The sequence below is a fragment of the Phycodurus eques genome, chromosome 1 (genome assembly GCF_024500275.1).
Source record: "Phycodurus eques isolate BA_2022a chromosome 1, UOR_Pequ_1.1, whole genome shotgun sequence".
NCBI classification, from domain to species: Eukaryota; Metazoa; Chordata; class Actinopteri; order Syngnathiformes; family Syngnathidae; genus Phycodurus; species Phycodurus eques.
Genome location: NC_084525.1, coordinates 9613536 through 9735431, shown reverse-complemented (window position 1 = coordinate 9735431; position 121896 = coordinate 9613536). Strand labels below are relative to the sequence as shown.

Below are 121896 nucleotides of genomic sequence, written 5' to 3'. Positions count from 1 at the left end.
AATGGATTGTACTATTAATTACTAAATGTTTAACTATCTTTTGGACACATGAGAGGTTATCAAGATTTCAAGAAAGGTCACACTTATCCCCTATTAACATGAAGTTTCAGTGACTTCGGGAATAACTCAAGTAAGGAATGACTGGATTATGGTCTTGCCTGAGACTTTAAGCGCTTATTTTAGGTATGTATTGAAAACCAATAACCTCTCAGCAAGTTTGTCGTATAGAGAAACGAACTGGGTCCTCACTAAACAGAAAACTACATTAACATGACGTAAAATAAAAGGATGCACAACAAGTATGTAAACCAAGTACACTACGAGGAAACACAAACGACAATTAACATTACAGATAAAGCTACAACTACTCACAAATACCGCTAGGCATGCTGGGATCGTAGAGTCAACTTGCCAACATGTCAAGCCATATTTTGTAAAATAGTGTTAGGAACTACAAATTTATTTAAATTAAATTACAGTATTGCCTTCAGGTACGAGTGACCTTATTTATGATACAAGCTGTTGTTCGGCTGTTTTTAATTTTTTGCTTTGATTTATGAGCAAATATTTGAGCTACAACCGCTGTATGGTGGCAGTGAACTCAACTCAGCTTTCACAAGTATCAGTTTACAATTCTTTACGAAATAAACTTGTTGGTGTTTATTGCCTCTCCCAGCTGCAGTTTACTGTCAAACTAAATATTACAGAGAATGAGACATTGTGTATTTAAAAGAACTGCATAGCTCTGCCTTAGAACAATCAGTTTAGCTGAATGCTAACAAACAATGAAAACCGCACAACACAGGCTAACGAGTAGCATTGGTGTGCGCGGTGTAACAACCCCTTAAGCAACTGATATTTAAACACGAACAGTGGAGTACGTAGTCAGATACTGTAAATAAAAATACCCACAGGCATATGTTCTTTATCCTCTGCGAAGAACTGCTAATATTGCTTCGGCTTACTGTGGAGTTTTCTCCAGCTTCGTGTATGTCCTTGTGTCTGTATTATACGGCCTCCGTGTGGCCAAGGCGCACACACTAGAAGGCGCAGCACACTATCCTCTGAGTTGAAGCAAAAATGTTTCACAAACTGTTTAATTCTTTAATTATATGTATGCTCTTATTAAGTACAATATTATTTAGTGCTATTTTTATAGTTAAAAAAACATTCCAAAAATATTTGTTGTTTTCATTGGAAGGCTGGAACAGATGAATGGCATTTTCATTCATTTCAATGGGGAAACATGATTTGAGAGTGAATTAAACTCCTATCTCATGGCACCACTGTAGTTCTTGTTTGCTGCTCCCCGTAACAGCAGCAGTAGTAGTTGTGTGTCTGTTTCCCATATTTTTGTGGGGTCTATGCCTCCCTGTGTGGCTGCACGTCGTACATGCCAGGAACCGCCACTGCTGAATCAAAGTTACGAAGGTACATCACATGGTTGTGCAAATATGCATAAGGTTGTCAAATCATTCGCAGTAGCACGAAGACACAAAAAGGTAAAATCAGAATATCTTTATTGTCACGTTTTTGTGGTTGCCAGGCGACATTTAGCAACTGCATTTAATCACCTCTGGAGGAAGCCATTTTAATAATCAGAAATCAGCTCATCTCCTTCGCTCACACAGATAAAAGGCGGCACATGTGTTCCTCTCACATTTTAATTCAGTGCCGTTGCGTAACATTCGTTGCCAGACGTGCCTTTGATTGCACAATAATAAACCAAAACACCTGTCCGTGTCTCAGTGGAGGACTGAATAAGAGCTCGTGAAGTAGAGTGCAGGGGATTCATAACTTTTTTTTGAAGGCCTCATACGGTATACAGTATAAGGTCCTGTATAGTCCAGGCGTATATGGGGGGAGTGTGCTAATTTCTCAGCATGTGCTATTTCTTTGATGGATCCGAGTGCAACAAGAAGAGCAGCTGGATACTAATCCTGGATGTATAGATGAGGAAGGGACTGGAGGACAGACGTGAGTGTGTGGGTCTGTGTGGGGGTTACAATAGACAGGAATGACCAGGGACGCAGACACTGAGATAGTGAGGTGAAGCTGAGGCGCAGGCTCAGACGGAGGGTGATGTCACCTCCGAGAGGCAGCCAATGAGGGGGAGGGAGCGAGAGCGCGGCCGGAGGAGGGTGTGTTTTTCTATCACTGCAGCATCAGCACAGCACAGAGGTGCACACAATCGCACCGTGTGGCCGAGACGAGACGAGGCGAGGCGAGGCGAGGCAGCAACAGATCCGGTTGAGGACTCGTGAGAGCAAAGGAGCGTCGGTGTGGAGGTAAGAGCAGCTTTTGTGTGGCTCGACACATAGTGAAGGGGGCGGGTTGATGAGTTGACTAATGAGGCTGCAGAGGTGGCATTACACCTATCACACCTCTGTGAAATATGACGCATGTATATTTTATATTGCAATGTCTCCTGTGTAGAAATGTACTCATTCTGAATAGAATGACAGTATTGGTGTGTCATGTCATGTCAACAAACTTAACTGTTAAAACAGCTTTACATGCACTGGGGTTGCGATGATGATGATGATGGTGATGATGAGGATGATGATGTGCACATCTGAATGATGTTGGTTACCTGTGGCTGTCTATGGCTCTAAACATGGCTCTATACACTACTTTCTGTGATTTCCATTTTGCGGTTGCATGCAACAGGGTCTCACCTGACATTTTTAATGCTCATCATGCTGCCATTTTGCATTCACACTTATTTTGCATGTGACCAAAAGTGAGCTTTTTGAAAGATCCAGTTTGGATTTTGACTGCATTTTCCAAAGCTTAAGACACCCGAGCCCTTGCGAAATAAAATATGTGGTGAAACAAGGGCAATTTCTCATTGAAATGAGTTTCCTCTCCTGCCTTGCTTTAATACAAATTCCCATTTTTCTCCCATTGTTCCCCTCCCCCAGCTAATAACCATTTGTAAATAAGTACAACCCATAATTACAACATGCTGCAACAGTTTTCATGAAGCATAGTTATTAATGTTCTCCTCGGAGCGACAGCATACTAAAGCTCCCGGAGCGAAGAAAGTGAATTGGGATTCAAATAAGAGGGGGCTAGTGGTTACATCGATGTCGTCGGAAAGCGAGAGCGATATGACAGGAAAAAATAAGGGTGGGGCAGCCAGCGCTGGCATACGCCTGGACGTGTGTGTGTGCGTCTGTGTGTGCGCATGAAAATCAGGCACTCACCTGGCCTCAAGCCATACTGTAGAAATACACCACATAGATGACTGCTGTCGCCCTCTTCTGCTTGCCATCAACTTAAACGGCATGAAAAAAAAATCTGATTTTCCAGGCTTTTGAATGAATTAATCATGATGCACAAACTGTTTACATTCCATTCAAATGTTATTACTACATGTTTGTATAATATTATAGAGTGCTATTTTACAACAACAACAAAAACAAAAAAAAAATTGCAAATGTTCTTTTTTGGGAGACTGGAACATATTATTGGCATTTCCATTCATTTCAATTGGGGATGATGATTTGAGATAAAAGTATTTTGTTACAAGCATGCACACTGAATCAATTAAATTTGTATCTCAAAGCACCACTGCATTATACAGCAATTACTTTAAATAAAATCGTTTTGTATTCATTAAAATGCATTTTTTGTACAAAATAAACTTTTTAATGAGGAACGCACATATAATATTTAAATGCATATCATGCACTTATAGTGTAAGACATAACTCATTAACAGATCAGTTCCTGGAATCAAAATCCAGGTTTCCCCAACTTTTTTAAGCCATTCGCCCCACCTATCAACCCGCCCAACGCACTGATGGTGGGCTTCGCTTTGAAAGCGAAAGCATTATTAATGCACATTTTTACTCTGGCTCAACCATAACAGAGTGCAAGGTCACAATATTAAACAGTTTTTCACCATCTCAGTTGTCTGGAGTTTTTAAATCTACAGCATGAGTTAATACGACTATAAAAGTACAGAGCGCTGTCTGTGGGTATTTGCTGCAATTACTTAGAAGTGTATTTACCGCAGTTACTTAGTAATAATAGCTTGGCCCATTTCTACCTCTACATTGTGCAGTTAGCCATCAAGCTATGCTTACTTAACCCCTAAAAATGCATCTTCCCTGAAGGTTTATGTGTTACTTGGGCTTCAGTGTCTCTGTTGTGGTGACCAACGTGCGGCTCAAGCAGCGAGTGGCCTGCTACTAGTGGCTAGTAGTTATCAGCCGCAAGGGGGCTTGTGGACCGGCGGACCGGCTTTGGGTCTGTCAAATACTCCACAGCTTTGCTTCATGCGCCATGCGTAGATCCACACAACAGGGACACTTCAGGGAAAGTTAACTGTATACTATGTTCGCTAGCCCACAAGATAATGCGTTAACGAGCTAAGGAGCTTGCTCGACCATGGCAGGCGTCCAATACATCAGCGCCTCGTTCTGTGTTGTTTTGTCTGGGAAAGTGAACTGTTTATTAAACACAGCAGCACATATTATTCAGCCATAGTAGCTGACTCCAGACACTTGAGCACATCCATTTTCTGTACCGCTTATCCTCACTACGGTCGCGGTCGTGCTGGAGCCGATCCCAGCCATCTTCGGGCGAGAGGCGGGGTGCACCCTGAACTGGTCGCCAGCCAATCGCAGGGCACATACAGTGGGTACGGAAAGTATTCAGACCCCCTTAAAATTTTCAGTTATATTGCTAAATTATTTGATAAAATAATTTAAGTAAATTTGTTTCCTCATTCATGTACTCACAGCACCCCATATTGACAGAAAAAAAACGGAATTGTTGAATTTTTTTTGCAGATTTATTAAAAAATAAAAACATGAAATATCACACAGCCATAAGTATTCAGACCCTCTGCTGTGACACTCATATATTTAACTCAAGTGTCTGTGCACTATAACCTTACAGCTCACAGTGCACGTCAGGACAAATGAGAATCATGAGGTCAAAGGAACTGCCTGAAGAGCTCAGAGACAGAATTGTGCCAAGGCACAGATCTGGCCAAGGTTAAAAAAAAAAGATTCTGGTGCACTTAAGGTTCCTAAGAGCACAGTGGCCTCCACAAATGGAAGACGTTTGGGACGACCAGAACCCTTCCTAGAGCTGTCCGTCCGGCCAAACTGAGCAATCGGGGGAGAAGAACCTTGGTGAGAGAGGTAAAGAAGAACCCAAAGATCACTGTGGCTGAACTCCAGAGATGCAGTCGGGAGATGGTAGAAAGTTCTAATAAGTCAACCATCACTGCAGCCCTCCTCCATTCGGGGCTTTATGGCAGAGTGGCCAGACGGTAAGCCTCTCCGGAGTGCAAGACATAGGAAAGCCCGTATTGAGTTTGCTAAAAAAAAACACCCGAAGGACTCCGAGATGGTAAGAAATACGATTTTCTGGTCTGATGAGACCAACATGGAACTTTGTGACATTAATTCTAAGCAGAATGTGTGGAGAAAAGCAGGCACTGTTCATCGCCTGTCCAATGCAGTCCCAACAGTGAAGCATGGTGGTGGCAGCATCATGCTGTGGGTGTGTGTTTCAGCTGCAGGGACAGGACGACTGGTTGCAATCAAAGGAAAGACGAATGTGGCCAAGTACAAGGGCATCCTGGACGAAAACCTTCTCCATAGTGATCAGGACCTCCGACTGGGCCAAAGGTTCATCTTTCAACAAGACAATGACCCCAAGCACACAGCTAAAATAATGAAGGAGTGGCTTCAGAACAACTCTGTGACTGTTCTTGAATGGCCCAGCCAGAGCCCTGACTTAAACTCAATTGAGCATCTCTGGAGAGTCCTGAAAATGGCTGTCCACCAATGTTCACCATCCAACCTGACAGAACTGGAGAGGAGCTGCACGGAGGAATGGTAGAGGATCCCCAAATCCAGGTGTGAAAAACTTGTTGCATTCCCAGAAAGCCTCATGGCTGTATTAGCTAAAAAAGGGTGCTTCTACTAAATACTGAGCAAAGGGTCTGAATACTTATGGCTGTGTGATATTTCAGTTTTTATTTTTTAATACATCTGCAAAAATTCCAATAATTCCGTTTTGTTCCCTGTCAATATGGGGTGCTGTGTGTACATTAATGAGGAAAAAAATTACTTTAATGATTTTAGCAAATGGCTGCAATATAACAAAGTGAAAAATTTAAGGGGGTCTGAATACTTTCCGTACCCACTGCATAGACAAACAACAGACAACAACAAACAGCCATTCGCACTCACATTCACACCATTTAGAGTCTTCAGTTAACCTACCACGCATGTTTTTGGGACGTGGGAGGAAACCGGAGGACATGGAGAAAACCCAGGTATGCACGGGGAGAACATGCCAACTTCACACAGGTGGGGCCGGTATTTGAACCCCAGTCCTCAGAACTGTGAGGCAGATGTGCTATCCAGTCGTCAGCCGTCTCAGCATCTTCAGCGGACAGGAGCCAGCTCGAGGATGGGCCTTATTTTTCATGATTTTAGACCCTTATTTTACATACATGATTTTTTAAAATGTATTTTAAATGTTTTTTATTTAAAAAGAGAAAAAAAAAAAAACGTCTTGTCTGTAGTTCGTCAAATTGTCCAGCCAATTTTCCAGTCCCTTTACAGGCGTTTGAAGGATTCTCAGGGCATTGAATCGATCGCAACTGGACTGTTCTGGTTGTCTTTGAAGTCATTTCGCCCCTTATCTGAGCAGGCTTCATCAGTTCATGCAACAAGGCTTAGTTAGGAAAGACTAGCCAAAGTTGGTGTGGAGAAACTCAACTATTTAGGCTCCAACTTGGAGACATGCCCCAAAACCACATACAGTCCCCAGAACTGTGAGGCAGCTGTGCTAACCAGCCGTCCACCGTGGCGGCGGAATATTACATAAGAAAAAAAATAATTTCATACATAGAAAGTAAGTAGGAACTGGCCTTGTGAAAAGTAGTTTCCCATGTGTTTGAATCTGTATAAGATTCACTTTCTGAAATGAACTTCTGCCATGAATGAGCTTTTCTTTGATATTCTAATTTGTTTCCAGCGTCAAAAGCTGTAATCAAAACAAGATTCATCATTTATTATTAAAGATCTTCTTGATCATGACAATTTTACAAACTGAGCATTAACAGAAATTTCAATACAAATATTTGTTCTGTAATGCTAATGAAAAAAGGTAGGTATTGTTTAATATACAGTAATATTATTATAACATTCAAAACAAATATTGCAAATAAAGTAAACAAGAACAACAGATTTGGGGGTTAGAATTATGTTGTCTTTCAGTGATTAAAGGGTTAACTTGTCCATCAAAAGTCATCCAATCAGTTTGTAATTTTGTATGAAACCCTTTCACTGATAAAACCCTTTCACTGTCCACATTCTAGATTCTTGAAGTTTACACCCAAGGCAGGTGACAATGTCTTGTGACAATATAATATGAACATTATATTTTTACAGCATTACAAATTAAAGACGACCACAAGACTTTTCCTGCATGAATCTTCATGGATGCAAATGTCAGGCAGAGAGGCTGGCGTCCATCCAGATGCCTTCGGTGTTTCAGTAAGTGTAGGAGGAAGGAGCGCTGTGATTTCCTGGTTTTTAGCCTTGGGACACTTTCTCCTCTGCTCGTGCTCAATGGGAGGATTTCCACTCCGGAAACAATACTATACAGAGTAAACGATCACCTCAGGTCATAACAGTCCAAGGTGAAGAAGTTGTGTTTGCAAGCAACATATTTCACAAATCATTTAGTTTTGTGGTTTCAAGCTGATTTGCCTATAGCGGTGGCTCTTAATGTGTGTTACGCAAAACACTGCATATGTTTTGTTTGCCACATTCCATTATAGATACACATGCGGCTGTTCTCACAAACATATAGTTGCATTATATGTACACATGCACATGTATTACACTTAGTCACGCAGAACGACAATAGCACAATGTATCAACACAGGGTTCGTTGGGAAATTCTCTCCACGCAAGCTCTCTGCGCTCTGGAACGTTTGGAAACTCGGAGCGCCTTCCCGCCGCTCAGACTGTTGTGACAGAGCGAACATTATATTTAGTGTCAGGCAGGATGAGATGTTTACAGGCAGAACTGACACATTCACTATGGCGGACGCAGTGACGTATCCCTGCCAATGGCCAACACGCTCATTCGTAAATTTATAGAAAATGGAGCGCGCTCTGCCTCTCTAAGCACTGCACTCTCAGAGTGCGATGGGAGCGTCAGACTGATTTTCCGAACATACCCAGACGCAGAGGCGAAGCTAGGATTGGTCCGCGACTGCATGACATCACGACAGGTAGGAGTCTCTCCACTATGAAAGACCACGGAAGAAGACTTCCGGGGTCTTTTCGGCCCGGAGCTGATCGAGCTGCGTGTGAAAGACCTCAGCGCTGAACCTTCACCAATCTCATAGTTTGACTCTGCATTTTCAAATAAATTGTTAAACTTTTTAAGGAGTGCAGGGCGCGCACTCATGATGGTGGTACTCGAAGAGAGAGGCATTTATTGAGATGGTTCTTGATGTAAAAAGTTTGAGAACCAGAGGCCTAAATCATTTGAGCAGTAATCTAATTACAATGACTTCTACACTGGACATCCTTTAAGTTCATGTCCGAGATTCGCCCCTGACAACATTCAACACGACCACAGTGCACACTCCCAGGGCTGACTGCTGATCAGAGACAACTGATGGATTGAAAGCTGAGAATGGCAAACACAAAGTTTAAGACGTAGAGACTCGAGTGTCAAAAATGACTCTTTCAGCCTCCAAACAGGAAGATAGAGAATTTGCATTACCGCTAGTTGTCCTGTTTCTGATCCTGTACACGCAAGCCAAGCCTGAACGCACCATCAGCTCCACCCCTCCCTTCATGGCTGCTGTTTGATTCCGACGCCGCAGATGGGAGTCGACCCTCTGGTTGTCAAGTGGGGGTCGGGGTGGGGGATTGTGTGTGTTGACGTCCTGTTAGGGGAGCGCAGGAGAATACATTGTGGTGATTTAAGGAGCCCGGGGGCAGGGGAATTGACAGGCCAGCCGCCTGGCAAAGATTATATATGAGCTTTGAGGAGGAAGGAAGGAGGCCTGCAAATGAGGGGAGTTGAATTTGCAGTGAGGGAAGGGATACAGCGCTAAAGATGGAAAGGATTGATTGAAAAATGAGGATGGAAGGATGACAGTGTGATAAAAGCTCTTATGTATTGGATGGATAGGACTTTTACGGCATGTCCATGTCTCTGAACCGTCTTGTTCCAAAAAAGTGTCATCAAGCTGTTTAATGCCACTCCCAGTTGAAGTTTACTGTCAAACTAAACATAAAACAAAGAGAATTACATGTGTATTTAAAACAACCACTTGGCATTAAGCTAAGCAGACTTTCCCAATGCAAAACTAACAAAAACATGTAAAACGCTGTAGACAGGCTAACGAGTAGCATCTGTGTCTCAGTGTTATAACCCTTTAAGCAACGCTTATTTGAACACAAATGGTGGAGCAACACATATAGGCAGATAATATAATAATAGTTTTGGCACATTTTCTTTATCGTCTATGAAAAACAACTAACGTTACTGCAGCTTATTGATTAGTTGTGACCGTCTCCATGAAGGTATGTTGGTATTGTACTGCCCCCGGGTTGCCAAGGTGCACACACAAGAAGGAGCTGCATAGTCACAATTAATTATGATGCGCAAACTGTTTAATTATTTACATTCTTATTTCAATATGTTATCACTATATGGTTTTATTCATTATTATACATATTATTACATATTATAGAGTGCTATTTTTCTTATTACAAAAATGTTTGTTGTCTTTTTGGGAGGCCAGAACAAATGGGGAAAGATGAGTTGAAATACGAGTGTTTTGTATTATGAGTGTGATCATGGAACGAATTAAACTCGTACCTCAAGGCATCGCTGTATTCTGCCCACACTGGTTCTAGGGCACTAGTGTAATTGTATGTTTGAATATCATAAAAACATTAATTATAATTCACAAACCTAGTCACAAGTTTCATACGTTTTTTTTTTTTTTTAAATATTTTTAAAAAAATGGCAACAATGATGTCCACGTGTCTATCCCTGAAGGTAAGCCCCACTATGAATCTAAATCATGCAAAAGAATTCTGTTGGCTGTTAAAGACATTCTGCAAATTCTGCCCAAGTACACAATTGAGCCCTACACTAATACAGGCGTCACATGTAAATGCATTGAATTTGTCAGTGTATTACTGCATGACGGCTTCCAGAAGTGACGCTATGGGTGCGGAGAATGTGTCGGAAAGCCCGTGGGTAGTGACTCCTACATTTTTGGTTAAAATAAAATTTAATTCTTTAGAACGAGCCAGGAATAAAAGATGAGCTGAAAAAGGTTAGATGTTAAACCTCCACGAATGACGACGTCAACGCCCCTCACTAGACTTCATTTCAGCGAGCATCGAAAGATTAACTTGTTTTTTTTGTGGCTTTATCTTGACAGTCACAAATCAAAAGCATTTTGGGATTTCTTCATATTCCTCAATGATATCCTATGGAATTACACACAAAAGAGTAGAAGTAAAAGTATTGGAAAAACTAAGAGATAAAGAATAGAACTAAAGGAAGGAATTCATAATTAAATAATTACAGCTTCTGAGAAACTGGGTTCGAATCCGGCCTCGCCCGTGTGGAGTTTGCATGTTCTCCCCTTGCCTGTCTGGGTTTTCTCCAGGTACTCCAGTTTCTTCCACATCCCAAAAACATGCATGATTGGTTAATTGAAGATTGAAGACTCTAAATTGTCCATACGTGCTGAGTGTGCGTGCCAATGGTTGTTTGTTTATATGTGCCGTGTGATTAGCTGGCGACCAGTTCAGGGTGTACCCCACCTCTCGCCCGAAGATAGCTGGGATAGGCCCGGGCATGCCCGCGAGGATAAGTGGTATGGAAAATGGACACGTAAGAGTTTTTCATTGATGTTCAAAAGGAAATTCAGTGGACCATGTCTTTACTGTTATTGAGCAACTTATATGAAATTGACCCATAATATTGTGATATTACAAATTGCTATTGTAGAATACATAAAAAAAATATCATGAGGTAAAATAGTTTGCGAAATATGTTGCAATATTGCAAGAATAACGATGAAATGAAATTACAATGAAAAAACAGCTATAAAAAGCAGATTGAGAAGTATATCTCCCTAAAACAAATTCAAACGAATAAATGTGAGAAAACTGTGTCATGTGTAAGTTTGCCATTCATCTTATAAAAGGTTAGACATAAAACCCCATGAATGACGTTTTTGCTGGCATGTTTTATTTTTGTCTCCATGACAGAAGTGTCTTTGTCTCAGTCACAAAAAAATCCCCCGCAGTGTATCTTCATCTGCAGTGCAATGAAAGAAGCGTTATTGTCGCCATCACTAAGGAGAATTTTGCACTAAATTGACCCTCTGTTCACTGTTTCCTGACAGTCCTCATAATAATCTGTCGATGACAAAGATCGTTCTGTGAGCCATCATTTTTGCATGAAACGGTGGCAAATACCCTCCTTTAGTTTAAGGCAACAATAAGGAACATTTGTTTGATAAATGCCAAAAACACAAAAGAACATCACATGATGAAACGATACACTGGTGCCTTGAGCTTTGAGCAGAAAACGTTTGACAATTTTGAAGTCTGACAATTAAAAAAATATTTTTTTTAAATTATATATATATTTTTAAATATTCCTCACAAGGCCTCATTTAAGCCGGCATCAAAGCATTGAGTCGTTATTTTTGGGGGGCTTTTTATGACACTTTTGCTAAAAGGACGATGGCGGTAAGCAGAGGTTGGAGTAAGTCCCGTGCATGTGCAAGTCACAAGGAAGTCTCAAGTCTTCGCCGTGAAGTTTGAAGTTACTGTAGCGAAAATCAAACAAGTGGAGTCAACACTAAATTTCAAGCAATTAAATTTAAGTCTTTCTTGGTTTAAGCAAGTCGTTCGTCAACTCATACTGTTGCCCGGTAACAATATATACAGTGATGCCTTGAGATAATTGTGGCCCCACTTACGAGTTCATCGAAATATGAGCCATCACTACGGCCGATTTTGCTTTGAAATGCGAGCAAAAATTTGAGATACAAGTGCTGTACGGTGGCAGTGAACTCAGCTCACGTCACAACAAGCAGCAGATAGTGAATAGTTCTTAAAAGAGAGGCTTTAACCTATTTATTGGTTACTGTCAAACATAACATCAAACAAAGAGAATCACACATTGTGTGTTTAAAAACAACCCCATTGTTTTGCCTTAGTCTGTTTAGCTTAATGCTAACATATTAGAGATGAATAGAAGTGAATTGCATCGGTCTTATAACCCTTTAAGCAATGGATATTTGAAGACAAATGGTGGTGCAACACATATAGACAAACAATATAACTATGCTCACAGGCATTTATTCTTTATCCTCTGTAGTGAGTGACTAGCATCACTGTGTCTTACTGAGGAGCTGAGACCGGCTCCATCCATCCATCCATCCATCCATAAATCCATCCATCCAGCTGCTGAACCACTTATCCTCACTGGGCTTGTGGGTGTTGCATGTATTTGGAATCTGGGAGGGAACCGGAGCCTCAGAACTGTGAGGCAGATGTGCTCACCAGTCGTCCACCGTGCCTTGTACAGTATATCTGCTTGTCTTCATTATACTGCCTCCAGGTGGCCAAGGCGTTCACATCAGAAGGAGCAACAAAATGTCCATTGAATTGAAGCAAAAAATGTGGCAAAAGTCCTTTAATTCTTTATATTCCATTTCGTTGTGTCTTTACTGTGTGTTATTTTTAAGTATAATATTATAGAGTGATATTTTTCTTTTTAAAAAAACAACTTTTTTTAGGGAGGATGGAATGAATGAATGACATTTCAATTCATTTGAATGAGGAAAGATGATTTAGGATACAAGTGTTTTGTGTTGTGAGCGTGGATTTTCAAATTAAACAGGCAGGACTTGTCAAGTCAAGTAATTCAAGAATATCCAGCATAAGTTCTTGTCCGAAGTTAAGATTCCAATGGTGTCCAAGTACTTTGATCCAGCGCTTGCAAGTATTTCAGTGTCATGATAACTGGAGATTAGCGGCAGTCGTCATGCGACTGTATTGTTTCCCCCTACATTGAGGACTATATGGCTTTTATTTTGGTACGTTGCTACTTCCTATGTTTGTTCCATTACCTTCGATTGGATAGGAAAGTTTTTTTTCCTTTTTGTGAAGATATTTTTGGGATTTGGATTCTCTGTGACAATTTGAGTCCATCTGTGTGTGCTAGAGTTGTCCTTTTACAGTACATGACATTAGTGATTGATTTGATTTCATATTTGACAGTTAATGTAAGAAAAATCAAGTTATGTTTATTATCCTTCAAGATTCTTACAGGTGTATTTAGACACTCATAATTCTCACTTAATTTTTGCAACAATACCTGTAGCCTTGGCTTCACTCATTAAATGAGCTAATGTTTTATAAACAACACCGAAGAAATCCTGCTTCCAACTTTGATTACTTTGCTCCAACTGTTGATTAAGAGATACGGTAACATGGGTTTTCTGATGTATTGACTTGTAGCTGAGAGATGGGCTGCATTTTGAATGACACTTGGGAGGGATTCAGGGGTCACAGTGGGATGCCAGCAGTGTTGTTCGGCTTCAAGTATCAGCACAACGTTCTTATAGATTATTCCCAGCTGCAATCTCTACGGCTTTTTCCAAATTAACCGCCTTAACGGTGACTCAAAAAAGGTAAACAGATTTGGAATTCTCCTTACTTCTCAATAAAATCCTATACAATTACACACTTTCCTTGTCAGGAGAAAGAAGTAGAACAGAGTACAGTGGACCCTTAATTTTTACCCCCAATTTTTTCAAATAATTGTTTTTTTTTTAATTTGTTTTCTTTTTTTTCTTTCTTTTTTTTGGGTGGGGGGAACCAACCCCCAAAATGCTAGGTGGTGGTTTTCCCTCACTTATTAGAGAATGTATGTAGTTTAAAAAAATAAATAAATAAATAAAAATAATTGACTGAGTTTATAATGGCTGTTAATTATCCATGGATTTTCGCTATTCGCGGTCCCTTTCCCCGCGATTAGCAGGTGTCCACTGTACTCTACAACTTGCAGTTTTAGAATAAAATTAAGTAAATATTATGCAATATTACAAGGATAAAGTTAGCATTTTATGATTAAAAAAAAAAAAAAAAAAAAACTAACTTTACCCGCCAAAAATTGTGATGTAAAGCAGATTCAAAAGTACATTTCCCTTCAGGGATAGGAAATGTGTAGAAAAAATCCATTAAAATGAATAAATGAGGAAAAATAACATGTGTAATTTTGACATTCACTTGTTACGTTCAGGCTTTATTCTCATGTAGCGTTACAACTTTATTTTTTAACATTACAAGTTTCCAACCTTGTCCTCATAACTTTACAAATGTTTTTCTTATATATTGAACACAAAGGGTGCAGCAATACATGTAGACAGACATGATAACAATACTCACAGGTATGTAGTCTTTATCCTCTACGCAAAACAACTAATATTACTTCATTGTACTGAGTCACTTACAGTAGTTGTGTAATTCTTGTGCAATTGTGTCTGCATGACTGTATTATTCAGACCCCCGGTGGCTAAGTCACACACCAGAAGGAGCCGCAATCATGATGCACAAACGGCTTCATTCTTTACATTCTAATTAACATGTACGGACTACGGATGGAATTTCCATTCAAGAAATGGCGAAAGAGGATTTGAGATACGGGAGTTTTGCGTTACAACCGTGGTCACGGAACAAATTAAACTCGTATTTTAAGGCGCCACTGGACTAGGAAGCAAACTGGAATCTCTCCAACAAGCAGTCGCAATTTGCATGCTTTGATCCGAAGCACAAGGCCCGTGTTGGTGTATGTGTGCTGTAAGTGACTGCAGTCCATGGACATGCTTGTTCATTTACAGTAAACACTGTAAATAAACAAGCATGTCCACTGGATTTGATGATTTAAGTGCATTGATTTAATTGTCTTCCCACTTATTACAACACGTCATTTCGATAAATGAGGCGCGACACACTTTAGTCGACATGGCGTCCTCGAGTACGCCTTCTGTGCTATTCTGCCGTCAGCCATCATACATTCATTAGGCTTGGATTACAGACAGTGGGAAGAGATCAGGGTTTGAGTGGGTTGTAATCCCCATACACGGGCCTAATTTAATCTCACCTCCCGTGCCATCGCATTACACACTACAACCACTGCCTGCAGGGTGCTACCACATAGGGAGGACTGAGACAAAGATTTGGATTTGGCTGCTTCTGAGAAAATGTCAAGATGCAAAGAAATAGCAAGAGGATGAAATGCCTCAGGAAAGATTATTAAAAGCAAAGGGTTGAATTTGTTGGGGATTTGCTGTCACAATACACGAAATGAAATCCAATAGAAGAGCTGTAGCAAAAAGAATCATAATGGTTAGTTCTGATGGATGCTGTGCGACAGGTAATAAAGGGTGCCGCCCTACCACTGACCAAGAAGACATGGAAAAAAATACAAATAAATTTCTATTTCTAGATGAGTAGGATCAAATTTGCATTTCCCCCTCCGGGTGCTTAGATTTTCTCCAGATCCTTTGTCCCGCACACCAAAAACAAGCATATTAGGTTAGTTGAAAACCTTAAAATGTCCATTGCTGTGAATGGTTGCATGTGTAAATGTGCCCTGCGATTGGCTGGTGACCCCTTCAGAGTGTACTCCCCGTCTCGCCCAAAAGTCATCTGGCTTTTGAGGCTCCAGCTCACCCGTGACACGAGTGAGGATAAGCAGGCCTCGATGGTTGGATGGATGATGAGAGAAGTTGTTTTGGTTATCTTTGTTGACTGATATTGTGACGGATTTCCAGTCTTGGGGCGCAAACATCTTGGCCCATAGACTCGTTAAAAGTTAGGGTACATGTGCAGTAGCTCCTCTTCAATGCAAGACATATGTACTGTACATATGTGTGTGTGTGTGTGTGTGTGTATATATATATATGTGTATGTATGCATATTTTTGTCTTGAGATATACACAATGGCAGTGCATTATTATTATACCAGACCACTATTATTAGACCCCTATTAGCATCTTCGTTCGGCTGTTCCTAACGTTGTGGCCCAAACTGTCTTACAGGCCCCTAAATGTCAACATTTAAATGTCAACTCCATGCATTTTTAATGACTAGTCTGTGGATTTTTAATTACTTGCACGATGGCTAGTCAACTCACAAGAAGTGCAAGGTTGTTATGACAACTACTTCAAGTGATACTAAAACAAAAGCTAACATAACTGTCCATCCATCCATTATTTGGCATCAAAACCGATTATAGTATACAGTTTAGCTTCCCACACGTATAGTATCATTCCTCTTTGTGTTCCAGTGGATCTATTTCTGCCAAACTCAGTTATATGCATGTTAAAACCTATAAATGAGCTTTTACATAACCTTTTCTTTTGTTTGCATCACCAAATGTATGACCTACAATGCTGTACATCCCTCTCTTCGTCCAATTTTATCTGCTTAAAACCTAAATATATATTGTGCCCTCTTGGCCATGTTAGCTTCTTGTTTGTATGTTTAAATCTGCATGTTGTTTTTATGAGTTGGCTTTTTGGAATGAGCCCGGGTAATTGGCACGACACTGAGGCCCATGCCGAGCCTGAGCTATATTTAGTCACGAAGCTTGAAAATCTCTGTATTTTGAATCCAGACGCGCTAGTGCCTCTCTGTAATGTGATGCTCGCTAATCATTTGATCTGTGCCGAGGAGAGGACGGATTGATGCTGCGGGCGCAGATGAGCATACCAGGGCGAGGTGAGGCTCCTTGTTAATACGAGCAACAAGATGAAAGGTGGCGTCCCCACGAGGAAACAGCAGATCAACAAGAGGGTGAAAGAGATTTATTCAGGCGCACATGTCACATTGGGTAGGGGAGAAGGAGGGAGGGCACAGGAGGCAAGACAAAGACGAGCGCATTGAAAAGAGCTCTTCCGTGAAGCCTTGACACTTGTTTGGGGTGTGGCGCATCCCATTAAATGGCAGGAGAAAATCTAGACAGTCAGGGGAATAAAGCTAAAATAGTGACGAATGGGCCCTGGCACCACGGTTTTTATTTATTTATTTAACCTTTATTTATCCAGGTAAGGCAACTGAGAACAGATTCTCAATTTGCAATGCCCACCTGGCTGCAGACAGCAGCAGAGCAAAATAAAGCAAAACTAAAAGCAAATACAAATAAATACCTGTGCAATAAAAAAAAACAACAATAATACATATAAAACAAGTGTACATAACAGCAACCCACTTTTGGGTCTCGACCCACCAGTTAAGAATCACTGGCCTATGCATAAAAGCTTGGCAATATAGCATCACCTGTCTATCTAGGACAGTAATTCCTTCCCACTGGGCCACAGTGCATTTGTATGTCATGAGAACTCATCAGTTGGACTGCAGGATATTATTCAACTTCACTTATTATGATTTACATCAAATAATGCATCTTTGTTCATTTATCTTAGCCAGCAATGTATAGTGACAGACAGAACAATTAAATGCTCTTCCACTGAATGGCAGAAGGCACAATTAACCTGTGTATCCACCTGTTGACATTCAGAGTAGGCCTAATCGTAAAGTGTTCAACTAAACATGCCAAAGGTATGCCAAAAGTATGATAAAATTGAGACCAAATCATTATTTTTTTCGTATACACAGTCGACTTTTTGTGATGTTTTTGTTTGGTGGTACATTGTTAGATTTTTCTAATTTAAAATATGTGCCTTGCTTCAATAAGGGTTGAGAAACAGTGACCTAGGATACCTGCTTCTGATTTGGGTTAATTTGGGTGAATTAGTAGGAGTTTTTCCACTGTACAAGCCCTGGAATTAACGCAAAATGGCTGCTCCAAATCAAAATGGAGGACTTTGTGTGTCGTGCATGGGCCATTGAGACTCTTTCATGCATCCTGTTATGATTTCATGTCAGGTACCGTTTTTTTTTTCTAACTGTCCTGGTGGCGACACTGAGTGTGTTTTGTAAAAATAATCCTCATAAAAATAATGATGATGATGATAACGATGATGATAATTAACATTCCACAGGTATTCGAACACCGAGGGCCCTATTTTCATGAATGGCATAACCCCGGTGCGGTGGGTGGCGCAACTGTACGGCAAAGGGAGTTTAGACCGTTATTGGTAATTTCGTGGACAAGCGCGGCCCGGCAGATCGGAGAGTGGGGGGGCCGCACCACTGTGGGTGTGTTTACAGCCGACTTCATTCGCTGCCAATCAAAGGGGCTCCTCTCATTCCCTTTAAATGTGGCGCAACTGCCCATATCGACGGCGACATCTCTGTTCGGATGAGTACGAAGCGTAATAGCAGTGATCCGTGCGTGAGTGGAGCATTGTCACTGTTCTCGGCCGGTGTGGCAACAGACAATGTGAGCGGCTACCCTTAGTAAATAGAAAATAAGCTGCTGATCAGTCTTGACAGTCTTGTGTTTTATTTATACCGCTGTCCATGAGGGGACAACACGCCCACAATACATGCAAGTGACAAGGCTGTAACTATAGCTCGTCATTCGTTGTGTTTACTGTTCTTTTTGGGACACATCCGCCTGCCTGTGGGCCTCATCTGCCTCCATAAGTGTCACGATAGTTGTGTCCCCGTTTTTTACTTTTAAGAAAACACCACACTGGCACTGGCATGTAGCCCAGTGTTTTGTTTGGCTGCTGTCTGGGTGTCCTGTATAGGAAGTAGCATTGAAGATGATTGACATTATCGGGATTCAAGTCTCAGGACGTGCACAGTCTTGGATGGCCACAATGGATCCTGCCAAGCATGAATTCTAATAGACGATCCCCCCTGAATCTCATGTATAATCAAACCAAAGCGCCAGAAAGGAGAAATAGAGCTGAAGTCTTGAATGTTAGATTAGCTACCTTGACATTAGATAACGGTGTTTGATGATACCAATCTGCAAATAAAGTGAAGCACCCGTCTAATCACTGAGCTAAGGGGCAGCAACTGAATAAGCATAGTGATGAATGTACATTGTTCATTTTCATTCATTCATGCATCTTCCGTTCCGCTTATCCTCACACGGGTCGGGGGCGTGCTGGAGGCTATCCCATCTATCTCCGGGCGAGAGGCTGGAGTACACCCTGAACTGGTCGCCAGCCAATCGCAGTGAATGTACATTGCTTTTCCTACATTTTCTTCAATATATTTAACTTATTATTACTCCAAAACAACAATTTAATTTTTTTTTACTTTTGCTACGGCTAGTCACTCCGTCTTCTTTTACGCCGTTTTGGTGATGATTACATGTGATGCCTTTAAACAGATGTTGTTTTTAATTTTTCTTGTGAGGGTGTTCGTGGAGCGGAGGGGCTCCACCACGTCTCTGTCTGGATGTCAAAAAGGGTGTGTGGCTAAAGAAAAAAAGTTTGGGAAATATGTTCTTCCGTTTTCATTTCTGGAAACTGGTGTTCCGTCTGGACCCCACCGAGAAGTGGCTTATATATTCAATGAGTGAAGACATAAGATCTTATTGTTTAGAAATATTTGTATTATCTGAAAAAAAAAAACATGAATTTCCAAATAAACAGAATTATTTTCTTAGTTATTCACTATCAATGTTTCGGAAAATTGATACTTTCAATTCGGTCCAATAGGACCCCAATAAGAAAATTGCTGCCGTGCCATTATACATCACACAAGCCTGAAAGCAATATATACTTTAGAACAAGCTGATACAGATAAAGTCCTAAAACACAGGCACTCTAGTGTTTTTAATATTCATGTGGCACGTTACAGAAACTCCATGCTTGGTAGGGTGAGGGTTAAGGCACATGCATGTACACAGACACTACTATATGTGCAGTATTTTCTATGCATTTCATGCTTTGGGTTCAAATGCATACGTACAAATACTATTTGCCTAAAAATGTGTTTTAAGTGTGTGGAAGGGGTAAAACTATTTTTAAAAAAAAAGGTTTTTATGGTATCTCTATATTATCTGATTTTCCGCTATTGCGAGTTAGGTCGGGAACATACAGTATAAATTGATTGTTTTCTTCATGTGACAGCCAGTGAGAGCAACATACACACACACACACACACACACACACACACAAACACATGCACAAAAAGACAGCTTGTGGCCAAATGGTGTGTGCATACTGTAGCCGTGGCCTGCCAGAACTTATTGGCATTCTTTTCTATTAAAACCTCATCAACTGGTTCTTTCGCCTTAGGTAAAGGTCAACAGTAGCTCCCTTGTGGCCTTTACTATACAGTATATTCTCCTCTAGTTTGGGATTGTGAGTACACTGGTTTAGACCTTCCCATCTCAGAAATGAGGGAATGGTGTTGGAAAGACCGCATGTAGAGCTGTAGTCAACAGTTAGTTTCTTATTTTGCTTATTTATCCTGTCATATTACACAGTAGTTTCTCTTAAAACTCAAAATATAATGTACGTGTCTGTCCCTTTTGGTTTCAGATGGGAGATGACATGCACAGAAGCAATTGTCTGGTCACTCTATTTCATGTAGTGCATGGCTGGAAATTGCCGCACGTTACGGAAAATGTCATGTCCTTGGTTTCTTTCCAACGGCTACATGGTGATGCGTGAAGACTGGGGTGGGGTGTTTGCAGAGACGGGGGTCTGTGCGCTTCAGATAACACTGCAGCCTTTCATGGCGCCGCTTCCTCCTGCAGTAGATCTCAGCTGCGGACTCTATTGGTAATAATTGGATTTAGTTAGAGACTAGAAATGGGTTTGTGATGATAATGATAACAGATGCGATGGGAGTTAGTAAGCCACTTAGGGGTCCAAGGCTGTAGATTCCCCTGGACAGTTTCTCATGATTGCAAGATAGAGCTTGACAGGAAGGCCACATTTAATTACAATGTGCAAGAAGGAATGTGATCCATAAGCTTCTGTGGGGAAAAATTGAGAGAGAGAGGTACATGTAAGAGGGGGAGGGGAGAGAAATATTTAGCAGCAGGAATCAGTCTGTTGTCATGGTGACAGCGGGGTGAGGCGAGGGAGAGGACGCAGGCATATTGACACCTTGCCTGGACGCAGATTTCCTCACAATGTTTGCATGCATAAGGACGTCTGTGGACAGGAAGCAGCCCTACGCTTCACGCTGTAAGCCCAAAAGCAGAAAAGGCACTGCAGGCGTCCAAATACTTTCGCCCAGTGTTTTAGAGCGTTTTAGCGTCATGGTAGTTGGAGATGATTGCCTTTGCTGCTTCTGTTTTACCGTGTTTAATTGTGGTGCTGCTTTTGTTTTGATAGGTTTCTTCTTGCCGTTTTTGTTCCATTGCCGTTAGTTTTCAGCAGCTTTTTGTGATCAATGAATCAAACACTGAGTGAAGATGTAGACTGCTTTGCTGCTTTGCTAGCCGCTGACTGGCCATGGTCAAACAGAAGAGCAATTTACTGTTTTTAACACATTAATATGAGCCTCGTTAACTTCTGCTTATACTCAAATGACAATTAATGTTTCAATTTTAGTTTAAACGTGACCAGAGCAATCAATAGTTTTTGTGAAGGTGACAGTTAGAAAAACAGAGAGACAGATTGAAAGACAGATAGATAGATAGATAGATAGATAGATAGATAGATAGATAGATAGATAGATAGATAGATAGATAGATAGATAGATAGATAGATAGATAGATAGATAGATAGATAGATAGATAGATAGATAGATAGATAGATAGATAGATAGATAGATAGATAGATAGATAGATAGATAGATAGATAGATAGATAGATAGATAGATAGATACCCTACACTCATATTAATAATATAGAAACAACCAAGAAAGTATAAAGAAAAGATCAGCACAAGGAGGGATTTTAGAAATTCAAATGTAATCTTAACAAGAAAGAAAAAAGAAGATTAAGGTGTTGCATGTTGGTATGTGGTCAGTAATACTGTTATACTTTGTATAATTGGTGAAATGTGGAAAGTGTAATATTTACAATTATATATAATGATGAAGTATAATACTGTACACTCAATATGTACAGCGTATGAAACTGTTGATATAGACATTAAAATAATGAAATGTAAATGTGGCTAATCATATAGTCATATTCTGCAGTCACAGATCTATTGTTTTGAAAGTACATTCGACCAGCGTCACGAAAGGAACTTTGAGGTACCACTACACAGAAATTACCACACATGCAAGCACGCGGGCATGCGCTCTCTCTTAATGCAAACCTCTCACTGGCTTATTTGAATGGCAGGCAAATCCCCTCAAACTGACTCTTCATGCAAAGTCAATTACCCAAACAATCAGCAGCCTGAATCTGTGGGGGGAAAAGCATCACTCCTCGCTTTAAGAGGATTAAATGTTGACATCAACAGATGTTGAGACTTAGGCCCAATGAGCTAATTTGACACAGTTGTATCGGAGGAGTATCTCCATCAAGAGCAACCTTTCTTTTGGTGACTTTTTATTTGAAAGCTGTGATCTTAATTTGATGGTGGAGGGAAGTCCCGATTTATTGCATTTGGTCCCCCCTTTGAATCCAGACCCCCCCAAAAACAAAAGTTTATTAACTCTGTATATTAATAGGCAATTATAAATATACCACAAATTATGATCCCTAAACACTTTAATATAATTTCAAACTCATTTTACAACATTACATTGCATGTACATGTGGTGAAGACACTCTGTAACTTCCACTAACAATTCAGACTTTTTGGGGGTTTTTTTTGGGCCTGTTCGGCTGTTAGGTCAAGGAAAATGGAGGATCTGTATCCCTGGATCAGCCGGAACAGTTTTATTGTGTCACGGTGGAGTTTTTAAGCTGCCGCTGTGGTTTATTAGTATTATAATGGATATTTATTGAGAATCTGAGACGATCGACATCAACAACCCAGGCTAAACTAGCTCTTTCCCAACATACAAAGTCTCTCAGTTGAGATGTATCACAAGAAGAACTTCCTTTACACTAATTACTACGTTCCTATTAGCTGGCTAATCTTTGAGCAGTACAGAAAGAACACAACAATACTCAAACAACTCAACAATACTCTCTTCACTTCCCTCTGTGGTTTTTGTTCCCACATTGCTTGCACTCTCTTTCCGCTCTCTAGATGCTTATTAGCAAAAAGGGACAGTTACTACCTTATCCCTGCATTATGGTATGTTTCATTAAGTGAGGAGCACTTAAGGGGAATTGCTGCATTTGCAGCTTTGGACAAAGTTAATGGGCTTGCCTCGAATCCAGTCTGACTTGATCCATCATTTAGGGAATGCAAATCACCACAATAACATCGCCTGCACTTCTCCCTGTTTGTGCTTGTCTGATTTCAAACACTTTTGTTGTTTTTTATTGTTGCAACCGTTTCTCTTTTAGTCCCACTCAGTGTTGCTTTGATTCGCTAAACGGCGTGTTGTTTGTGCTGTATGTGCACTCTTGCAAGTTAGACTGATGTCTGTTTTTGTTCAGGTGCTTTCTCTCTCATCTCCACATGACTCTTTTGTGTCCTCAGCCAGCCCGCAAGTGTGACACTAAACAAACAAAAAAAAAAAGATTCCTGCTGCCGTTTGGCCACTGGGCCCATCCATGCAAATGAGTTGGAAAGTGGCATGTTGTGTGACCTTGCACTGCTAGCAGCTCATTTGCTTGAAGTGCTGCATCGAGTCTGAAAATACAAATGTTCTCAGAAAGGACAAATTGGTAACACTCTGGGTTCCATGGTTGGATGAGAAACTCAATACTTTTTTTCATATACTGTTGCTGTGTTTCTCTCATAGTGTAGCTAAGGCAAATACAGTGAGGTTGCAAGGTTTGAAAAGGCAGTTTTATTTTTATTTTTTAAAAGTTTTTTGGACTACAGAAGACATTTTTAAGCAGATATTTTTTTACAAAGAACCAGTCATAATCTGAACGCCCATTAAACAGAACTACAAGTGTAACTCATAAATGCCATAAGTATTGAAATGTTTCCTATTTTTGAGAAAAAAGTCATAACGTTATAATAACAAAATTATAGTGTTTGAGTTGTTCTGTTATGAGATAGACGATCATGTAAAGTAATTTCAGAGATACTTTTTTTTCAGGCTGAGAACTATGTAGTAGTTCCATTTCAGTTTTCCTGATTTTTTTGGGTGTGGCCCCCTCATTATAAAAGAACTTGAGTGCATTCGTTCGTTTCAGCGGAGCAATCGTGATGAGCAGTAAACTAGCTTGCTATTCCTATACCTCGAAAATATCTCTTCCCTTTAGATAATCTACTAGCGTGGTCACTTTAGAGCACCTCGTTGTTGGTCGTGAGTGCCCGCTTGTCACAGAAAGAAGAAGAGGAAGTCGGATGTGATAGTGTGCCTCGTTGTTGCGATGTGGAAAAGTCCAGAGGGGACCCTGTGGCATATATTCAGGCCACCAGAGGCTTTAAGCGGATATTTATTTTCATAGCTCAAACATGTAGGGATGTGTAGACATAAGAAAGATGCGAGAGGAAGTAGCATCCATTTATCCAAGTTGTCGTGGTGGTATTTGATTGCCAGTTGACAGCTGAGTGGGGTGTTTTCAGCAGACGCGCCCACAGCGTTTGTGAGTTCAGACAATGGCTTGATTTTTTTCCTGATTTTGATATCATTTTTAACCATTCAAATTGGGCATGGTTCTTAATAACACTCCTCTTCGTGGTGTGTGAAATTTATGAGACATCTTTATTTTCATTTCACAGGGACTTAAAACAAATGGTACTGTTATGAGAATGAAACTGTATTTTTCCATGATAAAGTAGTAATAGTACTACGCCCTTTGATACAACCCCCCAACTTAATTCATTCATAGATTTATGTGATGATCATATCAGAGATTTCAATTGGCCCAAAGTTAAGATAGGGAGGAGTTGATGGCTTTGTGTGTTTGTTTTATTATGAATGAATTCTGAAGGTATGCACTATTTTAAAATGACACAACATAATAATTGATTGACAGTTATTTTCCGGACGGCCCAAGTAGCGGCTCACAGACCCCAGTCTGCAAACCCTCGCTATAGGGGAATCAAAAGACAGGTTACCTGTTGTGTTGGAGGTCATAGGTCGCACACACACTCCTCCCCGCTCGTCACTCGAGTGTTTGGCGTGCCAATTCTCCCTACGGAGGTGGCGACATGTCCTTGCATGTCACATGAGCTGTCCTCCCGTGCTATATGGGCCACTTATCACACGGCTCCAGGGACCACTCCCTCCTCTTCCTGTCTGTCCGCACCGTGACTGACTGCAAAAGCACCTGCACCCCCACCACTTCTCTCTTGATGCAGCCTAGTGCACGTAGTGCCCTTCACAGCATAATATGTTGAGTTGTATGCCTTGGCTGCTTTAATCAATGCCTGCTGTTTATGTTGTCTATGAGATTCTTTTTTTCACCCTCCGCATTGATTCCCGCAGCACCACAAACAAAACAATAACCTTTGCACCGACTCTTGCGGTTAATTGGTACAGTATATGTGGCTCCAAAGGTGTACTTGTTGAAATAAGAAATAAATAAAAATAAATGAAATAAAAAGAGAAGAAAGGCAGGCATTGTCGGACACAGCAGGAGACACGAGAAGGTAACTCCTGCCAGCTCCTCATCGTCATTTCATAATGTCATCATTGCCCCACACCAGGACACTTAACCACCGGCTACATTTTAAGATTAACATCCTCATCATTGCATGTTCCTGCTGTGAATAACAAAACGAGGATGTGCACAGCAAGGGGTGGGGGGTGTTGTCGTGCGTCCCCATCTTCTGCATGTCACCGAGGGTGTGTCTGTGTCGTGACAATTTGAGTGGCGCTGCTGCTAATGACGGCAAGACGTGGGCGTGAGGCGAAGAGCGTGAATGCGCTCTGCTTGTATATGCATGCACGCACGTATACATCTATGCATAAAACCCTGAACATGTGGGGCAGGCGTATTAATCAGTACCCCACCACGCTCCCCCCCTTAAAAAAAATAAAGTGCCTGTAAAAAAAAATAAAAACTCCAAATACGTCTTGTACATTTGATAAACCACAGAGAAGAGTGTCGTTAACAGCATTGCCAAATTTTAATGATTGCAAAAATTACCAAGTTAATAAAATGAGGCTTCAAAATCACATTTACCCTGAACGCGTGGAACCACGCCTTGCTGAAAACTTCATCGAGCATCTTTCTGCCACATCCCTACATGTTTGAGCCTTGAAAATATATCCGCTTAAAGCCTCTGGTAGCTGGAATATAGCCCACCGGGATATATTCCGCGACACAACAATGAGGAGCTCTAAAGCAACCACGCCAACACAGAGTCCCGGTGTCCACGTCAGACCCCCCACCCCCAACCTCCCTTTCCACCTTTTTCTCCATGATATGCACCCGGTTTCAGCTGACGATGAGGCACTCTAAAAGGGCCACCCAGCGGACTGTATATTTTTATCCATCCATCCATTTTCTGAGCCGCTTCTCCTCACTAGGGTCGCGGGCGTACTGGAGCCTATCCCAGCTGTCATCGGGCAGGAGGCGGGGTACACCCTGAACTGGTTGCCGGCCAATCGCAGTGTATATTTTTATATTTTATATTTTTTAAGTTATTTATATTATCATCCAAGCTCATGTGGTCATAACTAAACCAGCTTCCCAGTTGTGGGCTGCAGTGGGGAACAACTAACATACAAGCCAAAGCAGGAGGAGAAGCTGGAAGGAGAGATTAGCAGACCAGCTGACACGTGCTGATCTTCACTGATACGCGCGACTAACACACACTCGCTTACATAAGAGTGACACCCCGCAGCTTGTACTGGTCACTGATCCCAGTACCGTTGCACTCAGTTTGCTTCTCAGCATGCTTCATATTTGTCATCGTTTTTCTCCTGTGATGAATTTTTCAAATATTTTGTTCCATTGCGATCTCACGCTGGCCCTGCCTTCCTTTTGGCCCATCCCTCAGTCCCTCCATTCAGCCTCTCTGTCTCCAACCTCCATCCATCCATCCATTTTCTGAGCCGCTTATCTGCACAAGGGTCGCGGGAGTGCCGGAGCCTATCCCAGCTATCATCGGGCATTAGGCAGGGTACACCCTGAACCGGTTGCCAGCCAATCGCAGGGCACATAGAAACAAACAACCATTCGCACTCACATTCACACCTACGGGCAATTTAGAGTCTTCAATAGTTTTTCTTTTTTGGGATGTGGGAGGAAAACGAGGAGAACATGCAAACTCCACACAGGCGGGGATTGAACCCCGGTCCTCAGAACTGTGAGGCAGACATTCTAACCCGTCTGTCACTTTGCCGCGTCTCCAACCTCATGGATGTGTTTACGAGTCCACTCCATGCTCCTTCAATTATTCACCTTTTTTATTCTACCACTCTCTCTATTGGGAACAAACAGTATATAAATAAATCACATCAGGCATAGTTCTTTTGACAGTTGGAGACAATTCTTCATATTCGGAAGTCCTTGCCTGTCTTTGCTTGGACGAGTCGAAAAACATTTTAGACTTATACATTTTTGATTAGCCTAAATACTAGCTGCAATGTCTTTATGGTTGGCGTTTCTTCTGGCCTCCAGCATTTTTTACTCAAAACTCAAATGTCTGCGTATGCATGTGTGTGAGGGACAGCCTGTCGATGTCCGCAACAAATGATTGAGCAGGTGAATGCGTGCACGCATATGTAAGTGATAGCGCAACCCTTGTTAGTGTCCATGTTTGAATTACTGATTTTGTATGTACAAAAGGGAGGGAGGGAGGGACGGAGGGATGTTGCGTGGAGATGATGTTGTCATGGAAACCGCAATAGAGCCAGAGTAGGCGTTTGCCCTTGTGGCTCCTCTGACAACCTGTTTTATTTTCTTTCTTTGATATTTACCTGTAACCCCCAGCGGAATGTGTGGGTTTGGGCCGGTTCTTTAAAGACCCTGCAAAGTGAATTAAAAGACTTGTTTCTAAATACATTGTACATGCACGACGACAATTGCTGAAAACGTGCCATGACTGAAAACTTTGTAGTTGTGAATTGTGGAGAAAAGAAATCTGTTAGACAAAGCAGCATTCATTTTATCGGGTCGGAGCAGTGGTATTTAATTGAGAGTCCACAGTTGAGCAGAGTGTGGTTTTACGCATTCAGCGGACATGCCTACAGTGTTTGAAAGCGGAGAAATGGGCTGGAGCTTTCAGTATTTTGAAGCTTCATTGTGTGCACTTGGTGATCTTTGTGAATCATTCAAATTCAGCAGTGTTGTTGATAACACTCCTCTCTGTGGTGTGCCCAATTTAGAAGACATTTATTTTCACTTGAAGAGAGGATTGTGACTGTGGCCAACATGACATCCACGTAGAGGGGGTGCTGGCTCTTGCTCTAATATGCTCATAAGAGTATTGATGAATATGATGTCCATGTAGCGTGAGTCCAGATTAGCGGCCGATCTGCATTCTGCTTTCCGCCTGGTAAATTTCCATAAGGTGTTGACCGTGGCTCATTAGCCTTGAAACACAATCTATTAACCATGAGGGAGCGATTGCATTCCCACATGCCATAAAACCATTAAAGTTTCAGATATTAAATTCATCAGCTGGGTTGTCTATCGTCCACACCACAGTGCTTCTTTCTGCAGCAAGTTATTCAATCGACAGGGAAACGGGAAAGCTTTTAGTATCGTATCATAAAAATAAAATACAAAATAAAAAAGTAGAACATCTATTTAGTGTTGGGGTGTGAGAGGTGCGAAAGAAGAAAACGGATCAAAAGCAGATAGGAAAATGGATCCTCGTTGTTTCTGATGGTTTGCAAGGCTTGCCTACTTGGTGGAAACGCTAACACATTTAAAAGGGTCCCGGGGGACGTAATCTTCCACATGGCAAAAGACTGCAGACATAAACGAGTGGTAAAACAGCAGGATCAAGTAGCCGGTGTTATTTTAAGTGATTTGTGGTATTTTTCTGCCGTCGGCACTCACACTTGTCTCACTGCAACAGGCTCATGCATTAAGTATGACCCTGCCAGGGAGAGGGGGAGCGAGGGGGGAGGTAGGTGGCTGGGGTCGAGGGGAGAAAATGCCAGGTATGGACGGACCGCATCGGTCTGGGACCAAAGCAACTGCACATGGCAAGGGATGCAGATGAATTATGAATTTGGTTGAATTTAGGGCAAATTTTGCCACAGGAAGCCGATTTACATCCATCCATCCATCCATTTTCTGAGCCGCTTATTATTGCGGGAGTGCTGGAGCCTATCCCAGCTATCTTCGGGGAGGAGGCGGGGTACACCCTTAAACCATTCGCACTCACATTCACATTCACATTCACACCTACGGGCAATTTAGAGTCTTCAATTAACCTACCATGCATATTTTTGGGATGTGGGAGGAAATCGGAGTGCCCGGAGAAAACCCACGTAGGCACGGGGAGAACATGCAAACTCCACACAGGCGGGGCCGGAGATTGAACTCCGGTCCTCAGAACTGTGAGGCAGACGCTCTAACCAGTTCCAACGTGCTTCAACGTGCCGCCAGCGGATTTACAGTATATGAATAATTAATTCTACCAGGGGCTGTTGATAAGACCCCCCACCAGCATCACCTTGTTCCTCATCCTCGCCTTTACTATCCATTGACCCTCGTAATGTCTGACTGCGTGGCCCGTACCATTCTATTTCACGAGTGACGACTTGCTTTGTTAACGTTGAATTCATTCACTCTTTTCCACGTTGCTCTCGACAGACGTACCCTCAAGGAAGAAAATGAGGGGAGGGCAGACATGTACTCATAAATTTTTCTCCGCCCTTCCGTCCCGCATCTTCTCCCTGTACACATCTTCACAGCTTGAGGTGATTAAAATTTTAACAGGAGGCATGACAGCACACAAAACCTGCACACGTTTGATTTGAAACACACATACAGACACACACAAACATAGACACACCACAGTAGGTCAGAACGGCTTTTTGGAATCGATTTCAATGAGTCACCGTTGCCTGCAATGAACCGTCGTTTCTTCACATGCACATAGAGCAGCAAGCAGTAGAAGTCAGTCATCTGCATGTACATGTTTGGCTCACAACATGAGCCGACTCCTCTGGTTTGATCTTGTGCGTTTCAACCCACCCTCCCACTCATCTTCCCCCTCAGATGAGGAGCCTTAATTAGCTGGAAACACCTTGGCAACACCCAACACTTCTACTCAATGCCAATTGCAGTGTTTTGCAAAACAGAAAGAGACTTCGTTCCTAATTAATCTAATTGACCACAAAGGAGCACACCATTTAAACCTAATAGTGGCACTGTTCTCTACAACATCCCAGACATGACATGGAACAACGACAAAAAATGGAATTGTGACCATGATATAGCTAAAACGTGCACACAAAATTCTAATTTGTGGGTTTAATAATATTCCCATGAACAATTTGGATGCGCACCGTCACAAGAAACTGACATGCGGGTGCTCACTATGCAACGCAATGCAATGCAATTGGCTATTTCCAAAATGTTCCTTCTGTAAGGGATATTTACAGAGACCTCACAATATATAATTTATGTTAATCTGAGATTATCATCATGGGCATCTAGTGAACTATAAGAGAAATAGGCTATGATTACTCAGATAAAACGTTATTTTGACCAAGACTGTCATAAGGGGGGATATTTAAAAAATACATGATTTTTTGAAACACCATCAATTATTTATTCATCTGTTTAAAGTAAAGATGCGGCGTTTTGTTTAATTAATATTTGATTAATATAGGGATTACCTCCCACAGACGTCGTCTTTCTGGGTTTTTGGGAAACGATCCATCTACAGGCCTTGCGCGGGATTCGTACAACAGCCTACAGCCAAGCAACAAACCATTTGCGCAAAAATCCACTTAAAAAAGGCCCAATACTGACCAAACATGGCGGAACTAAAGACGCTGGGTCACAACATGGCGGCCGTAAATGATGTGATGTGGCTTTAACCAGTGACAGAGCAGTGCGGTCACTTCAAAGAGACCAGTCCAGACCTTCCTTTATATGGCTTTATGTAAAGCAGCCTGGCTCTCAATAGTTGAAATGCCTTTTGATAATAATGACTCCTTGCAATGCCAGGCTTTTCAGAATGTCTATTTGGTTCAACCCCAGCTTAAACAAAAATTCTAATATTTCACTCTGTTGTGTAGCTGTACCTTACCATTTCTAGAGATGCTGCACTCAGTTTGTTTACACAATTGCCCAGTAGGAAGCCACAGCTTCCAAAAAATAATAATAATAATAAACATTGGCACACACAGCATTCTGTGTGCATATCTGTTGTGGCCACAATTGTCATGTCTGGGGCTCCATACTTCTAACAACACAGCATTGTGAAACATTTTAGGCTATTTGTAAGGAAAAGTCATGTATGAAAAATGGACTCACTTGCATGTAGCGAGCTAGTTGTGTTATGGTGGGTGGGGGGAGACAACAACCACACCCTCAAATCTCATCTCAGCATTGCCGGCTCCATTAACCCCAACCCCCGCCCGAGCCCCAATGACTGACTGGCTTCTGATGGCACCCTTGCCATTTCAGCTGTGATAATAGTGTTTAAAAGCACTCAAGAACATGCTGACAGGTCATCACAGCGGTCCCAGGCATGACCTTTAAACCTGTCCAATGGTGCAGCTAACGAGAGTTAGATTGTACTGCTGGCTGAGGTGAAATGAGGCAGATGTTGCATGTCACTACTGCAGCAGCTTACGTGTGTCTTACGCGTATGTTTGGGTGCATGTACACTACTTTTGTGTGTGTGTGTGTGTGTGTGTGTGTGTGTGTGTGTCTGTGTGTGTGTGTCACGCAGTCCTCACAAACCATTACAGTGCTTCCCTTTACTGATTCTATTCAACATGACTCCAATATTCAACTCCTGACTGAATCGTATTGCCGCGCGTATCCATTTTTGATAGCGTTTATCCTCATTAGGGTTATGCGTGAGCTAGCCTATCCCAGCTGATTGTGGAAAAGAGGCAGGGTACTACCCTGGACTGGTCGCCAGCAAATAACAAGACACCCAAAGACAAACAAGCATCCACACTCACTTTTGGACAAGTTTTCAGTGAACCTAACATGCATGTTTTTCACGTGTCCCATTATGACAGACTTTACAATGGCCTACCAGTGCACATTAGACAAGCCCCTCTGCTGTCAATTTTTCAAACCTGCCTTAACCCCTTGTTTTCCCTCAGTGTTCTACACAGCACAAGACTTGAGCCCTTATTTTATTGACATATTTGTTTTTATGTTTTTAACTTTGTTCAACTGTCTTTATGTTTTATGTTTGATTTTATTATCCATATTTTGTTTCAGCTGCGGTTGTTTTTAAAGGGCTCTGTAAATAAAATTGAATCGAGTCAAAGCTGAAGCTCGCTTGTACTTGCTGTATCGTAGAGATGCTAGGTGAGCAGCCTTCAAGCTGCTGAAGGAAAGCATTAAACAAAGCACATGCTGATTGGAAGCTCTTCCAATTGCAAATGCGTGTGCATGTGCGAGAGGATGGGTGAGATTAGTGTCACAGCTGTCAGTCTTTGTCATGCTTCCTTCTCCTCCTTCCTCTCTTCCCATCACCCACCTCCCCAGTTCGACCACTTTTGCACTTTAATATCTCCACTCCTCCCACTCTAAGGCCATTCTTCAACAAGGCAAGAGAGCCTCTTCAATGGCTCATTTAATCCAAATGCTGCTGGTTTAAACTGCGCCATTAAGGCCTCAGCTCTTGTTTGGTCGCCCATTTCACCTCATTTGGTTCCACTGATGTTGACAATCCCAAGAGTCCCGCCTCTGTTTCTGTGATTTACACTCCGCTGCGTGACACTGAAATCTTCACATTGATGGACTATAATTGGCCCACTTGTGAAATGTCCTCCAGTCTTCTCCATCCCTCTCCTAAGTGACCTTCCCCTGCTCTGCAAGGTCACTGAGCACTCTCTTGTGGCGCTGCCAACGTGCGGCGATGCGCAGATCAGTGCCAGGAACTCCAACAGCGACGACTGCACGGATGCCAAATAAGCGTCCTTGCGCTCTTATCACCGTTTTCTTTTGTTTCTTCCTTTTGAACGTCTTAATGATGGTGTGTGCTAACAGCTCTTTGAGTGTGATACGAAGTGATGCAAACAATCAGCAGGCTGCTCCTCGTGGTGCCATGGTGGAGGGAGGAGCGGGGGGGGTGTATGGCCAGGACCAGCTCCAAGTGTACAGATGGAGAATGGATAGACTCCTAGCAGGGGGTGGTTTGCCACACTGGAAGCCATACAGTGGAAGTCTTCAATAGGCGGTCTCCGGACCAGATCATGACCAGACTCCTTTCAATACAGACCCAGGCCAGATCTATTGTTAGATTATTTTGACAATACTTTTTTGGGAGCTATACAGAAGGTCGCATCATATGGTTTATTCAGAGCACTTTTGTGAGTGGAGTGAGTGGGTGTATGAGTCCAAGGAAGCATTTTTAGTGCAAACAGATATTGTTGTGATGGCCTCTCATTGTTGTGGTATTTTGTCCATCAGTCCAGCTTGTCCATATGGGCCACTGTACATGTAATTAACCTAATGGTGATCTGCTCATTGTTACTGTATTTTTTACAGTTAACTCGCTATTGTTGTATTAACGCCGTCTCTCAGTCTGTCTATAGGTCTGACCACATGGCGCACGCTCATGTTTCTCCCATTGTGACACATGGACCCTGCCTCCCCCGAGCCCCATCTTACCTCCCTTCTCTTTTATGTGGCAGAGAGAAGACCAGCGGGAGGCTACGAGGAGTGCAAAGACCAGCCAAACGACGAGGCCTACAGTTGTGTGTGCGTGTGTGTCTGAGGACTTGGATGGGACAGTGAGCAATGGCTCTCGTGCAGCGACAGCAGGTTGGCAGTGGGAGGCTTTGCTCAGGCCTCCTCCCCATCTTCCTCTTCCTCCTCTACCTCGCAGTCCAGCCCAGCCATGCAACCATACACATTCCCTCCAACTGTGAGTACACCACATGATGTCATATTGCAAGACGAATGCTTCAGCACTCACCCATTTGTTGAGCTAATTAAATAATGTTGACTCATCAAAGTGTGCTAATAATTATCTTTTCAAAATGATTAATGAGAGCAAGGAGCAGATTGAGCGTATTACTCTTCAGGGCTGGATTATTTATTCTGCTCAAAATCGGACCTCCTTTTACTCCCTCGTCTGGAGTGTAATTACTTTGTAATAGATCCTGTCGTAGAGCATTGATTAGTTCCACTATTGATCCGGTTCCTCTGAACAAACCAGAATCCGATTGAGGAGTAATTTAATCAACAATGGAATTACTCGAGAAAAAAACAACAGCAGTTTGTCTCTTCTGATCCCGTCTTCTTCTCCCTCTATGTCAGCCTTTCCCCAAACCTTGAAGCCACGCACCACTTTAACATCCCAAAATAATTGGTCCACGCCCACTCCCTTGCACTGACAAAGTCAAAACAAAGCCCATTTCAAGGGCTGTTTAATCATGCAAACATAATAAAAATATTTGTTTGGGAAAAATGCAACAGCGCAATCTCGCATGTAAGTTCATTTGATAACACCACATTAAAGGCTCACTATGTGATGTCATTTAACAAATGGCAATCATGTAAATGACAACAACTCAACTTTTATTTTGTTTTAAAAAAATCATACACACATGCGTTTAAAATGTGTAATTATCATATGAGTCCAATACTACACTTTTTTGGAGCTATTTATCTGTATTAAGGTTTTAATACAGAATGCGAACAAAAAACAAAACAAAACAAAAGACAAATTCAAAACACGAACAAAGGAAGGAAAAAAATGTCCACAGTTCAGAGATGATCCATAAGATAAAGCAAATTTGCCTCATGTGGGACAAAAAAAGCACACACGGGAGATTAAATAGTTATAGTCAGTCTCAATGGTTAAATAAGCAAATCTTTTCAGAGGCGTATGACGTAATATTTGCCGCTTCCTCCAGAAGATCTGGATGTAGGGACAGGACCGAAAGCTATGGGGGTCATTTCTGTCGTGAAGCACAATTTAGGCAGCAACATTGTGAAAAACGGGCCATTTTTTTTAGAATAGTTGGTTGTGTTTTCAAGTAAAAAAAAAAAAAAAAACTACTCAGGCACCTGAAAAACCTCTATTTCAAAATGATTGCCAAATAAAATAAAGTGACATTCTATTTGAATATCTGTTTAATTTAAGTATTACTCTAATTACAGTAACAAAGATGCAAATACCTCGGTTGCAAACCAATGCTAATGTTAAGAGTTTTCGCTTCAGCGTCCAAGCTAGCTATGTTAGCTGCTATGCTAACCGAGCAAGCACAAACTTGGCTATATATAAAAAAACAACAACTCTGATATTGATATGTTCTTTTCTTTATAATATGAGTAACAGGGTTGTGTTGGTTTGAGTGGCACACTCCATTAAGACTGAAAACATTGGAAAAATATGAAAACTAGATGAGGGGATTTAAGTCTTAAATCTACCCATGGTCAGAGGTGAGTCATGTAGCTCACGTTTTTTTTTCTCTTCCTCCTGACGGCTAAAGATTTTTTTAGCAACAGGGTTGCAAGTACATTGTGAGACACAACTTCAACGCAAATGTTTAAACAATTACAAGGAAGACATCAACAAAATCATTGCCAAAATAGTTTATTAAAAACCCATTTTATTATGTTCTAGTTGAAAGTTGGTCATCAAAGGGAGAGACAAGAGAAAATAAGCCATTTTCGGGAGCGCTCAATAACAATTTTGTATTTAAATGTTTAGGAATCACTTTTGAGACAGCTACATTTTGTTTCAGGACAACAATAATTTCCGCAACAAGTAAAAATAATAATGCATTACACCTTTGTTAGAAGCTCAAAGCGGTGGTGTGAATGCAGATAAAGAGCGAGAAATCTACCAATCTTATTCCCCCAAGGGGGTGGGGGTGGGGTGGGGCGGGGGTTTATGGTGGGCAGAAGATGATGTAGAGGAGGAGGAAGAAGAAAAGCAGATAAAAGATGTAAAAGGTGCCCCGTGCCTTTCAATTAACGAGCTGGTGACATGTCAATGAGAGTCAGTGAAAAGGATCGATGTATTAGAATTTGTGTCAAGGAGCACCAGTTCTCTTACAGAAGACAATAATAGAGTATCGATATCGTTAATGTTTCAGTTACCTCGCTGCAGTGTATATTAATCAATGTACAATGAAACCTCAAAATCTGTTCCGTGATACTGGATGACTTCCAACTTCAATCATTACAAAACAAAACGAGCACTGTATGGTGGCAGAGAAGTCAAGTAAATTCACTTCACAAAGCAGCGGTTTGGCAAATAGTAAACAATTCTGCCTAAAAGATGCTTTGAGCTGTTTGTCACTGCAAGTTAAAGTTTACTGTCAAACTAAATATAAAAACAAAGAGACGATGTGTATTTAAAACAACCACATGGGGTTGCCTTAATAAAGTCCTTTTAGCTCAGTGCTAGCAAACAATGCAAAACACCATAGGCACCAGAAAAACATATCTGCACACAAAATAGTTTCCTGTGCTAATTGTAATTTTTTGGGGGGAAATAAACTCATTTTCCCTTTTCCTAAGATATAAAGTAAAACTTGACCTTGAAAAAAATATATCCAAATATTTTGTAAACGTCCTAAAATACAATATCATTGAATTCAATGAGGCGGCACGGTGGGCGACTGGTTAGAGCGTCAGCCTCACAGTTCTGTGGACCCAGGTTCAATCCCCGGCCCCGCCTGTGTGGAGTTTGCATGTTCTCCCGGTGCCTGCGTGGGTTTTCTCCGGGCACTCCGGTTTCCTCCCACATCCCAAAAACATGCATTAATTGGAGACTCTAAATTGCCCGTAGGTGTGACTGTGAGTGTGAATGGTTGTTTGTTTGTATGTGCCCTGCGATTGGCTGGCAACCAGTCCAGGGTGTACCCCGCCTCCTGCTCGATGACAGCTGGGATAGGGTCCAGCACGCCCGCGACCCTCGTGAGGAGAAGCGGCTCAGAAAATGGATGGATGGATGGATGAATTCAATGAAGCGTCACGAGGAAATTGCTGAAGCTCTGTCCTTGCCGGTGATACACTGTGCTGTGATTGGCCAGCCTAGGTTTTCAGGGTGTAGCTAAGCAAAAGGTCAATAAAAATATAAATGAATAAAATACAATTAAACAACGACAAAATAAAGTTTCAGGAAGCTGCCTTTTTAAAACCTGGAACCCCAGTGAATGTTTCTGTGTACTGTATGTATCTTTTCTCTCCCTGAACTGTATATTTACTTCTATTTACTGTTTTACTATTTCATGTCAGCATGTCAAATGAAAGCTGTCTATCTATCTAAGATCTGCATATTTAAGGCTCTCATGTGTACTGTAACTAAAACATTTTCTTCCTCACGCCTACTCTCTGGCCTCCACTGTGGACAACATAAGACCACATAAGTGACCGTAAGTGCTTGTAACGTTCCTGACCAATCTTTAGTAATGTAGGTGCTGGAAAAGCTGCTTGTAAACACTTTCATGATGCCGCTTGGGTTATTTTCCATCCAGTACACAGTGAAAAGAAAACAACACGTGTTTACACTTTGCTTCACATTAATGAATCCTACATTTGCAATGTTTGTGTGTTTATGTGTGTGTTTCAGTGTACGTGCATTTGTGGTTCTTGAGGCATTTTCTGTGTGCGTGTGTTTGTAGCCTCAGTAGAAGTGATCACTGTGAGACTTTATGCTGTCACATGGGCAGCATGGGGAAATAACATCGCCACACTCCTCTGCACAGCCTTGAACCTGAACTTTAATTTGATCAGGAAGGGGTAAAAAGGCTTATTTGCTTTCATTGCATTCCCTCACTCTCTCGCTACATTTCTTTCTGCTGAAACTTTACTCGATTTTCTGTCTCTTTTCGGTCACTGCATCGACACCGCTCACTGTTCTACTCAGTTGCCACGGCAACCCTTTATGACTCTCTATCAGGGATATCAAACTCATTTTTCTCACGGGCCACATTGTAGCTACAGTTCCCCTTCAAAGGCCGTTACGACTGCAAAACAATATACTTTAAATGTAAATTGCCTAATCATATTATTGCATATACATATACAACAAATTGATGGATAACTACTTTCGAAATCCAACGTCAAGGAAAACATTATATTCAACAGTTGTTTAATTTATTTTAAAAAGTGGTTTGGTAACAAAAAAATGCTTGTGATCTTTCAAAGTTATTCAAAGTGACGACAATTTGCAATTCTGGAACAGATTTTTAGTACGAAACATGAAGTTGAAACACATGATTTGCTTTTGTGGGCCGCATAAAACGATGTGGCGGGCCAGATCTGGCCTCCGGGCCTTGTGCTTGACACCTGGGCTTTACATCCTACACTCCTTTACCTGACTTAAGATCGTTCTCTCTGCTGTTGACTCACTTCTTTAAAGCCCATTGCAGCTGCTGCTTCAATTATTTACACCCGTTGGCCACTTAATTAGGTACACCTGCACAATCTAATCAGCATCCAAAGCAAATTGCTGCCTTTGCAAAAACAATATTCTGAAATTTAACCAGGTATATAAGTGACTCATTGAAATACCTGGAAATTCTACTTTTTAACAATACATCATAATTTTGTTTTGCACTATTATTACTTGCTTCATAAAGGGATATTTTATGATTACTGTTTTGGTTGGTTGTCATTCCCACTGGTGTTGAACTACACGACATGGTCATATTTCACATGTGCCATTCTTAACCACATCTTTACAAATATCTCTCAATAGAATGTGCAGAAATTGTACACCACTGCAAACTACAACCACAATAATAATCATAGAGTAGAATTATTACCACTTTGACAGTGATAATCATTAATGTGACCTATAACCTGGACAACCCAATTGAAAAATGCAAATATTTTCAAAAGGGGAATTTCTAGTAGACTTTTCCTCACATTTCTGTAGTCATATCTGACAACACAAGTTATGGTCGGCAGAAAGCTTCCACAGCATCAGAGTAATCTGTTTGTTCAAAGGTATCAGTCAGGAAAAGGGCACAAAATAATTTCCAAGCAATTAGATATACCATTGAACACAGTGAAGACAATATGGGAAAATATGGCACCAATGACATTAAGAACAACAAGACGTCCCTCTAAAAATGAGGAAAAGCTGAGAAGTAAACTAGTCAGGGAGGTTGCCAAGAGACCGACAGCAACACTGAAGGAGCTGCAGGAATTTCTGGCAAGTACTGGCCGTTTATTACATGTGACAACATTCTCATGTCTTGTTCATAGGTCTGGGCTATGGGGTGGGGTGGTAAAACGTAATTCTTTTTTTTTTTTTACACCGAAAAACATTCAAGCCCGACTACATTTTGCAAAAACAAACTTGAAATCCCCCAAATGCTTGCGGAAATGTTTTTTTATTATGGTCCAATGAAACCAAGGTTAAACATTTTGGCCACAATTCCAGAAGGCTTGTTTGGCACATAAACAACACTGCTCATCACCCAAAAAACACAATACCAAAAGTGAAGCATGATAGTGGCAGCATCATGCTTTGGGACTGTTTTTCTTCAGCTGGAACTGGGGCCTTAATTAAGGTGGAGGAAATTATGAGAAGTTCCAAATAGCAGTCAGTGTTAACACAAGACCTTCAGGCTTCTTCGAGAAAGCAAAAAAATGACAGGAAAAGCCTACTAGAATGGCTTAAATGTATTTGTTTTTAATGAGAGGCATTTTAAATGGAGGCAGGTCTGTGCTGACTTCCATTTTCACATGAGTTTGAATGTGATTGGTTAATTCTGAACAGACATCCCCAGTTACAAGGGGGTGAACACACTTGTCCAACCACATTGTGTCCGTTGTTTATTTTAACTTCCCCGCTCAACGATTAACAAAAAAGGAAATTCAATAATTTATCTTTTCATTTTTTTATACAGGTAAACCTTACATTCAAACAGCGGTGTGTAGACTTTTTATATCCACTGTGAATGTCTTAGTGACGGGCAAAGATGAACTTCCTCCCCCAATGGTCTTCTAAAATCCCCACTTCACATCCCTCTTGTATTATGCTGCATCCATTTCTTCTCATCTCAACCAATTTCCTCCTCAGCTTACAATAAAAGTCCTTCTCTTGGGATTCTTTCCTCATCCTATTGACCGAATATACTGTATAAATATTGGCAGCTGTTAACCTGAAAATTATTGGTGTTTTTGTTCTTTTTGGCCAGAGGGGCATATGCATTACTCTGGGGTAATATGTGTCAACGCACCAGTTAATTCATGCGTATTGAAATAAATCAAATGTGCCGCAACGGCTTAAAAAAAAAAAAATACCCTTATGAAGAATTGATCAACACTCATTAATAACATTATACATTACACTGTATGCTTTTTTAAAATCCAGTTAAAACGAATAAGTTAAATTCCTGTTACCACCATACTTATAGTCAGCATATCCGTTATGTCGACTATCTTATTTATAACTAACAAGTTTGTAAACAGTGGAGCTCAATGTGGGCTCACTATGTGGCAAGCTAGAAAGTCCCTTTCACTGTTCTAATCAAATGACTAATTTCCGTAAACTGAATCCTTATGAAGTTTAATTCATAATCCATATCTAAAAACAAGTCAACTTTCAGTTAAAATGGTCATATTTTGCTTTAATCTTGTTTATAGAAATAATGGGAATACAAATATTTGTTCCACGACCAAACTATCACCATCAGAATATCTTTTTGACAACATTTAACATTTATAATTGTCAAACAAATGTAAAAAGAAGTTAGCCTCATTTAGTAAAATAAAAATGACATGCATGTAATGTATGACTTTACCGGGTCAAATTTCTATACTGTATGTTTGACCTCGTGGGCGTTCCACTATATTCTTCACCAATATGTCCCCATTACAACAATATGTGTTTTGGATCGTTGCAGTCAAGAGGCCTCCTGTTATCATCACACAGCCGGAGTCTGTCACCGTCTTCAGCATTGAAGACCTCGTCATGACCTGCGAAGCCTCCGGCAACCCTACGCCCATGTTCGTATGCACACAGAACCGTGCACGTACGCAGGCACGCGGGCACGCACACCCGCACACGTAAACGCACGCACGCACGCGCACACACACTTGTCTAGTCAGGGTGACTTTTAGTTTTCTGAGTAGTCCATCATGAGAGGAAGCTAAAATTCTGTCATCAACAAAGGACAGACGTCTCAATGCAATTTTTAAAAGTGGAAAGACTGCAGTGGCTGCCAAGAATGAACATCACAATGAGACTTAATAAGCACAGGAGTCCTATCGGGGCTTAAATTTATTTGCGTCCTCAAATTCAGTCACTTAAGGACACTTAGTCATTGAAGTCTACATTTTATTTCTTTATTTTGTTCCAGTTTCCGATGGATGAAGGACGGAGAGGAGTTCGACCCAGGCAACGACCCAGAGCTGAAGGTGACTGAGCGCTCCGGCTCATTCGCCTTCTACACCCTCAGCAACACAGTGGACTCCCTGAAGCATTACCAGGGCAAATATGTGTGCTACGCATACAACGAGCTCGGCACAGCCGTCTCCAGTGAGGCCACACTCAACATTGATGGTAAGAAGCAAACCGAGATTGATTAATCAGGAAATCATTAATACAATTGAATTTTAGGATACTTGACAGGCTAACGATTCCATTTTAAACATGTTTTTGAACATATTTTCAAATTATGACCGCACTTAAGAAGCCTGATATACTGTATGTCAAATATATTTGTGACGCTTCAGTGCTCCTGTTAATGAGCTCAAGCAAGCTAATTGTTTGTTAAATGGTAATAACAGAGCTGTGCGAAGCTTTCTAAAGAGCTCATTTGTTAGTAAATGAAGGCTCACACTGGGACAACAGGGTACCGCCACCAAGAACATAATGACATGCAAGAACATGATAATCAGCTACAAACACACACGCACGCACATGCGCACACACATATATGCAAGCCCCTGGACAAGTGTGATGCAAAGCGCACGTTTGTGTCTCCATCCACCTCCCGTATGTGAATGGATCTCTCCAGGGCGACGTCCTTCGCTCACAGTTTCCCTGACAACCGTTTCCGCAGAAACGCTCATGAGCTGATGTCATGCGAAGCCCGCTTCAGTGGCTCCCGTGGGGTTACGCACGATGAGCAGAGGGGAGCCAGGAAGCAAATATAGCACGCACAACTCACAAATCGCATTGTTCCACTTCTTCGAGACAAAACAGGCGCTTTCGTGTACTCCTCCCTCCTCCTTGTAACTTAGAAATTTCAATTTCTGTTGCCAAGGTGATGACTACATAATACAGTGGTGCCTTGAAATAGAAGTGCCTCGACTTATGAGTTTATCGTGATACGAGGCGTCGTTTGACCGTATATTTTTTTTTGCCTTGACTTGCGAGCAAAGATTTGAGCTACATTTGAGATAAGAGCACTGTATTGGTGACAGATAGTGAACAATTGTTAAAAAAGAAGCTTCAAGCTTTTAATTATTACTCTGAGTTGAAGTTTATTGTCAAGCTAAACATAATAGAAAGAGACCAACGGGTTGTGTATTTAAAACAACCACAAGGGAGGAAATTATTTCAGATACGAGCATGGTCACAGAACAAATTAAACTCATATCTCAAGGCACCGCTGTGTATATACAGCACAGTTAGTTGTGTACACGTTCACTCTTGTGGTGGTGCTCTTCTCATGAATTCATAATTCCCCTTCCTTGGCCCCATGCAGCCCCACCGTCCCAGCAGAAAGAGAAAAAAGTACATGTGAAGTCTGAAGAGGGAAGCAGTATTGTTCTGAAGTGCAACCCCCCTCAGAGCTCCATGGAGCCCATCATTCACTGGATGGACTGGAGTGAGTATACCACTCTTTCATTTAATTTCCAACTTCTTGTTCTCTTGACACTCCCTGGACTGTTCAGCTGAATATTGTGGTTGGGGAGTGTATGTCATACTGTGGACTTTTACATCTGAATCCATTCCTGCTGTGTGAACTATTAAATTATACTGTATATGTACTTTATACTTGTTCTTCCATGAAGTTTAAATGTTGTAGAAGCAAATGTCCCCACCTAATTAATAAAAAAATACTAAAAAGTGTCCTCTAAGTAATCAGGTCTCCATGGTAGTCACTGTATAAACAATAATCACTAAATTATCCTCCATCTAAATCTGTTGCGGTCTCATCTCTCCTTGCAGAGCTCCACCACATCCAACTGAGTGAGCGGGTGGTTGTGGGCAAGGATGGTAACCTGTACTTTGCCAACCTGAAAACCACGGACAGCAGGGATGACTACACCTGCAATGTTCAGTATCTCGCAACTCGCACCATTCTGGCAAAGGAACCTGTCATTCTAACAGTCAAACCCTGTAAGTTTCACCCAAGTTGACCAGAACAACCAAAGACTGCATGAAATAAATCCACTTTGTTCATTAATGACCAAATAGATAGATAGATAGCGTTTGAGAATAAAGTGTCTAAGCGCAAGAACCTTTATCATTTATTCTACTGGTTTACACTGAACACATAGGTCATGGTTTTATCTAGATTATGTTCACTAGTTTCATTTGCTGTGTGCTGGGTCATGATTATTTTTTTCATCCTGCCCCCTGCCCGTTGCGGCTTTCATTACCATGACGACTGGGGCGGACCTAGGGTGTTGCGATTAGCTGAGCAGTACTACCGTACTTGCAGAAGGGTATGTAAACTTATGAGCACAACTGTAGTCGCTCATAGTGTGAAAACATTTTCATAGCTGACATATCGCCCAACACAACATTCGAGTACGTTCCGAAATTAATGCTTCTAGCTACCGCTAATCTTTGCTTGCAACAAAATTCAATAGAGCCTGCTAACCTTTTGGCTTTAACAGTCTTCTCTGACCTTCTGAATGCGCATGTTCAACTGTTCAACGTTTCAGTATTTTTTGCAGAATTGCAACATTCTCAACAGGTGTTTGAACCTTTAGTTGAATGACACAATTTCAATATTGAGAGCTCACATAAGACTTAATTGGTGGTGTACTCTTCGTATACAAGCAATTAAAAAGTTACAACTGTACGAGTGTACATAATAGAGTCCCCTTTAAATTGTGGTGCACAAGACACAATTTCCAAAGCAATACCTTGTAACACTGGTCCAGTTGGTGGACCGAATAAGTGAAAGTAACCTGGCAGAGGCAGCAGGTGATGGGGTCATCACCTCGTCATCCAATCAGCCCAGCCAAAGTGGTCACGCGTGGCAACTCACACTGGGATGTGGCTGCCAACATCTGTGTCTCGAGCAAAGGTCAGAGAAGCCTCCACATGTTAACACAGGGCCTCTGTGCTGCGGGTTTGCACTGCAAGGACTTCACGAAGTCAGCAGCACTTAGAGAATGATACTTCCGTCTGTTGTGTGTGAATATTTGTGCTTCAGCCAACTCCGTGCAGTGGAACAGGAGGCCCCACATGATGAGACCTACTGGAAGCCACAGCACTTACCATGCACTCAGGGGTCAGACCATAGAGCTCGAGTGCATTGTCCAAGGCTAGTGAGTGTCTAAGTGTGAGCATATACTGTATTTACTGTATATGTGAAACCTGGAGACACACTTTTTAATCAAATCAATCTTCTTCTTTCTCTTACTGCCCTACACTCCCACTACCGTTAATTTCGTTTTTGTTTTCTCCTGCCAACTTTGCTTCTTGCATCTCCTTCACTTCCTCTCATTTTGAATCAATCACCCCTCCCTACTTCCCCCTCAGTCCAACTCCCAAGGTTTTGTGGGTTAGGAAGGACGGTGAGCTGTCCGAATTGCGGACTGCCAAAGAAATGTTTGACCGCCGTCTGCGCTTCACCAATATCTCAGAGAGCGACGGCGGCGAGTATCAGTGTCTTGCGGAGAATTCCCAAGGGAAGACCACACACACGTACACTGTGGCAGTGGAAGGTACGCAAAAACACACACCCAACCAGCAGTAAAATTGAAGGCGCACCACTCTCAACATCCTGACAAAGATGGCACACCCAACTCCCCACATACACATACTAAAAATAGTCAAGATTAATTAAGATTTAATCATTAAAAGGTAATCAATACAATAGAGACAAAAGACTCATCGCCAGTTATAGAAAACGCTTGATTTCAGTTGTTGCTGCTGAAGATGCAAGCAGTTATTAGGTTTGGGAGGGGGGTGGGGGGGTGCATTATTTTTTTATACAGGACCGGGTAACTGAATAGTTTTTTTCCTTAATAAATAAAGTCACCATTTAAAAACAACATTTTAAGTTCACTTGGGTTTTGGTTGTCTGATATTTACATTTGTTTGATAATAATCTTAAACATTAAAGTGGGAAAACAGTGCTAAAATATAAGAATTTGAGAAGGGGGCTAATACTTTTTCATGACACAGTAACACCAAAAATGATGGGTTTCAAGGTTGTATTCTTTTCAACTTACCTGTCAAATAGAAATGTTGCAAATTCCACGTCAGTTCTGAATTCTTTCAGCTGCCTGAGGTCCCTTTGCTCCGCATCTGTTACTCGAATGCATAGTTATTGGCAAATGAGGGATGTAAATTTATTTATTTTCCGGCGGTGGATATTGTGCCATAGTTTAAGCAAAGCACATGATGCCCAAGGTAACACAACAGCATGAGGCCAAGGGGGTGTGCCTGCTATGAGTGTACCCGCAAGTGCACCAAAATGATTGACACCTCCTCAGTCAGGGGCAATTTTTTATGTGGGCGACCGGGGATGGGGGGGATGGGGTGGGGTGGGTGCCAATGGGTCAGCACTTGAGTATGCTGCCTCATCCGTAGCACCCCCGCCCCACTTCCATTTAACCCATCCACCCCACCCCATCCCACCGCCCCCCTTGCCTAATGGATTTTTTTGAGCTGATGTATGGTTGATGCCGAATGGATTTCCAATGGGCGGCACGGTGGCCGACTGGTTAGAGCGTCAGCCTCACAGTTCTGAGGACCCGGGTTCAATCCCCGGCCCCACCTGTGTGGAGTTTGCATGTTCTCCCCGTGCCTGCGTGGGTTTTCTCCGGGCACTCCGGTTTCCTCCCACATCCCAAAAACATGCATGAATTGGAGACTCTAAATTGCCCGTAGGCATGACTGTGAGTGCGAATGGTTGTTTGTTCCTATGTGCCTTGCGATTGGCTGGCAACCAGTTCAGGGTGTACCCCGCCTCCTGCCCGATGACAGCTGGGATTGGCTCCTGCACGCTCCGTGACCCTAGTGAGGAGAAGTGGCTCAGAAAATGGATGGATGGATGGATTTCCAATGTACAGTTGCCCCTCACCTTTATGGACCGTTGCTGATCGGCAAAAATTTTGCATGAGCACTCCACCACCACTGTTGATGATATAACAGAGGTGTGCAACCTATGCCACACCGTTCAAGTCACCGCTGCTACTGTCGTCAGTCAGGGCTTCTGTCTGATTGGTTGTTTTTCCTTGTGCACAGTGGTTTCTCGCACATTAAGTTAGAGGCACAAGTTGGGGCAGGAGAGTTCAACATTTTTTCAGGGATCATTTTACTAATAATGTACTACTGTCAGGTCATACTGACAGTTTTAACAAATATGATTTTTTTTCTTTAAAAAAAAAACCTCCTCTTTGTACAAGATTGCAATTTTTGAGAGGAAGCAATTGAACTATGTAATTAGTAACTCATATCGGGCATATGAACACACAGCACCATGACATTTTAAATACCCCCCCACCCCCCAGGATGCACGTACCAGTTTGGCAATCCTCGGTAGGCTAATCTCTTTCAATCATATTTATTCACTACATTATGTAAAATAATTTATTATTTGATTGCCTAGCTGCTCCCTACTGGACCAAAGAGCCGGTCAGTATGTTGTACGCTCCTGGTGAGAATGTCCGACTCGACTGTCAGGCGGACGGCATCCCGTCTCCAACCATCATTTGGACCATCAATGGGATCCCCCTCTCATGTCAGTACAAAAACAAATGCAATCATGAACACATAAAGCACATCACACATGTTTTTATCTGTGCTTAACCACTGTGTGTGTGTTTTCTTTTTTAAACAGCGACCGACAAAGACGCAAAACGCACTTTGACAGATGGCGGCTCTCTCATCCTAAAGGATGTCAATTTTGGAGACACGGCCATCTACCAGTGCAAGGCCTCCAACAAGCACGGAGCCATCCTCTCAAACACCAACGTTTATGTCATAAGTGAGGGTTTCCGATTATACACTCCGACTAAAAGAAAATGGTTTGTGTCTCATCTCCCTTTTTTGTTTCAGAGCTGCCTCCTCAGATCCTTACCGAGGATGGTAACACTTACACAGTTACTGAAGGCCAGAAGGTTTTGCTGGAATGTGACAGCTTTGGCTCTCCGAAACCAAAAGTCACATGGTGAGACAATCAAGCAACCAATTGCACTATTTTGGTTTCTTTTTTTTCCTTTTTTTTTTGACAACAGATTCTCATTTTATTTAATTATTTGATAGCGTATGATGCATTTCATTAGCAGCCAAACACTGTTGCATCTGGAGTGTGAATATTGTCGGCGCTCATCCAATTAGGCTTTGTTCTGTTGTCTGGAAGAACTAGTATTGTCACATTTATACCACCCGCATCCTTTTACAATTTTCTGGAAGTATCATGGTTGGGATTTGAGCTGTTACTGCTGTCTATGGATCGAGACTGTTGAAAACCTGCCTACTAATTACAACCCTTTTGAGCCAAAAGGATGAACTCGTGTCTTTGAAGTAATGAATTTGCTTCCACCTTCTGGCCAAGCTTTCCATCTATACCACCAGCGCATATCTAGGGTTTCAGGAGTCTCCAAGCTGTGATTGGTACTATTGGAAATTAATTTCTGAAACGCCCTTTGAATGTCCCTTCCGAAACATTTATACTTGGTGATACAGTTGCAGTTAAACTAGTGAATATTTCATTTACTACAAGAAATGTTTCGTTTGTTCCTAAACTTTATTGTTGCTGCATCAGCTTAACAGCCAACAAATTTAGTGGAGACGTTACCAAGTGGTGTGTTAATCGTCTTTCTATATCGAGTCTGTTCCTTTGTTCAATCATCATACAAATGAGAACAATTTGACAAAGTTGTCTGACTTTGAGGTGGTGGTTGGTGCTGGGAATAGAGCAAAATGGCAAACCTTTGTCGTAATTCATTCATTGTTTATCCTCACTAGGGTTCTGGGTGAGTTGGAGCCTATCCTTGCTGACTTTGAGCAGGAGACGTGGTACACCCTGGACCGGTCTCCAGCAAATTGCAGGGCACATATAGATGAACAACTATTCACATTTACACCTACAGGCAATTTATGAGTCTCCCCTGAATTTTAGAAAAAGGGCTTTTGGAACTTGGGAGGAAGCCAGGGATACCTGGAGAAAACTCACAGGGAGAACGTGCAAAACCCACACAGGAAGGTGGATTTGAACTCCAAACCTCAGAACTAGGAGGTGGATGTGCTAACCACTGGACTACCATGCCATTGTCATAGTTCTCATTATTTCTTAAAATGGTGCTCTATGTGTTTCTCCTGTTTCCCATTCTCGCATGGAAGTGGCAGTTCTTTGTCAGCCAAGCAATGGATAGCACATATACAGTAGGTACCGTACAACTGCAACTGGTACCCATACATGGTATAGGATGGATTGGTTATTTTAGAACCCTTTAAAACACATATAACTTTTGACAGTGGAAACTGAAACAAGCTCTGCTGCTTGGTGGAAGTGCACTATGTCATTATTTACAAGAAGTGTGTTTATGTGTCTTTTCCAGGCACAGGGGTAGTGCCTCCTCCCTTCTGGCTGATTCCAGAATTAACCCTCTCACCACCGGGGGTCTGGAAATTTTCAATGTCACACATGATGATGAGGGCTTCTATATGTGCTCTGTGCCAAACACTAATTTGTCCATCAGTGCACAGCTGGAGGTGCTTAGTGAGTGCCACGCGCGCACACACGCACATACACGTGCACACTCACACACACTTGCAGGGAGCATACCTCAGCGTCTCCTTACTTTTCTCCTACAGACAGAACAGTGATCCTGTCACCTCCACAAGCTCTGAAGGTGCAGCCTGGACAGACAGGCAGCTTCACCTGTCTTTCTCTAGTGGACCCCAAACTGGCCTCTCCACTTATTCAGTGGAGAAAGAACGACCACAAGCTCTTTGCGTCTGGCAGCGATCTGAAGTTAGACATCACTCTACTCAAATGCATTGTTTCATCGATACAAATCTAAAACAACAGCAACAGTATATGAGGCAACTGTATGGGAGTAAACAATACTGTATATGCATATGAGAATGTGGGCAAAAGGCACTAAGAATAGCCAAAGCTAGGATATCTATCTATAGTACAGTATCTACTGATTATCCAGGTGTGGATGACAGCTTTATGTGAATATATTAATTCCCAACTTCGCTTCTTTTAGATACACATTTGAAGGACCGGACTTGACTATTTCTAATATACAACCTGAAGATGAAGGAAACTACACGTGTCAGATCATCACTAGTCTGGACATGGCCGAAGCAACTGGCACACTCACTCTTCATGGTGAGCTCAAAGCTGGATGATCAAATGAGAATTAAATGCTGTTTGAAAATTAGACGAGAGCAGAGCACTTTAGTCATGGAAAATAAATCATAATAGGTGGTCATAGTGACGATATATTTCATTATCTACAGATCGTCCGGACCCTCCTACTCTTCCGCAGCTTACACACCATAAAAGGCGCTCAGTCACCCTCAGTTGGACTCCTGGAGATGAACACAACAGCCCTGTGATAGGTTAGTATTGACGCGCAGATTTTGAGATGATTGACCTTTCGCTAAGAACTCCTCCACATCCTGGATGTTTCCGTAAGGCTCCATTAAAGACTACATCTCTCTCTATAATGTATATCTCTGCAGAGTATGTGATTGAGTTTGAGGATCAGGTTTCAAATGAGCGAGGTTGGGAAGAGTTGAGCAGAGTATCAGGGAACAACAACCGTGCCATTCTCTCTCTATGGCCGTTCATGTCGTACCGTTTCCGTGTCATTGCCATCAACGAGGTGGGCAAGAGTGCTCCTAGCAAGCCGTCTGAAATCCACAACACAGTTGCTGAAGGTTAGAGCAATTTGTAGCGTTTATAGCTGCATTTGCTACATTTGTATTGCCATGCTGTGACCTCCAATCTTATGTCCATAGCACCAGACAATAACCCTGAAGATGTCAGAAGCGAGTCCACTGACCCAGATACGCTCGTCATCGCCTGGGAGGTACCAGATGTGCAATTACATGAAGCACCATCAACTATTTTCCAAAGGTTTTCATGCCTCATAGGTTAATATTCCTCTTATGACAGGAAATTGACAAACGGGACTTTAATGGACCTGATTTCAAGTACCGCGTCCTGTGGAGGCGAGTGGTGGGCAGCGGACCCGACTGGCACCACAACTACACAACGGCGCCACCATTTCTTGTCAGTAAGATTGGCAACTTTTCTGCGTTCGAGATCAAAGTGCAGGGTGTCAATGAGAAGGGGGAGGGACCTGAGCCGGACCCTGTTATTGGCTACTCAGGCGAGAATTGTAAGAGAAGTTTTTTCTCTATCTGAGTATTTGACCAGCAATATTTGCATTCTGCATTGTGTCAATATGTTTTGTCTTTGTGCCTTAGTTCCACTGGAGGCCCCCATGGGTGTGGGAATTGTCATACTAAACAGCACTGCCATTGGGGTGACCTGGGCTGGAATAGACAGAGAGACCGTCAGAGGACACCTGCTAGGCTACAAGGTACCAATCTAATCTCTGTAGTTCTGGCATTAAATAAAACTATCACTCTAAGTCTCAATTGGTCAGTCATTCAGAGGCCTTGGTCCTCCGTCAGAAAAGGGTGAATTGTCCCCCTTGAGTAAAGTCATGCTTCAGGTGGAAGAGGTGAAGTATCTTGGGGTCTTGTTAATGAGTGAGGATGGATTGTGAGATGGACAGATTGATTGCATCGCTGTTGACTTTACCGGTTCGATCCATGCTCTTACAGTTGCGATCACTCAAGGTAGCTCAGAGTAGAGCCCTGGTTGAGGTGTTAAGGGCATGTCCAACTGGGAGGAGCCCCCAAGGCAGATCTCGGTCACTTTTGCAACTGGCCTGGAAATGCATCTGTCTTCCCCCGGTCAAATTAGAAAAGGTGGCTGGAGACAAGGACTTTTGGGCATACCACTCGTGTGACGGATAAGCAGAAGAAAATGGATATATAGATTAAAAAAATCAAAGGAAATCTGTGTCTTTTAAAAAATTGTTTTCTGGCTCCAGATTCACTTGACTAGGTTTGGCCCCCGGGGTCACCACGGACCTCAAAGGGCCAGGGAGCCAACGACCACTGTTGTAGTAGAGACTGGGGCCAATGAGGAGAGGAAGGTGATTGGCGATCTCCGACCGTACTCCCACTACACCTTGACTGTCGGCGTGTTCAACAGCAAAGGAGATGGGCCGCCATCGGAGATGCTCTCCTTCGAGACTGATGAGGGAGGTGAGAAAGGGAGGAGCCAGATGGAAGGGTGGGCCACGGATCAAGTGGGCTGAGATATTCACTGAAGGCAGGTGGGGGAGAAGGGTGATGAAATGACAGGGATGAACAAAACAGAATGGAAATGCTTTTGTGTTTCATAAGATTGTAAAAAATGAAGCAAATTACTGACTGCTGAGTGCAATTTAAAAGCCCATTTGACCATCTATTTTCTTTTACTAGTTCCTCATCCTCCAACATCTCTGGTGCTAGACAGTTCATCTGAGACAGAAATGATGCTGCGCTGGACACCGCCAAGCCAGCCCAATGGGATTCTTATAGGGTACCTCTTGCAGTACCAACAACGTGAGGATCATTTATGTACCGTATGTTACACATTGGGGTAGGCTCCAGCTCACTTCTGATCCTGAAAAAAGAAAAGCCACCAGTGGCCTGCCCAACCAGGTCTAGATCCTCGATTAAACCTAACCCGATACCTAACCCCTAACTTCAAGAACATTTGCACTAAAATGAAAACTATAAAGTTAATCACTGTCCAGTCATTTTCACACTGATTGGTTGTATCTTCATCCACATTCAGTTGTAGAGAGTGATGACAGCCCCATGCAAGTGGAGAAAATAGATGATCCCACAATCAGTCACCTAACTCTGAAGGGCCTGGATCGTAATAGCCACTACCGCTTCTACCTGAGGGGGCGGACTGCCACTGGAGACGGAGAACCTATCATGAGGGAAGGTGCCACCACTCTGGATGGAGGTGCACAGCTTCTTTTACCTCACGGAGTGGACACGTTTATGCCTCACTGATCCACAAATGCTATTTCCTCTGCATGAATGTTTTTCAGTGCCTCCTGTCAACATCAGCGTGTCTCCTGGGGAGAATTTTGTTAATATTAGCTGGGTGGCTAAGAAGAGGCATAGGAATGTTAGATTCCAGATCCGATATCTCAAGAAGAATGGTAGAGCAACTCCATCACCGCATAAACTTAATTGTAGTATCAAAACAATAACCTTTTGGAAGTGGCTCTTAAGCTTATTTTATGTCTGCATAGATGCTGATAAATGGAAGAAGACAGAGAAGTTGGATTCCTCCCAGTCATTCTTCCAGCTTCAGGGCCTAAGACCTGGTTCTCATTACCATCTGCACTTCACCTACAGCAACATCACCTTCTTTCAGACTGAGATAGACACAGTGGGAACAGGTACTGTATTACAGCGCCTTCTTTCATCTTGTCTGCCGGTCTTCTGGGTTTCCGTGTTTAAATATAAAACCGATCCCACAGAGAAGTCCTCGTTGTTCCCTGCGTTGCTATTGAAGTGCTTTCAAGTGTTAGCCTTATGAGATGATTTGTTTGGTGCATTTTTCAGTTCCCTTGTGAGATGCCACCCTGTCAGAAATCATAATCCGGTGTCTTGTTTGGATGTGTCTTCTTTTGAAGCATTCCCTCTTCTTGTGTATTGCCATCCTTCTGATAACAAACACTCGTTTACTTTCAAGGAGTGACTGAGGTCCAGCCCAGCATTGCGACCCAGGGCTGGTTCATTGGCCTGGTGAGCGCCATTGTGCTCCTGCTGCTCATACTGCTCATCATTTGCTTTGTCCGGAGGAACAAAGGGGGGAAGTATTCAGGCAAGTTTCAATATTCTTTATTATTGGAATAGTTAGTGTGGTGGTTGCCTTCAAAAGTACTATTGTTGTACTCTTGACTTTGGAAGCTCGAGAAAGTAGTAACTAGCAGTGATGGGCCTAAATACATCAGAAGCATTGACCTGCATTTAACAAACTAAATGATCATATTTGGTCCATGAATGGGACTGTTTCTTTAGTCAATCAGATTTCAAATTCGCCTCAGAGGGCCAGCTATATGGCACATTGTCAGCATTTTTTCTATTCTCTGATTGGGTGGTTAGAGCAAGCCAGTTTTTACGAGCAAAACATGTCTGTAGTGATCTGATCAGATTGCCACCTTGCACTTTCATGGTTCTGTTTGAGGTTTCTTCTTATATTAGAGGGGAGCTTTTCCCTTGCCTCCCTCACCAAAGTGCTTGATCATGTGGGATTCCCTGTAATGTATGTGTCACAAAATATTTCTTGACCTGCTCCATATTGTGTCAGGCAGTGCTCTCTGACTGCAGCAAAGTGCAAGACATGAGATATGACAGTTGGCTGTAAACAACCCTTGCTTGAGCCCCGAATGGACTGTTGTTTCTTCCGCCACACAATATGAAAAGTGCTTTGAGACCACTTTTTTTTGTGAACAGGCCCTGAGTAAATCTGAAAAAAAGAGACTGTCAAGGTGATACTGAAGTCCAACCATTTCTCTCCCTCTTAGTGAAAGACAAAGAGGAAGGCCCTATGGACTCCGAAGCCCGGCCAATGAAGGACGAGACCTTTGGAGAGTACAGGTTGGTCATGTTATTTTTCTGTTTATCCTTTGGATTTGGACTAATGATTCCATCCTGATTCCCTCTTCACTGTTTGACTTCCTTAACCCTTTCTGCTCCCCTTATTGTCCTGTCTTCTCATTGATGCCTGCTCCTGCTTTGCAGATCTCTTGAAAGGTATGCTGTTTTCTAATCCCAATCCCAAATACTGCACAGGTCTACCTGCAACTTTTTCTATGACCTGCTTCATCTTGCATGTTGCTTGTAATACTTGTGAGTAAAGCATCTGCTCTACTCCCCCATTCATTGATGTCGTCCTTTTCGTAGCGATCTGGAGGACAAGCGTACTGCCAGCCAGCCATCATTGTGTGAGGAGAGCAAGCTGTGCAGCGAGGACAACCTGGACTTCAACGGCAGCAGCGTGTTGACCACCGAGATCAACCTGGATGAGTCGCTGGCCAGCCAGTTCAGTCGGCCCAGCGAGGGACCAGAGGTGCCAGATAACTCCCTGCTTAACCCCACCACCATTTCTTCTGCCGCTAATGGTCTGCCCAACCAAGTCACTATCCTCGATTAACCGCCATGCATCCGTGTTGGACCGTCAGACCAAAACATGTCAACACATATGTGCCCGTACGCTTCTGTTCCCTGCTGAGTAGTTTGATGACTAAGACACAATCAATGTATTGACAATTCAGATGCTGGTGGTGTCATCTGATGGACTGGACTGTTTTGACCAAAGGAGAGTCCAAAGTAGTGGACAACGTGACATAAATCGGACTAACCCTGACATGGAGAAATCCTTTAACTCTCCCAGATCCTTTATTATGTGTTATTATGTGTTATTGGATAATGTAAATGATTCACTTTCATTCATCTTCTCTTTATTTCTTGCCTCAAAACCTCTTTAAAAAAATACGAAAAAAAAGAATGTTGTGCGGTAGAAATGTTCTAAGGAGGCTGCATATTAGAGCAGCTGCAGACTGAAAGTGAAGCATAATGGGACACAGCTGCTGTGCCCCATCATCATAATTGATCACGTTTTCTTAAACCATTTCACACAATGTAAGTGCCAGTGAATTTTTTTTTTACATCTCTATGATCTAATCCCGGCCGGCACGGTGGACGACTGGTTAGCACATCTGCCTCACATTTCTGAGGACCGGGGTTCAAATCCCGGCCCCCCCTGTGTGGTGTTTGCATGTTCTCCCCGTGCCTGTGTGGGTTTTCTCCGGGCACTCCGGTTTCCTCCCACATCCTAAAAACATGTGTGGTAGGTTGATTGAAGACTATAAATTGCCCGTAGGTGTGAATGTGAGTGCGAATGGTTGTTTGTTTCTATGTGCCCTGCGATTGGCTGGTGACCGGTTTAGGGTGTACCCCGCCTCCCGCCCGAAGATAGCTGGGACAGGCTCCAGCAACCCGCGACCCTAGTAAGGATAAGCGGTAAAGAAAATGGATGGATGGATGGATGACCTAATCCCATTTTCATATTTCAACACTAAATCCATACATATATATGTACGTGTGTGTATATGTATATATACTGTGCGTGTATATTCAGTATATACACATAGTACAGTATATACACAGAGATATGTACAACCCCAATTCCAATGAAGTTGGGACGTTGTGTTAAACATAAATAAAAACAGAATACAATGATTTGCAAATCATGTTCAACCTATATTTAATTGAACACACTACAAAGACAAGATATTTAATGTTCAAACTGATAAACTTGATTGTTTTTAGCAAATAATCATTAACTTAGAATTTTATGGCTGCAACATGTTCCAAAAAAGCTGGGACAGGTGCAAAAAAAGACTGAGAAAGTTGAGGAATGCTCATCAAACACTCGTTTGGAAAAAAAAATACGACAACGGAGATCCCGGACTGTTGAACGGCTGAAGCTTTACATCAAGCAAGAATGGGAAAGAATTCCACATACAAAGCTTCAACAATTAGTCTCCTCAGTTCCCAAACGTTTATTGAATGTTGTTCAAAGAAAAGGGGATGTATCACAGTTCAGTAAGCAGTAAAATTCTAAGTTCATGATTATTTACTCAAAACAATAAAGTTTATCAGTTTGAACATTAAATATCTTGTCTTTGTAGTGTATTCAATTAAATATTGGTTGAACATGATTTGCAAATCATTGTATTCTGTTTTTATTTATGTTTAACACAACTTCATTGGAATTGGGGTTATATGTCATGTTCTGACTTCTCTTTATTAACATACTTCATGGATTTGAGATCTTTTGACCGAGAGAACTGAAGCCAGGTTTCATGCCATAACTAACACTGAATGCATTAAGAGGAACTTGCTGTGAAAATGCTGAGTAGCATCTGGTGTATATATTTGCATCTACATGTATCTATTTAGCCATATTACAGTATTATAGCTCCTGGTCCTTACAAGTTCCTGTGCCTGCTGGGTTTTGCATAGAGCACGAGATTGATGTCATTACTCCATCATTAAGTGTAATGTTATGATTGGAGATGATATAAGTTTTGTGTCAAGACCTACATTTTGCTTTTTTGTATCTTGTCCTTGTCTCTTTCTACGCTGTCAAACTCCACATTTTGTTTGAGGAGCAGTGGCCTACTTACAGATTAAGGGGTGGAGTCTTGTGGGTAAACACCAGACGCTCATTAATGCAGTTGAATATTGCAGAAACCTGAAATGATTGGCAGTCTGCATATAATCAAGGCAAATACTTGGTATTTACATTAAATCCAGAGAATGTATTCTTTTTAGCGCTGACATTATTACATTTTAGTCCATAAACTATTCATACCCTGACAACATTTTGAGTAAAAGTGTTATATAATTTGGTGAACGTTTTGATAGATGACACACTTCAAATGTCCAAAAACTCTTAAGATGCTGTTGTAGAGATATTAATTCAAAATCAATATTTGGTATTTCTAAAAAGTCCCAATACTTACTGTAATTTTTCTTCTATAGGCATACTAAGTGTTCTAAATTCATAGTATAATTACTATTTTTCTAAACATGGGATAGGATCCAGCACGCCCGCGATCCGTAGTGAGGATAAGCGGTACAGAAAATGGATGGATGGATAAAAAAATCCACAGCCATTCAAAAAAGAAAAAAAAAAGCACTTTAATCCAAAATTTGTCCAGGGCATGAATAACCTTGGGTTTACCTTTACACGTAACAGATTGCAACATCCCAGCTATACCGGGTACAGGAGAGTGTATTGGAGTCAATGAATCGAGTAGGACCTTTTTCCTCACTACACAAATGTAAATACATCCCTTAAAAGATTGCTATGATGAACCAACCATGAACGCTTTAAAAATGTGTAGGTTTAAAATGTCTGAGCATCATCTTAAAGCAAGCTGACACTTTTATTCTTTGTAATGTTGCTTTTGTTATGGGCATATTATTGCAGTAAAATTTGGCTGTTTAGCAAATTAAAAGAAGGTAAAATAAAAATTCAAAATGTAAAAGCATTTTGTCTGTAAATGTCAATTTTTATACAAAATTGTAAATTTTATGTCTGTTAATATTTACATTCCAATGAATGTTTCATAGCAACTAGCAATGCACTGCATTTAACTCTTTTTTTTTTTTTTTTTTTTTTTTTTTGGTCTGATGCAGCCATGAAAAGTAGGATGCAACACCACAGGGAGCATGTACAGCTGATGCCTCTCTAGTCATATAAAAGCTGACCATGAGACAAGTGTCACATCACCGTGCCAGCTGTAAAAGACATTGGATGTCTGACAAGGCAAGGGGCACCGAAGGCATCTCCTTGTTGTTGGTTAGTTTCCACGCACTCACTCACGCTGGCGCACACACACACACACGCACGCACACACACACACACGCACACTCACACGCACACACATTCAGGAGACATAAGGAAATGTATTTTCATGTAGGGACGTATATGACACAAAATAAGCCCATATTCTATTTGCTGCTAAACATCTGTGCTTGTTGTCTCTATTCTGACAAATGTTAGCTTTGAATGAGGCCTAAGCTTGCATGTGCGCGCACACACACACACACTCACACACACACATGCACACACACACACAAGTTCATTGAACTGCCACTTCTACTGCTTTTTGTGTCAAAGGGGGGGGGGGGGCGTTGTTCTTTGGTTGAGCCTCCCCCCTCCTTTTTTATAGTTATAAAAACAATAAAATATTTGTTTGCAGAAGAGGTCAAAAGCATTTTCGGAATGAGTAATGACCGAGTGGGTGGGCTGAGGGGATTCAGGGAGTGTATTTCGCTGCCGGTTTATAAATGTACCTCATTGTGGGTACATGGCCAACACAACCTGGCACAACTTGGAACTGGGTGTCCCACATTCAATTCTCTATTGGGCCAATATAAATGTAATTGCATCATCAATCTTCCAATGTAACTGGATATATGACGACCGGACAATAAAGTATGTGGAAGAATCTGTACTGTGTTTTATTCGTCACTTTAGAGTATCGATGTGTCACAATGAGGCTAAAATAAAGTAAATGATCATTGGATCCCTTTGTATTATGATGTCACACGTCAGCATCAGCGAGAGGTGGTTTTAAATTGACAGAAGAAGTCCTGAGTGGGTTTGTTGGTGTACAGCTCCTTGTCCAAATACTGTTGACTGAATGTAAGAAAAAACATAGAAATACGCAAAAAGTGAGTAACATTTTCCCGGAGTCTGGAGTCTATTTGTTGCTTACTGTGCTTCCTGCTCTTTAGCTAGCTGCATGTTGAACTGGTCTGCTTGGATCCGCTTTGCTCTCCTGAGTTCTGACATTCTCCTTTCCTCTCGCTGGGCTTCTCTGGATGCCTCTAGGAGCTGGGCGTTCCAGGCTGCATCCCTGTTCTTCTCGACATCACGCCATCTCTTATCATGACAACAAAGACTGTCTGTCAGATCATCACTATGTGTGTAAAAAGCCTTAATCAACGTATCAGTCAGTTGTTGGGTGAGATGATTTACTGTACAGTCATGAAAAACATTATTAGACCACCCTTTGTTTCTTCAGTTTCTTGTTACATTTTTAATGCCTAGTACAACTAAAGGTACATTTGTTTGGACAAACATAATGATGACAACAAAAATAGATCATAAGAGTTTAATTTAAGAGCTGATAGCCATTTTACATGGTTTTGTTGATAGAAACCAAAATCAATTAAGCTTAAGCATGTCAAATAGGACATAAAGTATGATGTAATCAGCTGCATTTTTTGTCATGTTCATTGTATTCTTCAGGTAATATACCTTTAGTGGTACCAGGCATTAAAATGAAGATGAAATTTAAGAAACAAGGGTGGTCTGATAATTTTCATCTGGTTCCCCTACAAATCACCTCAACGTATTCCTGTATCTTTATGGGCTTTAAGCGGCAGCCCAGTGATTTAGTGGTTACCAAGTCTGCCTGACAATCAGGAGATCTGTGTTCAAATCTCTGTCGGAACATCTCTGTGTGGAGTTTGCATGTTCTCACAGTGCTTGTGTGTTTTTTTCTTTTCAGGTAGTACAGCTTCCTTCAACATGTTAAATTGCCCGAAGGTGCGAATGTTTGTCATTTTATGCTCTCTGATTGACTGACAACCGGTGCGGTTAGAATTAAGAAACTTATTCAGCTGTGTTCAACCACTAACAACATCCCAAGAAGAACCCAAACTCCAGTTCTGGATGAAAAGGATCCAAAAGGAACCCCCACTACCAGTTAACATGCTGCAAATACCACCTGACGCATCAGTGGCTCCAGTGGACGATCCAGGGTTGATAAATGGGGCTACATGGCCAGACCCACTATCTATGAATGTGGAGAAGGACACCACTCCATGGATCTTTTTCTCATCTATCTACCATCTACTACCTGGACCCAGAAAGACCTTGCAAAGTTCAATGGATCTCTGTCAAGCGGTTTTGAAAATGTTGCTCGATAATAAGGTACCATCATCTATGTACCTGTCTCTCAATGCATTGCGCCTCTCTTTCCCTGTGGATGGCGCGCAGCTGCTCGGGGCTCATGCCTTTCCACCTGTCGGTCGCAGCAGGCTTCCCTTCCTCCAGCCGGTTCACTGCCGCATCCCAACCCTCTGTCATTATGGCGGATGTCAATGTGTGCCACTTCTCAGCAAGATTCTCGCTCGCCTCTCTCCGGTCTGCCTCCTTCAGTCTTTCAGCCTGCTCTATAGCCTGCGGGGAGCCAAACACTGTCGGGCCTCACCATTGATGTAGTTCATTGATGAATCGTAATGGTTACAAGGATGTCATCAATTGGCGTATTTGACCCTTTTAGGCACCATTGGTAAGAGTAGGAATTATAATGTAATTTATTATTATTTTAGAATAGACAAAGTGTGAGATATTTGTTGTCTATACCACTGGGCGAGTGAGTAAACAGAGTGTGAACTGCTGATACTACAGGTCCAAAAATGCACTGCTATAGCTGGTGTGTTGGCACATAGCTGACACCACTTCTGTGGTGGCAATAAGGTCAGTTTGGCACTCGTGTAGCTCTATATGAATGAATATGTACATTGTACTTTTATGACTTGTTCCCAGTGCTGCAGAATTAAGAAGTAAAACAAACTTACCGTGTCTATTTGTGATTTACATTGTGTTGAAGTGCAAGCTATCTCACAAAAGGCAGGGTCCTACATTAACAGTGGCCAGATGGCTCTGGGCAGGTATGGCACTGTGTTGGACCCCCACGTACCTTATAGACGCTAGCCAGTACAAATTTTATAGATAAATATGAGGAAATCAACACATTCTTGCTTTTTAAATAATATATTTCAGAGTTTATCCACTGAAATCAATCAAGCCATTTTAACACACTGCACAAGTTTAAAGACGCTAAATATGAAATAAACATTGAAACTTATTATATCACAAATATATGGGGCCAGTAGCGGTTCTGATAGGGCCACCTTGGCTCATGGTGGCCCTAAAAAGCTTCATGTCGGACCCTGCTCACAAGAGGTTGTTAACCCTTCATTCTCTTAAGTCAGGCAGGGTGTTGCTTTATTAATGTACTAATTGCAATGCAATGTAATATTAATTAACATTCTGATTGGGGGTGGTTAAGCACCCCTAATTTAGATCCCAGATTTATCCCTGGTGACATCAATAACTCAAGTAGTTTTTTATCTCATTCAGCTGAAAAACTCTTCCCTCACTTATTTATATTTGGTTATGCCACTTGTGCAAGAGTGGTCATTAGCGGAACGATTCGCTAGTAACTGCCATGAAAAATACAATGATGATGCCTCCCCATGGGTGATTCAGCCGAGTGCATTGAGGCAAACGAGTGCTTAAATGGGTGCAAGTGCACATGAACGTGTTTAATCATGTTGCCTGCCATCATCAACTCGGATGAGAACATTGTGTGTGCCTGCGTGCGTGTATGTGTGTGTGTTTGTGTGTGTGTGTATGTATTGTACCAGAGTTTGATTGTAGTGGTCAAGAGCGACACGGACAGCTTTTTTGCCTTCCTCCTCAGCATCGAGTTTGTGCCTCCAACTGAGGTCATGCTGCAACAGCTCTTTCTCTGCGAGCATCTCTGCGACACACATGAGGTTCAAATCAACACCTGTCTTTTGTCAAACTTGTGCTCACCCACTCGCACATACATAACGGCTCCCTGTGAGGCGTATAAATCAATGGCACCTGGAAACAAGGGCTGTGTGTAGGAGTGAGTGATTGTGCAGGAAAGAATGACGCGAGTTTGCGATTATTGTGTGTGTTTGTGTCGTCTTACATAGAACAAATGTAATAGAATAGAATACAAAATAATAGAATACATTTTTTATTTTTTTCGGTTCTTTTGTTGATAAGCTTGTGGAAGGAGTGATTGATCATGCTGAGAATGACTTTAATTTTGAATTAAAAATATTAGCAATTCATACACAAGAGATTTAGAGTGCACTGGAGATCTGTCTTCCTTTATCTATGTAACTCTGCCTACAAAGTGTGGGGAATTTCCATCTGTTATCTCGAGTGTATTGGCCCTGACATTAGGTGCTGTTATAAAATGGTTCATAATATTACAGTCAGAATTTGTGTGAATCCTTTGCTCAACATACATCCACCCATTGACAGTGGCAATAATTACTCAAACGTTATATAATGGTACTCAAGCCATGTTTAAAGCAGTGACATAGATATAATATCTAACAATAGAATAGAATAGAATCACCTCTGTGCCTAATTTCCATGCACCTTCTCTCCTTTTGGACTATTTGTGCCAGCAGATCTCGTTCTGTCTGTTTCATTTGTTCTCTCCTCCGCTGTGCCTCTCCAATATCTTCGCCCTATGGAACACACAAATAAGGTCACATCTTTTTATGAACCATGTCTTTGTTTCCACCCATCAGGCATGGCCTACCTGAAAGATCTGCATGCTGGCAGGCCCTAGCTCAGCCTCCGGAACATTGATCCTGAATGCCCCCCTCACGCCACACTTGAGATCGGCGTCACGAGAGTCCTCCACACGCTGCTGGATGCTCCAATACTGAGTCAGGCCAGCGTGCAAAGCTTCACGCACTTTCCTTTCCTCTATGTCTCTCTGCAACAGCGCTTCATGATGCTTCAGTCTCATCTGATCTGCAGCATGCACAGAAATAGTATTTCATATATTCTCCATCCCATCTTGGCTGTCATTATATATCTTTTACCAAAAGCTTTGTCCCTCTCTCTCTCCATTCCTTCGCGGTGCTTTTTCTCCTGAGTCTGTTTGTTGAGTGCATCCAGGTCAAGGCCCATTACACGCAGCCTCGTATTGAAAATTCGAGCCTTGCGTGCAGCCTCGGCAGCCTGTCTCCGCTCCACAGCAGTCTCAATCGATTGGTCAACAGGGAAATTTACTTTGTACATTTTTTCTTTTTGAAAGTCTGCAAGGAGAGTATGCAACATTGCAGTGTTTATAGGTTATGTATTTGAAAGAAAAAAAAAACAGTCATGTGAAGTATTTATAAACTCCCAGGCCATAACAGTCTACACAGTAAAAAAAGTAAAGTTGTACAAAAAATGTATTACCTTCAAATAATGCTTCATTACAATATGACTATTGCTGTGTTGCAGTGAACTGTCTTTAAAATATTTATAAAATTTTTGACTCTGTAATGTAGCTAAATAAGGCATAAAAAAATACTAGGACCAGCTCGCTTTATTTTTCCCATGTTATTGTCAAGATGAATGTTAAAGTCTCCCGTTATGACTAAATAGTTGTAGTCAGTAGATATAACTGACAGCAGAAAAATCCTCCTGTCTCAGCTTCCACCACATCTTGGCGGTCTATAAAGTATTAAAACAATAACTTTTGGATCACCTTTTACTAAAAAACAACGGTATTCAAAAGAGCTAAAATCCATCCATTTTCCGAGCTGCTTCTCCTCACTAGGGTCGCAGGCGCGCTGGAGCCTATCCCAGCTATCATCGGGCAGGAGGCGGGTTACACCCTGAACTGCTTGCCAGCCAATCGCAGGCCACATACAAACAAACACATTGGAAATCACTTATACTTGATATACTAAAAATCACTTATACTAGACATACTAAAAAGATAAGATCCTCATTTCGCATTCACATTCACACCTACGGCAATTTACAGTTGTCAATTAACCTACCACGCATGTTTTTGGGATGTGAGAGGAAACCGCAGTGCCCGGAGAAAACCCACGCAGGCACGGGGAGAACATGCAAACTCCACACAGGTGGGGTTGGGGATTGAAACCCGGACCTCAGAACTGTGAGGCAGACGCTCTAACCAGTTAATCACCGTGCCGCAGAGCTAAAATCACTGAAATAATGACTTTAAAATAGCAGCAATACCAACGGCTTTTTTCCCTATTTGCTCATAAAAATTGTATTTGTTGGTGTTGTCTGATTTAAAATGGTATTACAGCTACTTTCTGTGAACCACGTTTCATTTAGTAGCAGAAAGTGTAGATCATAGGTTGTAAAGATTTCATGAATCAACATTGATTTGTTACCCAATGACCTATTATAAACAGATTTTTTTTCACTATTTCAGTTATGAATAGTTTCTTTGCATAATTTGCTGGTGTCGGGCGGAATGTCGTCGTATCTCCAAAACCATCCATTTTCAGGAAACCAAAAACATGGCATATTTGTTGAGCCATCAACATTCCAATACTTTTGATTGGTCAATCATTTGAAATAAATAAATAAAAATAACACACGTGGGGACTGACCAATAGTATAGATTTGTGGAAAAATATGAAATTTGCCAAATTTGGAAAGGCCTATAAGGAGGTTTTGAAACGCCAGCAATATGTAGAAAAGCTCGATATAAAACCATCCCTTATTAGTAGCAGTCGTCATAGTAGGTAGGTATGTTGCACCCATGGGGAATCGTGGTAATCACTATTTTGCCACTTTTTCAACAACCGCACCCAATAGCATTGCGGTGCTGTGTTTTTTTATATACAACACGGGCCGCAAAAAATTTTTTAAAAAATAATAATAAAACTGACGGCGGCCCACAAATGTTTACATTTCTAAATCATCATCACCCAATCACCCAACACTTACCAAATTAAGCTTAGTCAGTTTATCTATGACTCTTCAAATTCTCAAGTTGACACTGATTCAGCAATGTATTTAAACGGCACTGCCCGGTGTGATGAAATTTGTTTCAAAAGAATCGTTCGAGCGCAGCTCTGGTGTGTTTGCTGCCCACGGTAACCATGGTAACGCCATTTTTTAAATAAATTGAAATAAATAGCCAAGGCTTTAGTTGTTGTGGTAAAGTTAATATGTCAAACATTAAGAGTATAGTATTTATAATTTCGACTGCGTTGTATTTACAAGAAGAAAAACAAACTCGGGCCAAATCGTAGCATGTTCGATCTCGCGGGAAGCTGCGAGATTATGGCTCTCGCGCTCTAACGCTTTCTTCCGGTTGGATTGTAAAATGGCGCATTGTTGTCACTGCTGCATCGTGTCGAGTAGTTGACATTAACACTGAATTGCAATGATTACCGGCTAGATGCATACACCAGTGTGATGGTCGTATCGTCGGGCATCAAACTGAGCAGGGAGGTTTATTTGTTTGCGCCGCATGCTTTAGTTTTGAGTGCTCGTCCAGTAGACATCGCTTGTTAGCATCAGCTATCACTAGCCTGTCGCCTGTTATTTGATTAGATTTTTTTTTTTTTACGAACTTGCGACTGCTGAACTACAACTACAATGGGTTATCTGAAACTCATCGAGATCGAAAACTTCAAGTCATACAAAGGACGGCAAATCATTGGACCCTTTCATAAATTCACGGCGATCATCGGCCCCAATGGATCGGGTATGTTTGCTAATACAAAGTGCTGCTGCTAGCGATGCTTCCAAAGCAGAACTACAACAAATGCATCGAGTTGATGGCTTTGATAATCATATTCTGCATCAGTCGTCAGCATGCCTTGGTTGTGTCCCGCATACTTGTGCACAACGTAGGGACAATACTGTTTTTTGTTTGTTGGTAGGTATTTGTGTAACATAAAAAAACAACAACATTATCAGACAGATCTTTTAAAGACTGGTCCAGCAATATAAGTATAATTTTCCTTAGGTTAATATTTAGAAAGTTATGTATCTTTAAAACCGTTAGAAATGCACCAATTCCTGGTCAACCGTTTTTGTTGACTGAGCTTTGGACGGCATCCAGGAAAGGAACTTGGAGGGACGGATGGTGGTCGACTTTGCAAAAAGGATGCAAATGGCTGTAGTGAACACTTTTTTCCAGAAGAGGCAGGAACATAGGGTGACCTACAAGAGCGGAGGTAGAAGAACGCAGGTGGATTACATTTTGTGCAGACGATGTAATCTGAAGGAGGTTACCGACTGTAGGGGAGAGTGTGGCTAGACAGCATAGGATGGTGGTGTGTAAAATGACTCTGGTGGTGGGGAGGAAGATTAGGAAGACAAAGGCAGAGCAGAGAACCATAGTAGAGGTGGCTGTGGAGTTTTTGACCAGCTTGCTCAGTAGAATTCTGGTGCGTGAGAAGATGCCTAAGGAATGGAGGAAAACTGTGCTGGTGCCCATTTTTAAGAACAAGGGTGATGTGCGGAGCTGTGAGAACTGTAGAGGAATAAAGTTGTTGAGCCACACAATGAAGTTATGGGAACGAGTAGTGGAGGCTAGACTCAGGACAGTGAGTATTTGCGAACAACCGTATGGTTTCATGCCTAGAAAGAGTACCACAGATGCATTATTTGCCTTGAGGATGTTGATGGAAAAGTACAGAGAAGGTCAGAAGGAGCGACATTGTGTCTTTGTAGAGCTATAGAAAGCCTATGACAGAGTACCAAGAGAGGAACTGTGGTACTGCACGCGGAAGTCTGGAGTGGGAGAGAAGTATGTTAGAATAATACAGGACATGTACGAGGCAGCAGAACAGTGGTGAGGTGTGCTGTAGGTGTGACAGACGAATTTAAGGTGGAGGTGGTACTGCATCAGGGATCAGCCCTGAGCCCCTTCCTGTTTGCGGTGGTGATGGATAGGCTGACAGATGAGGTTAGACTGGAATCCCCGTGGACCATGATGTTTGCAGATGACATTGTGATCTGCAGTGAAAGCAGGGAGCAGGTGGAGGAACAGTTAGAAAGATGGAGGCATGCACTGGTAAACAGAGGAATGAAAATTAGCCGAAGTAAGACACAATATATGTGCATGAATGAGAGGGTTGGTGGGGGAAGAGTGAGGCTACAGGGAGCAGAGATAGCAAGGGTGGAGGACTTTAAATACTTAGGGTCAACCGTCCAGAGCAATGGTGTGGTCAGGAAGTGAAGAAACGGGTCCAAGCAGGTTGGAATGGGTGGAGGAAGGTGTCAGGTGTGTTATGTGACAGAAGAGTCTCTGCTAGGATGAAGGGCAAAGTTTATAAAACAGTGGTGAGGCCAGCCATGATGTACGGATTAGAGACAGTGGCACTGAAGAGACAACAGGAAGCAGAGCTGGAGGTGGCGGAAATGAAGATGTTCGCTCTCGAAGTGACCAAGTTGGATACAATTAGAAATTAGCTCACCAGAGGGATAGCCAAGGTTCGATGTTTTGGAGACACAGTTAGAGAGAGCAGACTTCGATGGTTTGGACACGTCCAGAGGAGAAATAGTGAGTATATTGGTAGAAGGATGATGAGGATGGAGCTGCCAGGCAAGAGAGCTAGAGGAAGACCAAATAGAAGGTTGATGGATATTGTAAGGCAAGACATGAGGGGGGTTGGTGTTTGAGAGGAGGATGCAGGAGATAGGCTTACATGGAAAAGGATGACGCGCTGTGGCCACCCCTAAAGGGACAAGCCGAAAGGAAAAGAGGAAGAGCTTTAGACTTTCTTAATCTGTATCCTATTTTCAAAAGGCTGGTATCAACATAGCAACAAACACAACAAAAAACATTATAATGATAGACCGAATAACTTAAGCTAATTATAGAAAACCAAGGGCCCAGGTTTGCCAAATAAGGGTCAAGAGCCGAACAGAGTTTACAGGTAGTGATCAGGTGGCTTTTAACTTTTAACAAATATGCATTGAAAAAAAACTAATTAAAAGTCGAGAATGAACAAACAGTCCATACGTTGTTAAAATACATAGGAAGGAATAAATATAGCACAGTTAAGAGGCATTTCTAATTGATAAAATTTATGAAATTAACTTTTTAAGGGATGGAAAATAGGCGGGACAGAGTCACATTAAAAGGGACCTAGGCAGCAACAGCTCCCAAAAATCTGTGAAATGACAAATTTACGTCGCATGTGGAAGAAGCATAGAAAAATATAGAATATAGTTTATTATTTGGATTTGAAAACTTATCTTGCTCACTTAAAAAAAAATTTGGGGGGGGGCGGGGGTTGTGAACTATAAATTCAGGAAATATTGTCAGAGTATTGTAACTTGTAACTGATCTATCGAAAAATTTCAAAGTCACGATTATATCTAAGACACGTGTTCTACTTCGTAAGTAGTGATGTATAGTTTTAAGCTGGTGAATAACACAAACTCAGTGAAACATACAAAACAGCGGATCCATCGCGACACAAAATGCACGATCAAGAGTTGAGAGACCAATTCCGACAGCCAGCCAGCGGTCGATATACGCATAACTATTATTTGTATTTTTTTTATTTTATTTTTTTAGAATGTACGTCCTTGCAGGTGTCCATATTGGTGTAAACATTTTGTGTTTTATCTGCTACATAAATAAAACCACATTAAAAGTGCTGTTTATCTTTTATTTGTTTTTAATAAACAGTCAAAATGCTTCTGCAGGAAAGTCGAATCTTATGGACGCCATCAGCTTTGTGTTGGCAGAGAAGACCAGTAACTTGCGTGTGAAGACACTGAAGGATCTAATCCATGGGGCGCCTGTTGGGAAACCGGCTGCCAACAGAGCTTTTGTCAGTATGGTCTACCAGGAGGATGACGGCGAGGAACGCTCCTTCACCAGGATGATCATTGGTATGAACATCCTTTGAAAGTCCTTCAGGAGCAGGTACAGTCCCCTCCAAGTATTGCAACAGCAGGCTCAATTCCTCTGTTTTTGTTGTATACTGAAGACATTTGGGTTTCAGATCAAAAGAGAAACGAATATGAGACAAAAGATTCAGAATTTCATGGTATTTACATCTAGATGTGTTAAACAACTCAGGACAGTGCGCCTTTTGTTTGAAGCCACCCACTTTTCAAGTGAGAAAAGTATTGGAACAGACATTGTTTAACTTAAATTGAATAACATTTAGCAGCACGGTGGAGAGTGGTTAGCACATCTGTCTCACAGTTCTGAGGACCTGGGTTCACATCCAGCCTCGAGTGGGTGGTTGCAAACAAAAGGTGCTCTGTCCTGAGTTGTTTAACACATCTAGATGTAAATTCCATGAAATGAAAGCTGAAATCCTGAACTTTTTGTCTCATGTCTCAAAAGATTGCCATCTCTTGATCTGAAACACAAATGTCTTCAGTATACAACAAAAACAAAGGCATTGACCTTGTCGTTCCAATTCTTTTGGGGAGGACTGTATATTTGTGTGACGTACATTAACTCTTTTAAGTGGCCACACTTTGTACTGGTCTGCAGTTTTGTCTGATACTTTTTTTTAGCAAGTTGACACATTTGCAGCCATCTTGTCTTCTGAACCTTATTCTCCTGACAAATTATGTTCCAGGTTCTTCCTCTGAATACCGCATCAACAACAAAGTGGTGGGCCTGCCGGATTACAGCGAGCAGCTGGAAAAACTTGGTATTCTCATCAAGGCTCGGAACTTCTTGGTTTTCCAGGTGAGCCGGAGCATCTATCGGAAATGTGTTCGACTTTTTCCAATGGCTCGAATACCATCAAATTTATGGATTGTCAGTGAATTGTATAAAATGCTTTTTGGGGGAAAATATTAATTTAACAAGCGGTGTCATTCAAATTAAATGCATCATGTGCTTTTAAGCTTATTCTTGTCGTTGTTACTCTAGGGAGCCGTGGAGTCTATTGCCATGAAGAACCCAAAGGAGCGCACAGCTCTGTTCGAGGAGATCTCACGCTCGGGGGAGCTGGCCCAGGAGTATGATCGGAGGAAGAAGGAGATGGTGAAAGCAGAGGAGGACACGCAGTTCAACTACCATCGCAAGAAAAACATAGCAGCCGAGCGCAAAGAGGCCAAGCAGGAGAAAGAGGAGGTAAGGCTTTCGGATATAACCGATATTTGTGCAGAACATTCATATCATGTATGTTTATTTGTGCCCTGCTTGTATTTAGGCATCTGGGTTTTAAAGTCCGATTCTGGCAGAAGAACAGTTTTGATGCAAGTATTTACAGCAGTTCGAATGACAGCATTTCCCATTGAGAGATATTTGGAATAATTAGTTTTAGATGTCCATAAAACCTTTAACAACTGTCTTGGCACCGTTTTAAGTCATATTTACCATTTTTAATTGTCACTCATACAAGGTCCGACGTTAACTCTGGCCAGGCGCCAAATGTTACTAAATAATGTGTTTGGCGAGTGAATCTCAGGGTACTACTCTCCATGCGGTGAGTCAATGGTTGTACCCATGTACACAAACATACACGTGGCAATCATAGTGCAGTGGCACATGTCCAGGAGCCATTAATATTGGAGCAGGGCTCTCCCTAACATGACGGTTTGAAGTGATCGGCACAGAGTTTGGAATGCTGGCTAGGCACCCATAGCTGACCACGTTTCTTCCCCTGTCGAGTGAATTTCACTAGCCACTGGTCACGTGTTCCTTCTTCACTTGGAAAGCCAAAAATACAAGCTCTTGCCCTTTCCTGAACCATTTGTACAACCAAATGCCACACAATAAACCATCGTGGCATTGTTAAATCATACGACAACAAATGCACAAGGACGGGAACAACAGCATGGAACAATAGCACACAACACCAAATGAACAGGCTGTTTGACTTGTGTGACGTCACAGCGCCTGAAAAAGACGATGACCGGAAGTCCCGGGATGCAAAAAGCAGAAGGCGCGTTCTGCATCATATCTATCGATTTAACTGCTGTATATCTGCTATATAATCACTTCGAAATGGCAGATGTGGTTTGTAAAGGGGTTCTAGAGTTATCAAGAAATTTTTTTAAATCTTTGTCCTCTGACCTTTAAACGTTGTTCTAACTTTAATGTTGAATGAGGGATAACAAATCCTCATGAAGTTCACGTAATTCTTTTTTTTTCCACTTCACTTTTTTTTCAAGTCACTTTGAATTTACCTGCCACCTTTGTGTCCACCATCTGTCTTTCATCTAGGCTGAGCGCTACCAGCGACTGAAGGATGAAGTGGCGAGGGCCAGTGTCCAGTTGCAGCTCTTCAAGCTCTACCACAACGAGACGGAGATCGAAAAGCTGAACAAAGAGCTGGGTCAGCGCAACAAGGAGATCGACAAGGACCGTAAAAGGATGGACCACGTGGAGGAGGAGCTGAAAGACAAGAAAAAGGAACTTGGGAGGCTGATGAGGGAGCAACAGACAATTGAGAAAGAGATCAAGTGAGTTACGATGCTGTTCCTGTTTCAATGTAGGTTTCTTTTTTGGCTTTCATCCTACTAATCGCGCTACATCTGCTCGCAGAGAGAAGGACTCAGAGCTGAACCAAAAACGGCCGCAGTACATCAAGGCCAAAGAGAACACCTCGCACAAGATTAAGAAGCTTGAGGCGGCCCGGAAATCGTTGCAAAACGCCCAGAAGATGTACAAGAAGCGCAAGGCGGACATGGATGAGCTTGACAAGGAGATGAAAGCGGTGGAGCTCACCAAGCAAGAGTTTGAGGAGCGCATGGAGGAGGAAGCACAGAGCCAGGGCCAGGACCTTACCCTGGAGGAGAACCAGGTACCATAAACTTGAGTGTTGCATGCAGTGTACTCATATTGCAGTAAAGCATTGTTTCCCCACATTTATTGGGCCAAGGCATGTTTTCTACATTAGACAAATGTAAAGGAACACCACCAAACGGAAATGTTACAAAAAGTGTATACAGTATACTGAAATAATGACGGTATTGAAACTTTTTTCAGATCTAATGCAAAAGACTGTAAATAGCCACGCGCATTTCACTTGTAGGTCAAGCAGTACCATCGACTGAAAGAGGAGGCCAGTAAACGTGCAGCCACACTGGCTCAGGAGCTGGAGAAGTTCAACCGGGACCAGAAAGCTGATCAGGACCGCCTTGACTTGGAGGAGAGGAAGAAAGTGGAGACAGAGGTATTAAAGACATTGATGGCGCATGTGCAAGATTTGAGTGCATGAAATTATAAGTGGTCTTTTTGTTCTTTCCTTGCAGGCCAAAATCAAACAGAAGATTCGCGAGATAGAGGAGAACCAGAAACGCATAGAGAAGTTGGAGGATTACATCACCACTAGCAGGTCTGCTACGCTGCACTGTAAAATGCTCTTTAATTTAAATAGTGATGCCTCATTCATTCACCCTTGTTTCCCCTGTGACTATGCAGGCAGTCTCTGGATGAGCAGAAACGCATGGAGGAGGAACTGACAGAGGAGGTGGAAATGGCCAAGAGGAGGATCGATGAGATCAACATGGAGCTGAACCAGGTAGATACAGTACTATATACACACACACACACACACACACACACACTGTCACACAACATTGCATGTTCAGAATGTTGTTGTTATTTCACCAAGGTCATGGAGCAGCTTGGCGACGCCAGGATCGACAGGCAGGAGAACAGTCGACAGCAACGTAAGGCTGAGATCATGGAGAGCATCAAACGACTTTACCCTGGCTCTGTGGTGAGGCATCACCTTCAAAGTTAAGTTGCTCCTGTCAGCATATGTTACACGACTAAAGTTGAAGACGTGGCATTGTTGTTCTTTCTGCAGTATGGCCGTTTGATTGATTTGTGCCAACCCACTCAGAAGAAATATCAGATTGCTGTGACCAAAGTGTTGGGTAAGAACATGGATGCCATCATTGTTGATTCTGAGAAGACAGGCAGAGATTGTATCCAGTACATCAAGGAGCAGAGAGGAGAGCCTGAGACCTTTCTGCCTCTCGACTACCTGGAGGTGAATAGCACACTCCTCCATGATTGCATATCAATGGAATCGGTTTGTGCGTTGTGTTTATGACCAATAAGGCGATGATGATATTGTATTTTCCCTCTTGGGCACTAATAAAGGATTAGAAGAATTACCCCAAAAAATTTAGGTATAGCAATATCAGGCACCTCAAAATAGTTGTCAAATATCGCTTTACTTACTTGACCTTGCTTATTTACTGAGGTATAAGAGATTTGAGATTTACGATGACTAAAAATTAGTACGTATAAATCTTCATCACCAAATGTAAGCAGATGCAAGACTATATCATCGCCGTCGGGCGGAAACCCTGCCTATCCAAATAAGCTCAATTTAAATATTTTTTAACAAATCTATAGTATTGGTCCTCTGTTATCTTTACACATTAACCAGTTTAAAATTTTGAAAATAGCTTGAGAAGATATCTATTAACTCTCTTGTCAAACTTCCTCATGCCATGGAAGCTGTGTGGCATTCTGTCACCTAAAGATTGAAAGTTGGGATGTTTTTTATAGACAATAACGAGTAAAAATAGTTAAGTTTGATACATTTGAGTAAGCCTGTTTTGTTAAAAATGGATAACTGTCATGCTTTGGTGCAGAAGCAACCGATATTTCTGCCTATTACACTGGTTAGTCAGTTTATTATTTGATTGAATGCATAACTCATGCCTGTTAGAACTTTGAAAAAGAGATGGCGAAGATTATGTAATGGTTGTTTGCTTTTGTGAAGTATTAGATTATTTTTGTCTGGTCAGGGGTTATTGTGAGCGCAGACTGTGTGGCATTGTTACAGAAGTGTGTGCATTTGTTTTATCCCTAGGGAATATATCAAAAGGTCATTTTTACTTTATTTTTGCTGTGTGTTGTCTTGTCTAATTACAGGTGAAGCCAACTGATGAGAAACTTCGAGAGCTGCGAGGAGCCAAGCTGGTGATTGACGTGATCCGCTATGAGCCTCCTCACATCAAGAAAGCGCTGCAGTATGCATGTGGCAATGCTCTGGTGTGTGATAATGTGGAGGATGCCAGGAGGATTGCTTTTGGAGGCCCGTACAGGCACAAGGTACGATCCACATTATATGACTGTCTTCCACTTTGCCGCCACTCAACATTAGATACACCTGGACATTATGAGGGCATCCAATACAAAAGCTGGTTAAAAGAAATTTTACCTTGTACTGGTACAATATGTACCAGTACAACCTTTGCCGGTGTTCCAACTTCAAGCACGTTTATTGTTGTGGTTGTACCTAATGTTGTGGCCACCTTGTGTAGACCACTCTTTCTGGTAAGAAATGTGTAGCTGATGTGCGTTTCTTCTCAACCTCTGTTTGTCCATGCACATCCAGACTGTTGCCCTGGATGGAACCCTTTTCCAGAAATCTGGAGTCATCTCGGGAGGAGCCAGCGACCTGAAAGCCAAGGCCAGACGCTGGGACGAGAAAGCGGTGGATAAGCTCAAAGAGAAGAAGGAGAAACTTACTGACGAGCTCAAGGTTATTTCAGTGGTTCCCTTGTCACTACAGGGTTTTCCCTAGCTCAAATTGAGGCAGGGGTGGTATCATTCTGACCAGTCACACACGTGGTTGCTGCTCAAAAACCTTTTCTGTTCAGTATTTACATGCATCTTATTGTTCTTTGATCTTTGTTTTTCTTAAAATATGTTACATTTAAATACAAATACAGGAATCTTTGTTTGATAGTAATAACATTTGGCTAAATGTGGCCTTGTTAAATGGTAGTTGAACAATGTTTTGAGCCATTTCATTGTCACTTTTCACAGCCAAAGGCCGAACATTTACTGTAATTTCTCGTGTATAATGCAGACCCATGTATAATACACACCCACAAAATTGACCTCAAAATTCTGGAAAACCCTTCTACCCATGTATAATGCATTTTTACAATGCGTGATTTTGGTTCTACCTATATGATCCAAACTAGACTTTACACCGATCTGATCGGTATCGGCCGATAATTAGCATTTTATGCTGATCGCCTTTGTCATAATTCGGCGATCATTGATCGGCTTCGCAAAAGAAATTTACTCCGTGTCGCCATTGTGTTCAGTATATTTGAATCCAAAAGGTAGTTTATTTTTAGCCTTGTCGCGTGTCTTTTGACATAGTACTGTCAATATCTGACAACCAATAAAGTTATTTAAAAAAAACGGCGGCGGTGTGGGACAGACAACACATAATCCATGGATCAGACTACAAGACAAATTTGGTCTTTCACGATTGCACTATGTCAGATGACTGCAATAAAACCTTGTATTCGATCACTCGGCTTCATCTTGTCAGCTCAAAGGCGACCAGATACACTCGTTACCATGGCGACGACAACAATAATGGTTCCGCCGTGTGTTTATAAGAACAAAATGGGGAAAATGTGTGTTGGTGGTCACCGGTGCTCGGGAGAGGACGTTCGTTTAAGGCTTGCTTTGAGGTATGTTCCCGTAGTTTAAATACGATACGGCTCGCAAGCAGGCAACACAACTTTATGTAGCCCAGCAAGCTAGTGCTAGCACTAACGGTTGTAAGTGAACATGCAGACGTTCTGTCGAAATGTGCTCTAAAATTTTGGTGTGTGTGAAGTAATTCAATTAGAATAAAGTAATTTAATTACAGTAAATTAACATCCATTATTCCTGTCATGTTCTAATGTTGGTTTGACCTGGCTGATTAGAATACATGATCGAAATAGATCAGAATATACGATCTGATCAGAGCAGTGATTTCCAACGTTTATGGAGCCAAGGCACATATTTTACAATTGAAAAATCTCACGGCACACCACCAAACAAAAATGTCACAAAAAGTGGATACATAAATTACTGTATGTACTACTGTATGAGCACAACTGTACCTATATGCAGTCATACGTATCCCTGTCATATTGAAATGAAAGTGTGGGCTACACCTTTTTCATAACCTCTCGGTGCCGGTGGCATATAAGAATGAAAGTACGCGTTTCTCATAACCTCTCGATGGCGGTGGCATTTTGAAATGAAAGTATACAGCTTTCTCATAACCTCTAGATGGTAGCATACATTTATAACACGTTTTTTCCCCCCATTTTCCCCTATTTCCACTATTGGCTTTTGACCATTTTTGGGGGGGAAAATTCACATTATACATGAGAAGCTTCCTCTTTTTCACTTGATCAAATGTTCACTTGCACTCCTTGTAGTCTGGTGTAGTGCTCTCCCTAAAAGTAAAAACACAAAGAAAAAGAACCATTAGTTTTTTGCACCTAGAATAAAGTCTTTTTATGCACTACCTTCTTTAATGTTTTTTTTCTATTGTTGACTAAGCGATAGTTATCGTCTCATGACGTTATAAGTTATCTAGTCTAGTTTGTGGGTGACTGTCTTACAACTGCAGCACGTGACTGCTGCGTCGAGTCACATTGCATCAGGCATGTGTTATAAAGCATGCTTTTCTTAGTATGTCTCAGCCAAATTAATTTGTTCTGCCACCCAGTGACACCCAACTTGATCATCAAACAGTAACAGTACATGCCATCAATACCATGATGTCAGAGGTTTTAGTCCTCCCAAAAATATGAGGCGGGCCCCTACAAATGTCATACACAGAAAAAACCCTACTTCCAAATTATTTGGACGACACTAATCCATGTCTTATCAATGCTGTGCTTTGTAGGAGCAAATGAAGGCCAAAAGGAAAGAGGCGGAGCTGCGTCAGGTCCAGTCGCAGGCACACGGCCTGCAGATGAGACTTAAGTATTCCCAGAGTGACCTGGAGCAGACCAAAACCCGCCACCTCTCCCTCAACATGCAGGTATGGCTTGTTTTAGGCTCCCTTTGCCTCCTCGTCAGCCTCTTATACACATTTTGTGCCCTGCAGGAGAAGTCTAAGTTGGAAAGCGAACTGGCAAACTTTGGCCCTCGCATCAACGACATCAAGAGGATCATACAGTCGCGCGAGCGCGAAATCACAGATCTCAGGGACCGCATGAACTTGGTGAGTCCGAAGCAATAAAGATTCTGTCTGTGTTATTTAAACGTGCCGGAGGCGGTAACATTTCCCAATGCTTTTTTCAGGTGGAGGACGAGGTGTTTGTAGAGTTCTGCGAGGAGATTGGTGTTAGAAACATCAGAGAGTTTGAGGAGGAGAAGGTGAAGAGGCAGAATGAGATTGCCAAGAAGCGGTGAGTTAATGCAGTGTGCCTTGAGATATGAGTTTACTTTGTTCCGTGACCACGCTCATAACTCAAAACACTCTTTATCTTTCCCGATTAAAATGAGTGTAAATGCCATTCATTTGTTCCAGCCTCCTTAAGAATTATTATTTTTTTTTTACCTTTCTTAAAGGAAAAATTGCACTCTATAATTTCGTTCATTACAAAAACAAGCCGTAATGGCATAATTAAATATAATGTAAAGATTAAACCATGTTGATCTTTTTTACTTAATTTCGCTGGACATTGTGGTGCTCCTTCTGGTGTGTGTGCCTTGTCCACCAGGGGGCAGTATAATACAGAATTGAGGCAGACATGAAGTTTCGTAACTCAGTCAGTTGCAGTGATGTCGTTCTTCGGAGAGTATAAAGAATATATGCCTGTGATCGCTGTTATATTGTCTGTCTACATTTTTTGCTCGCAAGTCAGAAGAAAACAATTGGCTGAACGGTGGCTTGTATGTTAAAAAACTCTTTAAGTCGGGGCACTCCTATTTCAAGGCACCACTGCACATCTGTTTTTTTTTCCTTCTAAATATCAGTAAAATCCAGTAAGGACTAATCTCGCATGAAATTTTGTTTCAGTCTTGAGTTTGAGACCCAGAAGACCCGCCTGGGAATCCAGGTGGACTATGAGAAAAACCAACTGAAGGAGGACCAGGAGAAGGTCATGATGTGGGAGCAGACCGTCAAGAAGGACGAGGCTGAAATTGAAAGACTTAAGAAGGTACAGGCGTGAAGATCATTGAATTTTTCTGTTTTACTTTCCTCTCTCACATTTGTCCTATTCCATCTTCTTTTTCTGTCAGGAGGAACACAGGCACATGAAGATCATTGACGAGACAATGGCTCAGCTGCAAGACCTCAAGAACCAACATCTCACCAAGAAATCTGAAGTCAACGATAAGAACCACGAGATGGAGGAGATCCGCAAGAAATTGGGAGGCGCCAACAAGTGAGCTGCTGCAATGATCCTATTTAGAACTTTTCCCTTGAAGAAGGTGTGTGCTCCAAGGGGTTTTGTCGGTGCTTCCCAGGGAGTTAACGCAACTCCAGAAGGAGGTAACAGCCATCGAGACCAAACTGGAGCAGAAGCGCAGCGACCGTCATAACCTGCTGCAGGCCTGCAAAATGCAGGACATCAGGTTACCTCTTCGCTCGGGAACGATGGATGACATTAGTCAGGGGGAGGTGAGGAACAGCGTTATGGCACGGATGCCAATTTCTGGGGACAAACTGGAAAACTGCAGCCTCCTCTCTTTGGTCCGTTCAGGGGAGCTCTCAGACTGATGAATCGAGCAGCCAGAGGACGTCCAGTAGCGTTTTGGCTAAAGAGGCGCTCATCGAGATCGACTACAGCAACCTGTCAGACGAGCTGAAGGTAAGACCGATCACACCATCGCGTCTCATGCACGCAGGGTCCTACTTGACCTCGTTTTAAAGTTCCACATGTGCTCCATCGTTTTGAAAATGGGAATGGGCATTTGAATGGTTCCTTAAATGTCATTCTTATGGTTTGAAATAAACAATATATTTGAAGCGGGTAGTACGGTGAATTAGTGGTTAGCACGTCTGCTTTGCATTTGAGAGCCTCGCGGTTCGAATCCTATCTCAGGCCTGTCCATGTGGAGTCAACATGCTTATGTGAATGTTGTATGTGAATTGGCGACCAGTCCTGGGCATAGTCTACCCGTCTCTTGCCCAAAGTAGGTCGGGATAGGCTCCTGCTCACCTGTGACCCACATGGGGACAAGTGGTATAGAAAATGGGCGGATATATTTGATGTGTAAAATGCTTTATTTGATAACAATAAAAATGCTTTATTTGACAATAATTCTGACTGAAGAGTTAATTGTTACACAGGCAAATCTATTTTCTGATCTGTTTCCCTTTTAATTTTTGTTTCAAATGAGAAGGCAGTGCTTACAACTTAAGGTTATATTACCTTGTATACATAAACTGTATTTGTTTCCATTATGTTGCAATTCATGATTGCTCTTTGTAATAGCTTATTTATTCAGTTAGCCCTTGGTAAAGTAATTTTTTTTTGGGGGTACATTTATTTTTTATCATTATGTATCATTTATTAAATAATAATAATTGTATATAATTATTTAAATAATTATTTTGCACCGCATTCCATTCATATACGACGAAGTAAGGCTCTATTACATATTGTTTGTTGAAAAATAGAAGAGTTCTGCCCATGAAAAAATAAATCTCCGTTTCCTGCAGGATGCCTTGTCAGAGGACGAGATCAAGGCGGAGACGAACACGCTACAGCAGCGCTTGAACGAGCAGCAGAGCATCCTGCAGAGGATCAGTGCCCCCAACATGAAGGCCATGGAGAAGCTAGAGAGCGTCAGGGATAAGTTCCAAGAGACCAGCGATGGTGAGCTGCGAGCGTAAAGGTGGACTTCTAACGCAGGGCAAGTGTTGATGGGTGACGATGGTCTTCTTTGTGCCCAGAGTTTGAGGCCGCTCGCAAGAGGGCCAAGAAGGCTAAACAGGCCTTTGAGCTGATCAAGAAGGAACGATTCGACCGCTTCAATACCTGCTTTGAGTCTGTGGCCACCAACATCGACAAGATCTACAAGGCGCTCTCGCGCAACAGCAGTGCCCAGGTAATTTGGACTCTCACTTGATATTTGCTGCAGTTGGAGCATCCAAGATCCCACCTTAAAAGTAAACAAAAAACATAAGCACGTCCAGTAATAAAGGTACATATTAAAGATGTGCTGACAAATAGACACCAAATAAATTGGCTTTATTTACCAAATTAGGATCTAAAGTAATCCCGGTCTTCTGCGGAATGTTCGGCATTTTTTTGTTTTGAAATATGTTTACAATGTTTTTAAAAACTGGACTAGTGTAACTCCCGTGATGAACTGGGGATCGCAGTAGTCATATATATTCTCACCAGTTCCGGTGCTGAGCAGATTGTAATGAATGATATCTGCCATGACCAAACAAATTGTATGTAGTCTTTTACATTGACAGTGTTGTGTGATGTCGGATTTGTTCATGACGTAAAATTGTGGTTCATTGATGTGATTTGCCATTAGGACACATGGTTCCTTAAAGTCATACTTGAGATTTTTTTTGTTTCTTAATTCTCAAATCTGATGTTCAAGGGGCTTAAAAATACCACGATGCAGTCACATTGTGTCAACCAGCTGAAGAAAAATATTTTGTTGTTGTTGTGGAGTAGGCTGCTTGCCTAATATATGTTTCTACCTGCAGTCACTGCCAATTGTTTATATAGAATCCGAAAAAACACTACATACCAGATTTTCTTTTATTTTTTTTAAGACAGTGGGGAAGTATAATGACGGCAAGGTCTTAAATTAGATTAGGAATGGGCTTAAAAATTCTTCATCTTGGCCTCCTTAAACTAGCAGACATCCTGTAACAAGTCCGACTTGAAGTGTGTTTTTGGAACTTGTTTTGAAATTCCTACAAAACCCACCGCTTTCTGGAACACCAGATTTCAGTCCTCTCTTACGTTTGTCATGCCAGTCACAAGTGGGTGTTCCTTTTGTAGGCTTTCCTCGGCCCAGAAAATCCAGAGGAGCCCTACTTGGACGGCATCAACTATAACTGCGTGGCTCCTGGAAAGAGGTTCCGACCCATGGACAACCTGTCTGGAGGAGAGAAGACTGTTGCGGCCCTGGCTCTGCTCTTTGCTATTCACAGGTGAAACAAACATGGGAGCCTTGACTTGTGAAAACCAGTATTCCTTAAAGGTGCGCATCACTAACTTTTCTCCCGCTCACCTCAGCTACAAACCCGCCCCCTTCTTCGTGCTTGACGAGATTGATGCTGCGCTTGACAACACAAACATTGGCAAGGTCTGTCCACACGTCAATGATTGCTTTGTGATCATCATTACAATCATCATCACGGTTTATCTTCTGTTCCCCACATAGGTGGCCAATTATATCAAAGACCAGTCAGTGCAGAACTTCCAGGCAATCGTCATCTCCCTGAAGGAGGAGTTCTACACCAAAGCAGACTCGCTCATCGGGGTTTATCCGGAGGTACATAGCTTTCTTTTAGCAATGTGCCCTTTGGCATTCCAAGTGATGTAAATCTGTCAATATTCTCAAAGGAAATTATGTTGCTACCCCCCCCCAGTTGTCTTAATAAAAGATCGCTGATGTTTTTCTGTCAAAATACACAAAGGGTTAAGAATTACAGTGGTGACTGAGATGTGAGTGACCTGACATTTTTGGAGATATGAGCTGTAGTTGGGGCTCTTTTACTTTGAATTAAGGTAAAAAAAAAAAAGAGATACAAGCACTGGAGCAGTGAAGTCAGCGCACTTCGCAGCAAGCAGCAGTTTGGCAGACAGTGTACACAATAACTTAGCTTTGCCTCAATGTCTGCTAACACATAATGTGAACTGCCCATAGACAATGCTAATTTGGTGTCACTGTTAACCCTTCAGGCAATGGCTATTTGAACACAAACGGTGCAAAAACACATGTAGACAGATAATATAACAATACTCACAGGCATATAATCTTTATCCTCTGCAAAGAACAACTAATAATACTTGAAGCCCTCAGTGACAGTGTATTTTTATTTGTGGAGGCACTACTTCATTGGTAAGCTGCCACATTACAGGTTTAAGTCGCCGGGGGCGGAGCTAGGATGTTGTGACTAGGCGAGTGGCTACTTGTTTTCAAGTACCCCAGAGTCTGAGGAGAAAAGCGAACCCCCATAAAGACAGTTTATTATTATCATTATTCATTATTTTTCATTATCATTATTCAGAACAGCGCGCTCATGGACACGATTTGGGATGTAGTTTAACTTCCCATAGCTGACATCTTGTCATTCATTCACGCTAGTTCAAGCTAGTTCTTCAGCCACATACAGTGAATCCTTGTTGTCATGGGGGATACATTCCGCAATGTAGCGAGACCAGATACATTTATGTTAGACATAGTTGTTTCCCTCCCACACACACAGCATGTTTAAAGTGATTAAAAGACACTTAAACTTATTAAAATACACTGTTTAGAGCAGGGGTGTCAAACTCATTTTAGTCCGCCGGCCAGGAGTTACACCAGGAGTGAACGTGGCATCCAGGCAGATTACCTGTGTAGTTTTCATACGTTGTGCAAGTCGGCTGACATGATTATGATTAATATTTAAATAGCATATAAACATATGAATGGCTAGAAAGTCATGGATGCGCATTTGTATATGGGTAGAAGACTTCCTAACTTTGGTGATGCGCGAGAGCATATTATACACAAGAAATCACGGTCATTATTAACTTTAAACCACTGCATCCTCTTCTTCTCGCTCTTAATTATGCTGCATCTCTATCAGTAGCGCCCGGTATGTTGTGGCACAACATAGTGCGACACCGAAAGTGAGCAACTGCAAATTTGGATTTAGCGGGCGCGGACGATGAGTCACGATATAGCGATAGAACACTGTGGGGTGCTCTTATTAATCAATGTCACACGATTAACATTTTCAACAATAAATGAATTGATAATCAACCCTATCCCAAATGGAAATACATTTTCATGGTGAATTAAAAAAAAAAAAAAGTTCCATGGCTAATCTTTCCTTTGTCCTTTCTCGCCCACAGCAAGGAGACTGTGTGATCAGCAAAGTGCTCACCTTTGACCTCGCCCAGTATCCTGACGCCAACCCGAATCCTGAGTAGTACGAACTTTCCCGTCACTGGAAAGTCTCCCCCCAAAAAACTTTCATTCCTTCATTTTGTTCTGTATCCTGTAGCTGAAGGTCTTGTATCTTTTAGGTCTCATGTTATTTCCGATCATTGGTTTAATAATTATGTATTGTTTGGATGCCAGGATTTTTTTAATATAGCAGTTGATGGTTGTCCTGTATACAGTGACAGCCAGATTGTATGTACACAAATAACTACATAATTGTTCAATTGATCCCAGTTATTATTCATTAGTATCATTTGGAAATGAGTAGAGAATAAAAGTGATGCTCAATTGTTTCATCCGCAGAATTCAGAAATTCTTTTATTTCGCCTGAGGTGGAAAGTCACGCGTCTTCCTGTCCTAAACAAATGTTTTACGTTTTCATGTGCTGTTACATTATGAATATGCATTTGGAACCAAACCGTCATCACAAAAGGAATAACAAAAAAAAAATTGTACTATTAATAACAGTGATGTGTTTATATTCCCGTAAGCCATTTTCTGAATGTCCATTAAGCAAATGGAAAGCTCCATGCAAGTGAGACTATTTCCTCTCCAGTGTCTTTTATTGACTACTTTGCGTTCTCTGAATAAAAAAATCAATTATTTAAAATCCTCTTGGACACATTCACTCTTACTTTGCAATTCAAACTTGTGCTGGGGTTGTCTTTTCTCAAAAGTTCACAGCAACTTCATGAGCTCTTCAGAGTGCAGGACATTCCATTCCATAAGCAGACCATAGCCTGCTAGTTAGGACTATTTAAAGAGGGTTTCACTTTACAAGGAGAAACTTCTGCAGGGGGCAGCAGCATCCAAGCAAGCTCACAGCCTCGCCAATTCATTAGGTACATAAATAATACAGTATACCCTGTCAAAAATGTAGCTGGACCATGTGTTCCTTTTCATTCACAACAGTTACTCATCAGCCTTGCAACATGTCACTTTTGCTCTGCTTGCCGGAGGGGAAAAAAAACAATCACAGATAAATTTAACATACAGTACAAAGTTGGGGATTATTTATGCCCCCCTGCAATCATTAAAAAATATATTATATCACCCCTAAATAAAAATGAAGTCAAATGTTTGAGCTACAAACTACCTTCACAAATGGCTGCTATTAAATAATACAAAATAACGTTTGCATGACGCTGCAAAATGTGAGCCCATCTCATTAGGACGTTTACAAGCTATAGTGATCTTATCGAGCTAACACCACCAATTAGTTGCTTAAGTGCGTTTGAGACTTCTTTTTATTTTTGGCCAAGGTAGACTAAAAACTGCATTGCATAACATTGTTTGCTGAGCATATATGAGTTTATCATACACTGGAAGTTGAATGTTTTAAACTTCAAATAATTAATACAACAATATTGTCTCTGCTTACAGTCTGGTGTGTTTAAAAAAAATAATAATAATCCCCTCAACTGTTAAACAAAAATTGCTTCGGAAAACCGTGAGTCTTTTATTGGTATTGTACAGCACTTCGTCAGTTCCCCAAAGTGGACTTGTTTCTCATCGGAACATCAGCGTGTATAGCAATAAATGTCAATAGTTACAGTATTTCCCCCAAAACTACCTTTACCTAGATTATAATGGTTCCTTTTTTTTTTTTAAAACAATACAGTGGAACGCCTCAAAAGTGGCACAATTTGGAGCTGAACCAAATCTGGAAAACTATGCCTCAAGTCAAACAAAACCTGGAGTTGAAAACTTTTACACACCATCTTTTTGGTATTTTGTAATATCAGCGCAGAAGGGTGCCAAGAAGTGACATTTACTGCGACATAAGAAAGGGTATAACTTCGTAGTACAATATGAGCAATACACTGACTTATCAATAACTATCAACCGACGAGTACAGACACGCCTTCTAGCAGACTGCCTATCACGGAATCGTTCGACGTTGCATTTTCTAACGCCGAAAACAAAATGACTCCCATAAAAAAAACTTGCCGAAAATAAAGGTCTGAGCGGCTCAGAAAATTGATAGGATGGATGGATGGATTTTAGTAACCGACACGTTTTACTGCTGATAGCGTTATCTCCATCGAAGCCAATCAGGAGCCCGTAACGTACTGACATCATCAACACTCGCCACATATGTCATCAAACGTGTCTGAGCCGGTTATTTCTCGTTGCTTATATCGCTTCGTTTGTGCTTAAAAGTGAGAGTAAAGTGTGACAATTGCGTTAAACTGTCCAAGTCTCTCTCTTTCAAGGGCTAAAATTAAGGTTTAATTTAAATTGAGGCTAAAGGTTAGACCAATAGACTAGTTGTAGTACATTCACCTCTTATTCATTTTTATTCATAAAGCATATTACAGTTTCAGTATAATTATGATTAGTTATGTGAAAATTTATGTTTTTGAAGAAAATTATTCTCTTGGCTTTATCTGGTTTTGCGACGAAATGACTAAATAATTTTTTGAAAGACCTTTTCAATAAATTGGATTTTTTTCCCCCTCCCCAAGATAACCTCCTGATGGCTTAATCTATATTAACTCAGAATACCCCAAATACACATGATTACCTTTAACCTGTAACCAGGGGAAAAAAACAAACATTAAATACATACTCAATTCACACACACAAAAATGGAGGTCTGGTTTTGTGTTTGAACACTTGAACTACATTCACAAAGGTATTTTACCAAGCAGATACCAACTGAACGCATATTGCATAATGACTAACATGAAAATGACCACAGAAGATTACCAATAAATGGCACATTTAGCCATCTTTTTGAGTACTTTTACTACTATAACTTGAATGAATGTTAAAATATTGTCAAACATCGCCCGTACGGTTCATAAATATTTTTATGATGGTTTAAGGCTGCAATGAATGACTTAACCTTGCATTATCTGTTGTGTAGAAATGTTTAGAAATCAGAACTTGGAAGTCAACCAGTGTCACAGAAAGATCATGTTCCACGTTGAAGGTTACACTGTATGTTTATAATTTCTGTAATTGTTCACAGGGAGGTTCCATACATTGGCTCCATCCTCGTGCGATCAGTTTTCAGTACAATGCTGTTAATTACAACCACAATAATTACCATTGTTAAATCAATACCTCTCTAACAATGTCAATCAAGAGTATTATTATGTTTGAAACAGCAGAATTCCTATAAATAAATGTGATTTGTACTGATGCCGATTCACTCACCCCAGTGATTGAATCATTGACATTTGGGCTGGCCACCATTAAAAACTAAAAACTGCAAATGAATGCAGCATGTAAACACTTGATTTGTCTTTTGGCAGGCCTTTTCTCTAATTTTCATACAAGACACAGAACACAGCCGAATTTCCGATCATGACCACTTGGAATTCTATGAAGAAAATAATCTTCCAGTTTCAATTAGACCTAATAGTTGTTTAAGAATGTGTTTCAACCACATTTTATTTGAAGTCTTGGCCAACCTGCCTTTAAGGATGGCGCCACCTGCCTAAAAAAGTCAGGCAACCATGTGACCATGTGTGTATGTCTCTAAACGTTCGAGTCGGCCTCATGTGGCTCCGTCCTGTGCTGACCATGAGCGGAGGGAGTTGTGGGAACAGGACGTCTCTTCCTCCTCACAGGGTCTGGCTGCTCTGTTTTCTGGGGGGGCTCAACAGAGGTGCGGGGAGGCATGGGGATGCGTCGGTTCTTCTTGAGGATAGCCCGGGCTGCGCCTTCCAAGTCTTCTATTGTGGTGTGCACGTCGTCGGCCATCTCATTCTTAACCTGGGATCGAACATGGAAAATGTGATTCGAAAGCCTTTGATTTCCAGATGATTGATGAGGGACCATCAGTGACAACTTACTTCATGATCAGCAGAATTCGGACTGTCACTGAGCCTTGGTTCGTATGGGAACTGCAACGAGGAAGAGTATTTTTTTCATATGCTTGTGTGCTTCATATTGTGTACACTGGCTGAGCATATTACCTGGGTTCTGTCTGTTCTCACTGTGAAGTCCCAGGAGTGAAGGTTGTCTAAAGGGTGGAATATATAAATTAGATATTTCATGTCTATTTGCACTACTCAAAAAGTTAGGGATGCTGCTGGACTTTGGGGTGAAATTTCAGAATGAACCTAAAATCCACTATAACCCTTCAAGGTGAACTTAATGTGACCTTCTCTTAACTTCTGAACGCACTTAACTTCTCTTAACTTCTTCAACTGTTCAGTGTTTCAGTACTTTTTCCACAACTTGCTGTTCTTGCTGCTAACAATTGATGAAATCTGCACACTGTTTGTTTGTGGACAGTACCCGTCTCTGCATCCTCACTGGGACTGTCAAGTTCTTCAGGACTGCCTTCTCTTTTCAATGACAATCTGAAAGACAGCGAGATGCTTCTCATCAGATATGTCCACAGTAGAGTGTGGGTTATCTCATCTGAGAACGGGTGTCACTCACTCTGCAAAGGCGTTGTTGTTCGTGTTGCTTTTGGGGGCCGTTGTCGGTAGAAAGTCTGTGATGGGCTCTACGGCAGAGGAGATCAGTGACGACTCGGGCTGGTTTTCCAAGAACTTGAGGGGCCTCTGGTTGGTCATATGCGGCGGCTGAGCGTTGGCGTTCTCAGTTGAGAATGCTTCTACCCGATTCCCAAACAAGCCGTGTCTGCGCTGCAAATACAATGTAGATGTCAGCATTATAAATCAAAAGCTCAGTATGAACAACAAAAGTACTGGGATAAACATCAGATCAATGAATTATTCAAACATTTCAGACAATTCCACACTTCCAACTTTGTAGGAACAGTTTGGGGATGTTCCTTTTTGTTCCCAATGCATAAAACAAGGTCATAGTATCTATATTGTGGCCACAATTAATTCCTTTGTCATGTTTAGGGCTCTGTATAATCTTCCCAAAAGAGTGGAAGCTGTTATAGCTGAAATTGCACATTTCTTTGCATAGTTTCACTTCCTGCAGGTATACTGTCCAAGTCTCCCAAATGTTTTCTCTCACCTGGTAAATATGCTCCTCTCCAGCCTCCTCCATGGCTCTGTCCAATTCTTCGTCATTCTGCAGGTCTCCAGAAATAGCCCTGTGCATTTCTGCAGTCACCTCATCCTCAATACTCCTCAGACCCGCCTGGAGGATAAAGGAGAGGAGCCATGAAGTAGAAAGAAGAGTCTAAATCCATTTGAAGCGCTTACCTGGATCTCGGGGCCAGAAGCGTTCTTCTTGGTAGGCCGGTATCCGTAGTACTCTTCCTGGCGCTTCAGGAACTTACGGAAATGATCCTGGAGCAGGAAAGTGGCGTAGAATTTTCCCACAGTGACCTCATCATCTGGAAATCAAAATGTGGGCAGTCTCTGTAAAGGTCACAGGCCTCAGGTTTCATTGCGACACTCACCGCCTATTGGAGGGATGACCTGATCCAACAACTTCATGCTTGTGCGCTTCCAGATCGCCTTGATGATCGCTCGAAGTTCCTCGTTGGCCTGCTCAAAGTTTCCTGCAGAAGAAACCAAGTTGTCCACGTCAAGAAACACACACAATTATGACTGTGAAAAGTGCCTTTGAGCTCCACCTTCTGTTTTGATCTTGAGTGCTGTCCTAACCAGAGAAAAGAGCGTGGCATTGAAGGTGACAGTTCCATCACTGTTGAGTAGCATGTTCATGCCAACCAAGCGCTGCGGACACAAAGACAAACAGAAAGGTTTTGAGCTTGTTGTGGATCCACAGACATAAATCCTACTTACCGACCACCAAAATGTAGTTGTTCATATTAATATTCAATCACAATTTTTTGCACCTAAGTCTAATTTGAGTCACTTGATTTCAAAGTGAGTTGTTTAAATGTGTCACATTTGCTAACCTGTGGCGATTTCAATTGCTGTTCAGCAAGTTCTTTGGCCATACTGTTCCCTCCTGTGTTCTGTACACCTTTGTAGCCTTAGTTGAGTTTGTAGTATTTTTTTTATTTGCCCTGACTGCCGTCCGCGTAAGCAAAAAGTTTCCACATTTTACGCTGTACCTCTTTTTTCTTAACGAGCTGCAGATGAGAGGGAAAGTTTATGGCCACCTTTTCTCTGTCCGAGTACAAGCGATGGGGACAAAGACACTGTCCACGACAGAGCACTTTGGCTGCAGAACAGACATGCAGACTGATTGAAAGAAAATTACAGAAAGCCTCTCTCATGGTAAAAGGGATAAACTTGAGTTTCCATTGCGAACAATTTACAGTAAAACAATTTTAGCACTTTTAGTGTAGCTGAAGCAGAAATTTGCCATTTCTATTTTATCAAATACAAATTGCTTTTATAACCCCAGCTATCAATGTTTATTTTTGCATATTTGAGTTTTTAAAAAATTATTTAAATCTAATATTGCATTATTTGAAAACATAAAATGAATCCTGGTGGAGGCATGAAGTTAATCTAAATGACTAAATAAGATACATTACTTCTTAATATTCATTTTGCTTTGGAAAGTTAATGTTTAAATGATCTTACTTTACCTCCAATGTATTCCAGGTTATGTGTTATATTTAAGATTTTTAAAGATCTTCTTTCAAGAATGCTTAAAGACATTAGTCATTAAAGACGTTCGTCTTTCTTTGGCTCTTGTCACCTTTTACTCTCTTATTTTGTCCATTAGTGTACCTTGCAGGCTGCGCGATGAGGACAGAACTTGCCAAAGCCCAGAGGAGGCTGGATGCGTCTCAGCAGAGTCACGACGTCCAGATGCTTAATTCTGCCTCTATTTGATAAGAAAAACACTTTCAACACAAATGCACTGGAACCGAAGCCCTTTATACAGTATACAAAGGAAGCATTTTTTGGGTAACTTATGTGTAAAATGAACCATGCTCATAACTAAGGGAGTGAATGAGTAATGAGTGAGTGAGTTTTACTTATAGTGTCAAAATTATGTTATACATAAAATACTACAAATACAGAATCAAATTAGAGAATTTTTTTTTGCAGAGTATCTGTTCCTTACATGCTTAGCGTTGGCATATCAAATGCCGCTGACTACTCTTGGTGACTTTTATTTGCATTCAAACCTGCTTATGTCATGGGTGTGTGGTCCGGTTGTTGTTTTCCCCCTGTCTCGCACACACCTGCTCCCGAGAACATCTTCACCACCTGTGCCTTGTTCACCCTAATCACCCCTTACATTTAACCTTGTGTCTCATTCTTTCTAGTCGCCAGTTCGTTGTACCTTGTCGTCGCATTCCTTGTTCCCACCGGCCCCGCGCTACAAAGTGGGTCAGCGAGTTTGGGTCTCTACCAAACATATTCCACTCCGGGTGGAGTCCATGGTTCGTTGAGCCCTTCCCCATCACAAAGATCATCAACCCTGTCACCGTGCAGCTTAGGCTCCCAAGGTCAATGCGGGTCCACCCTGCTTTTCACATCAGCACTGTCATGGGTGTGTGTTCCGGTTGTTGTTTTCCCCCTGTCTCGTACACACCTGCTCCTCGTTCACCCTAATTACCCCTTGCATTTAACCTAGTGTCTCATTCTTTCTAGGCGCCAATTCGTTGTACATTGTCGTCGCGTTCCTTGTTTCCACGTCACAGACTCACAGTAAGACTAGACCCTGTTCCGATTATCGACCTCTCCTTTTTGCCTCACGTTTTTGGATACAGTTGCCTTTTTTGGATTGCCTACCTCTGTACCGACCTCTGCCTGTATATTAAACCCCTTTTTTGAAATTGTCTATTTGTTTTGGAGTCGTGCATTTTTGGGTCCAATCCTCTGTTCGGTTCATGACAGCTTTATGTACATAGGATGTTTATTCATCTGCGGATATCATGTACAGTAATCACAAACCTTCTAAACTTTTGAATGCACGTTCAATGTTTTAGTCTTTTTTTGCACAACTTGCGGTTCTCTGACAAAGAATGGCAAAATTCACAACAGGGCCCAGTATTTAAAAAAATAAAATAATCTGGATCAGACTGATCTGGATTTTGTAATTGTAACACTAACATTCATATTTTTTTTGTAATACTGGGCCCTGTTGTGAATTTTGCAGTTGAACCCCTTGTCAGAGAACAGCGAATTGTGCAACAAGTACTCAAACGTAAAACAGTTGAACATGTGCATTCAAAATTTTAAGTGAACTTGACCTCAAAAAGTTATAGTGCATTTTAGGTTCATCATGAAATTTCATCCAAAAGTCGAGTATTCCTAAATTTTTGTGAATAGTGTATGTCAACATGGCTTACGTAGCCTCAGGATCATATTCAGCCCAAATCTTCTTAAACTCATCCAGGTGGTGCGGCCCGAGCAGTGACCAATCACGCGTCAGGTAGTCGAAATTGTCCATGATGACAGCAACAAACAGGTTGAGGATCTGCAGAAGGTGACGACATTTATTGTTTAACATAATGTCGTGAAATAACGAGGCAATTGCAAATGTAGTTTGATCAAATGCTGACCAGAAAGGCACAGAGACAGTAGAAGCTGAGGAAGTAGAAGACGGCAAAGTTGGAGCCGCAAGTGTTCTCCTCTCCCGGCTGGAAGTCAGACTTGGGGTCGCACTTCTTTCCATACATTGATGCCATCATTACTTCCTCCCAACCTTCCCCAGTAGCACATCTGCAGATCAACCGCAGAGATATTGTCTTGGTTTTCCCCTTGTGCAAGTGCTAAACCGTCAGCGAGAACTCACCGGAATAACATAAGTACCGCCTGAGGGAACGTCTGGAAGTTATTGTTGCGGTTGATTTCGGTGCCGTCCACTAAGGCGATCTTTCCGAAAATCTAAAAAGTTGTTATAATGCCACTACAGTCAGTTGTTCTGATACAGAACCTCGCAGTTGATGTGTAAATTTTCAACTCAAGACCATACCTGCATCCCAATAACCGCGTATATAAAGAAGAGCATGACGATGAGCAGAGCCACATGGGGAAGAGCCTGAAGACAGAGACAAGAGTTAGGTCGCTCACCCGTGGAGCTTGAATGCAACGATGTCCACAGCTTGAGGCACCTGGAAGGACTTGATGAAGGTCCACAGTAGGTTCCGGATGCCCTCAGAGCGGTTCAGCAGTTTTACCAGGCGCATGACACGGAAGAGTCGGAAAAACGTGATGGAAACGGAGGCATTTTCTGAAGCCTGGGGAAAGGAAAGCACAAATATTTTGATAAATATCAGAAATGTGAGGAGAGAAACAGAACAATGTGGCATGATGATGGCTAAGTGGCTGCTTACTGCGATTGCTTGCATGGGATTTGTGTCCTGTAAAATGTAGAAGAGGAAATGATTACACATTAAAGTGCCAAAGTTAATGAAATGAAGTGCAAAAAGTACAATGCAATGCTTCACCACTGCAGATTATGGTTAATGTCACTATTCTGTACATTGTTCCACAGTACAACAGCTTTCACATTTAATTGCTCACTGTTTGAGTTGGTAAGGGCTGGGAAATTTCTGGAAACTTTACCTGGGGAAATTTAGCAGTGAGATTTAAAAAATATTTTTTAAACATCATATATATATAGGAATGCAGGTATATGCTGTGTTTTGATTTATTGGTTACTTTCTGAGTGTTAAAAATTTGGCGATTCATCAAATCTAAATACTTCAATAGTCATGATTGAGATGTTTTCTATTCCCTTGCACCATTTGAATTATAGACAAATCTAGAATTTGGGAAATTCTCAGTGTATTCCCATTATTTCAAGCAACTTCCTGTATATTCCCAGGTGAAGCTCACAATTTCCTCTTATTTTGCAACGTAATTTACAGCTTGGGGGATATCTCATGCACAATATACACACATTTAGGGGTCTACATTTGGACAATTTCAGGCATCATTCATTCGTGAAAGTTTTATTACTGCATGCTTTAATTGAATCTGTTGCGGATTCTAACTGAATCTGTCACTTTGTTTATATATCATTTGTTATCTGTTGTTTTTGTATGTTGTTAAAGTCAAATGTCGTACCTAGATGGACACAGTTGATTTGGTGAAAATAACTCCAGTAATGCACAAGTTGTGATACTCAGAGACAGTAATATGTAATAGAACTAAGGACTGTCAAAAGACAGTAAATAGCAATATTTAACATTACATTTAGGAACTTATTTGCCCAATGCTGACACAAGAGTGAAACACAGTGACTTTTCTCAGCGAGCTTGACTATTCAAAGTACAGAATAGTTCAATAGTGGTGAAGTTTAGAAGTGATGGTGTTTGATCCCAGTAGCCCTTGGAAATACACCTGCCCCCCCGACACCCCTGTTGACTTAGGCCCCTTGGCACACTTTGTTTTATTTCAAGTCAGGCAGCTGGCATAGGTGAACCCTTTCTCACACAGCAACACTTTAAAACAATAACCTATGCTTTTATCACATCTTGACTGGATTACTGGAATGCACTTTACTTTGGAGTCAGCCAGTCCTCCCTCAAACGTCTCCAGTTCGTTCTAAATGCTGCTGCTTGCCTCTTAACTTGAACATATAAGAGGGACCACAAACTCCTATTCTGGCCTCCCTCCACTGGCTGCCTGTGCACTTCAGAGTTTAAGTTTCTGCTATTTTATTTCAAGTCTCAAAATCTATAATTAAATTGGGTTGAGTTTAGTTAGACGAGAACATACAATAGGATTGCTCCCAGTGACACAGCATGGTCATGCAGCAGTGCAACAGTGGTGATGAGATATTTACAGCACAGCCTTGGAGACAATACAGTCCTCCACTGGCAGCTAGGGCGCTCTGTGAATGATAGACAGATGACAAGTGAGATGTTTTGTGGAGCACAGTTGTGTAGTGAGGAAAAGACAACAAAACAAAAGGAGCACAAGAGGAAGTGGTGTCGGAAAGCAAGAAAAGGCAGTGGTGCGGTGCCTGAATCTGCCCAAAAAGCGTGTCTGTGCGTGAAAAATGAGCAGAAGGCAGTGAAAATATGCAACCTGCTCCAGTAATTGCGTTTGTGCAGCATCACCACATACAGAAAAAAAAAAAAAAACTCAATCAGTGCTATGCTCTCTTCAATAGGCACACACAAGCATTGCAAATGGAAGAGAAATGTGGGAATAATGGGAGTGTGTGGTGGCATGGTGACAGAAATGCTTCCCTGGATGATGGTGGTGGCGGTGGGGATGGCCAACAACAATACATACTGACCATGTTCTGTGAGCTAGTTGTGCTGGCACCAATCAGGGCCGTGGTTATATGTGTCTGGGTCAGAGCATTGAATACATAAATACAGTCATTTTCAATGTAATGCACACTTGTTGCCTGGGAAGCTCTTATTCAACACCTGAAACACATAACGTGTGATATACTAAGAGAAGCATGGAGCTGTGTTTACTCACGTCCACTTCACTCAGGATGACATCAACAACGCTGCCGATAACAATGATGAAATCAAACACGTTCCAGGGGTCTCCAAAGTAACCCTGTGCAGACGTATGATGAAGCGTTAATGATTGAGTACGACCTGGATCCGACTGGGCAAACTCACGCTTCCCACAACAAACCTGACCTTTGCTTTGAAGGCCATGAGCTTGAGAATCATCTCAACAGTGAAGAGCACAGTGAAGATCAAGTTGAGAATGTCCGAAAGCTTGGTCACATGGTCTGACTGGTTACAGTGCTGTTGCGCAATGCACAGAAAGCATCCAAAATGACTAAAATAACATTGTTACAGAAAACAGTCAATCTATCAGTTACTCTGCAAAATATCATCTGCTTTTCTTTGTGGAAATTTAGCAGGAAATTACAGAGATGTTGTGTTAAAGTCCCTGCCAATTGAAAATAAATGGGAAAATGGATGCAACTTTAATGTCTAGCATCTTTCTTATGCCTACACACATGTAACTACATGTTGGAGCCTTGAAAATATACCCGCTGAAAGCCTCTGGTAGTTGGGATATTGCGTTTTCCATACCGCGACAACGAAGCAAGCGCTCTATAGCGGCCATGCCAGCCCAAAGCCCCGATCCACAAGCTGGCTGTCAATTTGAACTTAATTATTATTATTTTTTTTAATGTACCCCCTGCTCACTCTTACATCTATCTTTGCATGATGTGAGCGCACTCACGGCAGACAACGAGGCGCTCGAAAGTGGCCACACCAGCGGAGGAGCCAAAGGTAAGATGTATTTTCGGGGTGTAGGTACAGCTAGCTAGCTAACTGCATGTTGCAATCGCGCCGGATAACCGCTGATGTTAACGAAGTTGCTCAAGTTTTTACATAGTGGGGAAGTGTGTGTCATGTTGGGGTGGATTTGCATCACTGGGCCCAAAAACAAATCAGGAAAACTGAAATGGTGAAAAATGGTGAAAAATAGTTAAGCGTTGTATCTCCACAAGTGACAACCACTACTACTACTATTAGCCGTCCACAGTCTTTTCAAATTTTCAGCACTTATCTATATACATGTATAATGTAATTAGAAACATATTTGAATTTATTTTACAGGGTCTTTAAGAGATAATATTTAAGAAGAAAATGCTATTTCAACATATTTTGTACGTTTCCGTTCATAACCTTCAAACATACAGAGAACCCTTGGTAAATCTTTTATTTCCTGTCTGCGACCCACGCATAATGAGTCCATAATCCATTTTGGTCCCCAGTCCACTACTTGAGAATCACTCCTCTAGATTATGTTAGAAGTTACCATGATGCAGCATCAAATGGTTCAACAGATTAAATTGTCACAGATCTTAGACCTGTATCCTTTCCGAATTGTAAAAAACTATGTAAATATGCATTTCTGTTTAATTAAAATCCCGAGCACAACTTCATCTTTTTCCATTTTTTGTGTAATTTCCATCCAGATGAAATAAAAAAAATCTATTTAACTCAAAATGTGCTCAGAGTTATGATTATTTTTGAGTGGTGAATGCCCCCATGAGAACCAATAAACTTTAACCTTCACAATAAATTAATCAGCTAGCCAAACATAAACTTGATATGACTCAGTATTTGTTATCACTGCCATCTGTTGTTTTTGTTTCGATGTACAACCCATTATTGCAAATGAATTCACAAATAATGATGTGTAGTGTCCTACATTTTATTGTTCCTGTAAAATTAACGAGATTCATGGGTGTGAGTGCATTCTTTCAAAAAGGCTGTTCCACGTACATCATCAACTTTTGAGTTTGGAAAACAAATACTCTAATGAGTGATACTGAATATTGCCTACTTCCAATGTCAAATGTTTCTAGGGTACAACATGAACTTAACTGACCTACCTGCATCCCCAGACACAAAGTGTTGAGCATAATCAGGAAGAACATGAGGTACTCAAAGTAGCAGGAGGTAACGATGTACCAAACTCTGTACTGGTATGGGTTTTTTGGGATGTAGCACCTCAGCGGTCGAGCCTTCAAGGCGTACTGCACACACTGGCGCTAAAGGGAACAGATATGTTGAAATAATGGTGTGATTGAGGAAAATACTGTATCATGACATCAGATCACACAAGTGTTGTCCCCGAATGAGTGTCAGTGCACCTGGTTCTTGTCCAGCTCACAGTCCTTGTACTCCTGCTCGCCTTGCTCCTGGAATGTGACGATGACAAAGCCCACAAAGATGTTCATCATGAAGAAGGCAATGAGGATGATGTAGATGATGAAGTAGATGGAGACGTCCACCCTGTTGTTGAAGACGGGCCCCATGTCTTCTTGGTCCGAGTCTATGGCTCTATACAAGAGTCTGGGAACAAGTGTTTGTGGTTAGTTCCAAGTTGTAGTTGGGACGTTCCACCATTGGTGCCATTTGTGTGCCGAGGAAAGGTTTTTTTTAAAAATTAAAGTGTCGTGCATATTGATCTGATTGTATATATGTATTCAAAAGATTTATTACCTTGAACACTGCTTCCTAAAATTGAAATGAAATATAATAATTTAAGGTAGCACAGTGGCCGACTGGTTAGAGCGTCAGCCTCACAGTTCTGAGGACCTGGGTTCAATCCCCGGCCCCGCCTGTGTGGAGTTTGCATGTTCTCCCAGTGCCTGCACGGGTTTTCTCCGGACACTCCGGTTTCCTCCCACATCCCAAAAACATGCATTAATTGGAGACTTTAAAATTGCCCGTAGGTGTGACTGTGAGTGCGAATGGTTATTTGTTTGTATGCGCCCTGCGATTGGCTGGCAACCAGTTCAGGGTGTACCCCGCCTCCTGCCTGATGACAGCTGGGATGGGCTCCAGCACGCCCGCGACCCTAGTGAGGAGAAGCGGCTCAGAAAATGGATGGATGGATAATAATTTAAAACTTTTATGTTATATTTTTACTAGGGCTGTCAAAGTTAAAGCGTTAACTCATGATTAATCACACAATTTATTTGGACCACACATGCTCCTTTACTTTAACCGCAGGTGGATATCTGAAATGTGGTGCAGCTTGCTATAAGGTCAGGGATCAGGTAAATGCTTACGCCATTGCAAAGATAAGTGAAGAGACTCCGACTGGTGGACTAGGCGGCAAATTTTGCTTCAAAGTCACCACGATGGGACTTAAATAAATAAAAAACAAAGGTAATTTGCATAAAATACAGCGCTGAACTCTCTTTTCATCGAAGTTTAAAATACCATCTCAAAAGTAAAATGTGGTATTATCTGTGGTATATTTGGCAACTGTGATCAATTATGATTAATCAAAATTCAAAAGTTGATTAATCTGATTTGAAAATTAATCAATTGACAGACCTAATTTGTAGATATTTACTTAGTTAGTTACTCCCGACCACAAATATACTTGTCCCTGGGTTTTCACTCAGTCCTGCTGTTACGGCCATATATATAAATTAGACTTTACACCGATTTGATCGGTCTGATCGGTATCGGCCGATAATTAGCCTTTTATCCTGATCGGCTTTAATGACATAATTCGCCGATGTGATCAATGATGTGATTGATTGGCTCCGCAAAAGATATTTACTCCACGTCGCCGTCGTGTACAGTATATTCAAATCCAAAAGCTAGTTTATTTTTAGCCTTGTCGCATGTCTATAGATGTAGTACTGTAAATATCTGACCACCAATAAAGTTATTTAAAAAAAAAAAAAAAACATGTCGGCAGTGTGGGACAGACAACAGGTAATGCCCGGATCAGACTACCAGACAAATTTGGTCTTTCGCGATTGCACTATGTCAGACTACTGCAATAAAATCTTGTATTCCGATACCACATCCCGTTTTTTACGATCACTGGGCTTCATCTTGTCAACTCAAACGCGACCGGATACACTCGTTACCATGGCGACGACAACAATAATGGATCGCGGCGTGTGTTTATAAGAACAAAATGGGGGAAAACCTGTGCTGGTGGTCACCGGTGCTTGGGAGAGGACGTTCGTTTAAGGTTTGCTTGAGGTATGTTCCCGCACATTTAATACGATACGGCTCGCAAGCAGGCACCAAAACGTTATGTAGCCTAGCAAACTAGTGCTAGCACTAACGGTTGTAAGCGAACATGCAGGTGTTCTGTTGAATCGTGCTCTAAAATTTTGGTGTGTGTGAAGTAATTGAATTACAATAAAGTAATTTAATTACAGTACGTTAGCACCCATTATTTCTGTCATGTTGTAATGTTGGTTTGACCTGACTGATTAGAATACACGATTTGACTATAGCAGTGATTTCAAACCTTTATGGAGCCAAGGAACATATTTTACAATTGAAAAATCTCACGGCACACCAACAAATCAAAATGTCACAAAAAGTGGCTACATTAATTACTGTATGTACTTCCTGCCATCTAATAGAAGACCATTCATTTGTTCTGTCTGTCACTATGCTTCACTGGCATAAATAGATGAACAAAGATACATTATGTATTGTAAATATAATATTTTGAGCAATTAAGTACACAAGTATTTGCGGTAAATAAACTAAATTAAACTAAAGTAAATTAATTTAAATAGACACATTGCTCCATCATGTGATCGGATCAGTGATCGCTCTTTTAAACTCGCTGATCGGCCCCAAAAATCCGGATTGTGTTAAGCCTAATATATATATATATATATATATATATATATATATATATATATATATATATATATATATAAAAGCACATAGCATCAAAACTTACTTTGGCCAGCCCTCAAATGTGGAAACGGTAAAGAGAGCCAGCATGCCATAGAGCACATTGTCAAAATTGAAGTCATTGTTGAGCCACTCCCGTTTGGCCAACACTGTGTCCTGTAGAGAATTCTCTATGTGCTTGATGAAGAATCCCCTGAGAACAGATTATCCAGTCAGTGTTGGCCTAAAATGAGCAATTGCATGCGTTTCTAAAGCTATAAGGATATTTGCCTTACTGGCATTCCTCCTCTGTTATTTTGGACGGGTCTGTGCAGCTATAAAATTTCCCCTATCATAAAACGAATAGAAGTAAAATGACACGTATGCTGCAAAATATTTGGCATTATAGTGTGCTGTGTTACCAACCTTAAAAAGTTGCACGCCTATGCAGGCAAACATGAAATTTAGCAGCATGGTGACCAGGACTATGTTTCCGATGGTTTTGATGGCCACAAATACACACTGGACCACATGCTGCACATGGAGACAAACAATAAGTATGGAAGAAATGTTTCAATGGAGACTTGAGCTGCAAGTACGTGGGAACCTTTAAGCCTTTAGCTCGATTGATTGCCCTGAGAGGCCTCAGCACCCTGAGCACCCTGAGAATCTTCACCACAGAGATGGCACTGGATCTGAATACAACACATTACACAAGCAGATCTAGATACTGTAGGCCAAAGGCAAAGTGGGGTGACAACACAGACATTCCATTGCTGATGTGGCAATTACAAAAGGTTACTCACTCCATGCCCATTGAGAGCAGGGAGACTCCAACCACAATCAGATCCAGGATGTTGAAGGAGTTGCGACAGAATGAGCCCTCGTGCATGAATGCGCCGTAAACTGTCATCTGTCATGGAGAGAAGTCACACAAGACATTGCTTTTAAGGGCACAAACTATAACTGTGATGTGGCTGCTAAAACACAACACTCAGCTGATGCAAATACAAGACGGAATCGATCATATCTATGATTCCATCAGTCAGCCATCCGCCCTCCAGCCTTGCTTCCATCTGTCCTTCTTTACTCTCCCCATCATCCAAAAATACACCCAGGAAGCCATTTCTTTATTTACCCATTATTCCGTTCATCCACCCATTCATGAAACCATTCATTCATTCATTCTATGATTCTGTCCTTCCATCCATCCATGCATACAATCCTTGAATCAATTAATATTTTCTTCCATGCATGCAGCCTTCCAGTTATCCATCTGTTGGGCCAAGCCTGTCTTAACTACTTATGTTTGCTATTCCATTTACCTTTAGTACAATCTCAATGGTGAACACAGTTGTGAAGACAATATCAGCATAGGCCAAGATCTGCGGGACAAGATACAGAGAACAGGGATGCTGTTTGGTTTTTGTAAAACGGGTAATACCACACTTTAACATTAGAACAGCTTGTCACCTGGTTTCTATAAGAATTGGGATCAATGGGGTCCTCGGCTGCCAGGGAAATGGAGGACAGCAGGATGAACAGCAGGATTAGATTAGTAAAAGAGGAGGCGTTGATGATCTTGTAGCACAGTTTACGGAACCTGTGTACCAGTGAAAAGAGTGAGAACACAAACACACATAATCAAATGCACACAACAAGAAGGAAAATTGAGAGTTTGGCTAATGTCTGGCACAGACTTGTTTTGTGGGCCGAAGATGAAAAAAGAGCTGGCTTCGGGCAACGGAACAGCTTCCTCCTTCAACTGCAGGTCAGCCATGGGTCGCGGCCGAGGGCTGATGGGGATTTCAGGCTCCTCCTCCTCATCGTCACCTAAATTTAGAAGAAAGAAATGGACATACAGTACACCCTCATTTATTGCAGGGTTACATTCCAGAAAAGAAAATGTAAATAGACAAAAATCTGTCAAGTACTGATAATACATTTATTGAGTACGTCATCACAGCATGTGACTAAAACGGACCAATCACAAGTGATGATCTCCGCGACGCGCAGCAACAATCTTTGCCGTGTGCGCGTCAAGCTACACAGAGGGGCCGCGCGGGTCAATTCGTCGGTCACGTGATGCAATGCGGGCGTTGTCGGCCGCGCGACCGCGGGAGTAAAAAGAGGCCTTAAGCCAGTTGTACTTTAGCATCTTTTATTAAGTGTGAAATGATCCCAAACTTTGCACAATCTCTGCAGTCATTCCTCCTGGCTTGCGCTTATTGCTACGTGAATCTGCAGTAACGGTCCCTGTGGAAAAATGATCATCACAAAATCTAACTATATAGCAAAAAAACAGCGATATAATATTAGATATGTCCGATTTTAAAATATGCGATACTGTGAAACCACAAAAAGTAAATATTATATGGTGAGGGATGACTGTTCAGCCAAAAGCAAGACAATGTTTATCCACTGTAAAGTCAGTAATGATACATTAGCATACTGCCCAAATCAGCTGAAGTCATGTTAACCTTTCTAAGAATAAAATAGAAGTACTTGAGTTTACCTGGAAAGTCTGCAGGGGGGAAAGGGTCTTTCACTTCATTGACATTGGACTCAAACTCATCAATTTTGAGCTGATGAAAGAGCATGTTAACAAATGACAGCTGCATGTGATTATTGCGCTACATAAAGTTAATACTGTAATTGTGTTTGTATGTTGATGAACCTTGGCTGTGGTCGGCATGCCCTCCATCTTGGCTCTCTGCTCAGCCAGTTTCTTCGAGATTCTCTCCCTCTCCTCATCTGTCTTGTCAGGCATTTTGGAGCTAGAAGGCACAAGACACAGAGTTAAGCCATAATGACTGAGTGCTGATGGTCATTTACACTTTTTTGTCCTGTTATTGATTCACCGTAACAGTTTCCTCCTCATCTTCTCCTCTGCCTTTTCCTTCTGAGCTGAGGTCAGACTCTCAGCCTCTGCAAGGTTGTCGACTGCGATGGCCAAGAAGACGTTGAGAAGAATGTCTGGTTAGAGCGAATTCAGAAAAATAAAAATGTTGGTCAAGTTTCATCACACAGGGAGCTCATGATAGGATACAGTTTCCACAGACGAAGAGGACGATGAAGTAGATGGCAACCAGAATCCCAGGGAAAACTGGTCCGCCGTAGGCCATAATGCCATTGTTCATGATGGCGGTCCATTCCTCCCCTGTTAAGATCTGTGAAACAGCAAATGCTTAGAGAACTGATGATGTTGGACTTTTGAGGAAACATCTCACCTGGAAAACGCTAATGAGGGCCTGAGGGAAGTTGTCAAAGTTACTTCGTCTGGGTCTGTGGTCGAGGAAGTTGAATTTGCCCCCAAAAACCTGCATGCCCAGCAGTGAAAAGATGACGATGAAGAGGAAGAGGAGGAGGAGCAGGGAGGCGATGGAGCGCACAGAGTTGAGCAGAGAGGCTACAAGGTTACTTAGAGACGTCCAATACCTGCAAGAATTAGACCAAGATGATAGGCCACTGTTTGGCCCCATTTCCACCAACATTCACTGTAACCTTTTTATGATGTTTTTATTTTTCTTTCTTTCTTTCTCTTTCTTTCTTTCTTTCGTTGTAAAAGTAACTAAAATAATGATGCCGAATTAGTATAGCGCAATACAATTCAGAGAGACCTATTGCAGTATAGTACAGTTTGTTACTATACTATACTATAATACTGTATATTGAGGATAAGTGGTTTGGAAAATGGATAGCCAGATGGACAAAAATATACACTAGTCATGTATAAATGTTGATGCAGTCGAACCTTCTGGTTTGTATGACTCACTTTGTGACTTTAAGGATCCTCAGAAGCCGAATACACCTGAGTACAGAGAAACCCAGGGGTGTCACCTCTCCAACCGACAACATGATCATCTCCAGGATACCGCAAAGCACCACGAAGAAGTCAAAACGGTTGAACAGTGACATGTAATACGCCCTGGGACCCAGAGCGTACATTTTCACAAACATCTCGATGACAAAGAGCATCAGGAGGACACGACTCGCCACATCTGATGACAGACAAAGGAGAGAAGAAAATGAATCAACCATTTTGTGTAAAACGTCAAAATCGCAATTATTGAACCTTGGAGAGTAGTGAGCGTAGCCGGCTGGTGGTGGTGCTCAGTCGCTATGGTCAACGTGTTGAGGAGGACGAGGAACATCACCAGCCAGTAAAAACCTCTGGTTTTCACGTAAACCAGACACTTCATCCTGCAGAAGCGGTTCCAACGACGAGCCAAGCGACTTGATACGCAAACAATGTGTTAATGAGTCAAGCTACTGTTGCACATCACCACGTGCACATGTACGGTCAGAAGAGCACACTCACTAGTAGTAGATGACTCGACTCTTGCCCTCCAGGTTGTACAGGCTGTCAGTGTCAGAATCTCCACTGGTCAAAGGCAGAAGACCTGACAAGAGGATAGATAGCTGAATAAATGGATTGATAGATGGAAGAATGGATGGATAGATGGATAGATAGACCAACAGACGAATAGCTCGATAGAGCGACAGATCATTCGGTAATTAGTACATACTACAGTACTTGAACCCACCAATTTCACACAGACAACTCAGTGTTAATAATGATTATAAGGAATGTTGAATGTTTTTAAATCACCTTAAATGAATGTTTTTTGTTGTTGGTTGTTTTCTTCAATATTGGCAGTTCTGTGAGGCATTTTGCATCTCTGATTTACTATGAAAGGTGCTACAGTATATAAATAAAGCATACTGCATATTGTATTCTAAAGAGTTACACACAATTCCTCCAAATTGACAGGTCATTTTCATCCGATTTGCAGCTCTTGTTTTTACACTGACCTTTGCCCTCCCTGTCAGCATCCAGGACCTCGGCGTGGGTGATCCACTCCATGTAGCCGTGCAGGTCCTCATCTAGCTGCTGACGCTCCCGCAACTTCTGGAATTCTCCTCGGGATCTGGCTTTCTCCCGCTCTTTGGTAAACTCTCTGATCAGAGAGAGAACATTTTTAAAAGTGATCATTTTGAGAAAACTATGGAATCAAGTTGTGTGTGCTGAATCAGCGTACCCACTGAGCACGCCCAGAACCAAATTGAGCACAAAGAAGGAGCCCACAAGAATGAGTGGAACAAAATAGACCCAAGGCCATTCATTTCCTATGGCATCGTTTATCTGAAAGAAATAGTTACAACTGTCCTGTAAGTGCAGTGATTCCCAACAATTGTGGCGGGCACATTAGTGTGCCGTAAGGGAGTTATTAGCTGATTCAGTTAAAGATCCTGTAACGTCAATTCAGAGATTTCTTTCTAAATACATTATCCATATTTGAAGGTAATTGTTGAAAATTGCAAAAACTGATAACTATGTAGTACTCAAATGTGGAGCAATAGCGTTAAATTTTTTTTTTTTACCATTTCAGTTGGGCGTGGCTAAAATTGGGCCGAGTGACACATTGGGTCTAAGGTATTAGTTGCCCCTCCACCACTATCGGAGCACTTGAGGGCCTTCGTTTGCATCAGTGGTTATCCGGCGCAATAGTAACATAGTAAAAAACCTCTGATGTGACAGCCAGAGTGTGGACCATGGCTACGCTGGCGTGGCCGCTTTAGAACGCTTTATTGCCGCGTTGAGAAAAAGACTCGTGACGACCCGGTGGGATATATTCCAGCCACATATCTAGCGCATATATTTTCGTGACTCAAACATGTAGTTTTGTGTAGGCATCAGAAAAATGCCTGGCGAAGTAGCATCCATTTTTCCAGTTCCCAGAAATGGTATTTGAATGACAGTTGACATTCGAGCAGGTCGTGGTTTCAGAGCATTCAGTGGACACACCCAAAGCGTCTGAGAACAGCGAGGACAGCTTGATTTTGGAGCTTCATTTTAAACTTTGTTTAATGATCCAAATTTGGCAGGCTTGTTAACAACACTCTTCTCTGTGTGTCTTGTGTAAATGTAGAAGACATTTATTTTAACTTTACAGGGAATTTAATTGGGCCCAAAACCCTTGATTCCAAAACAAATATTTGTTCATCTAGCTACGCCCGCGACATATAGTGACAGGCAGAGCAATAAAATGCTCTTCCACTACATCATAGAAGACACAATTCACTTGTGTATCCACCTTTTGAAATTCATATATTAGAGCTCTGGTAAACATCAAGAAACCACTGCAAAATGATGTGTTTCTCTCAATTTTGCTCTTTATAGGTATATATTTTTAAGTAGAGATTTTTGTGTTACTTGTGTTTTGTGGCGTACCGTGAGATTTTTCTCATGTAAAATATGTGCCTTGGGGCTATAAAAGTTGGGAAACACTGCTATAGTGGAACAACACAATCAACAAGTCATAGGAGCGATCACCAACCCAGTAGAGAACTTTAGTCCATCCCTCCATAGTTATACACTGGTAGACCGTAAGCATAGCGAAGCCGATGTTATCAAAGTGGGTAATGCCATTGTTGGGACCTTCCCAGCCCGGTCGACACTCGGAGCCATTGATCATGCAGCGGCGTCCGTTACCGGCCTGAGCACAAGGTGCGGGCGTCTCCCCCTCTGCTGTTGAATAGATGTCTGCAGGCCAACAAGTGGAAAAATAATATGTTAATGCATCATAATGCAGACTGATTAACATTCCAGTCAAGCATATGCATGTACTTGTATCCGTGTAGTAGCAGGTTTTGTGCATTTTGCACTTGAAGAGCTCCAATCCCATGATGGCGTAAATGGTGACCAATAAGAAGACCAGCAGGGCGATGTGCAAAAGAGGTAGCATGGCTTTGAGGATGGAGTTCATCACCACCTGCAGGCCTGAATGCAAACAACAAACGAACAGGTTCTCCTCATCCAGAATCAAATGAAATAAACTTCTAGAAGAGAACAGGTTCTTACTGGGGACTCCAGAGACAAGACGTAAGGGACGCAAGACCCTGAAGGCCCTCAGCGCCTTCATGTCAAAGCCTCCTCCTTTTTCCATTGGAACACCTGCTATCGTATTGATGGTATCCAAGGCAAAGGTGACGAGACTGCGGTAGGACAGCAGCCATGCAATAAGTGCTCCCATATAACTCCTGTTTTGAGGACGTCTCATGCTACAGTCAGTCAAATATACCCACTTACCCCATGAAGACGATGACAAAATCCAATATGTTCCAGCAGTTCCGTAAATATGCACCTTCATGGAACACAAACCCATATGCCACTATCTTCAGAAAGCACTCTAACGTGAAGATGACCAAGAAGATGTACTCGAGACTCTCCTGCAGAAAGACATATTACGGTATCGAATGATTTCCTCTGGTTCGAACTTATCAAATAAAAAACAATTACAATGAACAAAAATATTCTACAGATATTATTACTGTTAGTTTAGTATTCATTGTAACAGTATTGCAAGCATTCATTCCTCGAAAAAGAGACCTCGGTCTCAATGGGTTTTTATTTTCTGGTTAAATAAAGGTTTTAATTGATTCAATAACCTCTTAGTAACAGTGACTATACAGAAAATCCATTAGGAGTTTAACAAACAATTTAAGTTCTTGATGCAAAACTAATGCCACAACATTAGTTGGAAAATCATCATGTTATTTACTTTCTTTTGTTAACTTCAATTGAAAATGTTGCTGACGTGGGCAAAGACAAAAATAATACCATACCATACTGGTAATGACACTGTATTTTATTAGTGCATAATGTATGTTAAGCAGCCTCAAAATTGCGTCTGTCAAATGCAGGGTACTTCAGTAGAGATGTTTTGCTAATTTCTACAAGCAGGAAGCATGGTGGACTTTAAGGTACAAAAGGAATTTGTTACAGCACTCCAGTTTAAAAGTTGAACTTGTGTTATCAGTAATAAAATCGACATGTCCACAGTGAATATTAATGTAATGTTCACTACCTTATGAGTCTTTGCCTCAGGTTTCATGAACTAAAAGGGCCAGTCTATTATAATCAATGATAGTTGGTAGGTTTTTCTGTGATTTGGAAAGTGACATACAGTAAATGTATTCTTTATTCACTTGAGAGTAAAAATAAAATTCTGAGGTGACATTTTTTTTGTTTACAAGCAGAAAATTGTACTGTACTTGGAAAACATTTTACTGAAAGTACTGCATTTTATTATTAAGGATTATAATTGTATTCATTTACACAGTAGCTGCAAGGTCCTGTTTGCCCAAAATTCACATTGGAGGCTGAGGAGCTCAAAAGCGTAGATCCGAGATTGCCATCTGGTTGTTGAACCAATCAATGAAGTCATTGAATTCATTCTGTATATGTATAATGTGAATATATTAAATTTCATTTTTTTCACTGAAGCCAGAAACTGGTTACAATCCGCTGAAACCATGCCTGCAAAAAAAACAACAACACTAAACTAATATTGTATATTGGCAATGTTTAAATGGGGGTGACAAGCTGTGTTGTTTTTAAAAACTATTTTTATAATTCTCCTGAGTCATTTTGGTGTTTGTGTATGCAGATCTAATAAGAGCAAGCACATACAGTATAGTCAAGTGGAGCAGCTCTTGTTACATCCCTCACCTCAGAGGAATGGACATTTGGAGGGAGGCTGGTGAGTAACAAGGAGTCAGTTGACTTTGGTTAAATGGGTCAATCCATTATATAGCCACGATTAGGATAAAGTCATCTATGTATTGTGTGTGTGAGAGATGGCAAGCGATTGTTGGGTAAGATCTACGTGTTGAAACACTCACAGTTTCTATGAGACACAACGCTCTGTTGAGCTGAGCCTCATCAATAGCTAAACACTGCTGTCAACATTGAGGATTTGCACACAGCAGTGTTAATACACGGCCACAGTGTGAGGTGACGTGGCCAGAGACTCAACTGGCAACATTTGCAGTGTTGGGAAGTAACGAATACAGTGGCGCCTTGAGATACGAGTGATCCGTTTCAAGTTTCTTGAACTATAACTGTCGTTCAGAGGATTTTTTTTGCGTTGACATGCAGTTTGGCAGATATCGAACCATTGCTATAAAAAAGCGGCTTTTAGCTGTTTAATGCCACTCCCAGTTGAAGTTTACTGTCAAACTAAACATGAAACAAAGAGAATTACACGTTGTGCAATATTTAAGACAATCACACAACTTTCCCTTCCACTAGCTTAATGCTAACACACAATGTAAAATGCCATAGATGGGATAACAAATAGCATAGCTGTCGTTGTGTTATAGCCTTTAAGCAATGGAAATTTGAACACAAACGGTACATCAAGATAGGCAATATAACAATATACTACATAACAACAATGATGGTGGTAATGTTTTAAGTCCTCGTTATCGACTACGCCGACATTGCATCACGTGACCGACGAATTGCCCCGCGCAGCACCTCTGCGTAGCTTGACTCACACACGGCAAAAAATAGTTGCTGCGGGTCGGAGATCATCTCTCGTGATTGGTCCGTTTTAGTACTAATACTTTTTATATTAGAGTAGTCAGATTATAGTTACTTTTTTGTTCACGAGAACCACACAATCGGCAGGGTTGCTACAGTCTGTGTCTCTGTCTGTCTATCTCTCTATCAGTTAAGAGTCTTTAAAGAAGTGTACTGAGAATGGTGTGCTTGTTTATATTTAGGTAACTATTTGGCATGTCAAGTATGCTCTAAGTTGCTCATTTAATGTGGCTTCAACTACACTCATATTTAGGCTATTTTTTCATGTTGATGCCATCATTCTTTAACTTGTGTGGCATATATTACCAAGTAATGGGTACGGTTAAGCTAACGCTTTTTTTTTTTGGTACTGTGGATAAGTGATATTCCTACCGCTTGACAGCTGCTGAAAGTAACTAAAAAGTTACTTTTTTCTAATTTAGTTACTTTCGAAAATCAAGTAATCAGTGAAGTAACTAAGTTACTTTTTCAAGGTAACTGTGGCAACACTGTATAACAATAATCACAGGCATTTATTTTTCATCCTTTGCTGAAAAAACGACTGATATTAGTACGGTTTACTGAGTCACTTGTTGAAGTGTTCTTTGTCTTCATTACTGTATTATACTGCCCCCAGTGGCAAATTTGCACACATCAAAAAGAGTTGCAATAAAATAATAATGATGCAGTTTAATTCTTTACTTTATTTTTCATGATGTTATTACTGTTTTTGTTAGATATATTTTTGTCACTGCTTTAAACATCACTTGAGCAATATTAGATAACGTTTGAGGAATTATCGACACATTTTGTACCATCATATAGGTTGAGCAAAAGATTCAGTCTTCTGACTGAAAGATTCTGAACCATTTTATAACAACACCTAAGGTCAGGGCCAGTGTGCTTGAGCTAAAAGTGTGTGCAGAGTGAGACACCCATAAAGGAAAATATGATTCCGAAAGACGGCAGATCATTGAATGGTCTCCAGCGCACTGTGAACTGTCTCTTGTGTATGAATTGCTAATATTTTTAATTTCCAAATTTAATTCATTCTCGATGTGATCATTGACTCCATCCATGAGCTTATCAACAAAAGACCTGGAAAAAAAAAAAAACATTTTCTGAAGTGAATATTAGAGAGTGCGCTATTTTCCTCACTAAAAAACACATTACCCACATTTAACAAGATTAATTTTCATTCATTTCAATCGGGAAAGTTGATATGAGATTGAGTGTTTTGAGTTAAGAGTGTGGTCATGGAACAAATTAATCTCATATCTCATGGTACCACTATACTTAGTTACTGTACTATGGTACCACTATACTTAGTTACTGTACTTATGTAGATTTGTTAAGTATCCATAGTTGATATGGATGTAACGATATCTACAGTATCTCACGGTTCTGTTTATCACAGTATTAATCTCACGGTACAATAATTGTTGTGATATCGTGGGAAAACTCACGGTACAGGTAGGGTGGCGAGGTACACACAGCAAAACAAAAAAAAACTCTTTTTATTGGTGGCAAAGTCCTTCCTGATGGGTTTGAGTAGTTTCTATGTGTTTTTCCATAGGTTTCTGTGAAAAAACATCTTCAAATCATATACTGTATCAGCATGCACTTGTATCCTTATCCATCTGTTTACATTTGTACACCTGCAAAACGCGATTATTGCTGCAGCAATAAGCATGCTACGCCACAATAACAAAACTGTCCATTGAGAAATAGTCTAAATTGACAGTATTGTCATATTTTTATTTATTTATAACATTAGAAATGAGATACTGCCTACTAACAATGATTTCTTTGCTTGAGGCCAAAAATTCAAGTCAAGACAGAAATGCATGAAAGACTTTAGAAAAAGCCAAATAACAATGAATAAGATAATCATGGGAATCCCTGTTAGTTTCTTAGTGATATGCTTAAATTTGGCGGGTCGTCTCATCTGATCTGAGGTCGGAGGCGAGGGGGAACAGCTTCCGATGGACCTCCACAGCGGCGGTTCTAGGGGAGGGCAGTGCCCCCCTAAACCTGTGGGCCCCCTATGACCGGATTACGACATACCAACGAAATTGTCAAAAACACACAAGGAATTGGCCAATATCAATAAAAATACAAATGTGCTTGCGAAAAATTTTCTTTATGTCGGAGTAGATTCTTAGTCATCCAGGTTATAGTAATCTGCAAAGGTTGAATTGAGACAACTGCACTCTTCTTGTTTGTTGAATTTGTTGTTGACTTAGTTATTAGGTTGACCCTACTGTATGCATTCGAGTTCTTATGGTATTTAATAGGATTCGCTGCCTTTAAGGCCTGAACAGTAATGCGCTGGACCTTAAGTACATTTGAGCCTTGACTCACTCACTAATCCTAAATGACATCAATTTTACTTACCAAACTGGAATTGGTGTTATTGCTATCTTCTTCAGGCATGGGCAGGAACACAGCCAGTGCTACACAGTTTGCAAAGATGGTCAATAATATGATGATCTCAAAGGTTCTTTAGAAGGATGCTCAGGATTATTACACAAGGATGATGGGAACTCCACTTTTGCCCCCAAAGAAATAAAAACGGATTGTATTTGCTGCGGGTGACGCGTATACTGTCACTTGACATGCCATGTCTGTCTAATGGAAGTATATTGGGCTGTCTTATGAGACATTAACAAATGATTGAAGATGAGTAATACGGTGTTTTGCAGGGAAGGTGCAGCTGCAAGGCATCATGGGAGTGGCTAATAGTGTCTGCACAGACCCCTCTCCACTTCGTCTGATGATTTTGTGTGTTCATGGTTACAATTCAATTGTGTTCATATGACTGAAGAGTAGTGACAGGAGTGACTCATCTGCCACTTTTTGTTTGTGTGGGAGCTCTATGAAGGTATTTATGCAGACATTTGTTCCACTTGTTTAGAATGCAATTATTACACCAGTGAACTTGACTGAGGCCTTTCCCTGAAGACAAACAAATCAGTTGACCACGAACTCAGCAGAATTTACCCTTTTATACAGTATTATGTATTAAAGACCCTGTAAAGTGAATTAATGGATTTATATTGTTTGGAGATAATTGCAGAGCTGCCAACCTATAAAAATTCACTTCCAGAACAATTTGTTCAAATTTAAAACCATAAGCGTTAATAAATTATGGCTTCAAAATTTGTCATTTTAATGTTTTTATTACATCGACGTTCCATCATGAAAAATATGTCTTTGGATTAATTCAACTTTGCCAACCCCGATAAAAAATAAAAAAGTCTATTAAAGCAGATTAATCAGATCTCAAATGTCAAAATTAAAACTCAGCACTCTATTTTGCAAGCAAACAAATAACATTGCTGATAGATTGAATTAGAAAGTTTATGTATGGACGATAGTTTTGGTTTCTATTTTGTGCAACGTACTTATATCTAAAAAGAAGAAATTTAATTATGTATTCTCTTGCATGTTATTTATATAACATATTTATATTTCCTATATCCACAATTGCTGCTGAAACTGCAAATTTCCCCATTGTGGGACTAATAAAGGTTATTTTATCTTATATTACAAATATTCATTCATAAAAATAATATACTTTTAACCTGCCCATGTTCTGAAGTGACGTGTGTAGTGACATACTAATTGACCAGACTGGTTGGTGACCAGTCCAGGGTGTAACCGGTCTCTCTCCCAAAATCAGATGGAGTTGCCTCCAGCTCACTCGTAAACCCAATAAGCAGCATGGAAAATAGAAGCCTAGATGAATATATTATTTACGTTTGGCATTGGTGCGACTTTGAGGAGCATGCTTTTGTTTTTGTTATTGCGTCGTCATTTAACAATGATATTGACAACATAATTGCATTTCTCCAAAGTCCTCTTCAAGACCTTTAATTTGGGGTGAGACTCATTTTTGTGAACTAAATAGAATTTTGACCTGTTTAGTCTATTTTGACCTTTAACTAATTTACCTACTAGACATTCCCCAGTTTGGAAATGACTGGATGAAAAAAATGTGCATGGCATGTCTGACTTTAATGTGATTTTGGTCTTTGTGATTTTAAAGTGTGATACCCGGATCCCTCTCGTGGTACTTGGAAGAATTATGTCCTACCTGAGTACAGTTCAGTTGTATTTAACTTTTAAGTCCAAAACATTTGCATTTAATCGTTAAGTACAATGTCCTGCTGGGACATCCTCTATTTGCAACAATGAGCTGCAGCAGGCATTAGTGGTGCCAGCTCCACAATAAATGCAGTCGCCACTCCCATGCTACCTCATTCCCACCCATAGGGGACTCAGTAAGAGAATTCCCCTGCCAGGTCAGCATCATGTCTCCCTGTGATGCAGCGGGACAGCTGCATGGCCCAAGAATACGTTCAAAGCAGCTAAACACACACTCGGGTGAAAATGAGGTTTCTTCCCCCCCCTCCCTGTTACAAATCACACTACTGTACGCTCTTATCTTCTGCGACAGTTCAAAAGGATTTGTTTTTTCCCCCCTTGCAATATTGTCCCTGGACTTGTGGCCTGTATATGCTGCAGAGTGACATACCAATGTGATTATACTAGTGCGATAAAAAGTGCCTATGACTTGGTTGTACATGTGGCAACAAATGGCAGTGGAATGTAAAGGGACATTTTACAATTCCATAACAGGGATCAATATGTTCATAATCTGTGGGGATACTTTCTTTGTGTGTCAACTTTCTCAAATGCTGCTCACTGATGTAAACTATTAGATATATACAGTAATAAGCCCAAAATTGTGAAAACCTTTAGCTGGAAATTACAAAGAGTAGCAAAAACATGTATCTATCCATCAATAAATCTATCCATACTTCTCAACTTAATACTAAAGCTGTTGGCTGTAAATACAATAATTAGTGTCAGCTAATTCTGTTTTGGATGTTGAACGTGCCTAAACCAGGACTGGCCATGGGCTAAAATAAAAGCAGGAAACTCCCTGCAGGAGCCGCATAACATCATCACTCAGCATTCTGCTCGTGCGCCAAGCCTCACATAGTGGAAGCATTTTCAGCACTATTTCCCTTCTCTTTCCCAAAAAGATAATGTGCTTGCATTCATTGTGACAAAATTGACTTGGGCACAGGCTGCCAATAACAAAAGTCTTTGCACATCAAAGACCAAAATTAACTGAGATAAAGAGACGTGGCAAACACATTGAGATCGTATTGGCTTACAGCTGGTGTCAAGCATCTTAATCGCAGCTTTAAGTTGTGGAATAGTTTGAGCACCTGACACACTAAGGTCTCCATGTCTCTCTGACTCAACAAATAAGTAATGATAATTTTAACACAATATAAAGGATACTTCCACTCCACTATGTTGATGCAGGCCTTGCGGAAGGGGTTTTTAAGAGTGAAGAAGAAGAGGGATCTGGCAGGTCTCGGGTTGCCGCCTGTGGCTTGCAACTTCTTCAGCTTCTCCCGCTGCTTTCTCTTCAGCTCCTCCTCATTCATGATGACCGGCTTGGCCGCGTCTGAGTTGGCTGCCATTCTGGAGACGCCAACAGGTCTTAATCCTGGAGAAATGTGCCCGCTGACTGTATAATCCTAACCCGGGGTTGAGTCTAATTCCTTGTAGCGAAGGCCTCCAGGATACGGACCTGATAATCCTGAATGCGCTCCTCTGTGTCCCTCCACCACAGCCAAAGGCCTCGCTTGGCTGAGGACCTCTGACAGGAAAACCTGCCAGCCAAGTGGCTGGAAGCGCAGTTGGCCCTGCTGGAGTTTAATTTTAGACTGTGAACCAGCGGCGAGCCATGCTTGGGGATGGTAAAACGGTTTGGGGGGTAGAACGTGGAAGAAGGGAGGAGATGAAATCAAGGGGGTGTCTGGGCTGGGCAAGAGAGGGTGAGACCATCTTGGAGGGGCACAATATCAACAGCACGACCTCCAACCTGACTGCAATTTCAAAACAGAACCCATGTTCAACGAAATCCCCGAAGCACCACAAACCAACAGTTGACGAGTTTTCTTCTATTCCCTTCCTTGGTGTTTACATCGGTTCTTTATATATATATATAATTTATGGCTGTATAAAATGTCTGATTTGTTACAGTATGACCATTAAAAAAACTACTACAAAATCACTTTGCCAAAGTAAAAACAACAATTTAAAAAACTAAATATATAAAAATAAACAAAAATTGGTGTTTAACATGAGCTCCTTCTTGTTTAAATGCAAATATCGACCTCATTGCATCAAAATGTGCTCCAAATTAGATGAGGGGTTTTGTTAACGTAAAAATGTGTAATATAAACAAACATTTCAGGAAAGAAATTTTCAAGAATAGCATATTTGAACTCATAATTTGATGAGAGCAGAATGTGCATTAAATGGTCAGCCATGTCGTGTGTCGCCCTCTAGTGCTAATATTTAGTACAATTAGAAAAAAAAACTGCAGGAAAAGCACACAAACACCCTCAAAGTTGCACAACCAGTCTTTTCTTATTTTTGCATTAAGACAAATGTACAGGCAAATAAATATAAATACAAAACGGTAGCAAGAACATTCAAAAGAATTAGTCATATGTATTTGATATAAGAATCATGACAAATAAAATGGTGGAAAGTAATTCAGTCAGCAGCAACTCTGGCGCAATGGGGCTTTCAAATACATGAAAGTTCATTCATATGCTACTAAATCATACTGTCAGGCACACATCTACTTTTTTTCAAAATCTGTGAATGCTATACATTGAGTGCCCAATTTTGATCTGGACTTCCATGCATCATCAAAAGAAAGAAAAACAGGAACAGCACCCATTATATATCTATCACACAGAATATTATGCAAAACTTATTATGAGCAGTAATAAATTATGAATAAATAAATGGGGTGCTTGGTAACAGCAGACACTATTCTTTTACAACACAACACAAACCCTCATGGGTAACAAAAAAAAGTGTCACAAATTCCTTGTAACTCACAAGGAGAACTATTACATAAATAAAAAGTTTAGGACATCAATGTCTGTTGCACGGAGAGCTACTAAAATAGTTAAGATGATATTTAGCAGATCTGGCTTGCAGAGGTTCTGTTATTGGTCCAGTTAGAAACTGACAACAGGGCATTAGTGTATAGTGAAATACTGCCTATTCACAAAATCATGTCATGGTGCCCTGCCCCCCTTACCCCTGTGGACCCTATCCTCTGCTATTTGAGAGAAAAAAAAATAAAAATAGTTGCACAAACCGCACACTGTGCCACGGTTGAATTGTGTTCCCTCAGTGTGCGGCAGGCCTAAGATCATTTTATGTTGGCGAGGAGCTAAATTTAGTCTTTTGTTTGTGGAAATTAATTAGAGCGTTCCTCGCATGGACATATCCACATCTGGGTCATTTAAAAAAAAAAAAAAAAAAAAAAAAAAAAAATATATATATATATATATATATATACATACACACACACATACACACAGTCTCATTTTTCAAGATGTTAAAAGTTTGAAATGATTTTTAAATGTTTCGGGATCATAGCTTGTGGTATATTTAGGGCTTAAATTATTAATATAGGCAAATATAAATCGTTTTTTCACAATGCGCTGAAGGGCTCACTCCTTATCCTTCCTGAAGGTTTACTGTGCTGCGCATGCAGTAGTTGGTGCAAGCGATAAGTGTTAGTCACTGGTAGATTTAAACCGTTGCCCTCATAAAATAAGATGAAAATAGCATCATGATCATCTCTGCATTACACTAATAAAACGTGTGGGTCAAGCAATGGAATACCATGTGAAGAGGCTGAAGAGGAATAAAGAAAGTGCAGCTGGTGACAGAAAAGATACCTGCTCTAAACCTTGGCTCAGGATCGTCCTCGCTGGGTTCAACTAAGCAGTTTGTGGCGGTCGAAAACAGTCTTGCGCTGTTCCTGGACCTGCTTCTTCCAGCGCTGCTGTGCCCCTTCGACCCGCTCCAGCACTGTGTTTCCTCTGGCCTGGCTGCTGTCCAGCTGTGGACGCATCTCCTACAAGCAATTAGAAAAGAACAGGGCATGTCGAGGAGTGAAGATTCATCGGAAACAAAGGAAATGGCTACTTTGAGCTGGTTTAAATGCACATGTATTATGATATACCTCAGAGTCCTCCTCATTGTGCAGAGGCTGGGTGTAGGTATCATGCTTGCGGATAAGGGGATCCACCAAGAGAAGGAAAAGCATGTAGAGCAGCAGTGCACCCACAACAGACAGGTAGATGATGATCGTCACCTGTGACATAGATCAATGATTCTTAACCATAGGTGCAGAGTGTGGGCCGCCATTGCCACCATGTGGACTGCAAAACAACAACTTTCAGTTCAACACGTGTCGGCCGGCTAGGGTAGACACCAGAATTATGATTTATCGACATTTTCACTGTGATATTTCACGTACTTCGAGGTGCCAAAAGCCTTTGTAATCTGTGATTACAGCCAATGTGCGGTCCAGGGAGCAAGTCCTGCCCTACCTTGATAGTGTTGCTGCTCCGCTCCTCATACTTGCACTCACACAGCAGACAGTAAGCTTCCACGTCATGGCCAGGCACCGGCATGGGATCCACCACATGGAGGCAGTTGCTTGGAGGGGGGAGGGGGGGGGGGGGGGGGGGGGGTAAAATTACAAATCCAGCAGAATTGGATGCATTGTGAACCTCCAATTGGTCCGAGAAGAGTGACGTTACGCTTACCAATCCTTTTGGGAGACATTTCGATTGTAGATGTGGCCTGTGAAGTTTCTGTAAGGCGGGCAGATGCACTTGCAACGAACGTCTTCAAAGCTCTGTCATTGCAGTACAACACCCAGTTAAAGTGGTCCGATTTTAAGAACAGAACATCTATTCTAACCCCCTGGAATACGGTGCTTTCAATAAAGTACATGCAAATTGTGCAGGTGTACCTACTGTTGTGGCTAATGTATTATGGTTCATTATGGAAAATTACACCTGACTGTTTTTGTTTTTCTTTTATGGCGGGCGCCTGTCTTACCTTTGCATTTGCAACAGCTGCAGCATCCAACAGGAGGGCGAACACCGCAGCAGCCACGATAAAAGTCCACGAAGCTCCCCCGGAAAAGGACATTCTCCCACAGACCCTCAACGCAACGCGTAAATACAGTATAGAGTACAGTAAACAAAAATATATCGTATGCGGAAGCCCCGAGAACTGCGAGAAGCTAACTTAGCTTGACATCTGCGGAATTCCTCCACTTCCTTTTTCCGGTTTGCCGTCACGCATGGCGACGACGCCGCCTACTGGTTAAAATACACAAACATACGTTTCAATCCGTCGAAGGTCAGATTTTACAGTACTGTACATTAATCAAATCTAGTCCTGTTTCCTGTGATCCATTAAATAAGCTGCGACCAACACTGTGTGAAATAGGAAGCACTTTACATTCAGGAAAATGCACATTTAGTGAAACTGACAAATCATCAAAAGAGCAATGAATGAGATGACTATCAAACTTGGTCACGATTAGACAGACATAAACGTAAGATTATTGATGTTTCTGTGATTGAGATACATGATAAGTAGTACAGTATTGTTTCTTTTCACGCCCTGAATGTTATTTTATTTTTTATTTCCAATCGTTAAAAGCAAAACGGAGGAGTTTTGAAACTCATCAAAGTATTTTTTCCCCAAAAAAATCTATTTTTCCAGGTCTCTGTAAAGTTTAAAGCACTCATAAAAAATAAAAGATTTAAGTGATTTAATAATCAATTTGAAAGTGAGAAAAGAAGACTCTTGCAGCCCAGCGCAAGTAAAAGAGCAGCGGGCTGCACACACTTACATCTGGCTGTAACAACCCAATTTAAATGGTCTGTAAATGAATCACTGCAAAGTGATCCACGATCAAAAAACGTGGGCCACAAAAAAGGACATGGAAGTATTGACTGCAATCCTTTTATTAATTTTCATGGTGTCAGTTTGCCACTAGGAGATGCTACAGCGCAAGACTCCTGGCAAGGCAACCACATCTTTTTGGTGGTCATTGCTTCGGATACTTCCTGTACAACAAAATTTAAAGTGTAGTTGTATCTCACCTGAAACAACAGAAAAAAAGCCAAATGAGTCAAATTGCATTAAAGCCACATTATGTAACAATAATTTGACGTCGCAGGACCAGCCTGAAAATCATTTGATGTTATATTGACTTGTAATAAGCATAAGAGGATAGTGCCTTTTTATTGTGTTACCGTGGTGACCTACATCACCTATCAGTTGTATAATACTGGTGGACCAGCTAGGATGGCACCTAAGTTGCATTAACACTAGCAGTACAAGTGCTAACGTAGCTGTTCAGAGTTGCATATAGCACTTGCCAGTTGCCACACACCAAAGTGATAAGTTGGCCCATGTTTATTTCAAGAAATGATATTTTTAGTACATACTTTGTTGGTTAATATGAACCTCTGTTCATTTATATTTACCACGATGGCTTAAAGGGGAGGTTTATAATAATAAAAAATAGAATAGAATACATTTTTGTCATATTAGTGTTGCCTAATGTCTTTTAGATGTACCTAATTTCAAAGTATCTCCTCTAAGGTTGTACTGTAGCACTTTTAGATCATTTGTTTGATGTAAAATGTGTTATGACTAAAATGTTTTATTATATTTGTTAAACTGCGATTGGCTGGCAACCAGTTCAGGGTGTACCCCGCCTCCTGCCCGATGACAGCTGGGACAGGCTCCAGCACGCCCGCGACCCTAGTGAGGATAAGCGGCTCAGAAAATGGATGGATTGATGGATATTTGTTAAAACAGTCATTATGCCTTCTGTCTCCAATTGGTTGTTTTTCCTCAGCAATGGTGGTTTCTTGTACCATATAGCAGATTACAAGCACAAATTGCGGCCAGGTACTCCCCCCCACAGATCATATTTATCATGTTCTACTTTCAAGTCATAATGACTTTTTTTAAAAACAAATATGACGAAGTTATTTTGGGGTAAAATATTCAAACTCTCCATTTAAAATACAATATTAATTACTCTTGCTTTTACATCAGGAGCAATTAAAAAACATTTCCATTAGAGACTGTAGAATTGTAGAAAAGTATTGCATAGATTCTGATGAAGTCATACATGACCTATGGGAAGAAGCCCTTCTGCGTCCTTATTCTTCACAGCCCTCAACCTTTTACAATGGTTCCTTTTGACCTTTATCATATCATCTGCAGTGTCTTTTTCACCCCCTCTCTTCCTTTATATCATGGTTTTATAGCCAACGCTGCTTGAATAACAAGTCTATCTCATGGATGTTCTCGTCCTGTCTCGTCTCATTCGTCTTCCTTCCCTTCCCATCTCAGCCTCCTACTGAGGGCAGCGGAAGGAGGAGAGATTCTAATGGACGCCCATGGTAATGGCAGTCATGAGAGACAGTGGTGTTCCATGGGCAGCGTGAAAAACTATAAATCACAACTTCTGGTTCTGCCCTGTTGAGTGTAGCCGATCACGCTCGACCAAAAAAGCAATTCTTCCAACATGTTTTTGCACCTTTGTCTTCATCAGCCTCTGGCCTGTTTTGGGCCCCTGTGACTGACATTTTCTTTCGTCTGGAAATTAAATAGGTTCTACTTCTTGCTGTTTTTAAACTATTTACACAATGTTAGGCAACCATAAAGCAAAAGTGATCCAACATGAAATTAACAGTGTTGGGAGTGTTACACGTTACAAAACAAATTTATCTGTTTGCATTTTTTTCCCTGTGGAATCTATCCTCTGCTATTTTCTGAAAAACTCACAGTATTTGCGAGTTTTGTATGCTTTCTGTAATGCCATAACGTGCCCGAAGGTGGCGCCAGAGCCTGGCTAAATAGAAAAGTAGCAATAAATAGAAAAGTAGCAATCGCTGTCAAGGAAGTATGTTGAAGTGATACATCTCAGCTGAAAGAATAGCTTTGTAAATGGGGGAGGAACTAAGTTTAGCCTGCACTCTTAGCAGAAGATGGTACAAGGGAGTCTTTGCAGAATGTGCATGTACATGTAAATGTGCAATTCTGGTGCATTTTTTAGAAATCAAATCATGTGTAAACCATATATATATTTTAAGGGTAATGCTGTAAAATGTGTTTGAAATAATATTAAATGCTTTGGGGAGCATAGTTTGTGATATATTTACAGTTTTAATTACAGTGGTGCCTTGAGAAAAGGGTGACCCGACTTCGGAGGTTTTCCAAAATACAAGCTGTTGTTTGCTTTGACTTGGCCTTTGAGATATGAGTTCTGTATGCTGGCATTGAACTCAACTCACTTCACGACAAGCAGCAGTTTGGCATAGAATCAACATTTCTTCAAATAGGAGGCTTCAAGCTGTTTAATGCCACTCCTAGTTGAAGTTTACGGTCAGACTAAACATAAAACAAAGTAGAATTTTACATCATGTATTAAAAAAAAAAAAGCACCTAACCTTGCCTTAAAGTCCGCTAGCTTAATGCTAAGACATAATGAAAAATGCTATAGATGGAAAAATGACTTGCCTTGTCAGGGCAATAAATATCGTGACGTTGACACAATTCTCATCTTTTTGGCTATAAACACCGCAACAATGGTTTTGAAATGAAATGAACAAGATGTGCTTTAACAGGAGACTTTTAGCTCTACTTTGAGTGTATTTACATCCAAATCAGATATACAGTGGGTACGGAAAATATTCAGACCTCCTTAACATTTTCACTCTTTTTTATATTGCAGCCATTTGCTAAAATAATTAAAGTTCTCTTTTTTCCCCACATTAATGTACACACAGCACCCCATATTGACAGAAGAAAAACGGAATTGTTGGAATTTTTGCACATTTATTAAAAAAGAAAAACTGAAATATCACTCAGCCATAAGTATTCAAACCCTTTGCTCAGTATTTAGTAGGAGCACCTTTTGAGCTAATACAGCCATGAATCTTTTTGGGAATGATGCAACACGTTTTTCACACCTGGATTTGGGGATCGTCTATCATTCCTCCTTGCAGATCCTCTCCAGTTCTGTCAGGTTGGATGGTGAATGTTGGTGGGCAGCCCTTTTCAGGTCTTTCCAGAGATACTCAATTGGGTTTAAGTTAGTGTTCTGGCCGGGCCATTTAAAAACAGTCATGGAGTTGTTCTGAAGCTGTGTGCTTACGGTCATTGTCTTTTTTGAAGGTGAACCTTCGGCCCAGTCTGAGGTTCTGAACACTCTGGAGAAGGTTTTCGTCCAGGATATCCCTGTACTCGGCCGGATTCATCTTTTCTTCGATTGCAACCAGCGTCCCTGTCACTGCAGCTGAAAAACACACCCACAGCATGATACTGCCACCACCATGCTTCACTTTTGGGACTGAATTGGACAGGTGATGAGCAGTGCCTGGTTTTCTCCACACATGCCACTTAGAATTAAGGCCAACAATTTCCATCTTGGTCTCATCAGACCAGATAATCTTATTTCTCACCATCTCAGAGTCGTTCAGGTGTTTTTTAGCAAACACCATGCGGGCTTTCATGTGTCTTGCACTGAGGAGAGGCTTCCGTCGGGCCACTCTGCCATAAAGCCCCGACTGGTGGAGGGCTGCAGTGATGGTTGACTTAATCGAAGTTTCTCCCATCTCCCGTCTGCATCTCTGGAGATCAGCCACAGTGATCTTTGGGTTCTTTTTTACCTCTCTCACCAAGGCTCTTCTCCCCCAATTGCTTAGTTTGGCCGGACGGCCAACTCTAGGAAGGGTTCTGATCGTCCCAAATGTCTTCCATTTCAGGATTATGGAGGCCACTGTGCTCTTAGGAACCTTAAGTGCAGCATAAATTTTTTTGTAACCTTGGCAGGATCTTGGCCTTGCCACAATTCTGTCTCTGAGCTCTTCAGGCAGTTTCTTTGACCTCATGATTCTCATTTGCTCTGACATGCACAGTGAGCTGTAATGTCTTATATAGACAGGTGTGCGGCTTTCCTAATCAAGTCCAAACAGTATAATCAAACACAGCTGGACTCCAATGAAGGTGTCGAACCATCTCAAGGATGATCAGAAGAAATGGACAGCACCCGAGTTAAATACATGAGTGTCACAGCAAAGGGTCTGAATGCTTACGGCTGTGTGATATTTCAGTTTTTCATTTTTAATAACTCAGCAAAATGTTCAACAATTACGTTTTTTTTCTGTCAGTATGGTGTGCTGTGTGTACATTAATGAGGACAAAAATTTACTTAAATTATTTTAACAAATGGCTGCAATATAACATCCATCCATCCATTT

The 121896-nt window shown here is 41.4% G+C and overlaps 5 protein-coding genes across 11 annotated transcripts; 2 read left to right on the top strand and 3 right to left on the bottom strand.

Annotated features, from left to right (window-relative positions):
- Window positions 1-2169: 2169 nt before the first annotated feature.
- On the top strand, window positions 2170-62467 carry l1cama (L1 cell adhesion molecule, paralog a). 6 transcript variants are annotated; one of them, XR_009768516.1, is made up of 31 exons: window positions 2170-2288; window positions 33764-33996; window positions 37448-37462; window positions 40949-41051; window positions 41405-41607; window positions 42758-42880; window positions 43225-43395; window positions 44444-44558; window positions 44773-44957; window positions 46850-46981; window positions 47081-47227; window positions 47299-47410; window positions 48804-48964; window positions 49060-49219; window positions 49461-49585; window positions 49717-49818; window positions 49942-50139; window positions 50221-50291; window positions 50378-50603; window positions 50692-50807; window positions 51327-51543; window positions 51763-51885; window positions 52121-52297; window positions 52386-52499; window positions 52593-52742; window positions 53039-53170; window positions 53874-53946; window positions 54091-54102; window positions 54253-54418; window positions 57559-57721; window positions 62299-62467. XR_009768516.1 is itself a non-coding variant. In XM_061676111.1 (30 exons), the coding sequence occupies exons 2-30, from the start codon at window positions 33870-33872 to the stop codon at window positions 57562-57564; spliced, it is 3762 nt and encodes a 1253-aa protein (XP_061532095.1). In that variant the 5' UTR covers window positions 2170-2288; window positions 33764-33869; the 3' UTR covers window positions 57565-58365. The 6 variants fall into 6 exon arrangements, 4 of the variants coding, with proteins under 4 accessions (XP_061532095.1, XP_061532069.1, XP_061532086.1 ...); XR_009768517.1 differs by lacking the exon at window positions 62299-62467 and adding an exon at window positions 58760-58868; XM_061676111.1 differs by lacking the exon at window positions 62299-62467 and having other exon boundaries at window positions 57559-58365.
- Window positions 58483-62797, bottom strand: ribc1 (RIB43A domain with coiled-coils 1). The gene is made up of 7 exons (XM_061676134.1): window positions 62599-62797; window positions 62310-62527; window positions 62121-62235; window positions 61366-61484; window positions 59885-60115; window positions 58644-58810; window positions 58483-58564 (listed from the first exon to the last, which is right to left on the bottom strand). Exons 1-7 carry the CDS (start codon window positions 62795-62797, stop codon window positions 58483-58485), a joined length of 1131 nt encoding a protein of 376 aa, XP_061532118.1.
- Window positions 62798-64848: 2051 nt separating this feature from the next.
- smc1a (structural maintenance of chromosomes 1A) lies at window positions 64849-82998 on the top strand. Its single transcript, XM_061676072.1, has 26 exons — window positions 64849-65243; window positions 68204-68392; window positions 69097-69209; window positions 69396-69599; window positions 70695-70933; window positions 71016-71274; window positions 71506-71646; window positions 71726-71808; window positions 71895-71994; window positions 72088-72195; window positions 72286-72471; window positions 73368-73547; window positions 73834-73980; window positions 76150-76287; window positions 76354-76470; window positions 76551-76657; window positions 77272-77413; window positions 77496-77641; window positions 77724-77877; window positions 77960-78067; window positions 78922-79078; window positions 79156-79310; window positions 80231-80382; window positions 80468-80537; window positions 80616-80726; window positions 82298-82998. Exons 1-26 carry the CDS (start codon window positions 65135-65137, stop codon window positions 82373-82375), a joined length of 3693 nt encoding a protein of 1230 aa, XP_061532056.1. The 5' UTR covers window positions 64849-65134; the 3' UTR covers window positions 82376-82998.
- A 1920-nt stretch (window positions 82999-84918) lies between these two features.
- Window positions 84919-113193, bottom strand: LOC133402394 (dihydropyridine-sensitive L-type skeletal muscle calcium channel subunit alpha-1-like). The gene is made up of 45 exons (XM_061676035.1): window positions 113009-113193; window positions 110087-110192; window positions 105413-105552; window positions 105185-105318; window positions 104951-105103; window positions 104661-104866; window positions 103362-103465; window positions 103135-103280; window positions 102641-102722; window positions 102395-102555; window positions 102095-102320; window positions 101550-101757; window positions 101369-101489; window positions 101181-101295; window positions 100997-101096; window positions 100835-100904; window positions 100020-100152; window positions 99793-99922; window positions 99645-99704; window positions 99126-99232; window positions 98927-99014; window positions 98746-98853; window positions 98616-98668; window positions 98387-98533; window positions 95805-96006; window positions 95544-95702; window positions 93823-93933; window positions 93653-93736; window positions 93003-93050; window positions 91546-91572; window positions 91324-91449; window positions 91185-91250; window positions 91005-91096; window positions 90772-90931; window positions 90559-90686; window positions 88985-89081; window positions 87910-88012; window positions 87733-87834; window positions 87533-87666; window positions 87342-87467; window positions 86790-86998; window positions 86643-86707; window positions 86318-86364; window positions 86195-86245; window positions 84919-86114 (listed from the first exon to the last, which is right to left on the bottom strand). Exons 1-45 carry the CDS (start codon window positions 113191-113193, stop codon window positions 85878-85880), a joined length of 5457 nt encoding a protein of 1818 aa, XP_061532019.1. The 3' UTR covers window positions 84919-85877.
- A 324-nt stretch (window positions 113194-113517) lies between these two features.
- tmem9 (transmembrane protein 9) lies at window positions 113518-116894 on the bottom strand. 2 transcript variants are annotated; one of them, XM_061676060.1, is made up of 6 exons: window positions 116660-116894; window positions 116362-116453; window positions 116143-116251; window positions 115773-115904; window positions 115486-115664; window positions 113518-113601 (listed from the first exon to the last, which is right to left on the bottom strand). In XM_061676060.1, the coding sequence occupies exons 1-5, from the start codon at window positions 116750-116752 to the stop codon at window positions 115524-115526; spliced, it is 567 nt and encodes a 188-aa protein (XP_061532044.1). In that variant the 5' UTR covers window positions 116753-116894; the 3' UTR covers window positions 113518-113601; window positions 115486-115523. The 2 variants fall into 2 exon arrangements, with proteins under 2 accessions (XP_061532044.1, XP_061532033.1); XM_061676049.1 differs by lacking the exon at window positions 113518-113601 and having other exon boundaries at window positions 114126-115664.
- Window positions 116895-121896: the final 5002 nt, after the last annotated feature.

Excerpts from the sequence above, each read along its gene's own strand:
- LOC133402394 (XM_061676035.1), bottom strand. The coding sequence starts at position 113,193 with ATGGCAGCCAACTCAGACGCGGCCAAGCCGGTCATCATGAATGAGGAG. Across the intron at positions 105,319-105,412 it reads TTTGTCATCGTCTTCATGGG|TCTCGTCACCTTTGCCTTGG; the intron begins GTAAGTGGGTAT and ends GTCCTACCGCAG. Across the intron at positions 86,115-86,194 it reads CGAATTCTGCTGATCATGAA|GTTAAGAATGAGATGGCCGA; the intron begins GTAAGTTGTCAC and ends GTTCGATCCCAG.
- ribc1 (XM_061676134.1), bottom strand. The coding sequence starts at position 62,797 with ATGTACAAAGTAAATTTCCCTGTTGACCAATCGATTGAGACTGCTGTG. Across the intron at positions 62,528-62,598 it reads AGAGAGGGACAAAGCTTTTG|ATCAGATGAGACTGAAGCAT; the intron begins GTAAAAGATATA and ends TGCATGCTGCAG. Across the intron at positions 62,236-62,309 it reads CCAGCATGCAGATCTTTCAG|GGCGAAGATATTGGAGAGGC; the intron begins GTAGGCCATGCC and ends TGTGTTCCATAG.
- l1cama (XM_061676085.1), top strand. The coding sequence starts at position 33,870 with ATGGCTCTCGTGCAGCGACAGCAGGTTGGCAGTGGGAGGCTTTGCTCA. Across the intron at positions 50,292-50,377 it reads CGCTCGTCATCGCCTGGGAG|GAAATTGACAAACGGGACTT; the intron begins GTACCAGATGTG and ends CTCTTATGACAG. Across the intron at positions 50,808-51,326 it reads GACACCTGCTAGGCTACAAG|ATTCACTTGACTAGGTTTGG; the intron begins GTACCAATCTAA and ends TTCTGGCTCCAG.
- smc1a (XM_061676072.1), top strand. The coding sequence starts at position 65,135 with ATGGGTTATCTGAAACTCATCGAGATCGAAAACTTCAAGTCATACAAA. Across the intron at positions 71,995-72,087 it reads TCAACATGGAGCTGAACCAG|GTCATGGAGCAGCTTGGCGA; the intron begins GTAGATACAGTA and ends TATTTCACCAAG. Across the intron at positions 80,383-80,467 it reads CTGCTCTTTGCTATTCACAG|CTACAAACCCGCCCCCTTCT; the intron begins GTGAAACAAACA and ends CGCTCACCTCAG.
- tmem9 (XM_061676060.1), bottom strand. The coding sequence starts at position 116,752 with ATGTCCTTTTCCGGGGGAGCTTCGTGGACTTTTATCGTGGCTGCTGCG. Across the intron at positions 116,454-116,659 it reads CAGCTGTTGCAAATGCAAAG|AGCTTTGAAGACGTTCGTTG; the intron begins GTAAGACAGGCG and ends CTGCAATGACAG. Across the intron at positions 115,905-116,142 it reads GGAGCAGCAACACTATCAAG|GTGACGATCATCATCTACCT; the intron begins GTAGGGCAGGAC and ends TCTATGTCACAG.